This window comes from Cryptomeria japonica, chromosome 8 (assembly GCF_030272615.1).
Source record: "Cryptomeria japonica chromosome 8, Sugi_1.0, whole genome shotgun sequence".
In the NCBI taxonomy this organism is placed as follows: Eukaryota; Viridiplantae; Streptophyta; class Pinopsida; order Cupressales; family Cupressaceae; genus Cryptomeria; species Cryptomeria japonica.
The window spans coordinates 634,153,879-634,298,057 of NC_081412.1; the positions used below are offsets into that span (position 1 = coordinate 634,153,879).

At 32.9% G+C, this 144,179-nt stretch overlaps 3 protein-coding genes across 3 annotated transcripts; all 3 read right to left on the reverse strand.

The window, feature by feature from the left end:
• Nucleotides 1–16,675: 16,675 nt before the first annotated feature.
• Nucleotides 16,676–61,792, reverse strand: LOC131857858 (receptor-like protein 19). The gene is made up of 5 exons (XM_059210628.1): nucleotides 61,752–61,792; nucleotides 61,550–61,694; nucleotides 17,856–17,994; nucleotides 17,232–17,642; nucleotides 16,676–17,070 (listed from the first exon to the last, which is right to left on the reverse strand). The coding sequence occupies exons 1-5, from the start codon at nucleotides 61,790–61,792 to the stop codon at nucleotides 16,676–16,678; spliced, it is 1,131 nt and encodes a 376-aa protein (XP_059066611.1).
• A 35,970-nt stretch (nucleotides 61,793–97,762) lies between these two features.
• On the reverse strand, nucleotides 97,763–100,807 carry LOC131857859 (receptor-like protein EIX2). The gene has a single exon (XM_059210629.1). It carries the CDS (start codon nucleotides 100,805–100,807, stop codon nucleotides 97,763–97,765), a length of 3,045 nt encoding a protein of 1,014 aa, XP_059066612.1.
• Nucleotides 100,808–142,589: 41,782 nt separating this feature from the next.
• On the reverse strand, nucleotides 142,590–143,901 carry LOC131043819 (receptor-like protein 53). The gene is made up of 2 exons (XM_059210630.1): nucleotides 143,577–143,901; nucleotides 142,590–143,452 (listed from the first exon to the last, which is right to left on the reverse strand). Exons 1-2 carry the CDS (start codon nucleotides 143,899–143,901, stop codon nucleotides 142,590–142,592), a joined length of 1,188 nt encoding a protein of 395 aa, XP_059066613.1.
• Nucleotides 143,902–144,179: the final 278 nt, after the last annotated feature.

Consider the following 144,179-nt stretch of genomic DNA (forward strand, 5'->3'; position numbering starts at 1 on the left):
AAAATGCATTATAAAATATCACAATTTTGTAGTTATAAAGTGGAAAATTGAACCCTAGTGACTCCCCACCTAGGAGAGAGAAAGGAAGTCACTAGGATGATTTTCACTTGGGAGAAATTTACATTCAGAAGAGGGGCTTGAATCCACTTGATTCAAATCCAAAGGGAGTAAGGATGTGAATACCAAGTGGATTGCAAGGGTTGAAGTGTGATTTTCCCTCTTTTGTAAATGGGAAAGTTGATTTGATGACTATGTGGGAAAGGGAGATAAAATAAGTGAAATGAGGAGCTACCGGTTCTGGACTGTGTTGTAACTTCGGATTTGAGATATTTAGACCGATACGTATCTTCCCTGCAAATTAGGAGAAAATTCATCGAGATCCTATTGAAAGTGCACACAGTCCTCCAAAAAATCCGCAAAATGAAAAGTGATGACATCTTGCTCTAAGAGGCTGCCCTCTGGTTCCAAGAATGTCCCACTGTACAAGAGAGGGAATACTCTTCAAGAAAGGATAGGATAGGTGAAAAGAGATATCTTTCTATAAGTATAAAGGAGATCCTTGGAGGAGAAGAGATATTTGTTCAAAAGACATCCCCCTCCAATAGGAGTTGTCTTAGACAAATATAACATCATCTAGAACAAAGAAAAGGAGAGAACAAGAATGCAATCCTTCCTCCTATTCCTCGGTGAAAGGGATTCTTAATGAGGGGTGACTCACTTTTAGCCCAAAGAGGGATGGGTGAATTTATCATAGATGTACATTACCAAGTGTGAAAGAGGTTGTAGTCAAGGACTTACACCTCTTGTATAAGAGAGAACCCATGAGGAAACCACCAATAATTTTTCACAAGGAATGACATCAAGTAATATAACTCACACCATCTACAAAATAGGGAAAAGTGGATCCCTAGACAAAGAGAGAGAGGTATCATTACCCCTCGAGTGTAGGGACAATGAGAAGAACTTACACAATATTAAAGAGATAGATTAAACATAATCAAATGCACAATGTACTTTCACAAATGCATGCAAGGAAAGACATTAGTATATGTAAAATACATGTCTCAAGAAGTGGTAATCTTTGAAAGGAAGAGAGAAAAATCATCGTATATTTCCCAAGGGGGATTAATTATAAAAGCATACCATTGTAAGACATGATAATCACATATAAAAAATGAAGCCCCTAAAGGAAATAATGATAAATGAGAAAGAAAGAAAGGGAAATGAGTGAAAATCCTTTCCCCCCAAGTGAGGAGAACAAGGGGAAAACATTACACATCTTTTGATGGTGATTATTGTGAAGCAATATACATTCCTAATGGAACAAATCCTCTCAAGGAAGGAATACGTACTTCTCAAGAGATCATTCAATGCTAAGGGGCATATCATACTTGCAAATAATCGAAACCATAAAAGTGGTAAGTTTTCCAAGAGAATGAAAGAAAGAGTGCACTAGTCACCAAGTTTCAACTCTTAAACAGCCTGTAATTCTATACAATATCTCATACGTTTTGCCAACACTGGGATAATATCAATTAGTGGATATGGCTAGGATGGAAAGGTTACATGAGCTATTTTGTAGCTTCTATTGTATTAACTCTATAATGTATCCAAGTAGGTATCCTTGGAACCCGGTATGGACATCCATCAAAGGTTAAAATAAGGGTTATTTTTAGTAAATGATGTAGAAGAAAGTTCCTAGTAGACATGTGTGCAAAAGATAAAATTCTAGATAATACATGTGAGAAATATGAGAAAATGCCTCAAGAAATTATAGGTTCTATAGGTTTATTAGACAAGGTTACCTCTTATTAACTTCCTATTAAATATATCTAAAGAATATTTTTCTTCACATCAATATCATTTGAAATTTATAATAAAATTATTATTCTTAACATTATTTCCTTCTTGTAAATGTTTAATTTTCTACTATTATCACATCATCATCTCATCTGCAACCTAGTTTGGCATCTACCACCATAATTTAAACTAATGTGTTCATTCATAACTATAGTATCCCTTATCATAGATATCTAAAATATGTCCACATAAAAAAATTTACATGCATAATGCAATTTTTCCAAATACATCCAGAGTCTTATATCACTCTAAATATGCAAACATATCTTTTATTTTACTATCATCCATATATTTTTCATCCTTTGGCCATACCATAACCATATATTTTCCTCATAGATTATATCATAGCTTATGCACATACCATATCTTCATCTACATTCATATCATAGCATCCTCTTTTAACATATCATCTTCATATATATCCATATCTTAGATCACTCACTTTACCTTTTACATCCACATAATATCATTTCTAGTATATAATATAGACTTATACCATAGGCTCTCATCCATGATCAAATATCCCACTTCTAGATATTTATATTCTCGATTAGGTTATCACCTTAACCTATTTAATGCACCTTAATCTACATTCATATCATAATATCCATTGTCACTTACATTATAACATGCATCCATTGCCATATGTTTCAACCATCATCTATATCCATCATATACCTGTAGTGTCATAAAATTGTGGTCCTAGAAATTTTTGACTGCAATAAGGTCCTCACGCGCATGCGAACTCGAATCCTCTAGCCTGATCGGAGACCAGAGATTGCTTGGCTTACGAAAACAATTTCTTTCTTGGTCTCCGCATAACTCTGTCTACACTCTTCCCTAAAGAAAGGGTTAGGACAGGGGTGTGACGCACCTATCCCCCCTAGGACAAGAGTGTGGGGCCCTTTTCCTCCCAAGATAGGGGTGTGGTGCCCTTGCCCCTACCCTATTTTGGGGTAGGACCTTCCTAGAGCATGCATTGTGGGTTGTGTAGTGAGTGGTAAAACTCTCCTGATGTTGGCCCGTGATGAAATTCAAACCTACCAACATGCATTTAATGGGCATTCTTCCTCTCATTTGCATAAGGTGGGATGAGTGGGAAATTCACAAGTGATCAAGAATTCAAGCATTCAAGAATTCTTTTCCAGCATTGAGCATTCTCAAGTCTCCCTTCAAGGCTAGGTGTTGCATTCAATTCAAGGATTCAACCATTGAAGAGGAGACTAATTTCAACATTCAATTCCACACAAGAATTTCTATCAAAATTGCTACTACAAGCTCCCTTGAGGTGATTTACAATTCAGTCTTTCATTTACATCTACTTGCAAGTACTTTCTTTCATTACTTGGTTAATTCCAAAACTAAGGTTTGACCTAAAGGCAAACCCCCAATCCCATCCCATTTTCCTCTCTTTTCTGTGTGTAGGTTGCAGGTGTGCAGCTGTACTTTCAGATTCGGGATCCATTTGTTGAGGTGGAAAAACCCTTTTCGTTTCATGGATTTTTCGGAGGACAGTGTACATTCTCGCCACGGTCTGGGCAAATTTTCCTCAAATTCACAGGGTGACTTCGTCTCGACATTTTAAGTTGCCAAATCCAGGTGCACAACTTCATCCCATATCCTAATCTCAAGTTATAATCGATTCTTTGTCACTTTTGCACTACATAACTCTATCACTTCCTTTCCATTTCAAAAAAGGAAGAGGGGATCAACTTAACATTCCCCAATTCATTCAGAATTCAATCTACCATCTTATGTGGATAGATTGAATCTAGTGAATTATCATCTCCTTCTTCCAAATGTAATGGTGAAAATTGTTTGAAGGATAATCAATAGTGAAACTCTCATCTCTCTTTGAGGGAAAGGGTAGTCTTCCTCTTGATCTATCATTCACCATTTTCCCACCATTACGTTTTGATGAACCCGACGTCTTGCATACTTTCTTTTGAACAATATCACATATTTTTCATTTACAAGTTTTAACTTTCTGTAACCTTAGTGATTAATTTGTTAAAAACCCTAGTTTTAAAATTAAAATTGAACCTGTGATTTGTACAAATTGTTTGTGATTATCTTAGATCTAAAAATTGTCTTGATTGTCAAATTCAATTTCCTTGTTGCCTTTTTCAAATTACAATTAAAATTTACAAAATTAAGAGGTTATTTGCTAAAACCCTAATTTTCAAAAATCATATTGAACTTTCGCAAAAATTGGATTTAAACTTAATTTTCAGATTTCTGATTGTTCTCAGATTTGTCTTCAATCCTGCAATTCAAATTTTCAATTTTCTCCCCTTTTCCCAAAATTCAAATTTCAAAATTAAGTGGTTAGGAGATCAAACCCTAATTTTAAAAATTAGTTGAATTTTGTGTGAATTTAAAATCAATTTCAATTACATTCAGATTTATAAACATTTTCCAAGGTATCCCTATCCATTAGGATTGACCCTTTTCAAAATTGCACTTCAATTCCTCATTTTCTTCAAAATCCTAATGGGGTCCTATTTTCACATTTGTGCCTTCATTTTGCCCATCTAGAGATCATAAAATTTTCCAATTTTGGGGGGTTGGCTTTAAAATACTCGCAATATCCATCCCTAAAAATTCCATAAAAAGTTGGTCAAACCAAGTGCGTTCTTGCCATAGTCCTCGACTTTTTTCCCGAAATCTCAGGACACTGTTATGACTCTATTTAATAGCCTAAATCCGAAAGATTGGTTTATTTTATTGGTTTTTGATCCTTCTAGAATCAGAAATACCTTTAAAATTCAACATTTCAACTTTCAAGAATTTTTTAAAATTAAGAAGTTAATTATTGTCTACCCTAATTTTAAAAATTCTAATTTTAAGATTTAGTGGTATTCCCTTCCCCCTAATTTTAAAAAATCTCCAATTTCCTTTCAAATTGTCTCATCATGTGCCCCGAACAAAGTTCAAATTGTGTAATCATTATTTTCTTGAATTTTGCATTACTCAGTTTTGTAAGCTTTGTTCTACAATTCAAAATTCAAACTTTCCCTCTAGTGCATGAGTTTTACCACTATAAGTCCTACCTATCCTATTCCTCTTAGATGAAGCATTAGAATTAAGGCTTCCTAAGGTTTAATTACCGAGGAGATGGAGCCTAATTTGAGTGACTTCTTTAATGAGGATCATGCTAATTCTTCTCATCCTAATCATGTGCCAATTAATGGATCTCATGATGAAGAAAAAATCTTAACTAGGGTTTCTTTAGATCAACTTTCTATATTGGACAATCAATTTCACAACTTTCAACAATGGATGTCCCAAGATTACCCTAATAGTGAATCTCTTCCATAAATTGAAGGTCTTAAATGCATGCTTCAAAGTGATAAGAATAGAATTTATATAATGCATGGCATTGTACATATTGTTGATTCTAATGTCATGCCTATCAAGAGTTGTGCTGAAACCCTAGGTTATTCACAACCTTCAACACAAGTCAATTTCTCTACTCCTTTGACTAATCTTATGACTAGTATTCCTACTTTTACATCCAATATCATGGCTACTTCAACTCAAAATGTCATTCCTACAACTATAGGTCATGGGACAATCTCTCTTTTTCATTTAATCCTCCATCATTACCTATGTCTTCCATGAGTGTTCCTATTATTCCTCAATCAATCAGTGTGACATAAGGGGGAAATTTCTTCAACAGTTTTATTTCTCCTTTAAGTGTGCCTTTTCCTACATAATCATCACTAATGCCTACTTATCATAATGACCCACCACCTTATTCTCAGCCCATGCCTTCTTTCAATAACATCACACCACCTTCTCAATCACTTATGTCTAATATTAATTCTTCTACTGAGATGACACTTAAGAATCTTGCTCAAACTGTGTCTTCCTTACAACAACAAATTTCTTTTATGATTCAATCCAAGTTTAGTGTGCCCACCTTTGATGTTGCGAGCCAACTTTCTCTTGATATTGAGATCCCTCAATTGGAACTCTATAATGGAAAAGGTGATCCTCTAATGCATCTCAAAACATTTCAAACCTTGTGTACTGATTTTGCTTATGATCAATCATTGCTTGCAAAACTATTTACAAGAACACTAAGAGATAAGGCTTTACAATGCTATTGCTCTTTGCCTCCTTATTCTATCACTTCTTTTCAACAATTGGCAAATGCTTTCATCCAGCAATTTTAAAACAACATTGGTCCTAAAATCACTTTGACTAATTTAATGCATTGTAAACAAGGTGTTAAAGAAAAAGTGATTGATTTCATTGGTAGATATAAGAATTTGTGTGCTCAAATTTCTTTTCATGTACCTGATAATGGTATTCAAAGAATTTTCATTTCTAATTGACAAAAAGATATCAGGGAAAAGCTTATTTTATCTGAGTCTACTTCATTTCCGCAGTTGTGCTCAACACTCCACAATTATCAACTAGTTGTGAGTCAAATGGAGCAATCCACTCCTATGGCTTTGAGTGATAAGGGGGAGAGTGCTCAGCAACCGTTTACGAAGTTCAAACCAACAAAAATCTTCATCGAATTCAATGATCCAATCAACAACAACCATGTGAATCCAACAACAGGTGTGCCTTCTATTCCTAAATTTTTCCAAAGAGAAAGACTGTTTACTCCTTTGAATGAATCTTTAGATAGTAATATGTCTCATTTGTTGCATATAAATGTTATCAAACTTCCCCCTATAAAACAAATTGATCCTTCCAAACTTGCATCTCCTTATTTTGATAACAATTCCTTTTGCCAATTTCATCGTCAACCTAGTCATGATACTGAGAAATGTTTTGCATTGAAAAAGAAGGTTCAAGACTTGATTGATAATAATACTATATTTGTGGCAGGTGTGAATGATAAAGGGAATAAATTAGTTTCTCCTCCTAATCAAAATCTTAAGATTTTCACTGATCCCTTGCCATCTCATACCTCTAACATTATTGATATTGTGCCTAATTCTCTCACTTCTGAGGAATTCGCCTGTACGGCTCCAAACTTTGTTAATATGGTAGTAACATAAGATTTGCCTAAGGATCCATGTATTACATTTGACCCTAGCAAGACCATTAGAGAACCGGATGGTCCTTTATACATAGTTTCGAAGGTTAAGGATATCCCTTGCCATGGGGCCCCACTTGATCCCTCTTGCATGGTTAATGTCATAACTGAAGAGTATCTTTTTACTTTATGATTGCATAAGCCTATATATGATCCTTCTAATTTTGTGGTGAAGTTATTTGATGGTTTCTCTTGTCCTACCATTGGTTCTATCACTATTCCTGTTGTAGTTCATGCTAAATTAATGGATGTTGACTTTGTTATCATACCTTCTTCTGAGAAATTCTGTGTGAATTTGGGCTATCCTTGGCTATCTTCCATGAAGGCTATTGCTTCTCCAATACACAAGTGTGTTAAATTCCCTCACAATGGAGAAATAATAACCATGAACCATATCTTATTTCGTCCATCCGAAAGAAGCACTGGTATTCCTATTGATCTCTTTTGGCCTAAACAATTTCAATCTCTTCCATCAAGGAGTGGTTCTCTTTTTCAATCTTATCAAAAATGGAAGAACAATATGATCTTATCCTTAAGTCAACCTAGATTGCCAACACTTGACATTCCTATTATTCTTCAAGAAGAGGTTCTTCCCCTCTCAAATAGAACTAATCTCCCTCCTAAGGAAAATTGTCCACCTACTCCTATGAATGTGACTTTACCTTCTCTTAAGGAGAACAAAAATATTCCTCCTAAAGTTAGACCTATACCTCCTCCTCATGTTGGATCTGGTCTCCTTCCTACACCTAATATTTCTCCTTCCTATAGTGCAGTTACATCTCCTTCCTCTTATCGAGAAAAGAGGCCTACTTCAACTATTGTTCAACCAAAAAGATCTCAACCTAAACCTTCAACTATCAAGGAGGGAAACATTCCTACTTCTTCAAATGTTCCTCCTCCTTCTCAAACTTCAACTAAGACTCGATGGAATCATTATGCAAGAGAACGCATGACAAATACATTGTGTTCGAGCTCATGAAGCTATCCCTCAAAATACTCAGTCTCCTCAGACTCTGACAGTTGACATGATTCCCTTTTCTCCTAATAAAGATGTTCAACCAACATCTCCAAATCATAAGTTGCATAAAACATGTGATGGTTTTACTCCTACTCATGTTCTTACTCCTCTTTCTTTAAACTTTGATGAAGAAATGGGTGAAAATTTTATTCATAATGGCAATACAACTCCTAATGCTTCTGATAGTGACTATGAGTATCTTGATGTGGACAAACATTTATCGGATGAGTTTTCACAAACCCTAATCCTAGCTCCTAGAATCGAACAAAGTGGCTTCCAACATGAGCATAGTCCTTGTTTGGATCTTGTGATAGCTCCATCCGATGTGCTCAATGTTGCTTCTCTGGCATGTTGCTCACCTTCCCAAAATAGTGATGAGAAAGATCGAGAGGCGGATGTTGTTCTATATTAGTGATATTAGCACTATAGATCTCTCTCTCTCCTCTCTTTTTTTTTTTGTGACCATTCTTCTATTGTGTACCCCTATTATTCTATTGTTCCCTTAATGTCTACTTGGGCATGATATAAAGCATTGAGATCTTCTCTTGGTCTCTTTCATGTTGACTCAAAAGACATCCTCTCTTCCTTTTCTTCTAAGGTAGTGTCATACTTTGGGGAATGAAGATTATTATATGCACATACAAATATGATATACATGAGTTATTATACAACATACTGACCCCAAGAAAAGAAATACTACCTTGTATTTTCTCTTCATTATCTTTGGTTTTATACCTCAATTGGGAGCTAAATCCTTGCGATAATGTTCTCCCTCTTTTCTCTCTCTTAGGTGTATCCTACGTTAAAGCAATCACTCCCAATAAGGTGTGTGTGATCGCTTTAACGTGGGGGCATACACTCTGCTCATACTTTCCTTCTTGTGATACTTAGAATTACTTAGTGAACCTTGTTTTGCTTTGTGATCTTTAGTATCCTTTCTTTCATGACTCATAGAAGATATAAGGCATAGAATTTTATCAAAATTAAATTAAAAATTGAAAGAATACTATAACTAGTATGATTTTGTTGTGTAATAATATTCAATAATAAAATTTTAGAGATTTTATCTCAATAGGTAAGAAATTATATATTCACAAGGAAGTTATTCAAGAGAACAATTGTATTGTTTAGCGATGGTGAAATATATTTAAAATAATGATAAAATTTTGGAGCCACTAAATTTTGAAAAGTAACTAGTTCTTTAATCGCCACAAAAAATTGTAAGTTATCAATTACAAAATTATATTATATGTGTATATTTAGAATGTCACTCTTCAAAATATCTATAATATAAATGAATATATATTAAAATCAATATAAATTAAAATTATCCTAAAAATATAATCAAAAATATGAAAAACTAATGTCTTATTAATACTATCCCTCACACTGGTTGGCTGAAGCTGAATATCGTCGGGTCTTCTCGTGGTAACCAGGGTCAGGCAACAGGGGGCAAAGTGATTAGAGACTCATGTGGCAACCTCCTCCTTTCTTGTGTGGAAAATTTTGGTGCTCAAGCTTTGAGACTGGCTGAAGTGGCAACGGTCTATCATGGGTTAATTGTAGCAAGGGAAAAGGAGCTTGGATGCATCATTATTGAAGGCGATTCTTGCAATACAAGAATGATGCTTAAATGTGTGGCTAAACCAAACTATAAATCTAACTTGCTATTATCAAGTGTCATGTTCTCCATCCTACTCTCAGAGATGTCAAGTTCTACCATGTGATGTGGGAAGAAAACTATCTAGGGGACAAGTTTAGGCGCGTATGTTAATGATTTTGAAATTTGGATTCACTTTTACGAAATCCTGATAGAGGCTTGTGGCATGATTTTGAAGGGCTTGTTTATTAATGATGAATAATCCCAATGTTTCCTTTTTAGTACTTTTATTTCTTTCCTTTTCCATTCCTTACTAGCTAACGCAGTGAGATTTAAATTTTGTTGGTACCACTTACCACTATATTCTCTAGGCTTGTTGCTTTCTCAACCTAGTTTTCTTTTCTATGGATATGGGTGGTGATTTGATTTAGATCGAACCCAAAAAATTCTCTGAATTTAAGATTAATCAAGATCTTTGGAATAAGGTGATTAAGGAAATCTAGATACTTATGCCGAGGGGATGACCAACCATGATATTTAGCTATCTACAACATTTGTTCATGTCTAGGATAATGGTACTATTAAGATTGGCAGTGTCACCTTTATGGTTTCAATGGGGACTGTAGCAAAGGTGATTGGGCTATCCCTCGATGGAGTTTCATTTCCCAAAAAGAAAAAAGGGAATCATAAAGAGGACTTTGATCATTTCTTTGAACCTAGGGAAAGGGTTTCCAAGCTTCAAAGTGGTTGTATTAGGGAAGAACTACCAGATACTTGGAAGGAGTAAGCTATATTGTTTACGAAGTACTTCACCTTAGAAGAAAGGAAAAGTAGGCTCCATCTGTAGAAATTCCCCATGTTAAATCATCTCTATCATGGGGTAAGAATGAGTTTTTCCTTCTAGGTTATATCATCTTCTTCTCAGTCCGTTTCTAAAGCCATTACTAAAGGTTAACCCCCACTCCATTAGGGATTCATTTATAGATTGTATAATTTCTAACCAACTTTATCCCCCTCTGGTGGGGTCCCTTCTATTGAGATTGGGTTCACCTATGATGCCAATTTATATGTAGATCTTATTGTTACTCCCTCTAATTCAAGGTAGTGTCTCATTTGGGTTCTAAAATGGCCAATAGGAAAATACTTGCTAGAATGGCCAAATTTAAGACCATTTTCACCACCAAAAAGGATCAGGATGTCCATGCTCAACCTCATATGCAACAAAATATAGATATTGTTGAATATTTTGGCTCTGAGCCTCTTTCATTGGATGATTCATACTCCTCAGACACCACATCGTTCGATTGGTTCCCTGCTAAAATTGGGGCTAACACTAGCCCTTCCCCCATAACCCCTCCCTCTATCTTGGTTCTAACTAACATTGTGAAGGACCTACATGAGGATATAAAAAGATGAGACAACCTATTAAAATGGCTCTTTGCAAACATGAATGTGGTCATTAAAAGATCAACCAACTGGATTCAGTGGCTAAGGCAAAGGCCAGGGCTAACACTTGGGTGGACAACTTGGATGAGGGCATAGTTTGGAGAATTGTCAATGATCTTGTTGGCATATTGGGGCTAGTGGGTAGAAAGATTGATGATACAGACTCCAAGATCAAGATGCCAGGGACCAAACTTGAGCTGGGCCAAGAGGTCAAGAAAACCCAGGAGGCCCTTAAAATAAAATTGGGGAGGTAAACCTTGCTTGTAAGAACATGGATAGTAATCATAATGCCTCCTTATAGGCTATCCAGGATGAGATGGAAAGGAAAAGGGAAAACAAAAGAAAACACATCGAGTCCCTAGCCATAGTCTTTGGCCCCCCATCATCTCTAGTGAAATCTACCCCTGACTTCATGTTGGTCTCCCCTAGCTCTAAGATTGGGTCAAGTAAAAAAGTCTTTTTTTTTTATAAAGTGCTTAGTTTGTGCCAAGTTGGCAAGAAGGATACCCCCATATAGTAGACCATCTCTTTGTGTCTATGTTGGGTGGTTTTTCTATGTTTTTTCATTATTTAAATTCTTCTTTTTTTGCTATTCTTTTAGTGTATTTGTTAGATCTCTATTCACCCTACCTGTTTTTTCTTATTTTTTGGGTGGGGGAATTTTTTATTGGTTGCACATCCCTCGTGTGCTCTTGGTGTCTCTTTGCGGATAGGTAATGGTATGAGCCTATCTCAATTTTATTAATGAAAATAATATAATTATCATGCATCTACAAACAAAATAAAAGTGTGGAGCACAATGTCAAACAATGAAGGGAACCTATGAGGAGAAACGCTAGAGTTTCTTCTTATGTAAGAGTTAGGGAAATACTAGGGTGGCCTTATTAAGAGTGATAAGGTTTGTTTTGTGTTTGTTGTTTGGGGATTCTTTCTTATTGGGTATGTTACTTTGTTTGTTGTTGATGGTATTTAGGTGGATGAGGAGGCTCTCTAGAGTGAATCAGACGATGAGCTACTATTAGATATACTCAATTAAGCCAAGTATCAAAATACCCACTTTGTCAAGTGTTAAAATTCCCACTATGTCCTTGCACCTACTTTTTTCATGTTCTTTCCCCCTCTTATGATTTTGTTTTTACCTCTTCATGGGTTAGATTTGGTTGAGGAGTCTTGTGTTGAGGTAGTCACTGGGGGCTAAAAGGGCTCTACTTTACAAACTTTTTTTTGAGGTTGTGGACAATGACATTGATCCTCCTTAGATGCCTATTTATTAATGCAAGTTAGATGTTGGGTCCTCTTCTCATTTAACTAAGGTTATTTATATTGTAAAGCTATTTTTGGTGTTGTCCCCTATTGTTGGGTACAGAAGGGTTTTTTTTTCCTCTACCTAGTATTGGTTTGGGTTTCACCAAATTATTTCCTTCACCTATGCAGACCCTCAATTCTTAGAGTGTCTTCTCCTTCCAATACCACTGAATGTAATTTCTTAAGGATCTCTTCTTTGGATTATTTTCACTCTACTCTTTATTAGATCATTGGGCTTGCAAAACTTCTTCTAGGTTGCAGTCTTCACTCATTGGGAGGTTTCTTGGTCACAAGCCAAACATTGATTCTATCTATAGGAGCCCATTTAATAGATGGAATGGTTCAGACAAAATATGTAATCTTTGTTGAACACATTTCTCATATTCTCCTTCAAATTATATGAGGGATTCTCTTGCGTTCTTTAGGGTGGTCCTTGGTTTTCTGGTAAGAATTCTCTTCACCTTCAAAGATGGTCTATTGATTTTAATGTTAGTAAATTTAATTTGACCATTATATGAGTTAAATTTTCATAACTCCCATTGGAATTCTAGAATTAACGTATCATCAAACGAGTTGGTGATGCAATTGGCCAGTTCATTTATATTAATGATATCACAAAATCTAGAAGTTGTTTTCTGTTTACTATAATGTGTTTGTGTTGACATTGATTCAAAGTTACTCAACAAAGTTACATTGATCTATATATTGGTTTTTGGGATTAGGGACTCTTTTTTCAAACCTCTCATAAGTTCCACTTCCATAGTGATGGGATTTCCTCTTGGTTTTGTCAAGAAGATTTTGATTCTATGCTCTTTTGAGAGCATCAAGAATAAGGGTTTTCCTCTACCTCATATAAAAGAGGATTAATACAATTCTTATCCTTGACATAATTATGGATGAAAGTAGTATTTTGACTACCTCCTAAAGCCAAGTGATGCAATATTTTTGTTTCCAAAAAATATCTTCACAAAGATCCCATTCATGAAGTCGTTTCAATAAAGAAGACTCCTTTCGAAGGTGATCCATGGTCATACCATAATCTGTAATAAGAGAAGTAACATTATTCAACTGAGATTGAATCTGGCTTCGTCTATATAAATATATTCCAAAATCTAGAACTGTGCCGCCTTTTGAGTTGGAATTTTATAAATTGGAGTAACTTGGAGAATTAGTAGAGATTACCACATGGAGGTTTTTCCAAATTCCACCATTATGACATGTGTTCATAGAGAGCATGATCTTGTAGCCACATTAATTGAAATTTAAAAAAACACATGATTCTTCATAGGAAAAAGAGAAGAATCAAATCCAAATTTTCAGAAGTTGTGAGACACTTATCACTAATGTAATAAGAAGAAGAAAAAAGGATTTCAACTTTTAGAAATTTATTCCAAAGAATGACAATTAATCGAGTAAAAGAAGCATCAATAGGATTAACATCCACAAGATTGAGAAATGAAATATTGTTTTTAAAAAGGATAAAAGATTGATCTAGTCAACTAAGACCTCTAATAATGTCTTCAAGAGAAAGAATAGAATTAAAGTCTTCATCCAGAATCCATAGAAGAGAAACAAATAAAGTGTGCAAAAGATATAACTTAGACCATAACCTAAGCTTATCGTAAAAAATATGCTGGTGCATTAATGTCAGAAAGAAGAATAAGATCAGTAGAAGAAAAATATTTGTCCACCAAGGATAGTGAGTGCTTGGAAGCAATGAAAAATATAGAAGTAAGTTGATGAGGTCACTCCTCCTTTTCCCCCTATCACCCCCACATACTAACATTAGCATCCCTTTGACAAAGTGGAAGAAAGACTTTATATATCATCCATGGAAAGTTTAGTCTCCTGAAGGAACAAAATAACCATCTCATGAAGTTGAACAAGATTGCAAAAAACTGTTTGATAAGAGGTGCCACCCAAACCCTTGCATTCCATGAAAGGATAATCATTAGTGAGAGTCAGTGAAATGCAAGTCCAGAGGATGAACATCATCCAATTCTACTAAAGCTTCACCCAAAAACTTTACTTTATTTTGATAACTTTTCCTCCCAACCTTACTATTCTTGTCCAAAGTATCTTTTTTGAGATTCTACTACTAAAGACCCAAAGGAAGAGGAATATTTTTCTTGAGATTCTCATTTGCATGAACCATCCTACAACCATTAGGTAAAGTATAAGTAGGATAACTAAAGGGAACAACTGCAAAATAAGCAATAGATCGATTTGAAGGAATCCACCAAGTCATATTTGGAAGGAGCAGACATTTTATGATTAGTAGCCCAGTAATAGAATGCACACTAGAAGGAGTCAGGACTTCCTTAGATACATCAACAACAAAAGAAGAAGGACGCAAAGTAAAAATTTCTAAAATTTTTCCTAGCACATTTAAATTCATGTCATCAAACGTTTCTAGAACATCAAATATATTATTAAAATATCCTTTAGATAAACCTTTCTTCTTTCAAGCAACTTTTTTCACTTTATTCAAATCTCTTACAAGAATAAACTCAGTAGACTTCGTACGCATATTAGACACTAGTTTGTTGCCCTTTACCATAGACATATACTTGGAAGACATAGAATATAAGGGACAAACATCAGAGGCCCCCTTAAGACAATTCCATACGAGATTCTCATAAACTTGGGAAAGCTAACACCTATTTAAGGAAGAGCTTCACAATCCAAGTGTTGAAACCAATGCAAGTTGCCTAGTTCGATCTCAATAGACTCTCACAAGGGGTTATTAAGATCAGTATCCCCATAGATACGAGGATAAGAAGGAACCTTATGGATTTTTTTTTTTTCAAATTTCATAAAAGTGAGGCATTTATAATAAGAGGCTAGTTTTTATACTAAACATTATACAAAAATAATTGAAATTGAATTCAAATCATTATGTTTCTTTTTTAAAAATAGTAATATGAATTAAGTGAAATATTATGTTTTCATAATTGCTATTTAAATTTTTTATATTATTTTAGATCACTATTATTCTCATACTAAAAATAGATAATGATGTATGATCTAAAATGTTGATCTTCAAAACTATTCTCCATAATTCAATTCACAAAAATTAATTACAAAATATATTAGGTGGTCGATATTGTATTCTTGAATTCTTACATCTTAGATTTCAAAATGAGACACGTGTGCACGTGCACACACACACCCACACACACACACATGAGATATATGATATCATGTGGTTTATAATTATAGTGAACATCAAATAGAGATTGTAAGTAACATGAAGAGATAGGTATATTCTTAAGATAAGATAAAATAGATTTTGTATAAATTAAGAGAAGGGTATATTTTAAGAAATAATCTCAAGAACTTTTTATAAACTCTAAGCAATTTTATTATAAAGAGACATAGAATTTGAGATGTTCTTTTTATGGTTATTGGAAAATGAATTTCTAGAGTGGATGATATTATTTTTTTCTAAATGCCATTTTTTAAGGATAAGTAATTGTTTCATTAGTGATTTAATTGGTTGGATCATTATATCATAATAACTTTTTTATCATAGAAAGGTCAATCAGAAAATATAAGATTTAAATTTTGAAATAGACAAGTTGAATTGAACTATCTATTGATAATTATTGATGGAAATTTAAATGATATATAATACCAAGTAATTAATAAATCTTTAAATAAAAATCTAACAATGTACTAAGAAAATAAAATAAGGTACTATAATTACATATTTACAATAAAAAAAAAAGATTTTTTATTTTTTACTTCATATACAAATTTACCCCTTACACATACATTTTACATATTAAATTAAAAATAATAAAAATAAAACATGTACAATTAGGCACTAAAATAGTTAAAATCAAGGAAATTTATGGAATTTCCTATATTACGCCTCGCGATGTTTAGATCATAGAAACACCAACGATTTCCGGCTCCCCTTATGCTTATTAAATTTTGTGTCCCTACACTAACAGAAAACTTACTCCATATACTAACAAAACACTCTATACAATGCTATATACTTTTATCTATTCCCTCTTATAGACCGATCGAGAGCTAAAATTACAACATCATACAAATGGAAGGCTCTCTTTCTCACCCTCTTATTGAAAGTCAATATTCCAATCACAATAGAGAATCCCAAACAATAACTCAGTCCAAGTCCGATTGCCCATCCTATCATTTCACCATCTGAATTCTCTGCTTCACCACTTCTCTCAATACTTGTGCAGTTGCCATAGCCAGAAGAGTTGTTGCAGACGGTTACATTGGTAAATGGAATCCCACTTAGCTTAGGATTGCCCAAGTAGGACGACTCCCCAAACGTTAGAAACTGCCCCCCGTGGGGTAAGATAGATTTAAGAACTGCAAATAACTCAGCAACTGAAGTTCTAATGGAATATTACCATTCAGCCTGTTTAGCGAGAGGTCCAAAGACTCTAGCTGATCCATGCGTCCCAATGTTTTTGGGATTCGGCCAAGACTCTAGCTGATCCATGCGTCCCAATGTTTTTGGGATTCGGCCACTGAGATGATTCCTTGAAAGGTTAAGGGCTATCAAGCCTTGAAGAGATCCCATTTCGGGAGGAATGCTCCCAGATAATAAGTTGTTTGAAAGATCAATACATTTAAGAATGAAAAGAACTTTCACAAATTCAACATCCCAACCTTTCCAGGAAATTTTAATCTGATTTGTATATGTAGCACCAATTGAAGTGTATTCTTCGAGATAGTCTGGATTACTTTGCGATGCATTGACCATTGCGAGCAAATTTGTAAGGTTTCTTGGAATGGGTCCTGAAAGGTTGTTGCCAGAAAGATCCAGAATTTGAAGATTCGGAAGGCCAATTACCTGGCGTGGGGAAGGGTGCCTTCCAAATCATTATTTCCCAAATCCAATACTTGCAGAGATCAGCCTTCTGAAATGGATGAGGGAATAACTCCTCTCAAATGATTACCATTGAGCTTCAATGTATGAATCTTTGTAATGTTGCCCCACTCTGCTGGCAATTTACCTTCCAGATGATTTTCTGCCAAATCTAGAACACTAAGAGAAGAACTATTCCTGGTTAAATGAGGAGGAATGACACTGCTCAGCGTATTTTTTGAAAGGTCAAGAACCTCCAAATATGGAGTGCAAATAGAATCTGGAATCGCTCCGCTGAGATTATTCCGCGACAAGGATAAGAACCTTGCATTTTCAAGATACGCACCGATGTGACTAGGAATAGAACCATTAAACTGATTCATCGACAGATCCAGCAGATAAGCTCCAGCGAGAGGAAGAGGACGAGCACCTTTTAAGCTATTATTGTGCAAATCTAGATAGCCAAAATACTTGGGTAAGGTTACTCTAGATGGCAATGACCCTGTTAATTGATTACAACTAAGGTTCAAACTATAACGGCTGGGTAAGTTCCATATCCAAGATGGAATATTGTTTGGATACTGTTAGCAGATAGGTCCAGAATTTCCAAGTTATATTGGGTCACAAGGAAGGATGGAATTCTATCTAAATTGCAAGAACCTAGTCCCAAAGAGGAAAGCTTAAACTGCGGAATCCATGTTGAGTCAATGTTTACAGTTAAGTGATTGTAAGAAAGATACGGCCACCCTTAAACAGCACACACTAAGCGTTGACCGCTTAGTATGGCAGGTGTGGGCCCATTCCCTTTGCCACCATCCGTTGCCGTTTGTCCCGTTTCCGTTAGCATTCAAATTCTAAAATTTCTCCCGCCCAGTAAGTACGTGAATTCAGTACGTGTGTACCAAAATGGGAGCTATGTGGTGAGCTGGCACGGTTGCAAATGCTCTGACAAACGTATGCAAACTGTGGAAGCACAGACAAGCCGTTGAATTTTAAATAATATATTTATTATTAATGGTCTCTTACTTTTTATCTAAAATTAAAATATAATATATATATATATATAATTTTTAAAATAAATAAATAAATATGATGTTCTAGAGAACATAATATATCTTGAGATGGTATCATTTTTTGAAAATTTTTAATTATCAAAGAAAATGTAAATTTTTGAAATATAATTTAATATTTTTATTTAAAATTTAAATAAAAACATAAAAGGCATTAAAAATTTATGTCACTTTCATGTACTTCAAGTTTAAAAGTTAGACCAAAGGCTAGTGCTATTCATTTCTTTTATCATGATGTGTCACGGTACTTGGATTTCACCTAGTTGAATGTCCTTAATTTTAAATCAAGTTTTAGTTGATGTAACTCTAGTTCCTTAAATGATAACAATTAAGGTATTATACATTTTTAACATACTAATTCATAAAACATAACAAATTCCCTTACTCATATAAAGGGCTTGTTGCAATTGAACACTTGGTTAAACAAATAATTTTATTGGTCACATCACATGTCAAATTAAAGATAATAAATCCCCAAGGCATGCTAATTTATTTTAATTAGATTTACAGAGCCTAATCATCCTTAATTATGCACTATATTGAACCATTTAATAAACTAGTTTAATGAAGCTTAAATTCAAGGATGATAGAAACATAATGTGTGCAACTTTGATTTAATTGGGTTTATGATTGAGGGCATATTTATTATGAAAATATTCCTAGTAAGCTCTATAACCAATTATAGATTGTCTCTAAGTTGATAAAAAATGGCTCTATAAACTTATAAATAATAATAGTGATTGTAATGTGTTAATATGTAATGAGTTCTTAAAATATCCATTTAACTATACAAATAATTTAAATATTCCATAAGAAATAGTGAGAAACCACATGTGAGTGAATTAGAGTTGGAGCAACAAATTATGAACCAATTTTGAGGGTTTGGTAAATCATCATTAGCATAATCACCATGAATTTGATGAAAAATATAATTGAGAAATAAACTAGCAACGGTTAGGAAAAATTCCAAGAAAAGGTGCACAAAAGGGTAAGAAGAATCTTTCTAATTTGAACAACTCCAAAGGAAGAAGTACACTTATACAAAAAGAATACATGAATATCATGAGTGGCAAAAAGGAAAGAAAAGAATGTCATTTTTTTATAATAATCAATCATATCTCAACAATTTATTTTTATAAATAATGTCCATGAAAATAGTTCTTGAAACAGACTAATGAATCTTTCATCTTTCAAGAAAGGAATTCAACGTTAAGAGAAGCAAGTGAGGCTAGGGAAAATTAACAATAATTCTATTCCATCAATCAAGATCCCCATCTAATAATTTGTGCCTAGAGAATGATATTCATATTTCATTTGGTTTGCTCTTGACTAGAGAATGAAATTCATCTTTCATTTAGTTTCCTCAAATTATAAATTTTATTGGCTCCTATCCTGAAAAAGGAAAATGAAAAATTAAATTGAGGTTGTGGAAACCCCACAAGGAAAGGTTCAATTTAGTTTCAAAGAAAAATTCGAACTATAATGTTGCTGGATTGTTACAAAATAGTAATTTAGGTTACATATAATTGGGTTGAATGGTAAGAAACAGTCCTTATGATAAGAAAAAGAACTTGCATTGTTATTACAAATGAACAAAATTGTCTTTTAGAACTATTAGGTAGGTCATGATGGCAGAACATGGGAGAGTGTTTGTTTTGCTCAAGAAGAAATGGAGCAAGTGGATATCCATGGTATCATTTAGAAATATGGATAATACAATGTTGTTTCGAGGGTATCTTTCAAAATTGCAAAGTATTGTAAAGCTATTGATAAGCTCAAAAACTATCTGCCCATGGCTTGTCCAATGCAATCTTTTATAGAACTTGGTGGATATAAATGAAATCTTTTGTTAGTATCCCATTCAGGGCATTCCATGAGAAGATATTTCTATTTCTCTGAGGCATTTTGTCAAACAAATCAGGTGCCTTTCCTATGCTTATAGATTTTGCATATCCTGCAATCATGGGCTTCTGTCAATCAGTTCATGTCCCTCGTCTTTGCTTAAACATTTTGCACAGATATTTAAAAGGGCAGTCAAGACAGTTGCAACTAAAGGATCTGAATAAATTCTTGTGATGGATGTCCATCCCTTGTTCCAAAGCTCCCATTTTCGCAGAGGCTGAGAGGAAGCTGGCAAAGGTTGCGATGTCTGGCTTTACACCTACCCATCTCATTTGGTTGAAATCGTCTTAATCCTTTTCAAGAAATGGATCTTCTCCATACCCTGCAATCACAGCATTCCGTGAGACCATATTTCTTCAAGGCATTCGGTAAAACCGTTCACGTACCTTGTCTGTGCTTCCACATTTTGATTGAATCTCTACCATAGTGTTTCCAACTATGATATTTGATAATTATCGGGCTGTGTTGTGCTGGGTTATAAAAATCCTTGACCATTTCATGAAAGCGGTGATATAAATGGGAATCAGTGGGCGGGAATAAAGTTTGAATTCAAACATTAATGGTGCTAAACGGGACTCGACGGAACAGATTTGGGAGAAGCTATGGGCCCACACCAGCCACCTCCTCTCCACGTGTAGGAATTGAATCCATGCCAAGAAGTTTTCTTTAAGGGAGGGGGCATGCAATTGCAGGGGAAGTGAAATCGAGGAGAAGATTTCTTTCAGGGAGGAGGCATGCAATTGTAGGGGAAGTGAAGAAACATAATATTGTTATGTTTGCAAATGCAACTCTGCCACATGAAAACATAGCTTCCATTGTTTTGGAAACTAAAATTCTTATTATCTTTACTATGAAAGAAAAGAGATAATCAGAAATCATGGGAGAAGAATGATGAATATATCGCTAACTGTGGTTAAGTGTTGTTGTGTGAAGAGTGCCGTGTATGCAAAGAGCCACATCAACACAGTAACATTTTTGTCATTTTTAATGGGTGGAAAAGTCATGTGAAGGTAAGGCACAACAAATTCAAGGGTCCTGGAGCGATATTTCCAATTTGAATGTGATGGGTATCGTGTAAAACAAGAATATGGCATGTCAATATGGAAAATTAACTATGTAAATTGTGAATATATGTTTTTTATTCTAATTATTTCCAACATTGACCAACAATTTTTTATTAGACTTAAATCTCATGCATTTTATTTCCACAATTATTTGTATCGACCAAGAAAAACTTTCACATAAAATTGAGATCGCTGGAAAACATAGACCAGATCATACGACTCACACAAAAATAGAACATACTTCAAAAATATAAGAATAATAAAGAAATCAGGGGCACAAACTAAATTTTCGAAGTTGAGATATCTTCAAGCAAAGCATTTTTTTCTAAAATCTATGTTGAATATCAAGCAACATTTTTAATTGTGGTTTATTCATGTGATCTTTGAACACTAAGATATATTTGATAACAAGTTAAATTATATAAAATTTAATTATATATCTGAATAATTTTGTATAAATTTTAACTGTTTATCATTATAAAAATTATATAGGTAATAGAGTTTTGATAAAAAAATAATTTTATTTTATGATAAAAAAATTAAATATTATTATATAGTAATCAAATTCAAGTTTCTAATATATTTTTAAATAAAAGTTTGTGAATTTCATATATTAAAAAAAAAATCGTACATAGAGTAGAAACATCGTTTTTGTTGAAACTCATCCAAGAATTGGCAACAAAATTATAAATTGCTTTGTTTTAATTTTTTCTTTAGTATTGCTAATGTTTATATTTATCCATATTGAAATAGAAAAGATTGTATTAGGCCTAATTTGATTAGGTTATCTTTTATGTGTTGATTAGTATATGTCCTACATAATTTTACATTGAATTTCAATGATTTTATCCTAATTTGATTCAATCTCCATGCATCTCAAAGGTATGAACATAATCAATAATCTCCACCATTAGTTAGCATGATTTTTTCATAGTCCATGAAGAATTGATATTATTACTTTTCATTTTAACAAAGCATATTTATGAATCGACAGTTTGATTTTAAGTGAGTGTGATCCAAAATTTTCATTGAAAAAAAAAACCACAATTAAAAACAAAAGTAATCATATCAAATCTCCACCATTCATCACTCTAGATTAGACCCACAAATGCATAATTCGCATAGGTCACTTGCGTGCATGCATAATTGAACCTAACAATTCAAAATTGGATTGATAATTTCATCCCTTTTTTACCATTATTATTCAATTAAAGTCTAATTTATTCCACATTACAACCTAGGTTAGTGTTTGTAAGGACTAATTTCACTTCATTTAAATTATCATGAGATAATCAAAATAATATTTACATGAAAACATAATATAAAGATCATGTAACATCCTAGTAAGGGCATCATTAGCTTGCAACATCATTCTAGGTGTCCTACATACTTGCTTAATGTCTTTAATCCTCGTGCATCACCATTGTAGATAATTATTTTTATTTATTTGTTTAATCTAGATTTACATAAATAACGTTTGCTCTTATAATAAAACTAGCTAATGATCTTTATATCCATAAAATGTTTTAAAAAAAATACAATTGATTTTTTTTCTCTCTTAAATGTTAAACATAATCTAACTTCTCATACATATTGCACAACTCATCATATCCAACCATATTTCATATACTTAATATAAAATATAAACTCAACTTATTGAAAAATTATTGTCTGTATAAAAATGTGTTTACAAATTTATTCAAGTGGTTTGTCAATCAAACTCTCAGATCAAATTTATGACCTCTAGAACTTGGGTCTCTTGAAATGGGAAATATAAAAATGTATTGGAATATAAATGAGTTGTAAAATTACATGTGTTGGTGTGTGTTTTAACACATCATAGGGAATCTTGAATTAAAAATAATTTGGACACCACTTTTAGCTAGTTTTAGCTCATGGCTTTGTAATACCATTTGATAGTTTCTTGTATTTTATATCCTATAAACTAGCTACTTGAGATGGAGGTTATGTGTAAGAGTCTTAAATATATTCAATTACCATTGGATGTCTAGTTAGTGATACTTCTATGAGAAACTTGTTATGCAAGTATATAGCATTACTTTGTTTATTTTTAAATAATAAATTGGGTATCTTTAAAGTGTGCTATTTTTCTTTTGGAAGGATTTTCCCCATGTAAATCATTGATTTTGGTATAGATGTCATTTCTTATATCCTATAAATTAGGTGCATCAGATGGAGGTTATGTGTAAGAGTCTTATAGGTATTCAATTACCTTTGGATGTCTAGTTAGTGATACTTCTAAAACCCAATAAAAAATTAACCAAACAGTTGCTTAACACATTTTACCCTACACTATTCTAGCACATAAATTCATCAAATCATGAATGTTGATAACAATAATTTCAATATCATTGAGAAGAATCAAATAGTAAAATAATACTATAAGATTGTAGCGTCATAAATTGTACACCCTTAATTGGGTGGTACAATTCCATGCTTAGGTTAGCACCCACCTTATTGTGTTGCATTTTACATTTTAAATCCTCTTTAAGCATTTAATTAATCAATTTAATTAAATCTAAATCCCTCTTTTATCACTTCACACATCATAAAAATGGGCCCTTAATTATAAGTGTGCCCCTTTTTATTTTTTATTTTTTTAATTAATTCATTCATCAAAGCCCTAACTATGTTCTATTTCGACCTTCAAGGCCTGATTTCACATATCTAAACATCTTGAATCATCACATCGAGTTGGGGATCACCTTATAATCATGATACCTTGCATCCCTAAAAATTTGAAAAAAAGTTGGTCAAACCGAAGTGGTTCGCATCGGTGCCTACTTTTTCTCCTCGAATTTTAGGATCATGTTTTGGAAATATTATAATGTTTAAAACCAAATTGGTGTGAAATTATATGATTTCTAGGTCGAGCTATGATCAAAACTAAAGTTAGGGTTTCATACATATAACCTTTCCTTTCCTCATTTGAAGGATCCGACAACTATAGTAATTGAAGGAGCCTCTTATGAAGTGAAACTGTAAGTTTATGTGAAGTATTCAATTAGAAAATTAAGCTTCTTATAAATTCTACATCAACCATTTTTATCATCAATTGAAGCTTTAAAGATATTGAAGAATAATATGAGACATTTGACTGTTGATTGGCTTGTACCTCTCCCTTAGGGTTTGGTATGATTTCATGTTATTTTTATATGTTTGTATGAGTTTCACAATACTTATTTTCAAACCTATATTGTTGCTTTAGATCAAGTTTTGTATTTGTAATTTGAAGCATTCTCATTTACATCATGTTCATTTAGGGTTGTATGCTCATTGATGAGCTTAAAATATGCTCATAATTTGGATGTTATGATAAACTTTTAAATGCCTTTACTTTTGTTATTTCATGGATGTTCAGACTTTGTTGAAACCTTTTTGGGATATCCTGTAGCAAGATACTTTTATATTCCTGCAGCTCATTGTGTTGACTTGATTGTATTTATTGCCCTGTTGACTCCCTAAAATGACTGGTATATCGTATATAGTTTTTGAATGATGAAGTAGATTTAAAATGTGTGATTAATGAATAGATATCGTGTATGTGCCAACGCCTTTTCTGTTGCCTATTACCTTTTGTTTCGCAGGTTGTTGAAGAATGATCAAGTCAAGCACAACTGATCTCGGCCTTGCAGTAAAGTCCGTTTCCTGCACGACTTCGAGGAAGCTCCGGCGAAGACTCTTTGACCGAAACCATGGGAAAGAATTTTAATGACAAAGAGTGGAGCGCTAGATTCTCTCTGGATCGGGTTGAACGCATAAATTCATTTATGAAGTTTGTTCCTTGATTCGAGGATATGTTTTACTTCCACGTCTTTCTTTGATGGGGTTAGTTAGTTAGTTGCTCTCCTATTTTTAAATAAAGCTTCTCCTCCTGCGCAAGAAGAGAGTCAGAGGAGGATAGAATCAAAGTAGTAGATGTCATGTAAGAATCAATATGATAATGAAAGACAGAATCTGTTTAACCAGAGACAGAGTTTGTTGTTAGTTTCCATATCAACAAAACAATGTATATCATTCTGTTTTTATAAATAAAGTTCAATGAAGTTCTGAGTTTAGCATCTGCGTAATCAGGAGATTCTTGCTAAGGGGGCCCACTTAGTAGGTATCTGTAGCTAGTTAGTTAGTTGTTCTTTCCTGTTAAGCTTCAGTTTGCTTTCATCTTTAAAGTTTTTATACAAACTCAGCTTTACATTGCTCTTGCAGCACAAGGAATCCATCACTGTGCCTGTTCCTGCAGCATAAGGCCAGTTCATAGTTTGTGTTTCAGTTATAGTTATCATGGTTTCTGTTTTAATCAAATCATAGTTGAGTTAAAGAGCTTTGTCTTACCTTCCTGTAGCGTAGGTAGAATTTCTTTCCAGTATGTATTTCCGCTAAGATTTGACCAAAATGAGTTCCTAGTGCATATATTTTGTTGCGCCATTTAAAGTATACATCCCCTAGTTTGACAAGTAAATGAACGTCTACAAAGAGAGATATTGGTCACCTGTTGGAATGCCCAATTCCCAGGAAAGGTTTTATTGTGATTTTCATATCCTTTTGTGGGCGCGACCATCACTCATATCATAGGATAGAACTCTTATTCTTATATTTTAGTACATTTAAGATCTTATACACATATAAGGTTCATGCACACACATTTTCAATACATTATTGGCTATTGTGGAGGTAAAAAATACCAAAACAAGGGGTTTGACTAAGGTAAAACACTATATAGCCACCCAAACACCATTTTTCAAGTTACGAGTGCAGGTAAAGGAATCTAATGGATGCATGATCTTTTGGAAAGACAGAACTCACAAGTGCAGTCCTAGATCCAAAAACAGGCCCCAAAACACTAGGACCATGGCACCCAACACCCTAGTCTGCAATATATTTCTGTAGTTTTTAGCAGTTCAACTTGCAAGGATCTTAATCTATAGTTTTTAGGATTCCAACTCAGTGCAGTATTAGGGACCAAGGCACCTAGCATCCTAGTCCTGCTCAGTCACGCTCAAATTTTGGTGACAGGTGCACGTCTGAGTTTAATTTCTTGTTCTATACTTTGTATCTCAGTGTTAGATCTAGTTTTTTATGTATTTCAATTTACATCTGCACTTTTAGTCATCTCGCTAGCTTAATTTATCATATAATTACATTTTACACATCTCCTCTTCATAGAAGAAAACAAATATGGACCCTAAAGATATTCCTTGAGTATATCTTGCAAGAAGTATTCAAAGTGAATCACCTTAGGCTCTTTTGTATTGCAATGTGTGCATGAGAGTGGGATTAGGTCTTACTCCCAAAGAGGAAAGCTTAAACTATGGAATTCATGTTGAATAAATATTTACAATTAAGTGTTTGGTAGAAGGATATGACTCTTTAAGTCTAGTGAGATTATCAAATATAGAAAGGGAAATGAAGCCACTTAAACTATAGGAGTTGATCCAAAGGCTTCTTAAGTTAACAAGATTTGAAATTGTAGATGTAATCATACCATTTGGTTAATTGGCTATCAATAATCCCCTATTTATCGTTATATTAGGCATATACAGGAGCTATCTTAAACCACAGGCATCAATATGTCTCAAGCCAATTGGATCTAACTCAGGAACTAAATGTTGCATCGAGGGAAACTACTCACGACACTGGAGAACATCTAATCTCTCTTATTTATGCAGACAATGTTGTCTAAGTTAATCATCATTTATCAATTCATCTATCTTATCTATCAAGGAATCTATTTATCAAGCTCTTCATTAGAGACTAAACTGATTTCTTTGAGCTTCTATCCAATCTAAAACCATGAATCATGGTTATCAATCTATCAATCACATCATCTATCTATCTTGACACATCAAAAATCATCGATTCATCAAACAAAATTGACTTAAGACATAATTGTACAAGGTAAAAATGTAAAAGCGCTAAACCAAACCACAAAAACATGAAAACTTTATGTATTTGCACTAAAACAAACAAAAGCTCTACAACATGTAATGAATGCATGACAACTTTGAGTTAAAGTGTAAAACTAAGCAAATGCGTTGTATAATCTAACAAATGAATGAAAAGATTGAGTGTATGCACAAGACTAAATGAATGTGTTGTCAAATCCGACAAATACGAGAAAACACATAACGCATGCGCAAGAATGAAAAATATGTGGAAAAATTTAACAAAAGCATAAATATTTTGCACAAAAGCGCCAGAAAAGTGAAAGCACAAAAAAAACAAGTAAAAGCACTAAAAAATCAAACAAATGCACTAAATCAAGATCGAAAAAAAAATAAAAATTTAAAAACCTAACAAACACATTGGAAAAATCAAAAAATCGTACAAATTGAAATGCAAGGATAAGTTTAGGGTACCTACCGGGGCTCCATACATAGTCAGTCTTTGGTATCTCCGCACTCACTCGAAGTGGTGAATCGTGTATGGTACCACCATGGTGATAGCTTAACACTCCAAGTTAGCTCTCCTACTTTCACTCTCCAAAAAGACAAAATGCAAATAAGGTGGAAATGGGCCCAATGTGATTTAAATAATTACCTTTTTGATTTATTAAGGGAGTAATTAATTTTTAAAATTTGAGGGGAAATTTTATTTTTCAAAAATAAATTTTAATTTCTAGGGGCTTTTAAATCAAACTTTTTCATCATTTTATTGTGAGATTCATTGGTAAATCAAAAAATTCAAAATTTCATGATCAATCTCCCAAGGGGGCACACACTAGTGGCATTTTATCACCGATAGGGGCAAAAATATCGAGACTTGATTTTCTTTGAAACAATGTTGTTTCAACAATATTTCAAAGAGGGACAAAATGTATACACTCAAAATTTTATATGAATAATTAAATAAATATTTATTATTTATTTAATTATAATTCCTCTATTAAAGAATTAAATTAAAAAAATTAATTAATTAAATTCATTTAGTCTTTCTTCTAATTCAATCTTATTAAATATTTAATATTTAATCATGCACTATGCATTCTTCTAAGGTCTCCATTAATTAAATAATTTTATAATTATTTAATCTTCTTTTCCATCTCAACTTATCTCCACATCACTCAATGTTGCCAACTCACAATTTTGTTGCTAAAATTTTTATTAATTTTAAATTATTAAATAGCCATATTTATCTTCAACTTCCATCTCCTAAATAAAATAATGTGTATGTACACACATTTTCAACTTCCCTATATTCTCTCCAACATCCCTACATTCTTGGAGCAAGTTGAGTCCACTTGTCTCAACATCCCTAAATCTCCTCTAACCATCCTATATTCTCTCAAGTCTTCAACTCCAATCAAGGTGAGCCTTCTAACACTTAGCCTCTCATTCCACCTTTTTCTCTCACATTCCAAACAATCTCTTCATAGCCATCAATCTTGCAAGATTTAATCTCAATCATTGATCTTTGCCACATGGGATTTTTGCTCATAAATATCTATAAAAAGTGCATTCCCTAAGCATTCTGAGTCTAGTAGTCATCTAATAGTTATCTTGCATCCATGAGTTTTAGCAATCAAGCATTCTAAGAAAATTAGAAGTGTGCCTTTGGCCTAATCATTTTCATATAGTTTTTCATAATCATTGCAACTTGCATTTCAAGAATCCAGTTATCGGTCCATTCATCAAATTTTCATCCTGGAAGCAACTGTAGTGCAGTCGGAGAGCGAATATCTGCAACCAAGTTCAAATGGTGATAGGACACAATGGGACAGTAAGTGAAGGTATAATGTTCTAAGTTTTAAATCCTTTATAATTTGTTTCATCGGTAACTTTTGGAGTATTCTATAGGATTCTCTTGTTATTTGTGAAAACTAATCAATCTTGCAAGTTCAATTTTGAAGTATATTTCTAGGTTACACACCTTTAGTGAAGTTTTAGATTCCTCTAATTTGGTCCTAACTACAAAGGAGCAAAAAAATCTTATAAGCTCAATAGAGGGATAGAAAAAGGCAATAACAAGACAATCCTAGTAATACCAGGAGAAGGGAGACATTTTCAAAAGGGACATGCTCCTAATAAGTGAAAACAACCAAAGAAAGAGACCATAGTGAAATATTAACAATAGGAGTAGCAAGAGGAGTCTCCAATGAAGGATAAACAAGAAAATCAAAAGAAAAAACAACAAGATTTATAACCTAGCCTGCTAACTCCCACAAGGTTAAAGTTCGATTTGGAAAAAAAGACATCATGCTCTCATCAATAATATTAGTTTACAAAATACTTCTATGTAGGAGGAGAAACCCAAATCTCATAAAAGAGCCACAATTGTGTAGTTAATGAGAATTAATGAACTTCAAGAAAAGTTAAGAGATTTAGCATCTACCATAGTTGATAAATATGATGGAGAGCTCTTGCACAGAGACTATTAGTTGACATAAATCAATCTAACCTACAAAAAATATACTTTTCTATCCCAAGGTTTTAATTTATAAGAAAAACTAGTGCAAGATACCATGAATGGTATTGTGAAGAATGTGATAAAATATGACCCCATATCACATCTTAAAAATACCCATTCAGGCTCAAACATAACTCACACATATGTGGAAAAAATACTAATTTCCCCACCTACACATATACACATACACATACACATGTGGAAACTCTTAGAATAGTATGCATTTATCTTTTTGTAAGGAATATGCCATAACTTGTCATAATTGTCATACAGGATAGAAGGTGCTCCTACACATTTTCATAACCATTACTACATGTTATCATAGTAATATATCATGTAGCTACCATAGCTATACCCTTCATCTGGAATGAGACAAATCTTGTGCCCCACTCTAATTTTATTTTAGCTTACATGCATTTCCTATGTCACTAAGAGAGGATAACTAAATATTTAGCTCTCTTCTTTGTGTAGGGCATCCAATTACCCTCTCCATGATTGTTGGAGGCACAAAATTATTTCTCATAAAGTAATGAAATGAAATACATTATTCTTAGGATTGTAAGGTGAATCTCACCTAGCCCTAGAAACAATAACTATATTGAAGTGAACACCCCTCTTCATCAAGGAAATCACTAAGATTCCCTACAACAAGTGAGAGGGGATGTACATAACTAAGATAAGGACAATTTTTTTATTTTTTTAATGAACTCCTGAAGAAAAAGGCTAGTAAGGAGGGAGTATATTCCCTTGTACAAAGTCCATGCAAGGTATATGGCATATCTATCCTAGCTATTAAGGATGTAAACATTTACATAGTTTTCAAGATCATATGCATGATCATCATTCTCAACTAGTATGACCATGTAAATGGTTTGGGTTTCAAAATAGACTATATCCACCAGTGGATGTGCAATAAGAGCTCAAATTAGATTTTTTTTCCAATAATAATATGATTTCCAAACATATACAAATAAATAGGGTAGGAAGAATATATATTCATTCTCAATTATTTGGAATTAAAAATTATCCCATCTAAACCTATATAATGATTGTACAAGTGTAATATTAAAGTCCTTAAATTATATTTTCACTATCACCTAAATTTAATTAGATCCCTCTTTACTCAACAATAGTATGATATCAAATTGATGTAGATATTTACCTACCATTTATCAAAATTTCAATAAGAAAACTAAGAGAATAGATCATTCACCATATTATGTGAAATTTTTTTTTAAAAAATACCACATAATTTTCATATTTTAAAAGAAATGTTCTAAAACTGTAAGTAGAAAAAGCTTATAAGTGCACACCTTCAACCTAAAAGCAATTCACACTCTAAACAACACCATCCAGAAAAATGAAGCAGGTAAATATTGATAACGTAGGTAAATATTGTTAACGCTCACAAAGATAAGCCACAACACCATCCAGAAAAATGAAGCATCTGTACCTCCATTCTATGTGAAAGCGCAACAAAGCAATCACAAAAATAAATCCCACCCCATAACATAATCCCACTGCCACTACCCACCATCAATCCATTATTTCTGCATCTGCAACTACTGTATTATTTGACTCTACCTGGTTACCTCTTTCATCAAAACCAGAGTTTTGTGTTCTATTCTCGAGGGGAGGCCCTGTAAGTCGGGGGTTCCTTAGAAATGAAGAGGCGTCAAAGATTAAAAATATTACTTTAATTATTATACTTTTTCGTAGTGAATTTTTCAAGATTATTATAGAATTTATACCTTAAAAATATATATGATATCTTAATGGGAAGGGTAATTAATTGAAGTTTGTAATTAATCATAATATATGTGATTAAGACAATAACTAAGTAGTAAGCTAGTGAAATAAACTAGTTAAATAAATATAATTTTGTTATTATTTTTTCTTTCTATTAGGCATTTTGTACACCACTTCACTTCTATCTCTATGAAGCATTTTATACATCCACTCTCATAATTCACTTCTATCTTATGCATTATTAGAAGCATATAATAAGCAAAAACCAATAGGTTATCCACTAATAAAAGAAAGGACCCACACACAACTATGTGAAGGGTCATCCCCACTATCAATAACAAACTTATATGTCCATGAAGCCATCACAATGTTTGTCCTCGTACCTTCATTATGAGACATGTAAAATAAAGTAGCCTCTCTTCATATGGGGGATACAAAAGACTCAATATAGAGGCTATTAAGTTTAACTTCCTAAAAAAACACATTATCAACTTTCCACTTAGTAATAGCATCCTTCACTCCATATGTGCAATGAGGGATAGAAATCTCTCTTATATTCCAAATGAGTCTAATGGTGTCATCCATTTATATATGATAACATAAAATGTGCAAAGGGTTACCAAGGACACTCTATATGCATAACTATTTTGAACATTTCCACTAATGAGAAATCTACACTAGTTTGCTACACAATCTCATGACTACTTGCTACTAAAAAAACCCCTAAAGGTACCATAGAATGGCCAATATAAAAATATTTGTAGCCCCATTTGCTAAAAACTACAAAAAGTGGATTATGGAAGAAACAAAATATATGTAGTTCTTGGCGAATATAGCTATAAAAAGTTTTGTCTATCAACCATTAAATCTTTGATAAATTAGTAAAATTTAAACTACTAAAATAGAGACATAATCCATATAATAGTAAAAGTAAATTATGAGATTATTTTTTTTTAATAGTAAAAGTAAATTATATAGCTAAATGTGTTTTATTCATAGTAGTACTAATGTTCTATGGGTAAGGAAATTTTGAATGTTTGCTCCTACAAACATCAACTAAAATTGAAAATGAGATGAGAAAAAGTGAAATAAATGACAAGAAAAATTACCTTCAAGGATTGAAGCCAAGGAGGTTGCTTAGTGTAGGAGCTCATGTAGGAGCTGCAAACTCTAGGATCACCTACAAAAAAAAATGATGCCTTCCACAAGTGAGTATGCAACATAATGAGCTTTCCTCAATATCGAGATATGAGATATGGGATAGATTAAAAATACACATTAGCCTTGCTTATATAGGAAAGGTGAGATGTAGGATGACAAATTACATTATGACAGTGATTAAATGCTCAATGTGATTATTAAATGTCTAGGTAACTAAAAATAAATGAGTTGAGCATGGCCCCATTATAACTAACTTCTAGAATGACATCTAGGACCTAAGTTAACTTAACATGTGAATATGTCTCCTTATTAGGAGTTTACAAGGTACATGGCCTTAATTAGGCACTAAACGTTATTCACCCATGTGAGAATTTGTCAAAAGTAAGGAAGCTCTAGAGCCTAATGAATAGCACAAACAAGAGAGATAAAACGTTGATAAGAACAAATTGTATTCTCATCAAGATGAAAACTATGATCAACTAGATCATTGGATTACATACAATGTGAATGAGCCTACTTATAAAGACAAGGAATGAGAGGACACAATCATGAGATATGGCTCAATGAAATACAAGGGTAAGTAGGGGTAGGTAGGAGAAATGATAGAATATTTTGGACACTAAAGGTGGATCATTCACTGAAGGTGGAATGTGATAACAAGATAACACCATAATAGGTGGACTTTCTCCTACAACCATCTTCCCTAGATGCACACTTCCCTAAGTGTCTCATATCCAAACTACAATGAATGCATTATCCTAAGTCAACTTAAGTAAATTGTAATTACGAGACACAATTCACACCAACACCCCACCTTAAGTGCAACTTAGGCGAATGTAGACTGAAGCTAACAATGGAAGATGGGTCCCAACTACTAGGCCATGTTAGGTACCCATGTACAAATGCATTGAAATCAAAACAATGCAATCTCTCACAAATAGAGAAAAAGAGAAAACACAAATGCGGAAAAACTCCCCACAAAAGAGATATGAAAGCACACAATGCTATCAATGATGTATGAAAGAACAGAAACTCATGTGACAAAAAGTCCCCCACATAAGAGAGAAGAGGAAATACCATGAAGCCCTCCCTCAATGTAGAATCTTGTGCAAATATGGTCCAATGATGTTGACCAAAATACCTCCTCATTAGGAAGAAATAGAGCCAATGTTGCACCAAGAATGTTAAAGTGTGACAAAACCAGGTACCAATGTCAATGAATAATGACTGATGAATCACTCACTACAACAAAATCAAGATTAGGCATGAAGACATCCTGCTTTGAGGCTCAACTAGATACTCATCAGTGGTATATTGGTACAATGCAAGTCTCACTAGAACCGTGCACAAATGTGTACAATATACTTAGTCTCAACTAGAGCCATGCACTAAGTCTCACAAGATATTTTCTAATATACGGAGTACAAGAGGATTACATTAAATGTCATTAATAAAAAACTACAAAAAGGTGTGGCACTTTATAATAGTATGTTACAACATAGTTCGTGCAAGAGAATACAACATGAAGATGCAAATCTGAAAAAGTGAAGATGATGCCACTAGAATGATGCCTTATAGAAGAATACAAATGAAGATGCTTCTAATTGGAATGCTGCTAAGAGATATGAAGGAGAAAAGTGACCCCTCCCCCCTTGGCTACTGGGTGGAGACTCTACAAACATGTATGGTAGACAAGAAAAAATTTGTTCCCAATTTTTCTTATTTTATGAAAATTTTACTTTTAAAAACTTAATTAAAAGTTTTTAAAACAATATTTATTAAAAAATCCCATGAATTTTTTTTTATTAAAAATAATAAAGCAAAAAACACCATTTTTTTAATTTTGCAATTAAATTTTTTTTATTAAATAACAATAAGGAAAAAATAATTTATTTATTTTTGGATTTTTAGATTAAAAAACTAATTGTGGATTATCCAGCAAAGGTTGAATGTGATAACAAGATAACACCACAAAAGGGGGAATTTCTCCTACAACCATCTTCCCTAGATACACACTTCCCTAAGTGTTTCATATGAACACTACAATGAATGCATTATCCTAAGTCAACTTAAGTAAATTATAATTATGAGACATAATTTACACCAACAACTCTAACACTTATGTTTTTCAAGAATAGAAAAGATTAGAGAAAAAAAACACATGGATTGGTGAATACATTGTTGATGCTTAGAGTTTCTATAGTTTTATATTGGTACTTAAGGTTTCTGAGAATGATATTTTATTTTTTCCTTTGGAAGTTTCTTCCAATTTTTTGGTGTCTTTGTTGCACACATTGGTGGAAGGGTGTGTTTGTGGTGTTTTCCCTCTCTAGGACTCTCTAGCCTAGATCTATCATTAGTCTATGTGAAATTTTCTCTAGCCTTTGGTGGCACCTTGGCCTCTACATGGCTCTTCTCATAATGGCTTTTTAGTTATCATGAGACTTAAAACTGAGGTAAGGTTATCTAGTGGGGAAATGGATAAAAGTTGGTTGAGAAACCCTCCATCTAAGAAAATGAATACCACATCAAAAGAGGATACATTATTTGAGTTATACAGAAAGAAAAAATGAATATTAAAGAAATATAAGATTATGGTATCTTGAACAAAGAGGATACAAATTGTGATGCCAATACAAACAAAGGGAGTGTTCTAGAATTTGACAATGTTATGGAAGAGCCATGTACTAAGGAATCAAGAAAACTTTTAGAATTTACATTTCCTAATGAATTGGTTGACTATACTAATTAATTCTAACATAGATCAACAATATTGTTAAGGGTAATACCTTTTCAAATAGATTTTTATAAACATGATAAATTTAAATTAGGAAAGTGGGGGTTTCGAAATTTAAAACACATAAGGTTTAGGGAAAGGTTATGTTTCTTGTATATTCAAATCAATTGAGCATACTTAGGTTATGGTGCAATATGGAACTAGGGACATTTCTAGCCAAATATAGTGTCTTTAGGCTTGGACCTTGGATGTCCACCCTAAAGGCCCTTCAAAATTTTATTATCCAATATGGACTGAACTTCCTTTTTCTAAACCTTTCTTTCATACCTTTCTTCAAGGCTATTATTCCTCAACTTGGAAAGGTTATTTGGTATAAAAATAATGCAAACAAATTTTCCTACCTACAGGTTCACTTAAGAGTATGTGTGGAGTTAGAGTTGAACAACTAGCTCCTAAAGAATATTAATTTATTTAATCCTTGATTTTATTTCCATCAACTTTTAGTGTATTTAAATATGCCTAATGAAATTTATTCTAATGACAAGAAGGTCATTTGATGAGATATTGTCCAGTTAGGCTGAATAGGTTCATTTAGTCCTTGAATTCTACCCCACCTAGCAACTATCCTTTTCAATCCCCTTCAAAAACTTTCGATGTTTTTATGGACACCACTCTTTAACATAAATAGAGAAAACCCATCTCAGATGTTAACATTAATATGACTAAAACCTCTATGTCTTCTACCCTGTCTTTCAAGGATTTGGTGGATTTAGATGGTTGGAAGGTGGAAAAGAAGAGGAAGAAACCTTTTAGGCCTATGAAATGTCTATGTACTTTTAAGACTTCTCAAATTTTTCCTTCCTCATATTTTTATCCTAATTTTAGGAATCTTGGATGTTGCCCTATGTCTCCCCATCCATCTGCAATGCATAATTTAAGATATCTCCCCTTTACTTCCAAGAAACTTGAGATATTCTAGAGAAAAAAGTTCACTTACTAACTATTTTGAAAGCTCACATGAGTAGCAAAGTTGGCTTAGGCTATGGGTTTGCTTCCCATTGGTCTCAGTTTTGCTTGTTGCACGTGGCTTGCGGGTGGCTGTGTACATCCCTAGAGGACTGTTCTCACCTCAACTTGCCCCTTTTTGGTCCCATCTTGGTAGTAAGTAAGCCAAGGCTAAGGTAGGTTGGGCACTAGGTCAGGTCATGGAAGATAGAAAGGATTCCTCTCCCTCATTATAACTTGAGTAATAAAGAACCTAATAAATGGTTGAGTTATAATGATTCCATAGGGGTTGTCACTCCTATTCATAATAAATTCAACACTCATGTACATAGATGGTTTACTTGGTCTAATTGCAAATTTGGAGTTGATAGAAAACTTAGTAGGTTAAATATGATTTATATCTCTCCTAACTTTTAATTGATTCAAGACTCCACTATTTATATCTCAATTTCCTTATAAACTTAATGTGTCACATCTTAAAAATCATGCATGTGTATGGTTTCTTTGGTTGGCATCTATAATTCTATCCCCAAGCCGAATATGGGGGAATCCTTTAGGGATTAGTGGCAACATGCTATCTCTTGGTATACTAATTTCTTATGCTCCTTTGGTAGATGATTAGATTGGAAATAAAAATGAAAGGAAAAGTCTATTCAAATAGAAGTTGAATCATACCAGAAAATTATTGAATTCTAATCCAAATAACACCAACATCCAAGCTTCTATTATCATGATAAATACCAAAATTTGAAAAAATTATATTTATATGAGTCAAGGAGCTAAAATCATAACTAATTTGCATTGTATCAAAGAAGGTAAAAATAGTTCCAAGTAATTTTTCAAATTCCTTAATTATTAACATAAGAAAGAGCATAGTGGAGCAATCTAACATCAAAATGGTCTTTATCATATCATTCCTAAAGGGATTAAATTTATTTTTCATAATTTTAATGAGAATACATTTAGAGAGCAGTATCATTGACAAGATGTATAATCGACATTGGAGAACATTATTAAAGAAGATGAATTCCATGTATAGTGGATTTTTTGACCATGAGATTTACATTGAGGATTTATAACATGATGTATTTTTTATGGACCCTAATAAAAGTCCAAGTTTTGATGGCCTCTCAATTTATTTTTATCAATCTATCTGGTTGCATATTAAAGTAGATTTTTACCTCCTATTCATGGAGTCTTTTGAGAAAGGATCTATAGGGCTTAATATTAATAAACACCTTGTTAAACTTCTCCCAAAAGGAAGAACAAAGACACTTTCCTGGTATGGCATCTTATTACTTACATCAACAACTTATATAAAATTATAGCTAAAGACTTAGCTATAAGGATGAAAGCAGTGGAAAATGAGATAGTTAGACTTAAGAAAATGGGGTTCTTTGGTAGAATATCTATCCTTCATATACTCATTTTGTCTTGGAAAACTAGTGAATAGGCCCAACAAATGGGTCAAACTATTTTACTTATTAACATAAATTATAATAAAGCTTGTGATAGAATGTGTTGGAGCTTTATCCTTAAGATGCTATATTGGCTGGGATTTAGTCCTTCAAATTTGTAAAGCATGTTCAAATATTATTCAAATAAGTTAAGGCTTAGTTCATTATTGATAATTCTTTATCTAATTCATTTCTTCTCTAATGCTCTATTAGATAGGGTTATTCTTTAGCTTCATATTTATTTGTTCACATCACTAATGCACTCATATATTTACTACAAAAAATATAGGGTATGTGCAGGATCATGGTGGGCCAAACACGCCCTTAAGTGACAATGAAAATTAGAAAAATAGAGTTAGGCACTTGACATAAAAATTTGAATAAGTTACCACATTATTTCAAAAATATGTAAAAAATAGAATCTGTAGAAAACTTAATGTAGCTTCTAAGCTACTAGTTATTTTCTGAAAGGAAAAAAAATCTAATTGACAAAAATTTGAATTTTCAATGTAGTAGTACTAAACTTTCAGGAAAAGGATAAGAAGCAAGTGTTTGTCTAACCATCCTCAAATCATAATATTTTCTTATAAGATTTTAGATATAAGTAGAAGACTTATGTCCAAATGTGATACATTTTTTGTATTTTTTTGAAATAAATAATTAATTATGATTTTTTTACTACAACTTTTTAAAATATAAAAAACTCGTATGACTGACCACCATAACTTGGTCAAAACTTCAAAAAATTCAATATTTTTTTAATCTTATAGTATAAGAAGAATAGAATTTGACACGTGTTTTAGATTCAAAAAATCTAATACCATTTGAAAGTTATAAAAAAAAATCAATTAGCCTATCAATTAGGACTTTAGTCAGGGTATCGCCACTTTTTTGGCCTCTCATGATCCTAGAAATACCCTATAATCAAATGAAGTTGGTAAATGGAATTTCTATCCCCAACAAAATAGATATCCTTAATTCACATTTTGTCGATGATATTCTATTATTTCTACCAAATTGTAAAAGAAAAATCTGTAATGTGTTAGATATTTTAGAATTATATTGCTTGATGTTTCATTTCAAGATAACACATCACAAAATTGAATTTCTCTTGATTCATTTTGATTTGTTGCTACATTGGATCCATGGGGGCTTCACTTAGTGATCTTGGGTTATATCACATGCGTTCATGAAGTACTAAAGAATCCCTCTATTTTGAAAAAAACATTTCTCTAGAATCATTTTTTTCCACCCCCTCCAAATACACGACCTAAATTAAAACCCCCCCTATTTTCACCTATAGGAAATATATTGTACCCTCATTTTTAGGATATTAAACCCCCCAATATGAATGCATCTGATATTATATTGCCTAGCCAGTGATGCCCCCATGATTGGATCCTTAAAGAATAGAAACATATCTAGCATGGATAATTGTTGGCATTGTGTTGTCATTGATGTCAACCAGTATAGGGTGACTACCAGCATAAGAGATGTATGTGTAGCACTATCATGTATGCATACAACATTTGATATATTTGATATCACCTTGTGTTACAAAGCACTGGTAAGGTAAGGGAGAGAATATCATTCAGTACAATGACATTTGGAGTCAGTGGTATACAAGTCGGTGTTTGACTTGTGTTGAAGATATGAACAGGTTATCAGTATAGTCTATCATTAAAAGGAAAGGTTATCAACTGGTATGTGATATGTTGATAGTGAGTTGTTGCAACTGAAAAGCATATGACCAGTGTACAAATAGAATGAGTGAGATGCTTGAGTTGTTGTTTGTGATGAAGAGGCGAAATGTTACCTAAATCACATCAATAGTAGAAGAGAAGGATGTACAAGTCATCGGTATGATGGGTGGATGCAGAACAACAAGAATTCCACCGGATAAAGATGCAGTCACCATCTGAAGAGATGACTGACAATGAAGGTGCCCACACTGGATCACATGTACCTATTTGAAGATATGTTGCACAAACAGGGAAGCCACATAAGTGCATTGCAAGATGCAGATGACAAGGACCCACTACCTCTAGTAAGTGGAGCTTATCTGCTAGTATGCATAGTGTCCATCATAGTTATATGAGATAAGGAAGAAGAGATAAAGGCAAGTGTTTGAAGCCTCACGCTGGATCTACCAATGAAAAAAAAAAGATGCCTCAAGTGGATGAAATCAGAGTATGCACTAGACCAACATAGAAGGTATGTTTAGTTTTCAGGATAGATGAATAATGATGGGTTTGTCACTTTGACAAACCGAATGAGATATGGTCATGGCTAATGAGGAAGAAAGGAAGGTTGAGAAGATGCAGACAAAGGAAAATGGCCGGATTGAAGATGGAGTCAGTTGAAGGGCGATGACATGGTGTCATCAAGGTATTTACTGGTATGTATGACCACTAATAACATGGACAAGGTGCACTATGCAGAAGACTCCCATCTGATGAAGATGTGCATAAGGAAGGTTAGCAAGAGTGCTGACCAGTTGAGTGTACCACTAGAAGAGAAGAAGAGTGCAAGGTTAAAAGTAGATCGGTTAAGGGTTTAATCGATAGGGACAGTAATAGATTTGGTCGATGATCCAATCCATACTGACAAAAAATTTCAAGCAAAGGTGGATGCCGACACAGTTGCCACGTGGAGATGATGTTGCATGCATGCACATGTCAGTGTGTTGAGTTGGTGAAGTGTCAAGTGGCGAGGTAGATAGTGAGAGGTCAACATTTATGTCGACTGTGAGATTCACAGGATGCAAAGCAAAGGTTTGTGGCTCCACGTCAATGGACAACAAAGATCCAACACAAACTATTTGAGTAGATCGAGGTAGGTGAATAAAACCACAAAACCATTCTTGGTGATCGAACAAGAAATCCGCTGACAAGTTAAGAGCAGGATGCTAAAAATAGAAGGCACATTCCAGAAGGCACAACAATGGCGCGGTTGATTGATGAGTTACAGTTCATCAATCTAGATGATCAGATCGAATGAGATCTGATTGGATTTGGTTTGTCTCAAGGTTGATGAGGAAACCCTAACTACCTGAACTTTGAATTGACTTTTGGAAGGAAAACCAATTTATAAATATGCAAGCCAAAAATCGTTGCAGGTTGTCATTGGATAAGAGAGTATTGTTGTTGAAGGAGTGAAATCAATCAAGTGCTCATCAAGAAGAAGAAGAAGAGATTGAGTGTGAGGAAGAATAGGATTGAAGTGTTCAACCGATATCTGTGAGGCTACCGGTAGTCAGCCAATGAGAGTGACAAAGGACAGAACCGGTAGTGACCATACTAGCAAAGGAGAGTTGCAAAAGATTGCAGAGAAGGCAAGAAATAGAACTGGCAGAGAGTAGTATTGGTGGAGATTAGTAGTGTAGCAGAGAGAGAAGAGAGAACTAGCAAAGTACAGAATTGACAAGAATACAGCAGAGAGTAAGGTTGCAATGTGAGGGCTAGCAGAGAACTAGCAGTGAAATGGATAGAAGATCCAACAGATAGATTTGCAGAAGAGTTACAAAATCCATTTCTAACAAGGATATTAACTTGTAAATGATTATGTTTTGTAACCACTGAGTTGGAGCTCAGTGCAGGGGTTGGTGCTCCTTGGGTTGGTGCCCTAAACATTGTAATCAGAGATTCATTATGAGGTTGGATTGGAGCAGTAGACTCCAGCAACATTTCTCACTAGGGTTTTTCCCATCTTGGGTTTTCCTCATATATGCTGGTGTTATGTTATTTCTTCTTTCTTTGTGAGTTCTTTTGAGTTGTCTTCCCTCTAACCAGTAAGTTTCCTCATATATGCTGGTGTTATGTTATTTCTTCTTTATTTGTGAGTTCTTTTGAGTTGTCTTCCCTCTAACCAGTAAGTTTGCATTTAGTTAGATCTGACAACCGGTAAACACACATAGGGTAGCTAAAGGGAAAAGTTTGAGAACCACTAATTCACCCCCCTCTCAGTGGTGCATTGTGTTTAACATAAATCACACGATATCAGGGTATCCCCTTTGGTTTGGATGTTCCTCTTTCAAAAATGTGGAATTGGTGTATTACTAAGATAAAAAAATAAACTTTGGAATCAGAGAAATATGTTTTTGTCTTTGGACAACACGATTAAAGTCATTAATCGAATATTTCTCACTTATCATTTTTCTAATTCCTCTTGTTAGATACCTTTTGAGAATGGATGTGTGGACTTAACCAAAATCATGTGTCAATTTTTTTGGTCTAATTGGGATGGGAAAGCGAGTTTTAAATCTACTTCATGGATGCACTACATTCAACCCAAAAGAAAAGGTGGGTTGGGGCTTTTAGATCATAGGACACAAGGCATTTTTCCTTTTTGATAAAGGGATACTCAAGATTGTTTAGGGAGAAGAACCTTGGAAATGTTTGGTTAGATATAAAATTGACTTGACTGATGTAAAAAGGAAATGGTATAGCATTAGATGGGTTCAGAAGTTACTTATTGCTCCCTTTTTCTTTATTAGACTTTCATTCTCTCTATAATCCATTTGGAAGGCTTGGAAATCAATTTTTAAATTTTTGAACTAGAAAAAATTCTCTTTACAACATGGGTTCAACTTTGCTTCATCATCCATCTAGTGGAATAGGTTAATTCAATATATTCACCAACCTCTTTTCATTGCATTTCCTAGACAATCATACTATTTATTTAAAAAATAAATGAAAAATTTAAATGATATATATGATTTTGATACTTGAGATTTGGCCTCTTGGTAGAAATATTAGATATAGTTTCAATTAGAAATAGGTTTGAAGGGTTCTTGATTTAAGTTAGATCTTTGGTGCTATTTGAATTGACTATGAAGCTTTGCACCCCATTACAATGCATTTTTTTCAAATATTGGTTAGGTCTTTATAAGTTCCCCTTCTATTACATTCCTCTAAAGAAAACTTATTTCAGCCTATACTCCCAAATGTACCATTAAACCCAAGATTGAACTAGAAATGAAACTATAGGTCTCATGAAAAGACATGGATAAAGCTAAGTTCCCAAATATCGAGATCTAAAGCTAAGGGTAATACACAAATATTGGCTTGAAAAATATTACATTTCAAACTACTTGTCAAGGATATGTTTAAATGTATGATGATTCAACCAATCAAATGTCCTTTTGTTAGCATAATGATAGTCTCAAACACATTTATTGAGAATTTTTCTATGCTAAAAAATGGAAGGATTTTGTCAATGATTTCCCTCTTTCTTTTTTTTAATCATGGTTTGAGTTGGAGAGAAGTGATTTTGGGTTATGATCTTCATAATAATATTGTGGTAGATTTTTTAAGTCATGTTGTTTTACTTAATATTTTAAAAAGTAGGTGTTTGGTTGTCTTTTCTAATTAGTTCATCGACAAGCATAAATGCTAAATTTTTATGCTAACATATTGTTCAAATTGTCTTTCTTTATTTTAAATTGGAGGATCTCACCAAGGATTGAGATAAAAACAACCCCTTTTTTGGACAAGATTAAGCACCAATTTTTTTAGCTACATAAAGATACTGTAGCCTATTTATTTAGCTGCAATTTTTTGAAAAATTTAATTTAAATTTGTCTTGCTATGTAGTTTTGAACATCTCTTTCTATAGGCCTTTGGCTGGTTGTAAAATTCATTTCATTTTTAAGGCTTCTTATATTATTTGGGAAACCTTTATTTATATTATTGACTCTTCTTCTTTGATTGTATATTAACAACATTTCTCCTTTGTAATGTACTTCTTGGGTTGTTGCAATAAAAAAAATATTAGCTAAAATTTTGAGTTGGAACAATATTATTACTACATGGGCAAGTGGGATTCTAATTTGTTACAACCTAAACTTTTGTATATTTTTTAAACTAGTTTTCTAGGTATTGTCTTTAGTGGAAAATTAAGCATTCATAATTTTAAAGTGAACTCCATGATTAAATGTATTTGAGTCAAAGTACTACTACTAATGGAAGGTTAACAAAAGTTCAAATACATATCTCGTTTAAACATCACCTAAAATTTTGTATTACATTTTCTTAAATTGATTTGGTAGATTTTGTCAATAGAGAAAGTTAAAGTGTTATTTATTTTCAAGGAAAATCCATGATTAAACACAATTGAATGAAATTAGTACCAGTAATGAATAGGTAACCAAAATTCCAATGCTTGACCATTGTAAACATTACCTAAAATATTGTAATACATTTTTTTAAATGGTTTAATATATTTTTATTTTAGAGGAAGGTTAAGTGTCCTTGATTTTGAAAGGAACTTCATAACTAAGTGCATTTGAGATAAAGGATTTTTAGTAGTAGATGGGTTGAAAAGTTCAAATTCTTGACCAATGTGAATCTCACCTTAGATTTTAATTTGGATAGCAATGGATAGGTAAGAAAATTTTCAATGCTTCCAATCCTACAAACATCGCCCACAAATTTGAGGCAATGTGGTTCTAGTACTAGATGGGTGAGGAAAGTTTCAATGTTTCACTCCTATAAGGATTACATGAAATTTTGTACAACTATCTAGTAGGTTTTGTCTTTAGAGTAAAGTTTTCTTTATTTTCAATAAAAAACTATGGTTAAATGCATTTGATACGAAGTAGTGCTATGAATAGATGGATATCAAAGTTTCAATTTTTGACCCCGCTAATATCATTTTAAATTTTGAGGCAAAGTAATACTTGTATTGGATAGGCAAGGAATGATGGAATGCTTCACCAATGTAAACATCACCTAAAATTTTGTATTATATTTTTCATAAATGATTTGGTAAGTTTTCTATTTAGGAGAAATAAAAAATAATAATATTTTAAAAAATTGCATAATTAAATAGTTTGAATTAAAATAATACATTATAATAATTGAATAAGAAAAAATGTAATATTTCATCTTATTAAGCATAAAAAATAATCATAAAAGTGAAATTCTTTCAAATGAGTACTTCTCAAATATAAATGAATATATTGGACTCAAAAACTACTGAATTAAACCTTTGAAAAACATTATTTTCTTTTAATTTTCTTTCTTTATCATTGAGACAATAGAGTCGTTCATCATACACCATCCTTAGACTACTATTTTGTTTTGGTAGGTTTTGACTTTAGAAAAAATTAGAAATAAAATGTTCATTTTCATAAAAATAATTAACATGCTAAATAAAATGTTCATTTTCATAAAAATAATTTTTTTTGTCACATCATACTTGTTTTAATAATAAAAATCATGTTGCGCACATCTAATAATGTTGAATTCAAATCTTATACACTACCCAAAAAAAAAAAAAAAATTCTAATCAAAATGATGGACTCAAAAACTACCGAGTTAAAAACTTGGTAAAACATTATTTTCGTATCATTTTCATTCTTTATTATTGCAACAGATAGATCCGTTCATCACCCATTGTCCTAACACTGATGTTTTGTTCTTTTATTATAATTAATGCGGACACTCACATCGGCTTACAATCAATTCACGTGAAATGAATACCACAATGGTAAATGCCATATAATACGCGCATCATCTCTTCCACCGCCAAAATGGTGTTGTCCAAAGGCACTCGTTTCTGCTATGACTTTGAATTTTCGGCCATGAATGCACATTATAAGTGCGAGGAAAGAAGATTCAATTGACATAAAATATTTAACTTCGATCACATAAAAGTGGAATTTCTAATTTGAATTTCAAAAGACATAAACTAATGAAATGTAGAAATATTCATGAAATTTATGCTTGTTATGTTTTGAATATTAAAAAAAAGATATTTTTATACATTTAAAGGCAGATTTTTATTGTTGAAAAATGTTGAAAATTAGGGGGTCTAGTCGACATCACCAAAAGGAATGAAAACACACTTTTTTTTTGTGATTTCAATTTTCCAAATAAATGACATGAATATGTAGTGTAGAAAAAAATAAAAAAAAAATTTTGATGTATTTTTTCCTCGTAATAACATTTTATAGTCCAACATAGTTGAATTTAATAGTTTTCATTAGGTGTCAATTTTCGTCTATTAAGTTTATCATTGCCAAAAAACAAATTATACCCTTTTGGAAAATATTTTCTCTTCTAGTGAAAAATATATTTTGTAAAATATTGTAATATGATTTAATATTTTTTTAATTTCAAATTAGCCTCTTTTCAAATTAAAAAACCTACTTGCAATATTGAAAAAATAAAACATATTAAAATTAATCAAAACATTAAAATAAATGTGTCTAGATTATTGACTTTGAGCTCTACAAAAAGGTATTCTTAGGTTTTTTACTGCAGAAAAATACAGCAAAAGTGAAAAGTTTAAAAATTTATTGAAAAATTTATTTAAAAATTTGTGATAGAATGTGTTGGACCTTTATCCTTAAGATTATATAGTGGTTGGGATTTAGTCCTTCAAATTTGTAAAGCATGTTCAAATATTATTCAAATATGTTAAGGCCTAGTTGGTGATTGATATTTTTTTATCTAATCCATTTTTTCTCCAATGTTCTATTAGATAGGGCTATCCTATAGCTAGATTTTAATTTATTCACACTACTGATACACTCATATATTTGCTACAAAAAATAATCAAATGAAGTTGGTGAATAAAATTTATAAAAATATAATGAAATCAAGTTGTTAAATGAAATTTCTATCCCTAACAACATGGATATCCTTAATTCAAATTTTGTTGATGATATTCTATTATTTCTACAAAATTTTAAAATAAGAACTTCTAATATGCTAGAGGTTTTGAAATTATATTGCTCGATGTCTGATTTCAAGATAACGGATCACAAAATTGAATTTTTCTTGATCCATTCTGATTTGGTGCTTCATTGAATTCCTAAAGAATGGAAACAATTATAACATGGACAAATCACATGATATCAAGGTATTCTCTTTGGATTCGATGTTTCTCTTTCAAAAATGTTTTATTGGTGTATTGGTAAGCTAAAAAAAAACTTTGGAATTGGAGAAATAATTTTTTTTCTTTGGACAACAAAATTCAAGTAGTTAATCGAATATTTCTCACTTACCATATGTTTTATTTCTCTTGTTATATACATTATAAGAAGGGATGTGAGGACTTAACCAAAATCATGTGTCAAATTTTGTGGTCTAATTGGGATGGGAAAGATAGTTTTAAAGCTACTACATGGATGCACTACATTCAACCCAAAAGAAAAGGTGGTTTGGGGCTTTTATATCCTAAGACAAAATGGATTTGCCCTTTTGCTAAAGAGATAGTTAGGATTGTGCAAGGAGAGGATCCTTGCAAATGTTTGGTTAGACATAGATCTAACCTAGCTTATGTAAAAAGGAAATGGTATAAGTTTATATGGGTTAAAAAATTAATTCTTGCTACCTTTTTCTTCATGAGAGTTTCATTCCATCTACAATCCATTTGGAAGGCTTAGAAATCAATTTCAAAATTTTTAAACTAGAAAAAGTTTCTCCTTACAACATGGGTTCAACTTTGCTTCCTCATCCTTCTAGTGGAATAAGTTAATTCAATATAATCACCAACCTCTTGTCATTTCATTTCCTAGACAAGAATACTATTTATTTAAAAATGAAGTAAAAAAGTTCATTGATATATGAGATTTTTATATTTGAGATTTGGCCTCTTGGTAGAAATATTAGAGAATGTTTCAATTAAACAATAAGTTTCAAGGGTTCTTGATTTAAGTTAGATCTTTGGTGCTATTTGAACTGACTATGAAGTTTTGCACCCCGTTAGAATGCAATTTTTTCAAATATTGGTTGTTCTTTTATTAGTTCCCCTTCTATTACATCCCTCTAAAGAAAACTTATTTGAACCTACTTCAACATGTACCATTAAAGCCAAGATTGAACCAGAAATGAAACTATAGGTCTCATGAAAAGACATGGATGAAGTTGAGTTCCCAAATATGGAGATCTAAAGCTAAGGCTAATGCACAAATATTGGCTTGAAAAATCTTACATTTCAATCTACTTGTTGAGGATATGTTGAAATGTGATGATACAATGAATCAATAATGATGCAGACAACTACTAAGAGGGGGCAGTGAATCAGTAGATAGAAAATAAACTAAACTTTCACCACACTCAAAAATCAACTCATAAATCAATCACTGAACTAACTGGTTCAAACACAGAACTACAAATTGTAGCTGCTTTGACAGTTTACCAGTTGACTGGCATAACAAAATAATAGTGTTACACATTTTAAGCTCTCAAATCATTTAACTAAAACATCAAACCATTTTACTAACATTAGTAAAAGCACATTTCATATTACCGTCGATCATATTAACACATCTAAGTGGTTTTACCAGTTAAATAGATTAACCATATTAAAACATAACCACAAAAACCACTCACCACTTAACACAATGATTTTTGGCATGGAAACCCAAATGGGAAAAACCACAGTGGGGATGAATACCCACAAGTATTCTGAAATCTTTTGAAGTTCACCCTGTTAGGAGCCAAGCCTGTTAAAGCTTTACAAAAAATTTATGTTAGGAACAGATCTGATTAAGGACCACCCAGTTAAAGGATTGACTATAATGCCCTGCTAAAAGCAATACCCTATTAGGAGTAACCTCAATAGAGGATTTGAAATCCAAGCTAATGGATCACCTTGTTAGAGGATTTAGAAAGCACTAAACATGTTAAATCTTACCTAATTAAGGGATTTAACTGTTGTAATTGCTAGAGAACAATAGGGTCTTGTTGATCTAGTAAATAGCACTACTTTGCTTGATCAGATCCATTTCATGCTCCTATCTACCTTCAAACATTTTGTAGATACTCCTTTTGGTTCAATAATCAATCACACTGACACTTAAGAAAAATTTCCAACACTACAACAAAATAACTCATCGATCTTATAAGCAAAACAATAGGTCGGTAACACATCAAAACCTAAGACCTCATAGATATTACAAACAAATCGGTTCAAACATGACCATTGGATTACATAGCAATCATTTGCACATTGTACAAGACAACCTGAACCGCTCCTTGATCACTGCTTCATCGAATCCTATAACTCATCACGCGGTTTCCACTTAATGCTATGCACTCGCTCATTCCCAAGATAAAACAATTATCTCTACACACCAAAACCACTTTGAAACTCATCACGTGTATCATGCATATGTTGCATAATCATCTCCAATCACCATTTGATCATAGATCAATACAACTGATTCACCAAGCTCCATCAGTTAGGGTTCAACATATCAACAGGTAGGGTTATTGGTTTCCTTCACTTCTCAACTACCGATTGCATTACAACTCCATTACCAGTTACAATTGACATCAATGACAACACTTATACTTCATTAATGTAATCTTAGTGTAAATGGCAACAAAATGTATGATGGTTCAACCAATCAAATGTCCTTTTTTTAGCATAATGATAGTCTTAAATACATTTATTGAGAAATTTTCTATGCTAAAAAGTGGAAGGCTATTGTCAAAAATTTTCCTCTTATTCTTTTTATCATGGTTTGAGTTGGAGATATGTTATTTTGGGTTATGATCTTCATAATAATATGGTGGCAGATTCTTTAAGTCATATTGCTTTACTTAAGGGTTGCTGCAAGAAGTTGAGTCCCACTTTTGGGCAAAAAGTGGAAGTGTTTTCTCTATTTCTCAAATTTTATGTTGATTGATGTCAAAATTTGATGCACTTAGAAATTGAATCTCAAAAAACTTCAATAATAGAAAATGTAGTGCTCAAAGTCTACTTTGCAAATATGTAATTTAGTTTTAATACCCACATGGTAGAAATCCCTTTCTAGTGGGCATGTTTAAAAACTAGTTTTTTAAAATGCCTGTTTCAGGACCATACCATGCATGTGTACGACCACCTTTTTTTGATGCAAATAAATGAATTTTCGTAAATCCTTCTGGGAAATGATACCTAAGACACCAAATATTGATAAGAATATTTTTTCTTACTTTTTTATTGAATATATATTTTTTTATTAATTTTTAACTGACAATAAAGTATACTTTCAAAACATCAGGTGTATGAACACCATAATTTGATGAAAATTTCATATTTTTCAATTTTTCTTTTTTAATATTCAAAATAATTGTATGTATATTGATGTCATATAATTTTTTTTTCTAAAATCCTAAAAACGAAAAAGTTATTAAAGTTTTATTGAACCTTGGTATTTTAGGTTTAGGTTCCACTTTTGATTCATAAATAATACAAAAATAGTAAAATTAATCTTCTCACTATGAAATTTACATTTCTGAAATCAGGTCGCTAAAAACTCTAATGGGTTTTCATTTCGTAAAAAAATTCAATCAGAAAAGCCCTCAAAAAATTAGGCCAAGGTAGAAATCTAATGTCATTTAACCTTAGTCATTTTTTTTGGAGGTCCAAGCATAGGCTTGATGAGACCAAGCCTATCCCGAAGCAAAAAAAAAGGCTAAGGGTTGTTTCCCACCCCTAATTTTAAAAAATGGGCACTCATTTTTTAAATTCAAAAAACGGGCACCCATTTCACTTTGTATCGTTGAAAGCGAAACAGGCACCCGTTTTCAAAAATGGGCACCCGTGTCTGAAAAGATCCATTGGGCCAGAATCTAGCCCACAAGCACAAATCTCAATTATTGAATGATTTTTCAATCATTGGCTGACAATACGATCTGCAAAGAGAATGTTTTGATTAATCATTCTCTTTGTTTGTCTTATTGTCGATTTGGTAAGGAGATTGATTCAATTTCAAATTTTGGTGTAGCCATGGGATCAAATCAACGTAGGAAGAGGCAAAGGAAGGTTCTGACAACTGAGGAGATTGCAGCAAATAGGGAGGAGGCAATGCATCAATGAGAGAGAAGATCAAGAATGAGACAAGGAGCTTCAAGTTCCACAATCATTTTAGAAGAGGAGAACATCAATGAGACCATAAATGATGACGAAGGAAACACAATAGAACCATTTAATTCAAGTGCATCTTCTAGTCCATTATTGGATACATGTATGTCTTCACAGCCCTATGTTTTTTCTCATGAAGAAATTGGTGATTTAGTAGAAGTAGGTTACTTATTAAATGAAATTCTAATTGAAAATCAAACCCCAAATGAAATTAGATGTCAAGTTGAAAGTGAAATTGAAATCCAAATTGAAACCCCAAATGAAACTAGATCTCAACTTGAAACTGAAATTGAAACCAAATTTGAAACTCCAAATGAAATTGAAAATCCACCTGCAACTAAAACCAATAATGTGTATGTAGACATGGAAACACGAATTGAAAATGAAACATGTTTGAATGATAATCAAATGAATGAAAATTTTGAAATTAAAAGTGATGTACTAGACAACCTTCCTGGCTTGGTTTCATGGAGACATATTAGGACACATGCAAATAGATTGTTTAGACAGTTTTTTTATAATAAGAAATTTGGGTTTCAATGTCAATTAATGGTACAACTAATTAAAATGACTAAAATGCAAAAAGTGATGAATAAGTTAGGCTTTTATGTCAAACCCAAGAAGGAGGAGTCTTTAAAAAAGTTGTATCGACTGTTGCTAGCGCCTTTGATACAATTGGAAAGAAAAGTCATTCTAAAGATAAAAAAGTAGCACGACGGGCAATAGCAACAACTTTAGTAATCCAAACAACTTCTAATAAAATAATGATGAGTAACATAAGTGGATATCTTAATATTCATCGCAAAACTTTGTCAAGAGCTGTAAAAAGAAGAGTTAATTTTGAAAGTGATCTGACAAACAAATTATGGACTTTTAGTGGTAGACTACCAAGGTCTGATATGAAACTTACTGGTGAAGTAAAAAATTTGATCGAAAAATTATGGCACAATAATACAAGAGTATCACCTAATGTTAGAGATGTTCTTAAATTATGAGTTGGGTCAAAAATTTGTGATCCACATCCAAAACACCTATTGGACATGACTCAAACTGAATTGTATAAGAAAATTTTGGATGATAAGGTGTTGACTATTAGCATTTTGTCAAAGGTCTTTTGAAAAGTGTAAACCTTGGTATGTTCGAATTAACAAGGAAAGAGTCACATGTTGTTGCAAAACTCATGTTCAATTTCGCTACCATTATGATGTATTTCGATATATACGTGTTACCATGCATAGTAATGGAATGTTCCAAGATTGTGGTATAAATATACCACCTAAAACTATAAAGGAGTTTATTTCAAGTTTGTTTTGCAACCCACTAAATGAACAAAATTTTCTTTTCAATGCATGTGTTTCTGGTGTATGTGATATATGTGGCAATCTTGCATTGTTGGATGAATGTTTGCATGAAAATCTTTCAAATGATTTTGGACAACAATTAATTGATGTTAAAAGATTTAAAACTATTGAGTATCCACTAAAGCATGGAAAGGTTTGAAAACAATGCGATCTAATCACTGAAAAAGTTAGTGTTCATGCATTTATGAATGAATTCAAGAGTAACATCATACCTAAATATGTTAAACACACTCAAAATGCTAGATGGCTTGATGGTCAGTTTTGAATATGTAAGGATACATTTCCTATTGGTAATATACTTTCGGTTGTTGACTTTGTAGAGAACTACACGCTTGCACCACAAGATGAGGTACAATCACAATACTACAATTCAGTGCAGGCATCAATTTTTGTCCATATTGTCTATAGGCATGCACCAGATAGTACACAAGAGGATTGTGAAATTTTGAGAGAGTACCATTTCTATATGAGTGATAATAAATTACACTCATCTGAGTTTGTCCAATTTTGCTTCAAGACCTTTTTTTCAGAATTTGAGGGAGAGAGAAATTCAGATGACAGTACATCTAATATGGTCTGATAATTGCATAGGGCAATTCAAGAATGCTAGAATGTTTTAATGGTTGAGTAGGATTCATAAGAAAACTAATATCAAACACATTTGGAGTTTTTGTGAGGCTGGACATGGGAAAGGAGAACATGACGGTGTCGGTGCATGTGTTAAGAGAGCCCTTTACAGAGAGCAACTCAAATTCTAGGATAAGGCTAAATTTAAAAATGCAAGTGCAATTGTGGATTGGTGTAATGCAAATTTATCCATAGGATCAAGTCAGAACTCTATAATTAGACATTTCTTCTGGCTAGTTAAAGAGGAGAATATCCTTCCAAGATATGATTGTGATACAATAAATGGGTCAGCTAGATGGCATTCATTTAAGAGTTCTAATTCTAACACTTGGACTATATGGACTAGAGAGCTTGCATGTTTTTGTCAATTTTGTGTTACAGTTGAATGGGAAGAATGTGAGAATACGGAATGGGTCAAAGAATGGCAACAGAAATCCTTAACACCTACTGAGACACAATATGAAGATGTTAGAAGAAATGAAGACCCTGATCATGCATTTGCATTAGAAGATTATGATCATGTTTCAAACATCATACAACCTGGTAATTTAATTCAATTTATTATTTATAACTTTAAATTATATATTTTTATGTATATTGTCATATAATTTATGATTACATATTTGAATTATAAATTCTAACAATTTTTATTTCTACACATTGTACTTAAATTTGTTTTCTAGGACATGTGTATGTTGTTGTTGCACCTGAGGATAATGATGAGTAGATTCAGTATTGGCTAGCTAGATGTGTAGAACCTAAGAAAAAGTTGATATGTGATCAAGTAGATAATGATGGTTTTCAGTATCCAGTTGGGTCTGTTGTGCTAGTTGGTACATGGCTACGCAAATACTTAACAAGAAGGAATGGCTTACCAGCTTATGAAGACTACCAATCAGAAAAGAAGATTATACACTATTCTCATTTGGTGGTGGCAACAAACATCAAATTAGAAAGATACAAAGGTAGACCTGCTAATAAGGTATTGTGGACACTTTCAGTAGAAGAGAATAAGGCAATCATAGACGCATTGCAGAAGAGAGAGGATGCAGATGGTACATTAGGTTGAATCAAATTTATATGCATGTAAGTTTGTGTTACTTGTGTGAACTCTTTTATATTTAATCATGATACTTGTTTTTCTTTGTCCCTTTAACATTGTATTTGTCTACATTTGATACAATTTTGGTTTCATAAACAACATTGTATTAGTTATATTCTTCTTAATGTTATTTTGTGCACGTCGTAATCGTGTTACAAGTGAATTCTAATTTTTTATGATATATTTATTTTATTGTAATCTCTTCATAGATTAATTGTAAGTTCAAAGATAGAATTATGTCTTAAATATGACCTGACTCTATATTTATCATTGTATGACAAATCTATATTTATAGTGTGCTTTTTTATTTTAGTACCATGAAGTCCATGCTTTTCATACCACTACTATCTGCACTAATAAACCATCAATACACTAGTAAAGTAGTGTGGTCAACTTAAGAGGAAAGTCGATACTATGTTTGTAGCTTCCTAATAATTTGGTTAGCCTTAGTTCCATCAATCTATTGGATTCCTCTATGAGATTCATTTATAATTAATAATCCTTTTATAGTTTTCATATCAAATTTATATGCATGTAAGTTTGTGTTACTTGTGTGAACTCTTTTAAATATTTAATCATGATAATTGTTTTTCTTTGTCCCTTTAACATTGTATTTGTCTACATTTGATACAATTTTGGTTTCATAAACAACATTGTATTAGTTATCTTATTCTTAATGTTATTTTGTGCACATTGAATTATAAACTGTTGCACTATAAGATGATCAATCACAATGTTAATATATAAAGTCATAAATAGATCACATAACAAGTCATAAATAAAAAGTCCTATATACAATCACATAACAATTCCTGATGACATAATAACAAATCTTGAAATAATAATTTAATAAGGAAATGACATTAAAACAAGTCCAAATAACACAATAACAAAATAATGTATCACATATATAATCACTAGAGTGCGCCAAATCACATAACACGACCTGATACCATAATAGCAAGGAAATGACATAATAAAAAATCCTATATATAATCACATAATAACAAGTCCCAGGATAACATAAAAAGTGTCATCATAAAAAGTCCACAATACAATAACATGATATGATCTAAAATATACAATCTAAGAACTCACGTGCATCTCATCTGCAGTCCTCTTCACTCCACGTGAAGGTGACTGAGATGAATCATCTTGCTGCACATGGTCCTGAGATGCACCATCCTATGTCTGTGCAATATCAGTGTCTCCACCCTCCTATGCAGTATCAGTGACTCCACCCTCCTGTGCAGTATCAGTGTCTGCACCCTCCTGTACATTATTAAACGATTTTACATGAGAAGAAGATTTAACATGAGAAGAAGTTACTTGCATAATTCACTTATAAAGTAATTAAATACTAAAAAATTTAAAATAAATTACCATATGACCATGCTCTACAATGCCCTCACTGGTATGTTGAGGTCCACTATCATGAACAAGAAAAGTGGTCGTAGTCAAGTCCTGCAAAAAAAAACATTGTACATCAATTTTGATAATCCCTATAAAAGCTAGGTACACAGTATAAACAAATTAGAAATTATTTTTGTAATCATCTTGCCTCAAATGATAATGTTGATGGTTGCATCTGGCTCAATCCCATAGCCGTACCAATAATAGTAGTGGTGTGGACCTGAACAACATATATAAAGCATGAATCAAACTTGTATATATACATAAATTATAAAAAGTATATATATATATATAGACTACAAGATTATCACAGAAAAGCATGCATGTGATGCAGGCAAAGTAACTGATGGTCGAAGGCATACATGTGATGCGCCATCAAACAATCCGGAAGCCTACAATTGCAAAAAGTAACGAACGTGAATCAAAGTTGTACATAAATTAGTAAGCATGTAAACACTTCAAATTAATGGATGAAAAAGATACTAGTGGTATATGAGGCTGAGCCTCAGTGGTCCACAGGTCACATGAAGAACTACCCATCTCAGTGCTACATGAAGCACCCTACAAAATTGAAAAAACATATCATACGTAAATCATTACATTAAAAAATTTATTGTTTATTTTAAATGTACATACCAATATAATGTATCTAGATGAAAGTGCATACCATAAATGGGGCACCAACATCTCTAGGTATTGAGGTAACATGTTGTTGGTTCCTCAATGATGTGGTATGATCCATCCTCTGTTCAGAAAAAATTGACTCATGTTATGGTTCATATGTGTATATATAAGGAATTTAATATTGCACTGTAAATTATACAAATAAATTTGTACCTCTGTAGGCTGATCATCGTCTGCCCATAGGAGATCAACATATGAAGAGACGACATCAGCATGTGCAGACTCCTCAGCATCATCGTAACCACCATGGGCAACATCAGCATCATCAAAATCACCATCTCCTCCAGGGGCAACCTCACTCTGTGGACCCCTACATACATCCCCACAACTCATGCAAACATGTGCTAAGTAGGGGGTAGCCCTCACCTCCTGCAACTGTTGTACCAAATTGCCCGACAAGGCACTCAATGAACCTAGAGCAGAATCCACTGCTCGATGATTGGCAGGTACTAGAACAACTGGTGATGGAAGAGGAACTAATGGATCATCACGCACATGGTTTCTAACCCTGTTGCTCAATTTTTCTCTTGGCCTATCCTGGGGCATGCCTCTCCCAACCCCCTGAAACGATCTAATATCAAAGTAATTGGGATTTTTGCCCAATTCAAATTCGGCCCATAATTTATTCAAAAAATACATCGGGACCTCATGATTGACCACCGCTCCCAAAAGTGGCTAGCAATGCCCGGGTGCCTACACCATCGAATAGAGATCTATGGCTTCTTCGGATCTATCTCTTCACCCATCTTAGGGTTCACAAAATATTTTTTCAAATCCATTTTTGTTATTTTTAAGTCATTAATTTGTTTGTATGTGAGGCCATCAGTGTAAAATGCAAGCAATCCCTCACGCCAACTACAATAGCTATCTAGCTCATTGTCTAATGCTTGCATAGACTATACAATGCCTTGCATACTATCTACAAGGCATAACAACTGAGGAGGTGTATGAGGCTCGCGCCTAATAGTATGAATATCTCTAATCAAAGGATTAATATTTGTCCTAATTGTTTATCTCAACTGATTGGGTGGAGGTGGAGGTGGTACTAGACGTAATAGCTCATCTATCTCAAACTCATCCATCATGTGAAAATAATCTGCATATATATACAAACATGAAAATTTACAAACTTGAAAATTTACAATTACAATTACATTGAACATGAAATTTACAATTACAAACTATTTAATTTACATTTCACCTTCCAAAAAAAATTATAATTAAATACAATTTAGCAACTTAAATTTATAAAAAAAGGAAACTCACATATAGATCTATAATATTATTAATAGGTGGGTAATAATAAGCATCATTTAAGAAATATTATCCACTTAAATCAAAGTATGAGAATAATTCTACAAAATAAAACATCATAATGCCCATGCAACTCAAACAATACTTTTTAACATCTAAAGATGAATTAACTTATAAGTTCCATCACAATCATAAAAACAATCATAAGTTAAAGTCATAAGCTATATCTATGAACTTCTCAATACATGTACTACTTTGTTGTGTTCTTTTCTAGAATCATTGGATGATTTAGTGATTGCAACTAGTAGTACTACACTAAGTTGAAGCTTGAATAAATGACCATTTTTTGTGATTTTACATTCTAGTCATTTACTTGGACATCTTGGCACTTGAAAATGACCGTCTTACATGAGATGAATTTGTTTGATAAGTTTTATATGTATTGATTCTATTGATCTTTTAAGGTTTTATTTGAGGAGGTATCATAGGTTTCTCTATTCATCCTTTTGTGATACTTAAGAGGAAATTTATTATATCATATTAAATAATTTATTTACTTAAGATCAACTTTTATTTACACATTAAATAATTTTCAAGATATATTTTAATTATGTACATCAATTATATCAATTAGAATAAACATTTGGTAATGAAATACAAGCAATTATCATAAAAAATTTAGACTCAATTCATTCTAAATGTAAAATGATACATACACATATAAATATATAATCAATTTTTTAATTTAATATATACTTGGCAAAATAAATTTATATAGACGTGTAAATTTTTAAGTAATTTAGTGGGGTTTATAACGAAACCTATCCAAGAAAATTTGTCATATATTAGAATACATAACTCATCTAAATTAGATTATTTGGGATAACTATGATTCTTTTGTAAAATGGTTCCTCTATTGATTATTTGGTCGCAATTATTAATCTAAATATTAGACCATTAATAAAAAAATAGTATATAATATAATTTGTAAATATTATTAAAAAATAGTATATATTATTATTATTATTATTATTATTATTATTATTATTATTATTATTATTATTAATGTTGTTTTATATATAAGAAATTAATAATAATTAAAACTAATGAATGCATACTTAAATGATTAAAACTAATTCTTTTCCAAGAATCTAATTAGATATAAAAGAAAACTACTGAGTGACAAGGGTAATTGACAACCCTATAATTAGGTATTGTGATTTGAATTTACTCAAACATATCAAATCTAATGGGGTTGATGGGACAAATTAATCACTTCAAAATTTGAAAATCCAATTCACTTGAATAGTTTGGTATGCATCTAGCTCGGCATACTTTTCCTTTTGTTATTAATGAAAATAATAAAACCATTTTAGTTATGGATATTTCCATGTCAACCTTGTCTACAACACTTATAATGCATATCTCACAATTTTTAGTTTAAAAATTAAATGTAATGGCCAATAATACTTACTACAACTTATGGGGCATTGGGGTTCTTTCAAGTGTGTTTTATGTAAGGAAATTAGTGAGATTATGGTCATCCTTTTGTGCAATGTGAATTTGCAAAAATAATATGGAATTCATTTTTGCAAAGATGGGGGATTGAATGGACGATGCCACATAATCTCCCTAATATTTTGGACTATTTGAAATTTAATATGTATAGTCCTATCTTGTGGTTCATTTGGAATTAAACTCCTATCATCATCATTTGGCCTATCCAGCTAGAAAGGAACATGCGAGTTTTCAAGGATAAGGAAAGAGTAGTTAGTACAATATGGGATGTAGTGGAGAGGTCTCTTTGGTCGAACTTGGTAGCATTCATATTAAGATGATTAGGAAGTAAAGAGGAAGAGATGGCTTGAGTGGATGCTTGGCTGAATTTTAGGTGGCATGGTAGGCCAACAATAGAGGTTGATTGGGTGACCAATCTAGGTGTGGGGTAGGAGGATAAGGATGGGTTTTCTGATGTGAAGCAATTATAAAAGGAACATTAATCCATGGTGTCCAACTCAATTGCTTAGGACATGAAAATGTTAAAATTTCTGACACTAAATATAGCCACCATTACGAATGCTTAAGGTGGTTGATTTAACATAAATGTTTAGGGTTTTAATTAAAGATTATAATTTAGGGTTTTGGGTTTAGGGTTTAGGGTTTTGGGTTAATCAACCAAGATAGTCAAATGTCTCTTGGGGCTTGTTTGTTTTTTCTATTTAGGCTTTAGTGTTCATTTTTCTGTTCAGGGTTTATTGTCTATTTTTTGTGTCTAATGTTTATTGTTCGTTTACATTTTTTGTTTTTGTTTTTTTCCTACGGTTTTTACTATTCATGTTTTTTGCAATATTTGAAAACTAAAAACTATTTTAAACATGAAATAAAATAAAATAAAAGATGATTTTCGAACTTTAAAACATAAAAATTAAAAAATAACAATACATTAACATTTTTTTATGAAAAACAATAAAAATAAATAAAATAGAATATAAAAAATAAAACTAAATACCTAGAAGCAGGTAAAAATGGTCTAGGGGGTCAGCGGGGGTGAAAAAAATGGGTATCCGTGCTCCTCAGAAACGCCTATCTGTTTTTCAAACAGTAAAAATGATAGAAAATGGTTTTAAAAAAAAATTAAATACATTTAAAAAATGGGCGTCCATTTTTTTCAAATCAGGCATTCGATTTGAAATAAATAGGTGCCTGTTTAGCTTCGGGCACTCGTTGCTAAATGAGCGCTCGTTTCTTTATGGCTCGAGCACCCGAAGCTAAACAAGTGCCCAATTTGTAAAAATCGGGCACCCGTTTCTAGCAGGTTCATTTTCCAACTCGCAGACTTTTGTGGGATTGGGACCCAACTTTGTGCGTTTACCCTTAATATTTGAAAAAGTAGGTGTTTGGTTGTCTTTTCTAGTCAATTCATCCAAAAGCATAAATGATAAATATTTATGTTGACATATTGTTTCAAATTGCCTCGCTTTATTTTAATTTGGAAGGGGTCAGCAAGGATTGAGCTAAAAAAACCTTTTTTTTGGACAAGATTAAACACCAAATTCTTCAACTACATAAAGAGAATGTAACTTGTCTATATAGCTGCAATTTTTAAAAAAAATTTAGATTTTAATTTGTCTTTCTATCTAGTTTTGAACATCTCTTTCTATAGACCTTTGGTTGGTTGTAGCTTTCATTTCATTTTGAAGGCTTGTTATATTATTTGGGAAACCTTTAGTGATATTGTTGACTCTTCTTCTTTTGCTATATATTACCAAACTTTCTCCTTTGTAATGTACTTCTTTGATTGTTGTAATAAAAAATATTAGCTAAAATTTTGAGTTGGAATAGTACTAGTACTACATGGGCAAGTGAGGTTCTGATGTGTTGCCACCGAAATGTTTGTATATTTTTTTAATGTTTTTCTAGGTATTGTATTTAGTGTAAAAATAATTGTTCTTTATTTTGAAGCTAACTCCGTGATTAAATGCATTTGAGTCAAAGCACTACTACTCATGGAAGGGTAACAAAAGTTTGAATAGTTATATCGTTTAAACATAACCTAAAATTTGTATTACATTTTCTTAATTGCTTTGGTAGGTTTTGTCAATAGAGAAAAGTTAAAGTATTCTTTATTCTGAAGTAAAATCCACGATTAAACACAATTGATTCAAATTTGTACCAATAATGAATGGGTAACCAAAATTCCAGTGCTTGACCATTGTAAACATTACCTAAAATATTGTAATAGATTTTGTTGTCTTTAGAGGAAGGTTTAAGTGTATTTTATTTTGAAACTCAGATATTTTAAAACCAATGTGAAAATAACCGGTGATAAGAAACTAGAATTTAAATATGTAAGACAAATGAAACCTAAATAATATGTAACTCTATTATATGTGAATTCACAATGCTTGTAAGAAATGATTTCAAACATGGTTGATGTTTAAAAACTTCATTTCCAATCTAATAATTTATAAAATTGAAGTCAGTTATTCAAAAAATTCAATGCCTTGATATATCTGGGTATAATTTATATATCTTAAAATTAAAGATATAAGATATATATGATAGTTATATTTGCAAATTGGTAAGCTAGTACTCAGTAATAATGTTTGGTTTGATAAACTAATGAATAAAATTGTAAAAATAAATTGAAAAAAATGAATAAAAATGTAAGATAATAGAATTTTTAAATTATTTTATAAAAAAAAAAAGAAAAATTATAAAACTCTTAAATACAATAATATCCTGCTGAGTTGAAACCTGGTAAAACATTATTTTCGTATCATTTTCATTCTTTATTATTGAAACAGATAGATCCGTTCATCACCCATTGTCCTTACACTGCTGTTTTGTTCTTTTATTATAATTAATGCGGACACTCACATCGGCTTACAATCAATCACAGTCAATTTGCGTGAAATGAATACCACAATGTTGAATATGAGCCATACAATACGCGCATCATCTCTTCCACCGCCAAAATGGTGTTGTGCGCCCGTTTCCGCTACGACTTTGAATTTTCCAAACCCATGTCATACGGCAATGGATTTCTTCGTCTTACGATAAGTGCGAGGAAAGAAGAAAGCCAAAAATAAAGAACGGAGGATTGCAGTGGACCCGCCATGCTTACCCATCTCTTTCACTCGTCTACTACGACCCAGAATTTCTGCCCTGTGTGCTGGACTGAACCCATGCAATACGGCAATGAAAAAAAGATTCCACTGGGACTGCCATGCTTACCCTGAATTTCTACTCTGCGTGCTGGACTGAACCCAAGCCATACGCCAATGAGAAAAGGATTGTTACCCATAAAATAAAATCATGTGCTGTGATAAAATTTGTAGGAAACATGTTTTTTAATATGAATATATGATTCTTTGAAGAGTCTTATCATTAGAAATCTAATTTACAACTACATGTGAACATTGAATATTATTTGGAAGTCAGTTTGCTGTAAAGAAACTGTATCAGTAGATTTCTAGGTACTGACTTGCAGTACCTGAAACAACAACCAACAACAAAACAACCATAAATTGTTTTGACTCGTTCATGGGGGAAAGCAATTCGAGTCTTTTCTTATGCTTCCTTCACAATTCATAAAAGCTCCAAGTGTTGAGCATGCAAAATTTCATAACAAGTATTTCATCCTTATTCAAACCATTAAATTCACTTGAGGAGTTTGACTAAGAAGAATAATCCCTCCACAATAAACTCTCACTATTCCCTATAGACACCACAATTTTAAATATCAAAGGTGAAGAGAATGTTATAGGTCATAGGGGTGTATGTTGTTTACATAGACTTAGGTAAAAACCTTACTTGTGGGAATCAATTTTGCTAGTACTAATTAAATTGGAACGTAAAAGATATCATCTTGTAGTTTATTAGAGTACTATTGTTGCACATTTTTTACACTTCAATTCCAAAGTTTTTTTAATAATGTGTAGATGAATATAATATTTTTCTGTAACATCCTTATAATGGTTATTGTATATTCAGCATTAGGAGGTAGAGGCCTTGGTATTTTAGTAATATTTTTGAAACAATGGGATTTGAGACCTCTAAGCTAAAAAGATCTCAAGGTCCTTTTGTAACATTGGAACATAAATAGGCCTTATTATTGTCCTAAACAAGAGAGCTAGGTGTTGAGATTATGTTCTTTAATTGAAAAAGAATGAGATAGTGATGTGTGTGTATGTAATCTAGACTAAAAATGACAAAATGATTAAATTTAATTATATACAGTAGATATAGGATGAAAAGCATGAACAACAAGATAGATATGAGATGAGAATACATAGAGGAACTATGATCCAAAGTTTGAAGCTAACAATACAAGATATAAGCTCTGGGTGCCCTAGTCTGAAAGTGATGAAGGTTGTGGAAGATGACTAAAAATGCAATTAGGAGGTTCTACACATCTATCTCTCAAAAAATTGGGTCATTACAGAGAAACAAGGGTGTTAGGAACCCTAGTATTCCATCTATTCAACGTCCATCATAGTCTATCACTATTTACTGTGCTCTTCTATAGCTCTCACTATCAGATTTGAACTTGCACACACATAAAAGGGGAAAATGGTTGTGTTGTATAAGGGCTTGCCTAAGTCAAACCCTATGTTGGTGTTCCCACCTCCACAACAACTATGATGAGTGATAGAGTGCATTCCCTTGCAAAGATAGAGGCTAAATCAATGGTGAAATGTTGAAATGGCATGATTCCCTTTAGTAATGTGATTCTCTTTTGGAAGTCTTGCAAATAATAGTGCAATAAAATAATGAAAATAAATGACAAATATGAATCCATACTTGAATATAGAACTCTTGTAGTCTACTTCTTTATATGTTGGTAGCTCTAGATTTGATTAGATTGTAATGTGATTGCTAGATAGTCTTATCTACCTTAGGGCCTTATGAATGATTGAAGATGTCCTTTATATAGGGATTACAAGGTTATTTCAAATGTAGACTATAAAATAATGATCAAATGCAAATAATTCTTAACCAAATCACTAATAATGAAGGTGGACACTTGCAATAATCAAATTTGGGCTTCTTTTAGAGGGACTAGAGCACTAAAGAATAGGTCCACTTAAAAAGGAACCTTCAAAAGGGGAAACTTAAAATGTCAAGATCCTAAATATAGAACCTAGTCTCCGATTTTATATTTGATGCTGATTAAGTTATAGGCTTATCAGTAAAATTATAGGGTAGGATAGAGCACAAATGGTCTTAAAATGATCTAAGAGAAACCTCACTAGAGTAGGTATTAGATAAACTTTCAATTTGTTAAGGTAAACAATTCATGATGCAATATTTAGCCCCTACTTTAGTGAAAGTATGATCTTATGCTCATACTCATAGTAAAGAAATATAGCAGTTGAGAGCAAGGCACTCTAGCGATAGGATAACACTAAGTTGAGGGATTTGCAAGCTCTAGAGCCTAGGATCTTACCAACCTACACAAGAATACTCAAAGAAGGATACACTTACTAAGGACACTAGAGGAACACAAAGCATAAAATAGTCATAATTTTGTTTTGCAAAAACACAAAGAAAACAAAGCAAAAGAAAAGAGCACAAAAAATGATATTAGTAATCAAATAAACAAAGGTTCCAATTCAACTAGGTGAAGAGACCTCAATAAAAAATTTGTCTCAAATATTAAGTATCATTCCAAAAATGCTATTGTAAAGACACATGGACTTTTAGAAAGACACAAAAGCATACACCACTAAGACAATATTCCATGGTTTGCAAATAAAAAGTGTGTTGTGTTGGGGGTCTACAGACACTCCAAGCTACATGAATTTACCTAGCTAATAAGTTGTCTTATGTTTGGTGATTCATATAAGGACAAGTGCAAGAAGATGAGCACAATTTTGGGGAAGTTTGTGCATTGGGGAAAATACCACTAGAAATGGGTACCTATTATGCTTCAGAGCCTAAGACTAAAATTTAATAATGATTGCCCATTATTTAAATAGTGGGTAACCATTATTTAAAAAACAAGTTACGTTATCTTAAATATTTTATATTTTTTAAAAAGGTACCCATTGTTTTTAAGTATTTTTTTTTAATTCCTACAAACTCATTTTCACACCTTAAATAATGAGTACACATTACATTTAAATAATGGGTACCCATTATTTAAAGTTTGAAATTCCAACCTGCCCTTTGCATTAGATTTTAGCTCGGGAACTAGGCATTGTGAGCCCAACCCTTAGCCTTGGACCTACAAGTACAAGGACATGTCAATATAAATGGAAAATATTGACTTTCAACATATATCTATAGCCTTCTTTGATATAATTGTTTGACGAAATTAAAACCCATTATAGATTATGGTGTCTAGATTTCAAATATGTAATTTTATTTTTTTCTATTTTTCAATTATTATTTTTATGAAAATCATCAATAAACATGAAAGTCATATTTTTAATTTATTTAATAAATTTTTTATTCTTTACATTTTTTGAAAAAAATTATATGACATCAATATACATAGAATTATTTTCAAACTAAAAAAAATCCAAAAAATGATAAGTTTAGGTCTAATTATGGTAGTCATACATGAGAGGTTTTTAAACTAGCAATTAGGGCTAGTAAAACATTCATAAAAAATAAAGCATTCAGAAAAAAATTACCAAAAAAATCCTCTTGAAACATACATTTTTAAATAGTAGTTTTTAGAAATGCTTTCTGAAAATCAATTTATATCATTTCGGTATGAAAATAAATTACATGTTTGAAAACTAGATTTGGAGTAATACATTTCATATTTCTTAACCTTTTCAAGATTCAATCTTTAAGCATTTCAATTTTTTAGATCAATTGTGAGAAATTTTTAAAATCAAGAAAAAGAACTTCCACTTTAGGAACTTTATGTGGACTCAACTTCTTGCAAGAACATGTATACGGTATGGATTCCACTAGCCAACAAGTTGTGTTATGTTGGGTGATCCATATATTTCTATGCTAAATAATCACAACTAGCAAGCCACACTATATTAGGTGACTACTTTACCGACTGATGGAAAGAATTTCTCAAAGTAGAAAAACATGCATACAAGAAGTGAACCAAACTTTAGAGTATTTGCCGAGTTTTTCTTCTTCGGATTCCTTATTGTGTTCAGGTTCTCAAACAAGTTCTTCAGTAATACTTCACATAAGTAAACTTTCATTCCCTTTTTCACAATTTTATAGGCTATGTCAACTGCTGCACAAGGTACACTATTTTCCCTTGCAGATTGGAAGAAACAGTAACCAATTACTCTAATGGCAAACTTAAGTTCTGCATCAGTGACATTGTTCAGTTTCAGTCCTCGGTAATCAGATTCTACTCTAGTTAAGCTGATTAATTCCTTCTGTGATATCATCTTCTATGCTCATGCATGATCATAGATAGGATACCTAGCGATTAGATGAAGGATTTCCTTAGTGATTTTGAATGGTTGCTCCTCTAGCCACATGAAATCATCATGAACTATGCTCAAAACAAGCTTAACCCACTAGGGTTTGAACACATGGGGATAGGTTAGGGCTTCAGTTAATCCCTTGATTTTGATATGCTCGTACTTGCTATCCATTTTGCCATCGATACATAGCTCATCATATGTGTCACCTATCTCAACATGACCGAGTTCTTCAACACAACATTTAGTGAAGAATCTAACATCTTTGACTAACAAGACTCGATCCGAGATGAGTGAAAAGGTAGTTTTGTCATCCAGTTCGGAGGCGACTTTAGGAGTCAAAGAGTATTTCAGAGAGGGCTTCTCTACATTCTTGACAACTATGGGATCTTGGATCTTGGGTACCATTTATAAATTTTAGATAAAACTAGCAAACTATCCTTAGGGTTTGACGGTTTACAAACAGCAGACATTTCACACTCAGTAGATAATAGCAATTTGACAAGATCGGTAAACTACTTAACAGTGTGATGAGATTTGATGTAAATACCTTGGATTCACTTTGAATGAGGTTTGATCGCCTTGATTCGCTCTACTTTGCTTTCTTGAAAACTTGGTGAATGTAAATGACCGTAAAAATGCTCTTAAGTACACAAAATACCTTATCAGACTCCATGCGGTTTAGGTCAAAAACATTAAATGCACTCGGTTCACCTTTAACCGATTTACTCTCTTTTTTGTTTTAATCGAGTAACCAAATTTCCTTCATTTACCGACTTGATAGGCTTCCTGTATTCACCGACTTGACAGGTTTCCTGTAAAGTACTTTTGATAGAATTTCAAACTTTACTAATGCATCTTAACTATGCAGATTTTGAATTTAGCACATAATAGAATAAGAACTGTTATGATTTTAACCTTTAGAGAATGCAGTCCCTTCATACCTTTATCGATTAATTTGGAATAGGAGCACCTAATTCAGTAGGTAAGGTGCTTTCTTCATTTGACACAACTTCCTTCTTTTTCCAAATCATCTTTAACTTTTCTTTTATCTCTTTAGTGTCTCCTCTAGGTTGATCTCTGTAGTCTCTAGCCAAGTCTCCAACTTTGTGACAATGAAAACATGCCATACCAGGATTTCTCCATGATCTTCGGTTGTTCATTCCAAACCTTATAAAATAGTTGGCACTTATATGTCCATATCTTCCACAACATTCACACCATATCCTTGTATTGTAATCCCATGGTACTACTGCATATTGTCGGTAAGGATCTGTGTGAGTTCGGTAACCTCTAGTGTTTGCTCGGTGTGCAGTCCACATGTGGTTCTTTTGCTTAAGCCAACACTTCTCGGTACTATGTCCATATCTATTGCAGTTTTTACAAAACCCTTTGAATATTAACTTCTGATATTTGTTAACAGACTTTGTCCTACATTGATTAGATGTGTGACCATATTTATTGCAATTGTAACAATAACCATTGCACTTTTTGACATTCGGTTGCTTACCTTTTCTGATTTGGCATATGTTGGCAGTATGACCTTGATTTCCATAGTAGTAGCAAATAGGCTTCTTTCTTTTGATGTTATTCCTGTTTCCAGCTTGCTTTGATGATTCTCCTCTCTCAGTAGTATGAATTCCTTTCTCGGTAGATTCTTTTCCTTTGTAACCGAGTCCTGCATCTTTGTTGGGTCTTCTTGTATTCAGTTGCTTGTCCAACATCGTTAATGCTTCATAACTCTTCTTCAGTGTTTCTTTGGATTTCTTCTTTGTTTCAAGTTCATCGGTCAACCTTGATACTTCAAGTCTCAATGCTTGGTTTTAATCATTCTTCAGAATTGCTTCATGATGTGCATAACCTAGTTGATCTGTCATATTTTGTTGAATCCCAGTTAACCTTGTGATTTCATCATTCTTATCAGATACTAAGACTTCAAGTTGTTGTTTCTCTCTTTGTAGATCTCTTGCTTTATCCTCTATTGTCCTCAATGCATCTAGATTTTCAGTCATCTATGTACTGAAATGTTCATGTTCTCTTTTCATTTCTTTTAGTTGATCAACCAATGCTTTGTTCTTTTCTTTCAATACTCCAATCATTTCTTTAGTTTCTTCAGATATACTATTCTCAGATGATGTCTCAATTTGTTCCAATAACTCTTGAGAATCCTGCAAATCATCAGATAATCTTCTTCTTACTTTTAGAGATTTTTGCATTTGCCTTTGCATGTCTGCAATCACTTGATTAGCATGTTCCAGCTCTTCTTGTAGATATACAATCCTCCGAGATTGTTTATAGCCTTCCATTGATAAGATCTTTCTCTTTAGGTAGTTAAACCCTTTTCCACGATTCAAGCTCTGATACCAATTGTTAGGCCCAATATGGAAAGCTAATGTACTGAGAGGGGAGGGGTGAATCAGTACTCCAAACCTTTTCTTCAACAATATCTTTACTGTTATGCATAAACAGAATAGTGTAGTAACATAAAATAAAGTTAAAACAAATAGATAACAATCATACATGATTCACTCCATAACACATATATTTTGGTTACGTAGAAACTCTTGGTTAGAAAGAAAAACTACGGCGGGGATGGCACCCACAACTTCACTACTGCAATAATAAAGAGTGCTTGGTTAGAGCTACATTTTAGCTATTTCTGATAGCATACCCTGTTAGTAGTAACAAGATCTATTAGATCTACCTTGCTAAAGGATTTTACAACATTTAATCTGAATGCTGCACCTGGCTAGAGGCTTTACAATTTATAGACTTGATTAGAGTCTTTTACCCTGTTAAAGGTTTTTCTTTCAACTTCACAATATTACAATAAAATCATTACAAATATCTGCAACTTTACATCTAAAATGTTATAGCAGATTCTATGTGCTCATAATAAGATTACCTTGCTTATAGCATACCTAGGTAACCCATATAGTAACTCGGTAAACCCTTCTGTTTACTCTGTTCTTTGACTATTCTCTGAAAACCTCCTTAGTGACCTCTATGTCTTTGTAACAGTCTTCCTTCATGCATACATACACTTCACTCATGCTTTATAAATAGATCTCTTAAAATGGTGATCCAATTTATTGCTTCGATCTTACAAACAAGATTCCTTGAATGAATAACTAAACAAAATATTTCATTCGTTACATTGATGTCAAAATCATACACAATCTTCTGGTGCAATTTCCAATGTAATAACGGTTAGATGTGCCTCGATCTTGTAACACGTTTTCATATGCATGTCCAGGTTCAATGTATCTGGTAACACATTTCACTCGGTGTGTGTCAACTCGGTGTGTCATCTTTACTTCTCAGTAGCTATAAAAAGATACTCGGTAGATAGCTCGATGTATATTGCGTTCTATGACTGCTTTCTTCTGTAACCGACTTGACTATGCATACCGACTTCTCTATGTGTACCAACTGCATGATTCAGTAGTGCTAACCAACTAGAATATATAGTATGACTTTGAATACAAAAACTAATAGCAATTTGATAAGTAGTAACATACAATTCATTTGGAAGGCTTAGAAATCAATTTCCAATTTTTAAACTAGAAAAAGTTTCTCCTTACAACATGGGTTCAACTTCGCTTCCTCATCCTTCTAGTGGAATAGGTTAATTCAATATAATCACCAACCTCTTGTCATTTCATTTCCTAGACAAGAATACTATTTAGTTAAAATAGAAATAAAAAAGTTCAATGATATATGAGATTTTTATATTTGAGATTTGGCCTCTTGGTAGAAATATTAGAGAATATTTCAATTAGACAATAAGTTTGAAGGGTTCTTGATTTAATTTAGATCTCTGGTGCTATTTGAATTGACTATGAAGTCTTGCACCCTATTATAATGCAATTTTTTAAAATATTGGTTGTGCCTTTATTAGTTCCCCTTCTATTACATTCCTCTAAAGAAAACTTATTTGAGCCTACTTCAACATGTACCATTAAAGCCAAGATTGAACCAGAAATGAAACTATAGGTCTCATAAAAAGACATGGATGAAGCTGAGTTCCGAAATATGGAGATCTAAAGCTAAGGCTAATGCACAAATATTGGCTTGAAAAATCTTACATTTCAAACTACTTGTAGAGGATATGTTGAAATGTATGATGGTTCAACCAATCAATGTCCTTTTGTTAGCATAATGATAGTCTTAAACACATTTATTGAGAATTTTTCGATGCTAAAAAATGGAAGGCTATTGTCAATGATTTCCTCTTATTTTTTATCATGGTTTGAGTTGGAGAGATGTGATTTTGGGTTATTACCTTCATAATAATATAGTGGCAGATTCTTTAAGGCATATTGCTTTACTTAATATTTGAAAAAGTAGGTGTTTGGTTATCTTTTCTAGTCAATTCATCCAAAAGCATAAATGATAAATTTTTATGTTGACATATTTTTTCAAATTGCCTCACTTTATTTTAAGTTGCAAGGGGTCACCAAGGATTTAGCTAAAAAAACCTTTTTTTTTGGACAAAATTAAACACAAAATTCTTCAACTACATAAAGAGAATGTAACTTTCCTATATAGCTGCAATTTTTTTTAAAATTTAGATTTTAATTTGTCTTTATATCTAGTTTTGAACATCTCTTTCTATAGGCCTTTGGTTGGTTGTAACTTTCATTTCATTTTGAAGGCTTGTTATATTATTTGGGAAACCTTTAGTGATATTGTTGACTCTTCTTCTTTGGCTATATATTACCAACCTTTCTCCTTTGTAATGTACTTCTTTGGTTGTAATAAAATTCATTAGCTAAAATTTTGAGTTGCAATAGTACTAGTACTACATGGGCAAGTGAGGTTCTAATGTGTTACCACCGAAATGTTTGTATATTTTTTCAATGTTTTTCTAGGTATTGTATTTAGTGTAAAAATAATTTTCTTTATTTTGAAGTTAACTCCGTGATTAAATGCATTTGAGTCAAAGCACTACTACTCATGGAAGGGTAACAAAAGTTTGAATAGTTATAGCGTTTAAACATCACCTAAAATTGTGTACTACATTTTCTTAATTGCTTTGGTAGGTTTTGTCAATAGAGAAAAGTTAAAGTATTTTTTACTCTGAAGTAAAATCCATGATTAAACACAATTGATTCAAATTTGTACCAATAATGAATGGGTAACCAAAATTCCAATGCTTGACCATTGTAAACATTACCTAAAATATTGTAATACATTTTTTAAAACGGTTTAATAGATTTTGTCTTTAGAGGAAGGTTTAAGTGTTTTTTATTTTGAAACAAAGATATTTTAAAACCAGTATGAAAAGAACCAGTAATAAGAAGCTAGAATTTAAATATGTAAGACAAATGAAACCTAAATAATATGTAACCCTATTATATGTGAATTCACGACGTGTGTAAGAAATGATTTAAAACTTCATTTCCAACCTAATTATTTATAAAAGTGAAGCCGGCTATCTTGGAGACCGCAACTTGTAAATAACTTTAAATAAGATCAATTATTTATTACCTAGTTCATACATACAAAATGATAAGGATGTAACATATTGATGTCTTTGATATCGGTATTTTAATCAGAATATTTTCGGCAATGAATTTTCTCCATCTTACATATTTCTCCATGAATGCACACGATAAGTGCGAGGAAAGAAGATTCAAATAAAGACCCCCATGCTTACCCTGGGTGTGCTGGAGTGAACCCATGCAATACGGCAATGAAAAAAGGATTGTTTACCCATAAAATATAATCATGTGCTACGGCAATGAATTTTCCAAACCCAAGTCATACGGCAATGAATTTTCTTCGTCTTACGATAAGTGCGAGGAAAGAAGAAAGCCAAAAATAAAGAACGGAGGATTGCAGTGGGACCGCCATGCTTACGCACGTCTCGTTCAGTCATCTATTCCACCCTGAATTTCTACTCTGCGTGCTGGACTGAACCCAAGTCATACGCCAATGAGAAAAGGATTGCTACCCATAAAATAAAATCATGCGCTGTGATAAAATTTGTAGGAAACATGTTTTTTAACTTACGATTTGACTTGACTCGAAAACGTCCTCAACACGCGCTGAACAGTCCGCTACTTTGTAAGGATTCATCAATGAATGCTTAAATCAATTACCTTTCGTATTCCTGACAACTATGGGAATTCACCATGGTATCATTGAATTTAATTTTATTTGAATTTTAAATAATTTGGAATTAATTTGTGTATAATCTATGTCTTGACGTCCGTCGTTTTAACTGATGGAGATAATCTAATTTAGAATTATAGTTGTTATTTTGAACCCCTTAACAAATTGCCCAAACTTATCCCACTTCCTTCCAAGTAGTTGTTAGTTGTTAGTTGTTAGTTGTTGAGATAAGCACGGGAAATGTAATTTGCACATTATGGTGTTGCATGGAAAGGCAAATCTTAAGTCGTTTTTAGTCATCTAATCAATTAATATTGATCTAAACTAATTCATACTAAAAATCTACTTAAGAAAATCAATACAACATTACTATCACATTCTCATAGGATTATATGAATAAAATTAGAACATACTAGCATATTGTAAGATTATTTTTTTAATTTATAATCAAAACTACCAACATCAAATTTGATAAGTGTCAAAACTCGCCAACATCAACTTTGATCATAAAACATATGTTAACTTCAAAATACTCACATTTCAATTACTATCACAATTAATTAATCTATAATTAAGTTCTTGTTAGTGATACTTCTAAAACCCGATAAAAAATTAACCCAACACTTGCTTAACACATTTTACCCTATACTATTCTAGCACATAAATTCATCAAATCATGAATGTTGATAACAATAATGTCAATATCATTAAGAAGAATATAATATTAAAATAATAGTATAAGATTGTAGCGTCATAAATTGTTCACCCTTAATTGGGTGGTACAATTTCATGCTTAGGTTAGTACCTGCCTTAGTGTGTTGCATTTTGTATTTTAAATTCCTTTTAAGAATTTAATTAATCAATTTAATGAAATCTAAAATCCTCTTTTATCACTTCACACATCATAAAAATGGGCCCTTAACTATAAGTGCACCCCTCTTTATTTTATCTTTTTAATTAATTCATTCATCAAAGCCCTAATTATGTCATATTTTGACCTTCAAGGCCTAATTTCATATATCCAAACATCTTGCATCATCGCATCGAGTTGGGGATTGCCTTATAGTCACGATACCTTACATCCCTAAAAATTTGGAAAAAATTTGGTCAGACCAATGTGGTTCACATCGGCCCCTACTTTTTCTCCTCAAATTTTAGGATCATGTTTTGGAAATATTATAATATTTAAAATCAACTTCGTGTAAAATTATATGATTTCTAGGTCGGCCTATGATCAAAAACAAAGTTAGGGTTTTATACATATAACCTTTCCTTTCCTCATTTGAAAGATCTGACAACTCTAGCAATTGAAGCAGCCTCTTATGAAGTAAAAGTGAAATTTTATGTGAAGTATTCAATTAGAAAATCAAGCTTCTTATCAAGTTTACATCAACCATTTTCTGTTGAACACTAGATGTCACTGAGAGGGGGAGTTGAATCAGTGATTTCCAAACTTTAACCCTTTTCTAGCCTATGTGTGTAAACCAATTAACAGATATAGCGTAAACAAACATACCAGTTAGAAGGGAGAATGACACAAATGCAACCACAAATAAAAGGGATGCCACATAATACCATATGTATGAGGAAAACCCAAGATGGGAAAAACCTCAGTGAGAAATGTTGTTGAAGACTACTGCTCTAATCCAGCCTCAAAATGAAACATTCGGTTACAACATTTAGGGAACCAACCCAAGGAGTACCACTCCTACTTTAGGGCACCAACCCAAGGAGCACCGAGCTCCAACTCAGTGATCTGCAATAAACATATATTAGATACAAAAGTAATATCTTTGTTACAAAAGAACTTTGTAACTCTTATGCAAATCTCTCCATCGGTTCTCCTCTCTTCAATCCTATGTCGGTTCTCTACTCACCTTCTCACTCTAGCAACCTTATCTCCTATTGAAACTAGCTCTATGTTGCAACCATACTAGTTCAACATCTTCTCTCTGTTGGTTTTGCTTCCTCTCTATCACATTGTTTCTAGACACCACCAGTCTTCTTCACTTTGTCAATTGTCTGCTATCTAATCACTGTCGATTCTCATCTTACCGGTTCTTCACTGCAATCTTCTAGGTCGGTTCAATCACCACCGATGCACTCCTCTGTCAAGCTTAATGGAAGACTACCGGTTAACTCACTCATGTTGGTTGAACTCTTCTAACCGATTCTCTCTCTCACACTCAGTCTCTTCTCTGATTGTCATTGAGCACTTGACTGATTGGATTTCTTTACTATCCTTCCTCTCTCATGCATCAACACCAACTAGATCTTTGGCTCGCACTCTTATAGCTTGATTTTCCTGCCTAAACTTGACTTTAAAAACTTACATACTAGGGTTTCCACCATGCACTGAATCTGCATGCGATCTGATCTCTGATCATCGTGACATGTCATATCCAATATGATATCATGTCCTTGATAAATGTTAGACACTCAATCAATGAGCATCACCCAACTGTTTACCTTGTGAACCACGTCTTCTCTCTTTTTGTCGTTTATAGCCTGATTTTTGGCCTTTTTTCTGATCAATCACGTGTGTGATGTGGTTTCCTTCATCATCTTTGATCTGCAAGATTAGTTTATATTGGATATCTTTTATTTCCTTAATATCAAGCCACAATCCTCTACCTTCATTCCTCGAGCTTCACAGTCGTCATAAAAGTTGGACCAGACGCCAACAACTTTACCGACTCACTACACCGACCTGTGCATGCGTGCCACTTCACCTCCACGTGGTTCCTTTATTGGCATCTACCTTTGCTAGGTTGGTTATGTCAATTTGGATAGGATCATTGACCAACCACACACCCGGGTTCATCTACTAGTTCACAAACCCTATTGGTTATACCCTAACTGGTCTGCCTTCAACCTTGCACTTTGCTTCTCTTTCGATGAAGTACCTAACTAAAACAGTCAGCACACATGCCAACCTACCTCATGCACATCTTCATTAGATGGGAGCCTTTTGCATCTATACTTTTCTAGCATTACCAGTGGATATACTTACTGGTAAACACCTTGATGACATCGTGTCATCAGCCTTCACCAATCTCCATATGTCTTCTTCTGCTCAAACTTGCCTTCTTCATCTATAGACCAATTCTCCTATCAATAAGTTTGTCATAGTGACAAACATATCCTTCAATCTTTGTACCAAAAACTCATCATTGTCTACGTAGCTAATCCGGTGCATATCCCTGATCTCATGCACCTAAGCCAACCTAGTGTTTCACCAATTGATCTAGTGTGAGCTTTCAAACACTTGCCTTTAACTCTTTTACCTTATCTCCGAGAACTATGATGCATTCCATGCATAATAGGAGATAAGCTCCACTTACCGGTGGGAGTGAATCCTTGTCATCTTCATCATGCAATGCACCAATGTAGCTTCCCTTTTTGATCAGCATATCTTCAAATAGGCATATGTGAACCGGTTGGGCACATTCACTATTAGTCATCTCTTCAAATGGTGACTACATCTTTATCTGGTGGGAATACTGCAATTTTACATCCACACAACACACTAGTGGCCTACCCATACTTCACCTCTGGTGTTGATGTGATTTTGGTAGCATTCTCCCTCTTCATTACAATCAATAGCCCAACATATTTCCCTCTTAGAGATGTCATCATTTACCAATTATTATATCATACTGGTCTTATATCCATATATTTAACACAAGTCAAACACTAACTTGTGTACTGGTGACTCCAATGGGAATTGTGTTGAATGACACACTCTTCCTTACCGGATAACATCCTATACCAGTTGACATCAATGACAACACAAATCCAACATTTTCATCATCAATTGAAGCTTTGATGATATTGAATAATAATAGGAAATCACCAACTATTGATTGGCTCGTACCTCTCCCTTAGGGTTTGGTACGATTTCATGTTATTTTTGTCTTTGTATGAGTTTAACAATACTTATTTTCAGATCTACATTTTTGCTTTGGATCCACTTTTATATTTGTGATTTGAAGCATTCTCATTTACATCATGTTCATTTAGGATTGTATGCTCATATCATAGGATAGAACTCTTATTCTTACATTTTAGCACATTTAGGATCTTATACACACATAAGGTTCTTGCACATATTTTTTGAATACATTATTTGCTATTATGGAGGTAAAAATCACCAAAACAAGGGGTTTGAATAAGGTAAAACACTATATAGCCACACAAACACCATTTTTCAGGTTGCAGGTGCAGGTACAGGAATTTGATGGAGGCACGATCTTTCAGAAAGACAAAACTCACAAGTGTAGTCCTAGATCCAAAAACATGCCCCAAAACACTAGGACCAAGGTGCCTAGCACCCTAGTCCTCATCATTTTTCTGCAATTTTTAGCAGTTCAACTTGCAAGGATCTTAATCTATAGTTTTTTAGGATTCTATCTCAGTGCGGTATTAGGTACCAAGGCACCTAGCACCCTAGTGCTGCTCAGTCAGGCTCAAATTTTGGTGACAAGTGCATGTCTAAGTTTAATTTCTTGTTCTATACTTTGTATTTCAGTGTCAGATCTAGATTTTTATGTATTTCAATTTACATATGCACTTTTAGTCATCTCCCTAGCTTACTTTATCATATGATTACATTTTACACATCTCCTCTTCATAGAAGCAAACAAATATAAACCCTAAAGATATTCCTTGACTCTCTCTTACAAGAAGTAGTCAAAGTTAATCATCTCCTTAGGCTCTTTTGTATTCCAATGTGTTCATGAGAGTGGGATTAGGTCTTAGTTTACTAGATTCCATTTTCATCCTACACAAAGATCAATCATTTGGAAGTGTGACTAAATTAACTTGACCTAAATTGCAAGAACCTAGTCCCAGACAGGAAAGATTAAACTATGGAATTCATGTTGAATAAATATTTACAATTAAGTGTTTGGTATAAGGATGCGACTCTTTAAGTCTAGTGATATTATCAAATATAGAAAGGGAAATGAAGCCACTTAAACTATTGGAGTTGAGCCAAAGGCTTCTTATGTTAACAAGATTTGAAATTGTAGATATAATCATATCATTTGGTTCATTGGAATAAAGGTGAAGAATAATGAGGCAATAAAGTATGTCCAATGAAGGTGGGATTACCCCAGTTGACATGTTGTAGGATAGCTAGACCAATTCAACAAGTTTAGAGAGATTGAACATGGAGAGAGGAATCTCAACTTCAATAGAGGTATCATATAGATCAAGTCACTTCAAGGATGACACATTCCCTATGGCAGATGGAATCTTACCATCAATTCTGGTATCTAAGAGAATAAGATCCTTCAAGGATAATATATTCCCTATAGCATCTGGAATCTCACCTTCAATAGAAGTATCATACATATAAAGATTATCCAAGTATAACACATTCCCTATAGAAAATGGCATCTCACCTTCAATTTTTATATTTGAGAGAAGAAGATCCTTCAAAGATGACATATTCCCTATAGCAGTTGGAATCTCACCTTCAATTTTGGTCACTAATAGATCAAGATTTTGCAAAGACAACAAATTCCCTATGGAAGTTGGAATCTTACCTTCAATTCTTGTTTGTGAATCTTGTAAATTTAAAAGAAAAAAATATAGTCATGCATAAAGTAGAAACATCATTTCAATTCTTCTTTATGGAATTTCAAGAATTTTATCCTAATATCATTCCATCTCCATGCATCTCAAAGGTATGAACATGATAAACAATCTCCACTATTAGCTAACATGAGTTTTCCCTAGTCCATGAAGAATTGATATTGTTGCTTTTGATTTTAGGAATGTATACTTGCTGATGCCCTCCTAAATGGCACAAGGTTAGCAATTGATAAACAACACCAAAGACACGAAAATGGTTAGTGTTAATAAATCAAAAACTAATCTATGAAGGCATACCAAGAGAGACACTAAAAGCATGCTAATATATCTAATAAACAAAACAAAGATTATGAGGCATCTCCAACTGCCTCTTAGCATGGCCTTAGCTTCTTCTCCCTTGTTCCTCTCCTCTCCAAGTTCCAAAATAGTGTAGCTCTCAGCAGCTTTTTGCACTATGGATGCTTATGGAGGATTGAGATTGCAGTATAGCTCTAAATGTGAAATGAAAAGCTAATACTAATCTATTGATGCTAAAATGATATATTTTAACCAAAATGATAAGATGTTAGATTGCTTATGCTAAATGCTCTCTAAAAATGTCTATAGCCTAAATGCATACAAGTTTTCAGGATCTGGATTATGAAGGAATGAGCTCTATTTATAGGAAAAATGGAGCAATGGATGGCCAGGATTGAAGGGTTTAATCAAGGGTCAAGCTTGAAAGTTGGGGATCCATGTGCACAATTTGCACCAATAAAATGGTGACAAGTGTCAACATAGGGTTGGGTTGAAAGAAAGGGGTTGGAGGTATTAAATGCCTGAGGAGACCTCATGGTTATCTAGAAGGTAAGGGTCAAGTCTAAATTAGGATTACCCACTAGATTAAGAGTTAATCCAAGGATAAACCTTTGTGCAAATGATTAAGAGATAATCATGGTCAAAGCATTAAAGGCCTGATGAGACCCTTGGGTTGGGTAAAGGTTGAGTCAAAACAAATGTTTTAACCATGTAGGAGGGTTTGGGTTAACCATTAATGGTTTTTGAAGACTTTGTGGATTAAGTGGTTGAAGGTTGGAAGCTTTCAAAGGTTATCCAAGACTTTGAGAATTTAAGTGGTTGAAGGTTGAAAGCCTTTAATGGTTATCAAAGACTTTTAGGCTTTGAGAAGTGACTCCATTTTGCTTAGGAATGTGACAATAATTAGGGGATGGATTAGGCTAATTAGGAAGGGTTTAGAAGAATCTAGAAGGGGATTAGATTTTGCAAGTGGATTTGGTGGGTGAGGGAAAATAGGATTTTATTTAAAATAAAAATTCATTTATTTCAATAAATGTGTGCAAGTTGCATTTGTAGGAAAATGCAAGTGGGGCGGGGATAATGATTTAAATAAATATTTTATTTAATTTATTTAAAAGAGGAAAAGGGGATTTTATTAAATAAATAGATTTTATTTATTTAATTGAATGGAATTTGATTGAATGAATTAATTAAAATAAATTGAATAATTTATTTAATTAATAGAAGAATGTTTGGGGATGAATTAATTAAATATTAATTTAATTAACTGATGGCTAGTAGATTTTTAATCAAATAAATAGTGAATATTTATTTAATTAAGCTGGACAGATTTGTGTGACTACACTTGCCAATCAACATTTTGGTAATTAACGGTGTGATGCAAAATTTTGATTGAAAAAAATAGCACTGTTGAAACAAAAGTAATCATATCTAATATGCACCATTCATTATCCTAGTTTAGACCCACAAATGCATAAATGACATAGGCCACTTCTATGCATGCGTATATGAACCAAACACTTTAAAATTACAGGTTGATGGTTTCATCCATTTTTGACCATTATGATTCAATTAGACTGTAATTTATTCCACATTACAAGCTACGTTAGTGTATTTAAGCACTAGGGTATGTGCAAGATCATGGGGGGCCAAAAAGTGGCAATGGAGAAAAAAATGCATTTTAAACCTTTCCAAACACGCCAAAATCCACTTTGACTTTTTGTTTGGGTCGGCCAAAAATTTGAATGTGGTTTGGTAATACCAAACCAAATCGGATATCTATTAGTATCGGATATCCAATTTGTGATGTCAATATTATGATGTCATACTTTTTCAAATCGGATATCCATTTTTCTCAACATAAAAAATATAATTTAGTAAAATGGGCATAACTTTTAGGTTTCTTATCAAAATTTTGATTTTTTAGAGGTGTTGGAAAGGTAATTCAGAGACATATAAAATGGATGAGGTAGTTTGATGATATTATAGAACAAAAATTAATTATAATAATTTGAATTTAGTCCTTCAATTAAAAAACTTTAAATACTCATAAATTTTGCATACAAAGTCTCATTTTTTTGTATCACTTGTCTATCTATACTTATATAATATATTTTATATATCTCTTTCTTTTCTACTTATGTCACTTATTTTCTCATCCCATCTAGATAAATAATTTTCTATATTACATGCATCTCTACATATATCTCCATCTTTCTATTCCTATCTCTCCCTCTCCCACTCCTTCATTGTCACTCCTTATTTCTATATTTCAATCTAATAATCTCTCTTCTCTCTATTTATCTCCCTCCTCTACATTATCCTCCCTATACTTATATATTACTTGTCTTTGTCACCTCCTTTCTCTCCCTATCTTTTCCCCTCTATCTCTATATCCCTATAGATCTATCTTCATGTATATTTATATCTCATTATCTCTAAATCTCACTTATTCACTCCATCTCTCCCTCCATTTGTCTTACTCTCTCCATCACTTTCTATCCATATCTATCTCTATCTCCATTTTCACATCTCCATCTCTTTCCCTATCAATCTCTATCTCCATCTTCACATCTCCATCTCTTTCCCTATCAATCTCTCTTTTTATATGTTCCTCTATCTTTATATATCTTCCTCTATACATGATTAATCTACTTCTATGTCTCTTCCTCTATAACCCTCTTGAAGTATCTTTCCCTTTATCTACCTTTATCTCTTTATTTACTCATTTACTTCTATGTCTTAGACATGTTTAAAAATTCATATGTGATGACTTGGAATAGGTCTTATAGGTTGGAGAGACCAAAAGTGCAAAAATCACAAAGCTGCAAAAAGTTGTCATGACAACTTTTGTCCTGAATTGGTTAGCGGTGGAGTTAGGGTTTGTTCAATGCCCTAGGAGGACTCCACACATGGGAAATCTCTAAATACCCTCTCTTTCTCATTTACCAATGTTAGAGAAGTTTGTGATGTAAGTTCAACAATTGAAAGTACTCATTTTCAGCCTTGTTGACAACATTTTGGTTTGATTTCACTCATTTTGCAATTGAATATGGATTGAATCCATTGGTTCAGAAATGGATTGAGTTACTCTTATGTGTTATTGTGTTGTTGGTTCAATTTAGAGTTTTGTAAATACTGTTCATTGGTGTTTTCTTGCTTAAGTTTGCAAGCAGCCAATTTTGGCTTGTATATAGCAGTTTTCTAGTAAATATGATTGCCCCATGAGTTTCAAACGTGCTGAAATCATGGATAGTTGGGACATGATAGGAAACCACATATAAATTGTAAATATTCAGGTTCAATTTTTGGAGAAGCGTTTAAGTATGACTGTCACCTTGTTCTAGGCGAGTCCACGAGCAACCAGGCTAGAGGAAATAAGGTGAAAATGAAGTGCTAAGTGCAGGGGTGTGTGCCAAATCACCATTTCAGAGTTTGGAGGGGTCCATGGAGTTGGGAAAAAGTTTTCCATGCAAGGAGGAGATTTTACAAAGCTATTTGATGCCAAAACCCCAACTTGTTCATTCACTGCTCGTTAAAGGCCTAGTAAACCCTTCAAACCCCTCATTTTTGGGTTAGTACATTGTACGGTGAAACCAGGGGCCAAAACCAAAAAAATCCTTTAGTGCTAGGTGTATCTTTGAAGAAAATCCAAACTTATTTTGGGGTTTTTTGCATCGTTTTCCTTCAAGCCCTAGAAAACCGGATTTGGAGGCCTAATCGGGGCTCATTCCTTGTAGCCCTTTTCTAGGCAAGATTTTGAAATCCGTAAGAAACCTAATGATTGCAAACAAATAATGGACCCTAAATGCATTCAAAACATGTTAGAAGATACCTACACACCTCTGCATCATCCCACAATAGCAGTCGGTCAGTTTGACAAGTTGAAGCCAAGAGGCCAGAATTGAGCACCTGAGGAGCATTGTGAATTGACAGGGTTCCTAACCAAAAAACCAAAAGAAAACACCTTAGAATGGTCAAGAATAAAGCCCTAGAAGAGAATGAGAAGGAATTGGAGGTATAGAGTGCAACTAGGCTTGGTGAGTTGGTGGAATTGAGCAACACCAACTAGGTGAAGTGTTGAGCAGGCTTGGTAAACCCCATCAAATTGGTATCAGAGCCTATAAGATTTAGGTGAAAAGAGTTGATGTCCTCAGTGGAATATGTAAGAGACAAAATCATGGTGACCAATGCAGAGTTGGCAAGGAAAGTGGATGATGAGGAGGAAGAGAATAGACTCCTGAAAGAGAAATTGATTGAATTGGAGAGTAAGCTTGGTGCAATTGAAACTAAGGCTGATGAAGTGTTGGTAAATGTTGAAGGAGCAGAAGGGAAGGGTAAAGAAGTGTTAGAGATAGATAAAGTGCCTGAACCAGATCCTGTCCTAGAGAAAGAACCTTTCCTGAAGGCATTGAAAGCCTTGAGTGGTAAATCACTAGAAGGATTACCATTGTTCACCGGTAAGATGGAGGCAGAAGTGGTCATAGAATGGATAGAACGTATGGAGAACCACTTTGAATATGAAGGTATAATTGAAGCCCAGAGAGTCATGGTAGACAAGTCCAGGATGAGAGGAGTTGCTCTCACATGGTGGCAATTTGTAAAAGATGAGAGGAAGAAAATGGATGAAGCACCCATCTCTTCTTGGAAAGGGATGCTAGTAAAAATTAAAGAAGTCTACCTCCCTGATGACTATGAAGTACAAATTCATAGGAAGAGACAAAATTTAAGACAAAAAGACCTTGATGTTAGTAGCTACATGAAGGAGTTTCACAAACTTAGCCTTAGATCTCATGTGGTGGAAGAAGAGAGTCTCAAGGTTGCTAGGTACCTAAATGGTCTACGGTGGAACATCCAAGAAGAAATCAGCCTAATGAGCCCAAAAACAGTCCATCAAACCTTTCAACTTGCCCTTAAGGTGGAGGAAAAACTGAAAAGAAAACATGACTCAAGCAGCAATAGAGGCCATAGGGGAGGCTTTGGAGGAAGAAGTACTGAACAAAGAACACAAGGTGAGTCCAAACTCATAGAGCAGCAAGAGAGTGGCACTAGTAGAGGAGGATTCAATTGAGGAAGGGGATCAAACAGTGGTTCCAAGGGAAGATGTAGTGGACAAGGTAGAGGTTCCTCATATTTTGCAACAATGAAGTGATACCATTGTAACCAACTTGGCCATCTAGCATATAGGTGTCCAGAGAAGGGATCATCATCACAAGGTAGTAAAATAAGAGTGAACTATCTTCAAGAAGAGTCTTCAAGAAGCAAGACCTCAGAGGTTGCCTTAGAGTCAGAAGTAGGTGACAACTTGATGATAAGGAGAACTTTGATCAAAGAACTGGTCAGAGAAGAGCCTAGCCAAAGAAGGTCCTTATTTAGAATCAAATGCAAGATTATGGACAAAGTGTGCAAAGTGATAATTGATTCACGGTCTATAGACAATATTGTATTAGAAGAGGTAGTGAGTAAACTCAAATTGCAAAGGATACCTCACAATAGTCCTTGTAGATTCACTTGGTTAAACAAAGGTCAACATGTTCTAGTCAATGAGCAAGCATGGGTGGATTTTACCATTGGAAGGTATAAGGACAAGGTATTATGTGATTTCCTACCCATGGATGCATGTCATCTCCTATTAGGAAGACCATGGCAATTTGATAGACAAGCTATCCATGATGGAGCCAAGAATGCATACTCATTCAAGAAAGATGGAGTCACATTCAAGATTCACTCTATCCTTGAGGAAGGTGAGAAAAGGGCAACAGGTCCTAATGTTTTTTTGGTAAGTGAAAAATAGTTTTTGAAGACACTTGAGCAAGGTTAAGGTGTAGGATTTGCACTAGTGATGAACCCTAAAGAGGAAGACAAGAAAGAACAGTTAGATTTGCCAAAAGAGGTGCAAGATTTGTTGAAGAAATTCAAAGGCATAGTAAGTGATGGACAACCAGCCACATTACCTCCTAAAAGAGCCATAAGCCATCAAATAGACTTCATTCCCGAAGCATCCTTACTTACCAAGGAAACTTATAAGATGACTCCCCAACAAAAAGTTGAGATTGCCAAGCAAATCCAAGAGCTCTTAGACCAAGGCCTAATTAGGAAAAGCATTAGGCCTTGTGTTGTCCCTACTATGTTAGCCCCAAAGAAAGGTGGTACTTGGAGGTTGTGTACTGATTATAGAGCCATAAATAGGATCACCATCAGATATAGGTTCCCTATTCCTAGAATAGAAGACCTCATGGATTGTTTAGGGGAAGCTAAGTGCTTTACCAAGAGTGACCTTAAAAGTGGATATCACCAAATTAGGATTAAAGAGGGTGATGAGTGGAAAACAACATTGAAGACAACAGAGGGACTTTATGAGTGGCTTGTAATGTCATTTGGATTATCCAATCATCCAAGCACCTTCATGAGACTCATGAATGAGGTGATGAAGGATTTCATAGGTAAATTTGTGGTGGTATATCTAGATGAAATTCTCATTTTCAGTAAGGATAGGGCAGATCATATTACTCATTTGCAAGATGTATTACAAAGATTGTATGATAAAAAGCTAACCATGAACTTGGATAAGTGTGAGTTTGTCAACCAGGATTTGGTTTACCTTGGGTTTGTATTGTCTCAAGGAAACCTCAAGATGGATCCCAGCAAGGTTGAATCCACAGTAAATTGGCCCACTCCTAAGTCAGCAATAGAGGTGAGAAGCTTCCATGGACTAGCTCAGTACTATAGGAAGTTCATTAGGCAATTTAGTGCTATATGTGCACCAATGTTAGACACCATTAGAGGTGGAATGAAGGAAAAATTTCAGGGGAATGAGGAAGCCAACAAAGGTTTTGAAACCTTGAAGGGGAAGATAGCTAGTCAACCGGTGCTAGTGTTGCCTAGTTTTGAGAAATTTTTCATTGTAGAATGTGATGCAAGCAATGTTGAGGTAGGTGTTGTCCTAAGACAATAAGAAAGACCAGTAGCTTTCCATAGTGAGAAGCTAAGTGATTCCAAGAAGAAATACTCCTATTATGATCTTGAGTTGCATGCTTTAGTGCAGGCTTTGAGAAAGTGGAGACACTATCTCCTCCCTAAGGAATTTTTAGTCTATACAGATAACTAAGCATTGAGTTTCCTAAAATCACAAGATAAACTTAGTCATAAGCATATGAAATGGGTGGAGTATATGCAGGCCTATACATTCACCATTAAGCACAAGAAAGGGCAGTTAAACCGGGTAGCTGATGCATTGAGTAGAAGACTTTTGACAGTCCAAGAGATCCAATTCAGAATCCAGAGGATGAAGACTTCTCAAATGATTAAAAGGTGTAAAAGGAGTATCAAAACCACTTCCATAGTGAGTATTTTGATTTTACTTTGCAAAATGGACTATTGTTTAGAGGTGGGCAGCTTTGTGTGTCTAGAGGCTCAATGAGGGAAAATCTCATACAAGAGAAGCATAATGGCAGCCTTAGTGGATATTTTGGAGTCAATAAGACTCAAGAGTTGGTTCAAAGGTACTACTATTGGACAAGGATGAGTCAAGATGTGAAGAAGTATATGGAGACTTGCATAGTTTGCCAAAAGGCCAAAGGTACTTCTACAAATGCCAGTTTATACCAACCTCTTCCTATACCAAATAGACCTTGGGAATGCATTAGTATGGACTTTGTAGTAGTTTTACCAAGGACAAAACATGGATATGACAACATTTATGTCATTGTGGAGAGATTTAGCAAAATGGCTCACTTTGTGCCTTGCAAGACTACTCATGATGCATGCCAAATAGCTCAATTGTTCTTCAAAGAGGTAGTGAGGATACATGGTTTACCCATGAGAATTGTTTCAAATAGAGACTCAAAGTTCATGAGTAATTTTTGGAAGACACTTTGGCAAAATCTTGGCACCAACCTCTCTTTTGGATTAGCCTATCATCCTCAAACAGATGGGTAGACCGAAGTGGTGAATAGGAGCTTGGAAAACTTATTAAGGTGCCTTACTAAGGGATATGGTCAGACATAGGATCAAGTACTCTCACAAGCTGAATATGCATACAATGACACCATGAATAGGACTACCGACAAGAGCCCTTTTGAGGTGGTCTATGGAGTGCACCCAAGAGGAATTTTGGAGTTGAGAGACTTAGGTAGTGCAGCAGCAAGAAGTGCATATGCAAAAGAATTTGCTTAATCAATGAAGGAAGTACATGAATCAGTCAAGCAAGCATTGAAGGAGAACACGAGCAAACTCAAGCAAGCATCGAAGGAGAACATAAGAAAACTCAAGCAAAAAGTTGATGAAAGGAGGAAAAATCTACAATTTCAAGTGGGAGATCTTGTCATGGTGCACCTAAAAAAAGAAAGGCTACAGCAAGGAGTGCCTAACAAGTTACAAATGAGAAGGATAGGTCCATTTACCATTCTAGCCAAGTATGGAGAAAATGCATACAAGGTGGATCTACCTAGTGACATAGGATTGTCATCGGTTTTCAATATAGCAGACTTAATTGACTATAAGGGACCAATTCAAGGTTCATATTGTAGTCACTCAGAGGTATCAGATGATGTGAACCACCTTCAATTACCAGCCAAACCAAATCCATAGGCCGAGAAGGTGTTGAGTTCAAGGATCGCCAAGAAGATAAGACATCAAGCCTATTGGAAGAACCTCATCAAATGGAAAGGTATGTATGATGTTGAAGCTACATGGGTGATTGAGATAGAGTTTAAGAAGCTTCAGATTGATCAAAATATGATTTCCAAAGATGTGAAATGATCTTCTTTTGTTTGGAAGAATGGTGCAAGAGCACCTAGGACTTGGGCAAAATATTTTTCACAATTTTGGCTTGTATTGACCCAAATGAAGTTAGTAGTGAATAAGGACTCCAAGAGGGGCCAAGAGATATTATTTTGTTTCAATGTAGGCCTAGGTTGAGTTAATTCTTCTTAGTTTTTCATTTTTATGTAAATAGTGGGTTTGAGTAGGTGGTTGACCTTCTTGATGGTCAAAAGTGTCAAAAATTGATATAGGAATTAGGGAGGGTTAAATAGGGCTTAGAAATGTTTGAAAATTCATATGTGTTGATTTGGAATAGGTCTTATAGGTTGGAGAGACCAAAAGTGCAAAAATTACAAACTTGCAAATAGTTGTCATGACAACTTTTGTCCTGAATTGAAAGTTGTCATGACAACTTTTGTCCTGAATTGGTTAGCGGTGGAGTTAGGGATTTTCAAACACCCTAGGAGGACTCCACATGTGGAAAAGATATAAATACCCTCTCTTTCACATTTACCAAGGTTAGAGAAGTGTGTGATGTAAGTTCAACAACTGAAACTACTCATTTTCAGTCTTGTTGACACGATTTTGGCTTGATTTCACTCATTTTGCAATTGAATATGAGTTGAATCCATTGATCTAGCAATGGATTGAGTTTCTCTTATGTGTTTGTGTGTTTTTGGTTAAATTTAGAGTTTTATAAATACTGTTCATTGGTGTTTTCTTGCTGAAGTTTGCAAGCAGCCAGTTTTGGCTTGTATATAATAGTTTTCTTGTAAATATGGTTGCCCCATGAGTTCCACACATGTTGCCATCACATCTAGTTGGGAAATTGTAGGCAACCAACTTTACATTTTAAATATTCAGGTTCAATTTCTGGAGAAGAGTTGAAGTATGACTGCCACCTTGTTCTAGGTGAGTCGAGGAGCAACCCGACAAGAGGAAACAAGGTGAAAATGAAGTGCTAATTGCAGGGGTGTGTGCCAAATCACCATTTCAGAGTTTGGAGGGGTCCATGGAGTTGGGATAGACTTTTTCATTAAGGGAGGATATTTTACAAATCTGTTTGATGCCAAAACCCCAACTTGTTCATTCACTACCGGTTAAAGGCCTAGTAAACCCTTCAAAGCCCTCATTTTGGGGTTAGTACATTGTACGGTGAAACGAGGGCCAAAACCACAAAAATCCTTCAGGTTTAGGTGTATCTTTGAATAAAATCCAAATTTATTTGAGGGTCTTTTGCATCATTTTCCTTCAAGCCCCGGAAAACTAGATTTGGAGGCCAAAGTAGGGCTCATTCCTTGTAGCCCTTTTCTAGGCAAGATTTTGAAATCGGTAAGAAACCTAATGATTCCAAACCATTGATGGATCCTAAATGCATTCAAAAAATGCTAGAAGACACCTCCACACATTTTCATCATCCCACAATAGTAGGAGGTCAGTTTGACAAGTTGAACCCAAGAGGCCAGAATTGAGCACCTGAGAAGCACTGTGAATTGATAGGGTTCCTAACCAAAGCACCTGAAGAAAACACCTTAGAATGGTAAAGAATCAATCCCTAGAAGATATTGAGAAGGACTTGGAGGTCTAGAGTGCAACTAGGCCTGGTGAGTTGGTGGAATTGAGCAACACCAACTAGGTGAAGTGTTTCAATCTTTAAGTATTTCAATTTTTAAGATCAATTGTGAGAAATTTTAAAAATTGAGAAAAAGAACATCCACTTTAGGAACTTTATGTGGACTCAACTTCTTGCAATGACATGTATACAGTATGGATTCCACCATCCAACAAGTTGTGTTATGTTGGGTGATCCATATATTGCTATGCTAAACAATCACAACTAGCAAGCCACACTATATTAGGTGACCAATTCCTTAAGAAACATAAACAAGAACAAAAAAAAAAAAATAGAAAGACACACTCTACTATATAATAAATTCTTTATGGAATGTAAACAACAATAGAGATCAAAAAAGCAAGCCATGTCGTACTAGATGATCATGATGAGTCATATGAAATGGATGTCATTGGCTAGAAATTTATGTTATATTGGTTGAATCATATACAATCAAAACCTTAGGGAATGTAAAAATGGATCACACTAATAGCTCACACTATAGTAGATGATCAAGAGAAGTCATATACCACAAAAACTGTAAGAGATAGATTTGATGATCACACCTTAGGGGGTGTTATGCAACACAATGCCACCACTTATGGGGCACACCGAAGAAAATAATACACAAAAAGGAGGTCATATACTCCCCTTTATATGTTAGCATATTTTTATACTAATACCTCAAGGATAAGAGAGAGATCCATATCAAGAAAACACACCTTCAACATGAAGAAGAGATACACAATAATGATGCATGCGTCCAAGTGAGTAACATATCCTTATGAATGATGTACACACCTCTAAGAAAGGAAGGAATCATCACAAATGATATATACGTATTTAAATAAGGGTAAAGGGATCCTTATCAAGGATATACATTTTGAAACAAACAGAAGGGATCCTCATTAGGGATACATACCTTCCAAAAAGGCAAATATGGGGTAATTATTGTCTAAGAATACCTACCTTCTTAAAAAAAAATTAGGAATCCATCCTAGCAAACTAGTTCAAACCGTATCTAGCAGCTTTCTAGTTCTATAATGTAAAAAAAAATGTACCATATAATGTGTAAAACTGGTTTGAGTGAATATATGCAACCAAGGAATCATAAACTCGAAGATCTATTTATTAAAGTGTAGGAAGCATATAAGTGAGAACTAAAGAGTATAGCAATGGGAAGATTAATAGATTAGTATATATTGTGCAACTTTTAAGAATGAAATAGGTATTATATATATATAATCTAAAATGAATGCATAAACACGAGAATGAATTATAAATTCTAGAGAATCCCTTAATTACATAATATATTCTAGCATCACATTTAGTACATCATCATATAATTTATATATAGATTAAACTTATTGTATGGACATTTTCTTATTTCTAACGAGAGAAACTATATATGGTGAATGCAAGGGAGTTGAATATTTTTATGGATTTTTAAAATTTTAATTAACTTTGTATTTTAGTCTTCACATTGAAAATTTATATTTTCCTCGAAAAGAATTGTTCAAATTATATCACATAACACATTCTCATATCTTGATATAGGTAAACAAAAAGATCAAGAATATTTAGGAATATTTATCGAGTGCTTTTAATGAAAAGTGATTAACATGAATAATATACTTTTACTAAAGAAAACTTTTTTAAAATGTTGTTCCTAAAATTACATGATTTTAACATAATATTTTATTTAAAAAAATTTAAAATAATTATAATTATAGCTAACTATTTTTCTATATGTACTTTAATTAATGTACAAAATCAAAATAACATTATAATAAAATTATTGTCTTAGAAATTAGATTAATTTTATAACCATTAATTTATATTCTTCAAATATATAATATTTTTCAACTAAATATATATATCTTTGATGAATAATTTTTAATAAAAAATTTAAAATATTTTATTATAATTTAAAAGGTTGTTCATTTTTGTGTAAGCTCACAAAATATCTATTTAATACAATTCTAGTTTATCACATTCTCTAAGTCAATTATGTGACTTTTATTTGTTGGGAAGAGTCACTCTAAAAGAAATTTAGTCAGTAAAAATTTTTATGTGACTTTCATTTTATTTAGTGGGAACAATGGTCGGCAATGACTAGAAATGCAGACAACATTTGGTTTGATCATGAATACTTATAATTCGTTGCCTAGAAAATGTTTGGAATATGCAATTGAACATTCAATTTGCATTCATTCTTAAATCGACATGTCTTTTGCCATCTTGAACAATGGAAAGACAAGTGCATCACACATTGAACTTTCTAATTTTGAATGGATAGTTTAGTTTTGTTGTGACAACTAGTGGTTGTGTTTCTTCTACATATAACAATTGATTGGTATGTGTTAAGTGAACTTTGTATTTATAGATGATTATAAAATAAATATATTAATAATATTTTATATTACAATAATAGTATACTGATTTTTAATGAAATATATTATTGAGAAATAAATAAGATTAATCAATTGATGTAAATAGGTGATGATTCTTAATTTTTTTTACATGCACGAATTTAAAAAATTAAAAAGATGAAGAAATCATTAATTGAAATATCAATAATCTAAGCGGTATCATAGTTGGGAAGTTTACCAAGTCTAGATTGTGACTTTGTGATTGTAGAGTTAGGTTGCATCTAGCATCATGACAATAAGAGCTCTATGAAAGAAAGAATCCATACAAAGGGTAGTTGTAAGTTGATATAATATTTGTAGAGCACTTTTAATTCACTCAATACTTTGTAGAATTCTAAAATAGTTAACCTAGGCTCAATTATTATAGACAAAATATCATCTATTTCATCCATTATTTTTAAAATCTAATATAATTACATACTTGTAATGAGGTAATATAATATTATTTTAAAAATTGGTTCATTCAAATCATTCAATGTTTCAATTAACACTTTGTATTTCAAAAAAATCCAAAGGTAAAATGTTGGAAGCAATAAAGAAAAGCCAAGTATATTTAATGGTCAAAGTTCTAGGAATCCAACCTATATATCTCTTGTTTGTTGGGATTACCATCAACCTTGTAAATATTTTGTGAGTAGTGACATGTATGCTTAGCTCAACCCCTTCGAAAGCCCATTTTAACCCACATACTTGATATTTATTAAATGGAAACCTATATCTACACATGGAACAAACAAGTTAGATAAAACATGATACTTGTTGTTTTCTCATGACATCTTTTCTACATTGATATTCTCTGTTCTGAATCTGATATAGCGGTGCATGCATAGTAGGAGTAGGTTTATGTATGTAGGAGTAACCCGGAGCTCTAACAAATTTATTTTTCTCTCTATTTCAGGTCATCTCATGGAGTGGACAACGGGATGATTGGATCTACGAAGCTGACCAGAAGACCCTTCTCAAGAATTCATCAACCTATTCAAGCAACGATGGGTTCTTTCTTTCCCTTCTTCCTACATTCTTCTGTTGCTTTTGTGTTTGCATTTCTATGATCAATGTGATCTTTTCTCAGCTATTCCCATGACTTGTGTGGGATCTTGTGAATAGTTTTCTCTTTATAAATAAAGATATATTACATGCAGATGTTTTCTTTCTTGATTCATATATTTCATATTGGAAATAAGATACTTGTATGGCATACATTTTTTTTAATAAAGATAGTAAACTTGGAAAAAAATTGTGTACCTTTTCTCTGCAATACATAAGCCCTGTTGTAGGTCACCAAGTTTTTTAAGTGTGATAAAATTTTGGTAACATTACCACCTAAATGTTTGTATATTTTTTTAATGGTTTTCTAGGTATTGTGTTTAGTGGAAAATTAATTATTATTTATTTTAACTTAACTCCATGATTAAATGCATTTTAGTCAAAGCACTACTACTAATGGAAGGGTAACAAAATTTTGAATACTTATCTCTATTAAACACCACCTAAAATTTTGTACTACATTTTCTTAATTGCTTTGGTAGGTTTTGTCAATAGAGAAAACGTTAAAGTGTTCTTTATTTTAAAGTAAAATCCATGATTAAACATAATTGATTCAAATTAGTATCAATAATGAATGGGTAACCAAAATTCCAATGTTTGACCATTGTAAACATTACCTAAAATATTGTAAAATATTTTTTAAAACAGTTTAATAAATTTTGTCTTTAGAGGAAGTTTTAAGTGTTTTTTTAATTTCGAAAGGAACTTCATAACTAAGTTCACTTGAGTTAACGTAGTTCTAGTAGTATATGGGTTAAAAAGTTCAAATTCTTGACCAATGTAAATGTCACCTTAAATTTTATTTTAGATATTAATGGATGGGTAAGAAATTTTTCAAAGCTTCCAATCTTACAAACATCGCGTACAAATTTGAGGCAATGTAGTACTAGTAATAGATGGGTGAGGAAAGTTTCAATGTTTCATTCCTATAAGGATTACATGAATTTTTGATCTACTATCTAGTAGGTTTGTCTTTAGAGTAAAGTTAAGTTTACTTAATTTTGAATAAAAAGCTATGGTTAAATGCATTTGATACAAAGTCGTGCTAGTAATGGATGGATAACAAAGTTTCAATTTTTGACCATGCTAAATATCATTTTAAATTTTGAGACAAAGTAATACTAGTATTGGATAGGCAAGGAATGATCGAATGCTTCACCACTGTAAACATCACTTGAAATTTTGTATTATGTTTTTCATAATTGATTTGATAAGTTTTCTCTTTAGAATAAATTAGATGTTTTTTATTTTAAAAAAACTGCATGATTAAATACATTTTAATAAAATAATACTTACAATAAATGAATAAAAAAAAAAAAATTTCATCGTATTAAAAATTAAAAAATCATAAAGTGAAATTATTTCAAATCACTACTCCTAAAATATAAATGAATATATTTGACTCAAAAACTACTAAATTAAACCCTGGTAAAATATTATTTTCTTATCATTTTCTTTCTTTATCATTGAGATAATAGAGTTGTTCACCACACACCATCTACTATTTTGTTTTGGTAGATTTTGTCTTTACAAAAAAAAAAATTCTTAATTTTGAAAGAAACTCCATGATTAAATGCGTGAGTTAAAATAATACCTATAATAGATGAATAAGAAAATTTCCAATATTTCATCTTATTAAAGCCTAAAAATAAAAATAAATAACATGCTAATTAAAATTTTCATTTTCATAAAAGTGAATTTTTTTGTCAAATCATACCTTATTTAATGATAAAGTTTATATTGTAGGCATCTAATAGTATTGAGTTCAAATCTTCTACAATATTAACAAGAGACACAAAGCGTCGAGCTCCTATCATCAATATGGTTAGTTTAGAGTAGTTGAAAGTAGAGATGCAATAGAGGGGGAGAGGAAGACAGAGAACAATAGATAGAGATAGAGACAGGTAGAGGGAGAAATAGAGAGGAAGAGGTGGAGAGATATATAAGTGTAGAGAGATAGAGAGAAAGAGATAGATAGATGTGTGTGTGTGTGTGTGTGTGTGTGTAGAGAGAGAGAGAGAGAGAGAGAGAGGTATATATGTTGTTTGCTTTAATTTTAACAATAGCATGTCAAGGAAGCCCATGATGAGTTATGCAATATGTATGAGAAGTTAGATTAAGTTTAACATTTAGGAAAGAAAAAAAATCAATTGTATTTTTTTAAAAACGTTTTATGGATATTAAGATCATTAGCTAGTTTTATTATAAGAAAAAACATTATTTCTATAAATCTAGATTAAACAAATAAATAATAATTATTATCTAATAATTGAGCTAGGATGGATAATCGAAACTGAATTATGTATTATAATTAAATAAAGGGATAGGTGTACGTAGTTTTAGAATCAATGATAAATAAATGTGGTAGGTGTTGGTTGGAATATTTTTCTTTGTTGAAAGATTAGTTATTTTCGTTTGATGAATGTTTCAAACTCTAAATTGAAATTATGAACCAAATTCAACAAAAATTATACTTCTTTTCCCTATTTAATCACATTAAAAAATTGAAATTAGACTTGTATAGTGTAGTATGTAAGCATTAGATGTGAAATTGAAAAAAATATTGTATAAAGAAAATAAAAATACTATTCCCTATAACAGTGGGCCAAAATATGATTTTTTACTTCTGCATTTTTAATAAATAAAAATTGACTTGCATGTCATTAATTTTTTAGAACTAAAGTGTCTAAGTATAATTGAATCAAACAATAACATAAGAGGACTAATTGACTATTAATTCATTAATTAATTAAAATTTGTGAAAATGTATTTGTTAGAAATATTAAATTGAAAAGAAATAATTAAAGTTAAGATATTATATTATAATATTGTATAAAGTATATTATTATTATATAATATTTAAATAAATTATTTTCATTATATTTAAGAAAATTACATTACTAAATTACATAAGGATTACCCCAATTTAACTTTTATATTTTTAATGTTGTCCAAAGGCGCCCGTTTCTACTATGACTTTGAATTTTTGGCAATGAATTTTTGGAAACGAAAAAAAATAAAGAACGGAGGATTGCACTGGGACCGCCATGCTTACCCATCTCTATCTACTACGACCCTGAATTTATGCTGTGTGTGCTGGACTGAACCCATGCAATACGGCAATGAAAAAAGGATTGTTTACCCATAAAATCAAATCATGTGCTATGATGATTTTTGTAGGAAACATATTTTCTTAATATAAAAATATGACTTTGAAGAGTCTACCTGTAGAAAAATAATTTACAACTATGTAGATGTGAACATTGAATATTATTTGGAAGTCAGTTTGCTATCGCCAACAATAGTAGCTTTCTAGAAAACGTCCTCAACACGCGCTGAACACTAAAATCTAATTAAGAACATTAATACAACATTACTATCACATCCTCATAAGATTATACGAACATTTATTAAAAATTAGAACATACTAGCATATTGTAAGATTTTTCTTTTTAATTTATAATCAAAAGTTATCATCATCAAATTTGATAAGTGTCAAAATTTGCCAACATCGAATTTGATCACAAAACATATTTTAACCTCATAATACTTGCATTTCAATTACTATCACAATTAATTAATCTATAATTAATTTCTTGTTAGTATACAATTTATTGTGTTAGCTTAAATTATTATTATTTTTTATTAGATTTAAGAATAAGATTTACAAAAACCAATATCTGAAACATTTAGAAAAAAAGTACCAAAAGATGAAGGTAAGCATGGTTGGGTGCGCGAGGAGAAGAAGAGTGTAATGTTGAAAGCGGAGTGTGTAGCAATGCGTGGAGACAAGGGAAAACCTGTGTAAAGGTGAAGAAACAAAAAAATCAGTAACCACACCTTTTTAGACAACTGAAATGAAACAACAGCGATGTGAAATTTTTTTTTTTTTTTTTTTTGGAATCCGGGGTGTCCCACAGGAGATAGCCTATCGATTAATTATAATAATATATTGATTTGTAGTGAAATATATTATTGAGAAAGAAATAAGATTAATTATTTGATGTAAGTAGTCATTCTTAGTTTCTTTTAAATGTATGAATTTAAAAATTTAAATAGATGAATAAATCATTACTTGAAATGTCAATAAATATGAATAGTATTGTACTTAGGAATTTTATCAAGTAAAATTTAGATTGTCACTTTTGTGATTGTTAATGTAGGTTGCATCTAACATAATAACAATGAGAGCTCTATGAAAGCAAGAAGCCATACAAAGGGCAGTTGTAAGTTAATACAATATTTATAGAGTACTTTTAGTTCACCCATTTACTTTGTACAATTTCAAAATAGTCTACCTAAGCTCAATTATTATAGACAAAATATGATCTATTTTATCCAATATTTTTTAAATGTAATAGAATTACATACTTGTAATGAGGTTATATAATATTGTTTTCAAAAATAGTTCCTTCAAATCATTCAATGTTTCAATTAGCAATCTATATTTGAGAAAGGTCCAAAGGTACAACAAAATAAAGCCAAGTATATTTAATGGTCAAAGTTCTATGAATGCAATGTATATATGTCTCATTTGTTATGATTAAGGTGCCATCAACCTTGTAAATCTTGTATAATTAATTATTCCTTCTGTTTGTAAAATTCCATAATGGAATATCTACTCACTAAGAAATGATCTTATTTCAGCTACATTTAGATCTCAATACCTAAAAAGGGGTGTGGGGGCACTTACCCCCCACTACTGTTGCCCCTCCAAGATTCTCCCTAGCAGGGGTTCTAGGGTAGTGCTCCCAAATGGAATTTTTTAGAAAATTGCATTGTAAAATTACATAATTTTTTAGTCAATCTAAATCATTCATCATTAGGTCATAGAAATTATGGTAGGATTCGTTTCCTTAGAAGGAAACACATTTTAATGAGGGCATTGTATTAAGATTGCGACAAGACAAAGAGTTCAGATAAAAGAATAGACGATGTTGAAATAAAGACAAAAAGTGAAGGGTGTTAGTGATGTATTGTAAACTCTATTAAAATTTATATAGACCAGTGCACATATCTTATTGTGTTTATTTTTTTCTCAAAAATATATTTCCACATAAATATTATATTTTTCGTATATTCTTTTATTTCCTTTGTTTTCCCAAATTAGTTTTCCTATTATCTCTATTTGGTTCTACATTGGATCAATAATTATAATTACTAAAACTAGATTATCATTCTATAGATGTTTACCTTTATTTCAAACTTTATTTACTTTGAAGAAGTTCATAAATGAAACTTTAAAACTTTTCTTCCATGTTCCTTTTCATTATTTACCTCAATCTAGTTTGTTTTTCTATTTTTGGTCAATCTTAATTTTTCCTTGGCAAAGATTTTAGTCTTTACAATATTTCCTTTAAATAAGGGTTTGTGAACTTCATCCTACAGAGGGGAGGAGATGTTCAATTGCTCAAAAACATATTGTAGAAAGATCACCCACAAATAAAGATATTTACATTTTGAAATAGACATAAATTTGGTTGAACTATATTACCTGGTCCAAAAAAATGATCCTATAATATAACATATTTGTAAATTAAAAAAATATATTAATAAGAATCGTTAGAGATCAAAATAAATTATAATAAAACATAATAAATTTTAAAATAAAAATCAAATAATACAAAAAATTAAATTAAATACTATCATTTTTAAAATAATAAAATGGACAATTTCATCCCTTAAAATTACATTTTACACATCAAATTATTTAATAAAACAAAAACACTTAGTAAAAAACTTCATATATACCGATGAAGAAAAAACACCATTACACTAGAAAAGCTAAAACCAAGGAATCATTTTGAATTTCATATATTACCGCTTGAAATGTTTCTGTCATCATTAACACCAACAATTTCTAACACACCTCATACTAATAAATTTGCAGCGGCCATATACTAAAAGAAAACTTTGTCATTATACTAACAAAACCCTCTATACAGTTGTATCTACTTTCATCTATTAACCTCTTATACACCCATCAATAGCTAATATTACAACATCATAAAAATCGAAGGCTCTCTTTCTCACCCTCTTATTTACAGTCAATACTCCAATCACAATAGAGAATCCCATACCATAACTCAATCCAAGTCCCACTGCCCATCCTATCATTTCACCATCTGAATTCTTTGCTTCACCAATTCTCTCAATACTTGTGCAGTTGCCATAGCCAGAAGAGTTGTTGCAGACGCTTATATTGGTAAATGGAATCCCACTTAGCTTAAGATTGCCTAAGTAGGACGACTCCCCAAAAGTTAGGAACTGTCCTCCATGGGGTACTTTTCCATCAAGCATGTTGTAAGATAGATTCAAGAACTCCAAATAACTCAGGAACTCAAGTTCTAAGGGAATGTTGCCATTCAACCTGTTTAGCGAGAGGTCCAGAGACTCTAGTTGTTCCATGTGTCCCAATGTTTTTGGGATTCGGCCACTGAGATGATTCCTTGAAAGGTTAAGGGCTATCAAGCCTTGAAGAGATCCCATTTTAGAAGGAATGCTCCCTGATAAGTTGTTGTTTGAAAGATCAATACATTTAAGAATAAAGAGAACTTTCACAAATTCAACATCCCCGCCTTTCCAGGAAATTGTAATTTTATTTGTATATCTAACGTCTTCCAAATGGTTTGAATTATTCTGCGATGCATTGACAATTGCAAGCAGGTTTGTAAGGTTGCTTGGAATAGCTCCTGAAAGGTGGTTGCCAGAAAGATCCAGAATTTGAAGATTCGGAAGGCCAATTACCTGGCGTGGGATACTGCCATGAAAATGATTAGACCTTAAGACCAACACATGCAGCTGTGATAGCTTTCCAATCCACTGGGGAAGGGTGCCTTCCAAATCATTATTTCCCAAATCCAATACTTGCAGAGATCGGCCTTCTGAAATGGATGAGGGAATAACTCCTCTCAAATGATTACCATTGAGCTTCAATGTATGCATGTTTGTAATGTTGCCCCACTCTGCTGGCAATTTACCTTCCAGATGATTCTCTGCCAAATCTAGAACACTAAGAGAAGAACAATTCCTGGTTAAATGAGGAGGAATGACACTGCTCAGCGTATTTTTTGAAAGGTCAAGAACCTGCAAATGTGGAGTGCAAATAGACTCTGGAATCGCTCCGCTGAGGTTATTCCGGGACAAGGTTAAGAACACTGCATTTTCAAGATACGCACCGATGGGACTAGGAATAGAACCATTAAACTGATTCATCGACAGATCTAGCAGATAAGCTCCAGCGAGAGGAAGATGAAGAGAACCTTCTAGGCTATTATTGTGCAAATCTAGAATTTCAAAATACATGGGTAAGGTTTGTCTAGATGGCAATGACCCAGTTAATTGATTACAGCTAAGGTTCAAACTATAAAGGCTGGGTAATTTCCATATCCAAGATGGAATATTTGTTTGGATACTGTTAGCAGATAGGTCTAGATATTTCAAGCCGTATTGGGTCACAAGAAACGATGGAATTCTATCTAAATTGCAAGAGCCTAATGCCAAATCGGAAAGCTTAAACTGCGGAATCCATGTTGAATCAATGTTTACAGTTATCTGATTGTAAGAAAGATCCAGGCTATCAAGACTAGTGAGATTATCGAATACTGAAAGGGAAATGAGGCCGCTTAAACTATTGGAATCGAGCCAAACGCTTCTTAAGTTAACAAGATTTGAAATTGTAGATGGAATCGTACCATTCAATTCGTTGGCATAAAGGTAAAGACGAACAAGGGAAGAAAGTGAGTCCAATGAAGCTGGGATTACCCCAGTTAACTTGTTGTAGGACAGGTCCAAGTCAACAAGTTTAGAGAGATTGAGTATGGAGACAGGAAACTCACCTTCAATAGAGATATCATACAGATGAAGACTCTTCAAGGAAGACACATTCCCTATAGCAGCTGGAATCTCACCTTCAATTCTGGTATCTGACAGATCAAGAATTTGCAAGGACGACAAATTCCCTATAGCAGGTGGAATCTTACCTTCAATTCTGGTATGTGACAGATCAAGAGTTTGCAAGGACAACAAATTCCCTACAGCAGATGGAATCTCACCTTCGATTCTGGTATCTGCAAGATCAAGAGTTTGCAAGGACAACAAATTCCCTACAGCAGCTGGAATCTCACCTTCAATTCTCGTATCTGAAAGACGAAGATGCTCCAAGCATGAGATATTCCATATAGCAGATGGAATTCGGCCCTTCATGGCTGTCCCTGAAAGATCAATGCTGGTTAGTGACAAAGAAGACTTTCGTTGTCCAATGATAGAAATGTCTCCTCCAAGATTCTCATTCCAAGAGAGATCGAGAGAGAGCAAGCGCCCAGTCACATTTTCAAACCAAGCTGGTATATGTGCTGACAAATAGTTCTCTGATAGATCCAGATGAAGCAGAGAGGTGAGGTTGAGAAGGGAATTGGGAATTTGTCCTCCAAGCCCACAGTCAGACATGCGGAGTTTTTGAAGGTTGAGTAGACTGCCAACAGCTTCAACCCACTCTTTGCTTGCAGAGATGTTCACTTCAGCAAGAGAGAGGTATTCCAAGCTCACCAGATTTGATAAGCTTTCCAAACTCACATAAAATTCCCGTACATAACCCAGAGAGGAATAATTTACATAACCAGCAAATGACAAGTCAAGAAAAGTGAGACTCTTCAACTTTCGATTATGGGGAGGACTGAATTTACCCTTGAAGAGGTTGTGACTGAGATCGAGGTGCTCCAATCGTGCAAGTTGGAACAGCGATGAACTGATATTACCGTCCAAATAGTATGCACTCAAATCCAGGCGAGAAACATGACCTGTGCGGAGATTACAACTGACTCCTCTCCACGTGCAGCAATTGAATCCGTGCCAGGAAGTTAGAGTGCTATACTCATCTACAACTGCTGCCTTGAAATCGAGGAGAAGATTTCTTTCAGGAAGGGGGCATGCAATTGCAGGGGAAGTGAAGCAGCATAATATTGTTATGATTGCAAATGCAACTCTGCCACATGAAAACATAGCTTCCATTGTTTTGGAAACTAAAATTCTTATTATCTTTACTTTGAAAGAAAAGAGATGATCAGAAATCATGGGAAAAGAATGATGAATATATCGCTAACTGTGGTTATAAAGTGTTGTTGTATGAAGAGTGCCGCGTAATATTTTTGTCATTTTCAATGGGTGGAAAAGTCATGTGAAGGTAAGGCCTAACAAATTTCCTTGAGCGATATTTCCAATTTGAATGTGATGGGTATCGTGTAAAACAAGAATATGGTGTGTCAATATAGAAAATTAACTAGGTAAATTGTGATTATATATTTTTCATTTCAATTATTTTCAACATTGACGACAATTTTTATTAGACTTAAATTTCGTGCATTTCCTTTCCACAAATATTCGTATCAACCAAGAAAAGCTTTCACATAAAATTGAGATCGCTGGAAAACATAGACCAGATCATACGACTTGCACAAAAATAGAATATACTTAAAAAATAGAACATAGTTAAAAAATACAACAATAATAAATAAATTAGGGGCACAAACTAAATTTACTTTGAATGAAAAGAGATGATCAATATATCGCTAACTATGGTTAAATATTGTTGTCCGAAGAGTGCCACGTCTGCAAAGAAAGCGTGTCACATCGACACAGTAACATTTTTGTCATTTTTGTGTATTTTTCAATGGGTGGAAAAGCCATGTGAAGGTAAGGCATAACAAATTCGGGGGTCAAACAAGAAAATGCTGTGTCAATATGGAAAATTAACTATATATTTTTCTTTCCTTATTTCCAACATTGACTGACAATTTTTAATAGACTTAAATCTCATCCATTTTCTTTCCACAAATATTCCTATCGACCAGAAAAATCTTTCACATAAAGTTGAGATCGCTGGAAAACACAAATCAGATCATACGACTCACACAAAAATAGAACATACTTAAAAAATACAAGAATAATAAGGAAATCAAGGGCACAATCTCAATTTTCAGAGTTTAGATGTTTTCAAGCAAAGAATTTTTTTTAAAAATATATGTTGAATATCAAACAATTTTTTTAATTGTGGTTTAATCATGTGATCTTTGAACACTATGTTATATTATATAACAAGTTAAATTATATAAAATTTAATTATATATCTGAATAATTTTGCATAAATTTTAACTGTTTATCATTATAAAAATTATATAGGTAATAGAGTTTTGATAAAAAAAAAATAGTTTTATTTTATGATTAAAAAATTAAATATGATTATATAGTAATTAAATTCTAATATATATATAAATAAATTGTTTGTGAATCACATATATTAAAAAAAAAATCATACATAGAGTAGAAACATCATTTTTGTCGAAACTCATCCAAGGATTGGCAATAAAATTTCAAATTGCTTTTTTTCTTTAATTTTGCTAATGTTTATATTTATCCATATTGAAATAGAAAAGATTGTATATTCATGTCCACTTCTTTTATATTTTAGGCCTAATTTGATTAGGTTATCTTTTAGGTATTGATTAGTTTATGTCCTGACATGATTTTACATCGAATTTCAATGATTTTATCATAATCTCATTCTATCTCCATGCATCTCAAAGGTATGAACATAATCAATAATCTCCACCATTACTTAGCATGATTTTTTCATAGTCCATGAAGAATTGATATTATTACGTTTGATTTTAACAATGTATATTTATGAATCAACAGTTTGATTTTAACTAAGTGTGATCCAAAATTTTCATTGAAAAAAAAAAAACCAATTAAAACCAAAAGTAATCATATCAAATCTCCACCATTCATCATCCTATATTAGACCCACAAATGCATAATTCATGTAGGTCACTTGCATGCATACATATTTGAGCCTAACAATTTAAAATTGCATTTGATAATTTCATCCCTTTTTAACCATTATTATTCAATCAAAGTCTAATTTATTCCACATTACAACCTAGGTTAGTGTTTGTAAGGACTAATTTCACTTCATTTAAATCATCATGAGATAATCAAAATAATATTTACATGTAAACATAATAGAAAGATCATGTAACATCCTAGTAAGGGCATCATTAGCTTGCAACATTATTCTAGGTGTCCTACATACTTGCTTAATGTCTTTAATCCTCATTCATCACCATTAATTTAGTCTACTTAATGCACTATCTAATAAGAACATAACCCTTTCTTACTAAGTTCATAGAACTGGTGTCTATAAACACCACCCTACTTGATTCATGCGGTACTAAAGAAGATTATGCACTAGTGTTTTTTTTTTCAATGGATAATAGGTCGTGTGCGAATAATTGTATTAATAAAATGAAAATACATGAAAGTATACAACCTGATTCAATGTGGGAACCGGTAGGAAAGAATTGAGCAAAGAAAACCTTCGGTCATGCCCAAGGAAAAATAACTCTTGGAAATAATCAGGTAATAAAATAAATGGTCAGATGCCAATAAAGAAAATTACAATTGATAATTCCTGTCTAGAATACCATACTCATTCCATGGCTAATGGATGCATAATTTGACTACAATGGAGTAATATTCTGCTCATATTGAGATGGTGTTGTTCTGAGTAAGACATGACGATGACCTCCAACTGAATCTTGCAGAGTCAGATTGCCAAAACAGAAACCACATTCTTCTTGCACACTGTTAGGCTAGTTTGAATGAAGAATTACGAGCAATTGTAACCCAAAATTGATAAATTCCTCTGTTTTGTCTTAATACCAACATTTCCATAGATTTCCACTATGAGAACATACCCAAAGATTTCAAAACAAGATAGATCGATATACTCTCAAACCTACCTGACAAAAACTTACCGACGCATCGAAGAGAAATCAAGGTAAGCAAGACCCAAAGCAAGATTTAGCTGCCAAATCTAAGTATCCATAACATAACCCAGTCTAGCGCCGTGACAGCCATAGACAAATTTAGGAGACCTAGCCTTGAAAAGTTAATAAAAGAAGCGAGAATCCCAACCTACATCTACCTACAAGGATGAGAGGATATAGACAAATATATATACAAAATAATATATATATATATATATATAGATATACATATCCATATATATATGTATATATACATACATATATATACATATATATATATATACATCCCGACTATACTATGCTGGGACAAATTCCATCTCTCAAAAGTTGGTCTCTTTTCCTCGGCTGCAATACAAGGAAGGGTTCTCACTGTAGAACAATTCAAACTTAGAGGTTACGAAGGGCCTTCAATCTACCTCCTATGTAAGGAAAATGAGGAAACTTAGTCAATTCACGTGAAATGAATACCACAATGCTAAATGCCATACAATACGCGCATGTTGTCCAAAGGCACCCATTTTTGCTATGACTTTGAATTTTCCAAACCCATGTCATACGGCAATGAATTTTCTTCATCTTACATACTTCTGCCATGAATACACACGATAAGTGAGAGGAAAGAAGATTCCAAGAATTGAAGAAAATAGATTCCAAGAAACAAAACCCATGTGCGAGGAAAGAAGATTCCAAGAAACAAAAAAAAAATAAAGAACGGGGGATTCCACTGGTGCTTACCCATCTCTGTGCTTTTGATTGAACCCATGCAATACGGCAACGGAAAAAAGATTGTTTACCCATAAAATCAAATCATGTGTTATGATGAAATTTGACACATACTATTTGACTCGACTCCAAAAGCCAACTAGGAAACGTCCTCAACACGCGCTGAACAGTCGTAATCCTGACAATAATAGGAATTAATTTTAATTTTGAGGAATTAATTTTATTTGAAATTTAATGAATTTGGAATTGATTTGTGTATCATCTATGTCTTGACATCCCTCATTTTTACGGAAAGAGATTATAATCTAATTTATAATTTTTGTTGTTATTTTGACCTCCTTAACAAATTGACCCAAACTTATACCTCTTTTTTGGAAGTTGTTGTTGACATAAGCATGGAAATGTGATTTGCACATTACAGTGTTGCATGGAAAGGCAAACCTTAAGTCATTTGTAGCCATCTAATCAATTAGTTTTGATCCAAATCAATCCATACTAAAATCTAATTAAGAACATCAGTACAACATTACAATCATAGGATTATATGAACATTTACTAAAATTAGAACATACTAACATATTGTAAGATTTTTCCTTTCAATTTATAATCAAAACTTACCAACATCAAATTTTATAAGTGTCAAAACTTGCTAGTATCAAATTTGATCACACAACATATTTTAACCTCAAAATACTCACATTTCAATTACTATCACAATTAATTAATCTATAATTAATTTCTTGTTAGTATACAATTTATTGTGTTAGCTTAAATTATTATTGTTTTGTATTAGGTTTAAGAATGAGAATTGTAAAAGCAATATCTGAAACATTTAGAAAAAAAGTACCAAAAAAATCCTCATCAATCTTCGATGTCTTACACATATTTTTCCCAGTAGCTTTCAGAAATAAATAAATTAGATCAAAATATGGTGACCATGCACATGTATTGTATGCTCTTGAAACATACAATTTTAAATAGTAGTTTTTAGAAATGCTTTCTGAAAATCAATTTATATCATTTGGGTATTAAAATAAATTACATGTTTGAAAACTAGACTTGGAGAAATACATTTCATATTTCTAAACTTTTTCAAGATTCAATCTTTAAGTATTTCAATTTTTTAGATCAATTGTGAGAAATTTTAAAAATCGAAAAAAATAACTTCCACTTCGGAACTTTATGTGGACTCAAATTCTTGCAAGAACACATATACGATATGGATTCCACCAGCCAACAAGTTATGTTATGTTGGATGATCCATATATTGCTATGTTAAACAATCACAACTAGCAAACCACACTATATTAGGTGACCAATTCCTTAAGAAGAATAAACAAGAACAAAAATCAAACTAGCAAGACACACTCTACTATATAATGAATTCTTTATCGAGTTTAAACAACAATAGAGATCAAAATAACAAGCTATGTCATACTAGATGATCATGATGAGTCATATGAAATGGATGTCATTGGCTAGAAATTTATGTTATGTTGGCTTAATCATAGACAATCAAAACCTTAGGGAGTGTGAAAAAGGATCACACTAACGGCCCACGCTATACTATCTAATGATCAAGATAAGGCATATACCACAAAAAATGTTAAGACTCATACGAAAGAAGCAGCCAGAAGAGGTGAAGAAAATTGGTTGAACATGCACAAAAATAGAGAGGGTTAGTGTGTGAGGAAGGGGAAGAGACCCGGCAATGAAAAGTAGAAGAGTTGATAGCACATGAGAAGACAAAAGAAGGTTGCGTAAAATAAAATAGTGAACTCATTATTTGATGGTTGTGTGAGGAGAGTGTGTGTAATCTGCGCAAAAGATGAAGATAAGCATGGTTGGGTGTGCGAGGAGAAGAAGAGTGTAATGTTGAAAGGGGAGTGCATAGAAATGCATGGAGACAAGGAAAAACCTGTGTAAATGTGAAGAAATAGAAAAATCAGTAACCGCACCTTTTTAGACAACTGAAATGAAACAACAACAATGTGAGAAATTTTTAGTTTTGGGGGGGAATTTGGGGTGTCCCACAGGAGATAGCCTATCGATTAATTATAATAATAGTAGATTGATCTGTGGTGAAATATATTATTGAGAAAGAAATAAGATTAATTATTTGATATAAATATGTATTTATTCTTAGTTTCTTTTATATGTACGAATTTAAAAAATTAAATAGATGAATAAATCATTAATTGAAATATCAATAAATATGAATAGTATTGTAGTTAATGTAGGTTGCATCTAATGTCATAACAATGAGAGTTCTATGAAAGCAAGAAGCCATACAAAGGGCAATTGTAAGTTGATAAAATATTTGTAGAGCACTTTTAGTTCACCCATTTACTTTGTACAATCTCAAAATAGTCTACCTAAGCTCAATTATTATAGACAAAATATGATCCATTTCATCCACTATTTTTTTTAGATGTAATAGAATTGCATACATGTAATGAGGTTATATAATATTGTTTTCAAAAATAGTTCATTCAAATGATTCAATGTTTCAATTGGAAATTTATATTTGATAAAGGTCCAAAGGTACAAAAAAAGAAAGCCAAGTATATTTAATGGCGAAAGTTCTATGAATGCAATTTATATATGTGTCATTTGTTATGATTAAGGTGCCCTCAATGTTGTAAATATTCTATAATTAATTATTCCTATTGTTTGAAAAATTGCATAATGGAATATGTACTCACTAAGCAATGATCTTATTTTAGCTACGTTTAGATCCCAATACCTAAAAAGGGGTGTGGGGCACTTAACCCCCACTACTGTTGCCCCTCCAAGATTCTCCCTAGAAGGGGTTCTAGGGCAGTACTCCCAAATGGAATTTTTTTTAAAATTGCATTGTAAAATTATATATTTTTTTAGTCAATCTAGATCATTCATCATTAGGTCATAGAAATTATGGGGTGAACTCACAAAGTTGGTTCCCACTTTTTGGTACGTCCTGATTTTTGCTGAAATCATACATTTTTTAGAAAATATAATGATTTAAGCTTTAAGAGGTCCCATTTTAAGTAATTAATTGAAGAGAGTTAAATAAAAGACTCTTAGATCAAAATTTATTGGATATAACCTCTCTACTTCTAAATCATACTTGCAATGGAGTCTCCTTCGCATCTATCAAATGTTGATAAAAAACCAATTTTACATTAGCTTTTGGGGGGTCAAATTAATTCATTTAAAAGTTTTTTTTTAAATAGTATTTAGTCCTTATTATAAACTTTCCAAATAGTATAACTTTTAATATATTTAATTTCATTAATGTATTTTTATTTTATTTCTTATGAATTTAAGTTTTTCACCAAACATGAACTTCTTTGTTTAATGCATTGTGAAAAATAGTAAACTAATTCAAAAAAATTCTGAAAAATATCTATGCACTAGGTATTGATGTTTTCTTTCTAACAAAAAAAAAGAAAATTGAATTTTGATATATATAGAACAAGTTATGTGTTCAAACGTACACCTATATCTAAATTATAATTAGTCGAACTTCAAAACTTTATAAAATTTGATGTTACAAACCAAAATTCAAAAGAATTAAGTTTCTATCCTTTATAGAAAAAAAATTATGCGTTTCGGGATACAGATCACTCTTAAAAAATGTTGTTTGCTGTAAAAAATTACTTTTTGAGGGAGATGGAAAAATCAATTAAATTTTATTCAAACAAATTTGAAAAAAATATATTTAGAATCTACAAACAAGATGTTAAAAATCACTAGTTTATATCATCTTCAAATTCTTAACGGTTTAAAAGTTATAGGTGTCGGAAAGTGAAGGTTTTTTTCAAAACATTCATATAAGTGTCAAAGTTGGTCAAAAAGTGGGAACCAGTATTGTGAGTTCACCCTATGGTAGGCTTTCTTTCCTTAGAAGGAAACACATTTTAATGAGGGCATTGTATTAAGATTGCGACAAGATAGAGAGTTTAGTTTAAAAAAACAGATGTTGTTGAAATGAAGACAAAAAGCGAAGGGTGTTAGTGATGCATTGTAAACTCTATTGAAATTTATATAGACCAGTGCACATCTCTTCTTATGTTTATTTTTTTCTCAAAAATATATCTCCGCATAAATATTATATTATATTTTTTTTTCTTATATTCTTTTATTTCCTTTGTTTTCCCTATTTTGTTTTCCTATTATCTCTATTTGGTTCTACATTGGATCAATAATTATAACAACTAAAACTAGATTCTCATTCTAAAGATGTTTACCTTTATTTCAAACATTATTTAATTTGAAGAAGTTCATACAAGAAACTTTAAAACTTTTCTTCCATGTTCATTTTCATTATTTACCTCAATCTGGTTTGTTTTTCTATTTTTTGTCAATCTTAATTTTTCCTTAGCAAATATTTTAGTCTTTATGATATTTCCTTTAAATAAGGGCTTGTGAACTTCATCCTATGGAGGGGTGGAGATGTTCCATTGCTCAAAAACACATTGTAGAAAGATCACCCACAAATCAAGATATTTACATTTTGAAATAGACATAAATTTGGTTGAACTATATGACCTGGTCCAAAAAAATAAATAATACAAAAAATATTGCCCCATTTTGCTGGTATTTTACCTTCCAGATGATTTTCCAACAAATCTAGAACACTAAGAGAAGAACATTTCCTGGTTAAATGAGGAGGAATGACTATGCTCAGCGTATTATTTGTAACATTTTTCTCATTTTTATGAGAAAAATGTTACAAATAATAGGTTGAGCAGTGTCAGGTGAAGGTAAGGCACAACAAATTCGAGGGTCCTTGAGCGATAATTCTAATTTGAATGTGCTGGGTATCGTGTGAAATAAGAATATGGTGTGTCAATGTGGAAAATTAACTATGTAAATTGTGACTATATATTTTTCATTCCAATTATTTCCCACATTGACCGACAATTTTTATTAGACTTAAATCTCGTGCATTTCCTTTCCACAAATATTCGTATCAACCAGAAAAAGCTTTCACATGAAAATTATATAGGTAATAGAATTTTGATAAAAAAAAAAATTATTTTATGATTAAAAAATTAAATATGATTATATAGTAATAAATTCAAGTTTCTAATATATTTAAATAAAAAATCATGCATAGAGTATAAACATCATTTTTTGTCAAAACTCATCCAAGGATTGACAACAAAATCTCAAATTGCTTTGTTTTAATTTTTCCTTTAATTTTGCTAATTTTTATATTTATCCATATTGAAATAGAAAAGATGGTATATTCATGTCCTCTTCTTTTATATTTTAGGCCTAATTTGATTAGGTTGTCTTTTATGTATTGATTACTATATGTCCTGACATAATTTTACATCGAATTTCAATGATTTTATCCTAATCTGATTCTATCTCCATGCATCTCAAAGGTATGATAATAATCAATAATATGCACCATTAGTTAGCATGATTTTTCATAGTCCATGAAGAATTGATATTATTACTTTTGATTTTAACAATACATATTTATGAATTGACAGTTTGATTTTATCTGACCGTGATCGAAAATTTTCATTGAAAAAAACACAATTAAAACCAAAATTAATCATATCAAATCTCCACCATTCATCATCCTATATTAGACCCACAAATGCATAATTCACGTAGGTCACTTACGCGCATGCATATTTGAACCTAACAGTTTAAAATTGGATTGATAATTTCATCCCTTTTTTACCATTATTATTCAAGTAAAGTCTAATTTATTTCACATTACAACCTAGGTTAGTGTTTGTAAGGACTAATTTCACCTCATTTATATTATCATGAGATAATCAAAATAATATTTACATGAAAACATAATAGAAAGATCATGTAACATCCTAGTAAGGGCATCATTAGCTTGCAACATCATTCTAGGTGTCTTACATACTTGCTTAATGTCTTTAATCCACATTCATCACCATTAATTTAGTCTACTTAATGCACTAGCTAATAAGAACATAACCCTTTCTTACTAAGTTCCTAGAAATGGTGTCTATAAATACCATCCTACTTGATTCATGTGGTACTAAACATGATAATGCACTAGTGTTAATCATCTTTGAAAAATACAAAATCTAGCATGCAACTCCATGCACCATACACTATGCACATAGTTCTAAGAATCATATCACACCAATACATGTATTTTCCTATAACATGTGTGCTCCCTAGTTTATATCAAGAGCCATGAAACATCATAAAATTTAGCTCCTTGATTCATACACCATTCTTGTTACACTTGGAACCATAATGTGCAACTCATAAGAAACATCCTAAATCTTGAATAACGTTTTTATATTATATGTCACTCGTGAAATGTTAGGGATCATGTCAAAACTTTATGGATGATTCTATTTCAGTTTTTTGTAGCATTTGTAATTATTCCTCTTAATGAATACATGCCACTATTTATATTTCAATATATATTATCGCACAACATTTTAAAATACCACACAATGCTCCAACACAAATTTTGGAGCCATTACATAATATTGGTCATCTATTTTCATATTAAGAAACTAGAATTCTAACCATCAAAAGATGAATTCTAACACATGGAAGCTTAACAATTTTAACATCCATAATGAGATTTATCTTCATGAACATTTACACAATATATAAATTTACATCTATAACATAAGAAAATAATTGTAAGAATATATTTTGACATAAGAAAAACAGGAAAGATAGGAGGAAATACAAACATTTATCTTCCTTGGGAGTATACTATGTACCCAACATGTAGATTAATAAGATTGTTTATTCTATTTTTTAAATTCAATCTTAATATAAACCTTTGTCTCTATATTTTAGATTATTATCTCTTGGACCACCTAAGATCTAGATCATTGGTATCAAAATGGTTCATATCCCATCTCCCTACAATGTTGCAATGGTTCTAAGGATTATGATAGTTTGGTAAATATTTTTGTTATCACTATAAGGTAGAAGCACGTAATTTTTTTTCTTCTCTGAGAAATTATATTTTCTTTTTTGTATTTTTTGAGACGACAAGAATCAGGTAGTCCCCTATAAATTGTAGTACACTAGGTAAAATTTTTAATGTAACCTATGATGTTTGTGCAACATGACCTTTAGTAGCATGTGGGCTACAAGAGACTGGAGCTTGTGATCTCATGCCTACCATAGGAAGCTCTCACCAATTAAGCTAGGTGCCAAGCCTTGTCTTGTGTATTTTTTTTTATCCCTTTCTACTATTTGTATATTTTTACTTTCTTCATTCCTTAGGTTTTATGGAGGAATTATGTGGTATTATCCATTTCAATCTTAAGTTGATAAATGGGATATTATGTTTATATTTAATAATTTAGCTTTCCATCTACTCATTGTGTTTTCTTGAGAGATTATTACACTGTTGACAAATCTATTTTCTTCATATCTTGCAATCCTTTCTTCAATGAGATGACATTTATTTAATATGTCAAAAAAATAGCATTTTTTATATACAGTTCCACAATTTTGTTAGGAACATGGTGTCTCAACCTTGCAAATACATAATTTGCCTATTTATAGTAATTTAATATTTGAGCACGAATTGGTCTAAAATTTACCCCAGAGCTCTGGATTACTAAATAAGCATGTTGGTAAAATTTATTCTCAAGATCATGCCTAGATTTGAACACATTAAGTTTTCCATTTTTTAAAGTTTGAAAACAAGCTTCAAAGTCAATTTTGAACACCTTAGAGGAATTTTTGGGTCTGAAAGTGGTTTTAATTAACATATTGGGTTTTAGATTGATAGAGAACGTCATGTTATTTTTTGCTCTTCAAGTGGTTTGTCAATCAAACTCTCATATCAAAATTTATGACCTCTAGAACTTTGGTCTCTTGAAATGGGAAATATAAAAATGTATTGGATCGTAAATGAGTTGTAAAAGGGAGTTACATGTGTTGGTGTGTGTTTTAACACATCATAAGGAATCTTCAATTAAAAACAATTTGGACACCACTTTTAGCTGGTTTTAGCTCATGTCTTTGTAATAACATTTGATAGTTTCTTGTATTGTCCATTTGACAGTTTCTTGTATGTTATATCCTATAAACTAGGTGCATGAGATAGAGGTTATTTGTAAGAGTCTTATAGATATTAAATTACCTTTTGATGTCTATTTATTGATACTTATAAGAGAAACTTTCTATCCAAGTATATTGTATTCTTTTATTTTTTTCTAAATAATAAATTGGGTATCTTTGGAGTGTGCTATTTTGCTTTTGAAATGATTTTCTCAATGTAAACAATTATTTTTGGTATGGATGTCATTTTTTATATCCTATAAATTAAGTGCATGAGATGGAGGTTATGTGTAAGAGCCTTATAGGTATTCAATTGCCTTTGGATGTCTAGTTAGTGATACTTCTAAAACCCAATAAAAAATTAACCAAACACTTCCTTAACACATTTTACCCTACACTATTCTAGCACACAAATTAATCAAATCATGAATGTTTATAACAATAATATCAATATCATTAAGAAGAATCAAATAGTAAAATAATAGTATAAGATTGTTGTGTCATAAATTGTACACCCTTAATTGGGTGGTACAATTCCATGCTTAGGTTAGCACCCGCCTTAGTGTGTTGCATTTTGCATTTTAAATTCCCTTTAAGCATTTAATTAATTAATTTAATTTACTCTAAAATCCTCTTTTATCACTTCACACATCATAAAAATGTGCCCTTAACTATAAGTGTGCCCCTTTTTATTTTATCTTTTTAATTAATTCATTCATCAAAGCCCTAATTATGTCATATTTCGACCTTCAAGGCTTGATTTTGCATATCTAAACATCTTGAATCATCGCATCAAGTTGGGGATCACCTTATAATCACGATACCTTGCATCCCTAAAAATTTGGAAAAACGTTGGTCAAACCGATGTGGTTAACATCGGCCCCTAAGTTTTCTCCTCGAATTCCAGGATCATGTTTTGGAAATATTATAATGTTTAAAATCAACTTGGTGTGAAATTATATGATTTCTAGGTCGGTCTATGATAAAAAATAAAGTTAGGGTTTCATACACATAACATTTCCTTTCCTCATTTGAAGGATCTGACAACTCTAGGAATTGAAGGAGCCTCTTATGATGTGAAAGTGCAAGTTTATGTGAAGTATTCATTTAGAAAATCAAGCTTCTTATCAAGTATACATCAACCATTTTTTATTGAACACTAGATGTCACTGAGAGGAGGGGTGAATCAGTGATTTCCAAACTTAATCCTTTTCTAGCCTATGTGTGTAAACTAGTTAACAGATCTAGCATAAAGAAGACATACCAATGAGAAGGGAGAATGACACAAATGCAACCAAACATAAAAGGGACACCACATAACACCATATGTACGAGGAAAACCCAAGATGGGAAAAAACTCGGTGAGAAATACTGTTGGAGACTATTGCTCCAATCCAGCTTCACAATGAAACATTCAGTTACAACATTTAGGGCACCAACCCAAGGAGTACCACTCCTCCTTTAGGGCACCAACCCAAGGAGCACCACTCCTACTTTAGGGCACCAACCCAAGGATCACCAACCCTTTATTTTAGGGCACCAACCCAAGGAGCACGAACCCCAGCACTAAGCTCCAACTTAGTGAGCTACAATAAAGATATATCGGATACAAAAGTAATATCTTTATTACAAAATAACTTTATAACTCTTATGCAAATCTCTCTACCGGTTCTCCTCTCTTCAATCCTTTGTCGATTCTTTTCTCACCTTCTCACTACAACAACCTTATCTCCTGCTGCAACTCACTCTCTATTGCAACTATATTGGCTCATCATCTTCTCCTTCTCTGTCGATTTTGCTTCCTCTCTGTCACACTGCTGCTAGACACCACCAGTCTTCTTAACTTTGTCAATTATCTACTATCTAATCACTATCAATTCTTATCTTACCAGTTCGTCATTGCAATGTTCTCTGCAATTTTCTAGGCCAGTTCAATCACCACCGGTGCACTCCTCTGTCAGGCTTAATGGCAGACTACCGGTTAACTCACTCATGTCGATTGAATTCTTTTAACTGGTTCTCTCTTTCTCACTCAATCTCTTCTCTAATTGTCCTTGAGAACTTGATTGATTGGCTTTCTTCACTATCCTTCCTCTCTCATGCAGTAACACCAACTACATCTTTGGCTTGCACTCTTATATCCATATTTTCCCACCTAAACGTGAGTTTGAACATTTGCACGCTAGGGTTTCCACCATGCACTAAATCTACATACAATCTGATCTCTAATCATCATGACATATCATATCTAATCTGATATCACGTCCCTGATCGATGTTCAACACTCAATCAATGAGCATTGCCCAACTGTTTACCTTGCGAACCACGTCTTCTCCCTTTTTGATGTCTGTAGCATGATTTTTAGCCTTTTGTATGATCGATCACGTGTGTGATGCGGTTTCCTTCATCCTCTTTTATCTGAAAGATCAGTGTTTACTAGATCTATGTTTTTTCCTTGATCTCGAGTCGTAATCCTCTTCCTTCATTCCTCGAGCTTCATAATCGTCATAAAAGTTGGATCAGACGCCAACAACTTTATCGACTCACCACACTGACTTGTGCATGCATGCCACATCATCTCCACATGGTCCCCTTGTCACAATCCACCTTTTCTAGGTTGGTTATGTTAGTTTGGATAGGATCACCAGCCAATCACACACCCTGGTTCATCTACTGGTTCATAGACCCTGCCAGTTATAACCTAGTCGGTTTGCCTTCAACCTTTCACTTTGCTTCTCTTTCGTTGGAGCACCTTAACCAGTCAACACACATGCCAACCTACCTCATGCAAATCTTTATTAGATGGGAGCCTTCCACATCTGTACTTTGTCAATATTACTAGTGGACATACTTACCAGTAAACACCTTGATGGCATCATGTCATCAATCTTCACCAATATCCATCTGCCTTCTTCTACTCAAACTTGCCTTCTTCATATATAGACTGGGTCTCCTATCAATAAGTTTGTCATAGTGATAAACATATCCTTCAATCTTTGTACCAGCAACTCATCATTGTCTACCCGGTTGACCTGATGCATATCCCAGATCTCATGCACCTAAGGCAACTTAGTGTTTCACCAGTTGATCTGGTGTGAGCCTTCAAACACTTGCCTTTAACTCTTTTATCTTATCTCCGAGAGTGGATCCTTGTCATCTGCATCCTGCAATGCACCAATGTGGCTTCCCTATTTGAGCAACTTATATTCAAACAAGCATATGTGAACTGGTTGGGCACATTAACTGCCAGTCATCTCTTCAAATGGTGACTACATCTTTATCTGGTGGGAATCCTACAGTTTCATATCCACACATCATATTGATGGCCTCCCCATACTTAACTACCAGTATTGATATGATTTTGGTAACATTACCCCTCTTCATCACAATCAATAGCCTAGCCCTCATACAGATGTCATCATTTACCGGTTGTTATATCATATCAGTCTCATGTCCATATCTTCAACAAAAGTCAAACACTAACTTGTGTGTTGGTGACTCCAATGGACATTGTGGTGAATGACACACTCTTCCTTACCGGATACCATCCTATTCCATTTGACATAAATGACAACACAATACCAATATTTTCATCATCAATTGAGGCTTTGAAGATATTGAAGAGTAATAGATCACTGACTGTTGATTGGCTTGAACCTCTCCCTTAGGGTTTGGTATGATTTAATGTTATTTTCATATCTTTGTATGAGTTTCACAACACTTATTTTCAGATCTACATTGGTGGTTTAGATCAACTTTTGTATTTTTTATTTCAAGCATTCTCATTTACATCATGTTCACTTAGGGTTGTATGCTCATATCATAGGATGGAACTCTTATTCTTATATTTTAGCACATTTAGGATCTTATACACACATAAGGTTCTTGCACATAAACTTTCAATATATTATTAGCTATTGTGGAGGTGAAAATCACCAAAATGAGGGGTTTGAGTAAGGTCAAACACTATATAGCCACCCAAACACCATTTTTCATGTTTCAGGTGAAGGTATAGGAATCTGATGGATGCACAATCTTTCAAAAAGATAGAAGTCACAAGTGCAGTCCCAGATCCAAAAATAGGCCCCAGAACACTAGGACCAAGGCATCCAACACCCTAGTGCTCAACATTTTTCTCATTTTTTAGAAGTTCAACTTGCAAGGATCTTAATCTATAGTTTTCAAAATTCCAACTCCATGCAGTATTAGGGACCAATGCACCTAGCACCCTGGTCATGCTCAATTAGGCTCAAATTTTGGTGATAGGTGCACATCTGATTTTAATATCTTGTTCTATACTTTGTATCTCAGTGTCAGATCTGTATTTTTATGTATTTTAGTTTACATCTCCACTTTAAGTCATTTCCCTAGCTTAATTTATCATAAAATTACATTTTACACATCTCCTTTTCATAGAAGAAAACAAATATAAACCCTAAAGATATTCCTTGACTCTCTCTTACAAGAAGTAGTGAAAGTGAATCATTTCCTTAGGCTCTTTTGTATTCCAATGTGTGCATGAGAGTGGGATTAGGTCTTATTTTACTATATTCCATTTTCATCCTACACAAAGATCAATAATTTGGAAGTGTGACTAAATTAACTTGACCTAAATTGCAGGAAACTAGTCCCAAAGATGGAAGCTTCAACTATGGAATTCATGTTGAATAAATAATTACAATTAAGTGTTTGGTAGAAGGATGTGACTCTTTAAGTCTAATGAGATTATCAAATATAGAAAGGGAAATGAAGCCACTTAAACTATTGCAGTTGAGCCAAAGGCTTCTTCAGTTAACCAGATTTGACATTGTAGATGTAATCATACCATTTGGTTCATTGGTATAAAGGTGAATACTAACAAGGCAAGAAAGTGTGTCCAATGAAGGTGGGATTACCCCAGTTGACATGTTTTAGGATAGCTAGATAAATTCAACAAGTTTAGAGAGATTGACCATGGAGTGAGGAATATCAACTTCAATAGAGGTATCATACAGATCAAGGCACTTAAAGGATGACACATTCCCTATAGCAGATGGAATCTCACCATCAATTCTGGTATCTAAGAGAATAAGATCCTTCAAGGATGACACATTCCCTATAGCAGATGGAATCTTACCATCAATTCTGGTATCTAAGAGAATAAGATCCTTCAAGGATGACATATTCCCTATAGCATCTGGAATCTCACCTTTGATAGAAGTATCATACATATAAAGACTCTCCAAGGATGACATATTCCCTATAGAAAGTGGAATCTCAACTTCAATTTTGATATTTGAGAGAGGAGGATCCTTCAAAGATGACATATTCCCTATAGCAGTTGGAATCTCACCTTCAATTTTGGTCACTAATAAATCAAGATTTTTCAAGGAAAATAAATTCCCTATAGAAGTTGTAATCTTACCTTCAATTCTTGTTTGTGAATCTTGTACATTTACAAGAAAAAAATTATAGTCATGCATAAAGTAGAAACATCCTTTTGTTGAAACTGATTCAAGGATTCGCAAGAAAATTTTGAATTTCTTTGTTTTAATTTTTTTCTTTAATTATGATATTGTTTATGTCCATTCATAATGTAATAGAAAATATTGTGTATTCAAGTTTATGTCCATCCATAATGTAATTGAAAAAATTGTGTATTCATGTCCTTTTCTTTTATGTTTTAGGTCTACTTTGATTAGGTTGTCTTTTATGTATTGATTATTATATGTCGTAGCATACTTTTACATAGAATTTCAATAATTTTATCCTAATATAATTCCATCTCCATGCATCTCAAAGGTATGAACATGATAAATAATCTCCACCATTAGCTGACATGAGTTTTCCCTAGTCCATGAAGAATTGATATTGTTGCTTTTGATTTTAGGAATGTATACTTGTCAATCGACATTTTGGTAAATTAATGGTGTGATGCAAAATTTTGATTGAAAAAAAAATGCAATTGAAACAAAATTAATCATATCTAATATGCACCATTCATTATCCTAGTTTAGACCCACAAATGCATAAATGACATAGGCCACTTCTATGCATGCATATATTAACCAAACACTTTAAAATTGGGTTGATAGGTTCATCCATTTTTAACCATCATGATTCAATTAGATTGTAATTTATTCCACATTACAAGCTACGTTAGTGTATTTAAGCACTAACCTTCATTTAAAATATCATCAAATAATTAAAATAATATTCACATGAATGAATAATATAAACATCATGGAACATCCTAGTAAGGGCATCACTAGCGTGCAACATCATTCTAGGTATCAGACATACTTTCTTAATGTCTTTAATCATAGTTTGTCACCATTAATTTAGTCCACTTAATGGGTAAGCTAATGAGAACATAACCCTTGCTTACTAAGTTCCTAAATGGCACGCCTATAAACACTGCCCTACTTGATTCATGTGCTACTACACAATATTATGCACTAGTGTTAATCATATCCAAAATAATACACATTTGGGCATGCAACTCCATGCACATTGTTCTAATAATCATGTCACACCAACACATGTAATTCCCTTTAACATTCATGCTTGGCATTTTATATCAAGAATCATACAACATCATCAAATATAGCTCCTTGATTCATGCACCATTCTTGTAACACTCAGACTTAATGGGCCACAACTCATAAGAAACATCTTGAATCTTGAATAACTTTTTATATTATGTGTCACTTGTGAAATATTAAGGATCATGCCACAAAACATTATGGATAATTCTATTTGAGTTTCATGCTACATTTGTAATTATTCCTATTAATGAACACATGACATATTTAATATTTTAATACATATTATCAAACAACATTTTAAAATACCACTCATCACTCCAACACAAATTTTGGAGTCATTACTTAAGACTGGTTATCTATTTTCATATTGTAAAACTAGAATTCTAAGCATCAAAAGATAAAATGTTACATATTCAAGCCCAATAGTTTTAACTTTCATAGTGAGTTATGTCTTCATGAACATGTACATAATATATATAAAAATGTACATCTATAACATAAGCAAAGAATAGTAAGCATATATTTAGACATAAGGAAAATACAAAGGAAGGGGGGAAATACAAAAAACTATCTTCGTTGAGAGTATACTATGTACACAACATGTAGCTTAATAAAACATTTTATTCTTTTTTTTAATATTCTCATCAATTCAAACCTTTCTTTTTATATTGCTTCCACATTCATATGTCGCATATACATTCTTATTTAGAGTTTTATCTCTTGGACCACCTAGGATCTAGATCATTGGTATCTGAATGACTCATCTTATATCCTACAATGTTGCAATGGCTTTAAGGATTATGATAATTTTGCAGATACTTGTGTTATCATTATAAGGTATAAGAAAGTTCCTTTTTCTTTTTCTTCTATGAGAAATGTCATTTTCTTTTAATTACTCTATCTCGTTTGTATTTTTTTAGGTTGTAGAAATTGGGTAGCCACCTATCAGGAATTCAAGGTGAAATTGAAAATCCATTTAGGGATACAAGTGTTCTTAAAATTATCCATTTCTTAGATTTATTTTTTATTCGAGACAAATATCCAACTCAAAATTGAGAACTACACATCTATGTGCCCTCCTTTCCACATATGTTAAATTGTGAAAAATAAATAAACATTCTTATTGATAATTTCAATAAGAACTAGAAATCATCGTTAGATACAAGGGTTCTTAGAACTAGCAAAACCTTTGACTTGTTCCTAATAAAAGCTAAACATTTGGTTACCTATAACTTTTGTATTTTTCTATCTTTTAATCCATTGAATTATAGTAGTAGATAATCAGTTTAGACTTCTAATGGATGGAGTCAAAGTTTTAGTAAAAATACACCAAATACTTAGATAATAGATCACTCACTACTAGAAGTGAAAACAATTAAAAACAAACAAACCACATAAAATCCTAACCAACATTGAAATGAGAAATATTTAAAACATATAATTTTCTTTATGTTGATAGAAAATTTATCTATTGTGATAATACCATTTATTAAAACTAATTATTGAAACTAAATTATGACCTATACAAAATTAGGTATTTTTTAATAGCTTGGTATTGTTATATTTTTAAAGCAATATAAATATTTTAATTTTCAAGGAAATTCTATTATGACTTATTAATTTAGTCATAGCAGTACTTATATTGGATGAGAAATAAATTATTTAATGCTTGGATCATATACGAGTTACATTATTATTTTCGCATTAGAATTGTATTAGTAGTACACATTTAAGAGCATATCTAATGCTTCGAACTTATATAGATAACACTTAAAATATTAAATTGTATTTTCTTAAATAATTTGGTATGTTTTACTTTATAGGAAAGTTAAGTGTTTTTGTATTTTGAAAGAAACTTTATGTTAGAATTTTGATAAGATTCTTATTTAACTTTGTATTTCAGTTTGATATTAATTCAATTTATGATGACCTATAGGGTTTGTATATTCACTGTCTTTGAACAAGAGCTGTGAGACAGCATGAGTCCCTGCCTTTAGCTAAAAACATGCTAGCAATGTAGTGAACTATTGAGAACAATTAAGTAGTATAAAGTTACTTTGAGCATGTAAAAAATGTATATAATAAATAACATTATATATGATAAATTTTTAAATTTGGGTGAGCTTATATTTGACATAGTAGGAACTTTTTCTTTTCATATAATGTAATTTCAAAAACAGTTTACAACTGAAATTCAGTGCTAAAATCATAAGTGGTTGTAGTGTTGGAAGAGTGAGTTATCAAACCTAATAGAAAGTGATAGTTTGGAAAGTATAGTGTCTAATACTATGTGTGTTCTAAATGTAACTGAACAATGCACAAAATTTGCATTTACAAAAACTATGCATAATATTGAATGTTTGTTGTGAGAGATAGTTAACTATACTGTAAAGACATAGCCGAATTAAAATTACTCAAACTTTTTCACGATTTAGAGTTTAATGGTTAAGTTTGTATATACTGTGAAAGTATTGAACTTAATGGTTAAGTTTGCATTGCAACTATATACGAAGAAAACTTGTTACAATAGAGAGGATAAAACAACATGGATACATCATGTATTCAAAAGAATATTTCATGTAAATTGTTCATAGTTACTGCATATGTACCGTGTTCTTCTAGGCCAATAATATTTCTTGTGTTAATTGCTAAAACAAAAATTTGGGAAACAACATCTATAAACACAAAATTACCCTTCTATATTTGTAGCTAGTTAAGATAATACATGGTAGTAAAAATGAAGTGGTGTTTGTGAATAAGTCTTGTATAATTGTGTTGGTAAGATATTGGGTTTGTTTTTTTAGGAAGAAAATAGGAAAAGTAGTGAAGGACTCTGTTTCTAAGAGCTATGAGAAAGGGAGAGTCTGCAACAAATACAGGGGAAAAAATAATCAAAGTTTTGAGCTTGAGGAGCTTTGATCAAAATGAGTTGTGTCTCCAATTCCTGCTTTGTTTAATTGATTTTCTTCTCAGGACTTTTGGATTTAGTGGTATATGTTTTGTTTGGGATTATAGCCAGTGATTAGAAATACAATTTTCTGTAAAAATTTATATGTTGTACATGATTTTTGCTTCAAGTTCTGGTTTATACTTCGATGGTTGTAATTAAAATAAATAATTTGGAGAAGCTTTCATGACGTTATATACAAATGGATTTATCCTCTTGAAGAATTTTATAATGATATGAATGAGACGTCATGTCTTCCAGGCATGGAAATTCTATCACGGAGGTTTTAATTTCATTAAGTATTTAGTTAGTTAATTTGGATTACCAACTAATCCTAAACTTTTTTGGTGATTGAATTACTCACTGGGATTTTTTTCTCATCAAAGCCATGTTTAGAGGAGTAATGGATAACAAATCTCTTTTTTGAAGGGGTTTCTTTAGGGTTCAGAATAAAATATATCATATTTGATTACTTTTGTTACATAAAATAAAATAAAATTATTGACTTTCAACATCGGATTATATTCCCTTACAATATGTCCAGAGGTCTTTCTACATTTTCTCTCTTTTATTTTTAATAGATTTTATCTATCATTAATTCGTGTATTTTATGTGATTTTAAAAATTAATCACTACACTGTAAAAGGTGTAATTGCTAATATTTGTTTGACTATTAATTGTATTTGATTGTTTGATTGTTATTAGACTATTAATTGTGATTTGATTGTTTGATTGTTAATTTTTTTTATGTTTGAAGGCGAGTCTCTTTCTTTGATTTTTTGAGTTTATATAATCTAGCTTTCATTGATTTTTTGAGTTGATATAATCTATCATTTTTCAATGTATTTATATGCTTCTATTATGATTACTCTCTATGTTGGGGTATAATTGTTATTTGATTGTGTTTGACTATAGACTCTCATTTTATTTTTTATTGATTGTTCGAAATAGTCTCTTTCTTTGACTTTTTATTAGATTCAAGAACTTATTTTACAAATAAAATCACAAATAAAATCACAATAAAAAACTAAAAATACAAAAAAATATTTTTAAAAATCACAATAAAAAACAAAAAATACAAAAAAACATATTTAAATAGTTTTAAGAAATTAATTTTGGTTATATAATTTTTTAATTATCTTTTGATATAAAAAATAATGTTAAATATTATTTTAAAAAAAATCTAGGAATTTTTTATTTAAAGTTCATTTGCTCTTGAACATATTAATCTTTTACAAATTTTTAAAAATATGTGTGTGAGCTATATGAGATTTTTTAAGGTCTCGCTAGTAGTTGTCTGTGACCGACAACGTGGAACATTTTCCTGAACCGGGAAGAGTGCAATATGGATATGTGGTTATCAAACAACAAATTACAATGGATAGCGTGAATGTAGAGGATAATTCCTATGCGACCCAAACTGGCAAAAATCCTACCAAATAAAAAACCATGACTGGTGGGACCGATTGACTTTTTAATCTTGCTTAAGATAAGCTTTCGCACGATCAGATTTCAATTTTTACAAACATTGGAAAATCATTTTAATTTTTTCCTTGCTCAACATTTGATTGGTAATCTATTTTACATTTATTTATATTTTAAAGAAAAGAAAAAAAACCCCCAAGAAAAAGTACACTAGCCAATCAAGAAAATCTAAAAACTATGAGAAAAATGATATTAATAAATAAATTAAGTCAACAATAGGATAAACTATAGGATAAATGTATGACATGGTTTTTGGAGCAAAGTAAATTGAAAAAGCAATGGAAACGAAAACATTAGTCTCCGCCTATAGATAGGCAGGACTAATAATAGTAATTTGATGTAGATCATTAAATCTACGTACTGCAGTATCCTGTAGATTATTAATACGGACTGTTGTATATATCCTTTGATGATCTACAGGAGATAATCGAAAGATGCGAGTCTTCTTCAAGGACCGCACAAACTAATGTCGACTATTGTATGTCGACTTCCTTGTTCTATAGTTGTATATCTATATTCTCCAACTGCGGAATATTGTCATGCACTTTTATATTGGGTCGAACTGTATCTATATTTCCTATCGTATCGTACTGCATAGTAATGATGCACTGTTATAGTATTCTCTCACCAACTGAAGGCAATAGTATTGGTATTATATGTGCTCGGTCGGTCACACATAGAGTCACGACTCTATGTGGAACCATGTTGGTTCCACATAGAGTCATGAATCCTATGTGGAGATACGACCCTTGATAACAATAAGCATTGCTTAACAATGTAATCGGCATGATTAATATAATCGATACAATGTTATGATAACTAACATTAATCATCACATATATATATATACATTAATTATATTAATATCATTGATGTTATGTATGATCGATATTATAAGGAATTATCAATTGTACATAGAATCAATGGTATGTATAATCTGATACTCATATAGATGATGATTGAAACAAATCGATCATACAGTAATATCAAACCCATGTCACAATTTTATATTGTTGATTTATGGTTTCATGGGTAAAAGCACAAACCCATGTCACAGTTTTATAAAGGAAGTGGCCAACACAACTAGAACTATTCAACTTCAATTGCATAAAAGTGGAATTTCTAATTTGAATCTAAAAATGACATAAACTAATGAAATGTAGAAATATTCATGAAATTTATGCCTGTTATGTTTTGAATATTAAAAAAAATGATTTTTTTATATATTCAAAGGAAGATTTTTTATTGTCGAAAAATGTTGAAAATTAGGGGGTCTAGTCGGCATAACCAAAAATAATGAAAAGACATTTTTTATTCGGGATTTAAATTCTCCAAATAAATGACATGCATATGCAGTGTAGAAAAAAAGAAAAATTAAATTTTGATGTATGTTTTCCTCGTAATAACATTTTAAAGTCCAACATAGCTGAATTTGATAGTTTTAATTTGGTGTCACTTTTTGTCTATTAAGTTTATCATTACCAAAAAATAAATTATACCCTTTTGGAAAAGATTTTATTCTCTAATGAAATATATCTTTTGTAAAATATTTTAATACGATTTAATTTTTTTTTAATTTCAAATTAGGCTCTTCTCAAATTTAAAAACCTACTTGCAATATTTAAAAAATAAAACACATTCAAATTAATTATCAAAAATTTAAAATATATATATGTCTAGATTCGTGACTTTGAGCTCTACAAAAGGGTATTCTTAGATTTTTTACTGTAGAAAAATACAGCAAAAGTTAAAAGTTTAATAATTTATTGAAAAATGATTATGTGGTTGTCACTTAGGATGTGACGAGGAAGCAATAGACCAGAAGGAGGGTAACCTTGCTCCAACCAATCTCTAAGGCACACGAACTCAATCTGCAATCCCTAATTCTAAACATCCTTACATAGCACCAAGTCAAGAAATGGTTCAATGTCACCAAACAACACCTTGGGAGATCCAAAGGATCCACTATTTCCACTTAAAAAGAGCTAACGCTTCTCAAGTTCTTGTGTGACAACACACATCCTTTCTTTCATAAGTGGGCTACTACTAGACTTTAAGGTTTGAATGGCCCACTTGACCAATTCAACACAACAATCCTTGCGGGGGTGTCCTCACAACACCTTAACACAAATGAAACATGATTTCATGATTTAGATCCACTGGAACATCAATTTTGACTCACTTGCCCATAAACAGAACCGGTTGCAATTAGGCCTCCTTTGAGGGAATTGGGTGATAACTTTTGACACCCCGAGGATCTAAGCAAAAAATATATATTCAGATACCCTTTTGGGAGTTCTCAACAATATCTCAGTTTCTGGTACTAAATCAACTTGCAGATATTCCAACCAGTGTTGCACTAACAGACCTAATAGGGCTTTTAGACCTATTTGACTGAACGCCTTTCACAAAATAGTTTGGTTATCCTAATGGATGACCATCACAGACCATGAAATATTTTTTAAACCTCCAAATTACTCTTCTATAACATTCAAACCCTTTTCCAGTGTTCTACCACTCAATTCTCTCGCACTGCACTCATCAAACTGGTCTGTCACATAGAGATGCCAGACCTAGGGTTAGTTCTCCATCCTCTTCACCCTGTTGTATCCTCTTAATGAATTTTGGGTACTAATATATGATACAGTGGCCTATCATCCCCTGTAACAATAGAATGTCCAGTTAAGGATTGATAGGCCAAAACCCATTATTGCAGTCAAACCCTAGGGGTTTAAGGGTTTTAGGCTACCCGGTAAAGATTTGCTTGTTGAATGGGGCAACGGCCACTTCAAGACTTCACACTCAAAGAAAAATAAAGGTAAAACAATCTATTTATAGTAACTATGCCATGACTATTCTTGTGAATCCACCTTCAATATGCAATCAACAAAAAATAGACAGTTTTTCCGAGTTTCCAACAGTTCTTGATGCTTCAATTTCTTTCCAAATAAACCAACTCATGCAACATACATTCTTCGGTGTTTGGTGCCTTTGAATATGTTTCCCAAATAACCACAACCTCCTCCAACTATTTTTCAAACTGACCGACCATTGGAAAATCATGACTTTCAAAAAGTGCAAAATTGTCATGATAACAAATTGACAATATGACAACTTTTGCATAATTCAATCAACTTAGACTCTAGACTATCATAGTCTCCCAAAATGATTAGATTTGATTCTAAAATATCAAAAATGACTCAAATAGACTTTTGGTCACTTGATCCCTCAAATTAGACCATTGTGACCCTTATTGACTCAATTTGCTCTACTAGACCCTAGATGACAATTTGACCCAAACATGGACAAACTTGTCGCACTCCTAGGAAATTTAATTACAAAAGGGACCCATAGGGTCTAGGGGGTTGAGCTTAGTTGGTTAAAGCATTGATTTCTCAATGTGGAGACCCAAGTTCAACTCCCAAGAGGGACATCTTTGTGGAATTCTAAGTTGTGACTCTTGGTCTTCCATTGGTTGTATTTGTCACATTGTTTAAATTGGATTTCTAAGTTGTGACCCTTGGTCTTCCAATTGTTGTTTCTAGTTTGGTGTTCGAAAGGAGCTTGTATTTGTGCTCGAAAGGAGCTAGTATTTGTAATAAGCTTGCTCGAAAGGAGCTGGTAATTGTAATAAGTTTGTAATTGTTCTATGATACTTAATACAAAAAAAGGACCCATGTGGTCTTATTACATTCATTCTAGGCTAATAAATCATCTTGTTCTTGGTTCATGTCTTCATAGGTAGGTGCTCCTGCACCATACTCCCTGGGTGAAATTTGTCTCAAGTCCTCTTAGAGACCAACTACTTGAAAGCAGCACCCTACTTTTTGATATCTTCCTCCAGCATCCATGTATCTTATAAGTCAAGAAGGCCCCGCCATTTAACTAAGTGCTCAAAATAGGTCTTGTGCCTTGTTTTCTTGACCTCCCTGCTATCCAAAATGCATTTCATCTTAGGCAGATCCTTAGGTGGTAAGTGCTTTATCCATTCTTCAATTTTTTCTTAATAGATTCACCTGTAGTAGGACTCCTATACACTGTTAGATCAGACACATTAAATATAGGTGAAATGGCAATATCATCAGGGAGTTCAATTTTGTAAGCATTAGGACCATATTTAGCCAAAATTTTACAAGGTCCAATTCTTCTCATCATTAACTTGCTATGGCTTCCCTTGGGCAACCTGTCCTTGCTAAGATGAACCATGACCATGTCACCCACTTGGTATCGCACATCTCTTCTTCTCTGATCCATTCTTGCTTTAACCTTTTGGTTGTTCTGTTGTAAGGTATCTCTGACTTGTTGATGCACCTCTTTCATAGCCTCTGCAAATTCATCAACATGTCCACTCCTCTTGTCCAACCCCTGTACATCTCTCAATTCAAAACTCCTTTTGGATGATTACCATACACAATCTCAAAAGGACTCAAACCTGTACTTCTATTTGTGGAATCATTATAGGCATACTTTGCCTGAGGTATCACCACATCCCAGCTACTGCCATGATCCTTTTTCAAACATCTAAGAAGATTTCCCAATGACCTATTCACAACTTTAGTTTGGCCATTAGTCTGAGGGTGATAGGCTGAGATAAAAGACAAATCTGTGCCCAACCTTTTCCACGAGGTTCTCCAAAAAATTACATACAAACTTGTTGCCCCAGTCAGATACAATACTCAAAGGCAACCCATGGATTCTAATAATCTCTCTAAAAAACAATCCTGCAATATAGCTAGCATCATTTGTGGTTTCACAAAGAATAAAGTGAGCCATCTTACTGAAGCTATCTACCACAACAAACACACTATCATGATTTGTCCTTATCTTGGGTAATCCCATCACAAATTCCATACTCAAACTTTCCCATGGTCTACTCGGTATAGGCAAAGGTTGGCATAGTCATGGATTGGTTGAGACCTCATTTTCTCTCTGACACACATTAAAACTCTCTAGAAACTTTCTGATATCAGTCTGCATCTTTGGCCAAAATTAAAATCTCCTAAAATCTTTGGCTATCTTTTCTAATCAATTCATCCACAAGCATAAATGCTAAATTTTTATGCTGACATATTGTTCAAATTGTCTCCCTTTATTTTAAATTGGAGGAACTCACCAAGGATTGAGATAAAAACAACTCTTTTTTTGGACAAGATTAAGAACCAAATTCTTCAGTGACATAAAGATATTGTAACCTATCTATTTAGGTACAATTTAAAAAAAATAAAATTAAATTTGTCTTGCTATGTAGTTTTGAACATCTCTTTCTATAGACCTTTGGCTAGTTGTAACGTTCATTTCATTTTGAAGGCTTGTTATATTATTTGGGCAACCTTTAGTGGTATTGTTGACTCTTCTTCTTTGGTTGTATATTAACAACATTGCTCCTTTGTAATGTACTTCTTGGATTGTTGCAATAAAATAAATATTAGCTAAAATTTTGAGTTGGAACAGTATTATTACTACATGGGCACTAATTTGTTACCACCTTAACTTTTGTATATTTTTTAAACTGGTTTTCTAAGTATTGTCTTTAGTGGAAAATTGTATTCTTGATTTTGAAGTGAACTCCATGATTAAATGTCTTTGATTCAAAGTGCTACTACTAATGGAAGGTTAACAAAATTTTGAATACATATCTCGTTTAAACATCACCTAGAATTTTGTACTACATTTTCTTAAATTGATTTGGTAGATTTTGTCAATAGAGAAAAGTTAAAGTGTTATTTATTTTGAAGGAAAATCCATGATTAAACACAATTGAATCAAATTAGTACCAATAATGAATAGGTAACCGAAATTCCAATGCTTGACCATTGTAAACATTACCTAAAATATTGTAATACATTTTTAAAAATGGTTTAATATATTTTGACTTTAGAGGAAGGTTAAGTGTCCTTGATTTTTAAAGTAACTTCATAACTAAGTGCATTTGAGTTAAAGTGGTAGATGGGTTGAAAATTTCAAATTCTTGACCAATGTAAATCTCACCTTAGATTTTAATTTGGATAGTAATGGATGGGTAAGAAAATTTTCAATGCTTCCAATCCTACAAACATCGCCAACAAATTTGAGGCAATGTGGTACTAGTACTAGATGGGTAAGGAAAGTTTCAATGTTTCACTCCTATAAGGATTACATGAAATTTTCTACTACTATCTAGTAGGTTTTGTCTTTAGAGTAAATTTTTCTTTATTTTGAATAAAAAAACTATGGTTAAATGCATTTGATACAAAGTAGTGCTATTAATAGATGGATAACAAAGTTTCAATTTTTTACCTCACTAAATATCATTTTAAATTTTGAGACAAAGTAATACTTGTATTGGATAGGCAAGGACTGAAGGAATGCTTCACCAATGGAAACATCACCTAAAATTTTGTATTATATTTTTCATAAATGATTTGGTAAGTTTTCTATTTAGAAGAAATAAAAAAGAAAATTATTTTAAAAAATTGCATGATTAAATATGTTTGAATTAAAATAATACATTATTATAATTGAATAAGAAAAAATGTAATATTTCATCTTATTAAGCATAAAAAATAATCATAAAAGTGACATCCTTTAAAATGAGTGCTTCTCAAATATAAATGAATATATTGGACTCAAAAACTACTAAATTAAACCTTTGTAAAACATTATTATTGAAACAGATAGATCCGTTCATCACCCATTGTCCTAACACTGCTGTTTTGTTCTTTTATTATAATTAATGCGGACACAATGCTAAATGAATACCACGTCTCGTTCAGTCATCTCTTCCAGTGGGACCCACGTCTCGTTCAGTCATCTCTTCCCCCCTGAATTTCTCGACAATGAGAAAAGGATTGTTACCCATAAAATAAAATCATGTGCTGTGATTAAATTTGTAGGAAACATGTTTTTTAATATTAATATATCATACTTTGAAGAGTCTACCATTAGAAATCTAATTTACAACTTTCTAGGTACCGACTTGCCTAGAAAACGTCCTCAACACTCGCTGAACAGTCCGCTACATACTTTGTAAGGATTCATCAATGAATGCTTAAATCAATTACCTTTCGTATTCCTGACAACTATGGGAATTCACCATGGTATCATTGAATTTAATTTTATTTGAATTTTAAATAATTTGGAATTAATTTGTGTATAATCTATGTCTTGACGTCTGTTGTTTTAACTGATGGAGATAATCTAATTTAGAATTATAGTTGTTATTTTGAACCCCTTAACAAATTGCCCCAAACTTATCTTACTTCCTTCTAACTAGTTGTTAGTTGTTGAGATAAGCAGGGGAAATGTAATTTGCACATTATGGTGTTGCATGGAAAGGCAAACCCTAAGTCGTTTTTAGTCATCTAATCAATTAATATTGATCTAAACTAATTCATACTAAAAATCTACTTAAGAAAATCAATACAACATTACTATCACATTCTCATAGGATTATATGAATAAAATTAGAACATACTAGCATATTGTAAGATTATTTTTTTAATTTATAATCAAAACTACCAACATCTAATTTGATAAGTGTCAAAACTTGCCAACATCAACTTTGATCATAAAACATATGTTAACTTCAAAATACTCACATTCCAATTACTATCACAATTAATTAATCTATAATTAATTTCTTGTTAATATACAATTTATCGTGTTAGATTAAATTATTATTATTTTTTATTTGGTTTAAGAATAAGAATTTTGAAAAGCAATATCTGAAACAACAACCAACAACAAAACAACAACATAGAGACACTATCTCTGATGTCCAAATTGAGCTTGCAGGCTTGCAGCAATAGAGTAAACTATATTCAACTATGGCAACAATACTGTAAGTAGTTCATCCTATAGCCAATGGACTTGCAACCTACAAAACAATAGATATAGATAAATTGTGCCAATTTTCAAGAAAACAATAGATACCCTCAGACTCTGGAAAACAAAAATTCTACTCTATCTGAATACATCATGTCATTGTCTTTGAATTTTCCTTCCTGTAACCCTAAATTGTTTTGACTCGTGCATGGGGGAAAGTAATTCATGTCTTTTCTTATGCAACCTTCACAATTCATAAAAGCTCCAAGTGTTGAGCATGCAAAATTTCATAACAAGTATTTCATCCTTATTCAAACCATTAAATTCACTTTAGGGGTTTGACTAAGAAGAATAATCCCTCCATGATAAACTCTCACTATTCTCTATAGACATCACAATTTTAGATATCAAAGGTGAAGAGAATGTTATTTTGTCATAGGGGTGTATGTTGTTTACATAGATTTAGGTAAAAACCTTACTCGTGGGAATCAATTTTGCTAGTACTAATTAAATTGGAAGGCAAAAGATATCATCTTGTAGTTTATTAGAGTACTATTGTTGCACATTTTTTAAACTCCAATTCAAAAGTTTTTTTTAATAATGGGTAGATGGATAAAATATTTATGTTGTAACATTCTTATAATGGTTATTGTATATTCAACATTAGGAGGAGGACTTGGTATGTTAGTAATATTTTTGAAACAATGGGATTTCAGACCTCTAAGCTAAAAAGATCTCAAGGTCCTTTTGTAACATTGGAACATAAATAGGCCTTATTTATTGTCCTAAACAAGAGAGCTAGGTGTTGAGATTATGTTCTTTAATTGAAAAAGAATGAGATAGTGATGTGTGTGTATGTAATCTAGACTAAAAATTACAAAATGATTAAATTTAATTGTATAGAGTAGATATAGGATGAAAAGCATGAACAAAAAGATAGATATGAGATGAGAATACATAGAGGAACTATGATCCAAAATATGAAGCTAACTATATAGGATATAAGCTGTGTGTGCCCTAGTCTAAAAGTGATGAAGGTTGTGGAAGATGACTAAAAATGCGATTAGGAGGATCTACACATCTATCTCTTTAAAAAATGGGTCATTATAGAGAAAAAGGGGTGTTAGGAACCCTAGTATTCCATCTATTCAACATCCATCATAGTCTATCACTATTTACTGTGCTCTTCTATAGCTCTCTCACTATTAGATTTGAACCTACACACACATAAAAGGGGAAAATGGTTGTGTTGTATAAGGGCTTGCCTAATTCAAACCCTATGTTTGTGTTCCCACCTCCACAACAACTATGATGAGTGATAGAGTGCATGCCCTTGCAAAGATAGAGGCTAAATCAATGGTGAAATATTGAAATGGCATGATTCCCTTTAGTAATGTGATTCTCTTTTGGAAGTCCTACAAATAATAGTGCAATAAAAGAATGAAAATAAATGACAAATATGAATCCATACTTGAATATAAAATTCTTGTAGTCTACTTCTTTATATATTTATAGCTCTATATTTGATTATATTGTAATATGATTACTAGATAGTCTTATCTACCTTAGGGCCTTATGAATGATTGAAGATGTCCTTTATATAGGGATTACAAGGTTATTTTAAATATAGATTAGAAAATAATGATCAAATGCAAATAATTCTTAGACAAAATCACTAATAATGAAGGTGGACACTTGCAATAATAAAATTTGAGCTTCTTTTAGAGGGACTAGAGCATTAAGGAATAGGTCCACTTAAAAAGGAACCTTCAAAAGGGGAAACTTAAAATGTAAGGATCCTAAACATAGGACCTAGTCTCCCATTTTATATTTGATGATGATTAAGTTATAGGCTTATCAGTAAAATTATAGGGTAGGATAGAGCACAAATGGTCTTTAAATGATCTAATAGAAACCTCACTAAAGTAGGTACTAGATAAACTTTAAATTTTTTAACGTAAACAATTTATGACACAATATTTAGCCCCTACTTTAGTGAAAGTATGATCTTATGCTCATACTCATAGTAAAGAAATATAGCAGTTGAGAGCAAGGCACTCTAGGGATAGGATAACACTAAGTTGAGGGATTTGCAAGCTCTAGAGCCTAGGATCTTTTTAACCTACACAAGAATACTCAAAGAAGGATACACTTACTAAGGACACAAAAGGAACACAAAGCATAAAATGGTCATAATTCTTTTTTGCAAAAACACAAATAAAACAAAGAAAAAGAAAAGAACACAAAAAGTGATAGTAGTAATAAGACAAACAAAGGTTCCAATTCAACTAGGTGAAGAGACCTTAATTAAAAATTTGTGCCAAATATTAAGTATCATTCCCAAAATGCTATTGTAAAGACACGTGGACTTTTAGAAAGAGACAAAAGCATACACAACTAAGATGATATTCCATGGTTTGCAAATCAACAAGTGTGCTGTGTTGGGGGTCCACAGACATTCCAAGCTACATGAATTTACCTAGCTAATAAGTTGTGTTATGTTTGGTGATTCATATAAGGACAAGTGCAAGAAGATGAGCACAATTTTGGGGAAGTTTGTGCATTGGGAAAGATACCACTAGAAATGGGTACCTATTATGCTTCAGAGCCTGAGACTAAAATTCAATAATGATTGCCCATTTTTTAAATAGTAGGTAACCATTATTTAAAAAACAAGTAATGTTATCTTAAATATATATATTTTTTTAAAAGGTACCCATTATTTTTACGTATTTTTTATTAATTTCTACAAACTCATTTTCACACCTTAAATAATGAGTACCCATTACATTTAAATAATGGGTACCCATTATTTAAAGTTTGAAATTCCAACTTGCACTTTGCATTAGGTTTCAGCTCGACAACTAGGCATGGTGAGCCTGACCCTTAGCCTTGGATCTACAAGTACGAGGACATGTCAATAACAATGGAAAATACTGACTTTCAACGTATATCTATAGCCTTCTTTGTCATAATTGTTTGACAAAATTAAAACACATTATAGATTATGGTGTGTAGATTTCAAATATGTAATTTATTTTGGATTTTTGGAATTTTTTTCTCTATTTTTCAATTATTATTTTTATAAAAATCATATTTTTAATTTATTTAATAAATTTTGTATTATTTACATTTGAGGGTCCAAGAGTTAGTATTCTGTGTCAATTTAGGCCTAGGTTGAGTTCATTCTTCTTAGGTTTGCATTTTTGTGTAAATAGTGGGTTTGAGTAGGTGGTTGACCTTCTTGATGGTCAAAAGTGTCAAAAATTGGTATAGGAATTAGGGAGGGTTAAATAGGTCATAGAAATGTTTCAAAAGTCATATGTGATGACTTGGAATATGTCTTATAGGTTGGAGAGACCAAAAGTGCAAAAATCACAAAGTTGCAAAAAGTTGTCATGACAACTTTTGTCTTGAATTGGTTAGCAGTGTAGTTAGGGTTTGTTCAATGCCATAGGAGGACTCCACATGTGGGAAAGCTCTAAATACCCTCTCTTTCACATTTACCAAGGTTAGAGAAGTGTGTGATGTAATTTCAACAATTGAAACTACTCATTTTCAATCTTGTTGACAACATTTTGGTTTGATTTCACTCATTTTGCAACTGAATATGGATTGAATCCATTGATTCAAAAATGGATTAAGTTACTCTTATGTGCTATTTTGTTGTTGGTTCAATTTAGAGTTTTGTGAATACTATTCATTGGTGTTTTCTTGCTTAAGTTTGCAAGCAACCAGTTTTGGCTTGTATATAGCAGTTTTATTGTAAATATGATTGCCCCATGAGTTCCACACATCCTGAAATCATGGATAGTTGGGAAATGATAGGAAACCACCTATACATTGTACATATGCAGGTTCAAGTTCTAGAGAAGAGTTTAAGTATGACTGTCACCTTGTTCTAGGCAAGTCCACGAGCAACCAGGCTAGAGGAAATAAGGTGAAAATGAAGTGCTAAGTGCAAGGATGTGTGCCAAATCACCATTTCAGAGTTTGGAGGGGTCCATGGAGTTGGGATAGAGTTTTCCATGCAAGGAGGAGATTTGAAAAAGCAATTTGATGCCAAAACCCCAACTTGTTCATTCACTGCTCGTTAAAGGCCTAGTAAACCCTTCAAAACCCTCATTTTTGGGTTAGTACATTGTACGGTGAAACCAGGGGCCAAAACCAAAAATATACTTTAGTGTTAGGTGTATCTTTGAAGAAAATACAAACTTATTTTGGGGTCTTTTGCATCATTTTCCTTCAAGCCCTAGAAAATCGGATTTGGAGGCCTAATTGGGGCTCATTCCTTGTAGCCATTTTCTAGGCAAGATTTTGAAATCAGTAAGAAACCTAATGATTGCAAACCACTAATGGACCCTAAATACATTCAAAACATGTTAGAAGATACCTGCACACCTCTGCATCATCCCACATTAGCAGGAGGTCAGTTTGACAAGTTGAAGCCAAGAGGCCAGAATTGAGCACCTGAGAAGCATCGTGAATTGATAGGGTTCCTAACCAAAACACCCAAAAAAAACACCTTAGAATGGTCAAGAATCAAGCCCTAGAAGATATTGAGAAGGAATTGGAGGTATAGAGTGAAATTAGGCCTGGTGAGTTGGGGGAATTGAGCAACACCAACTAGGTGAAGTGTTGAGCAGGCTTGGTAAACCTCATCAAATTGGTATCAGAGCCTATAAGATTTGGGCAAAAAGTGTTGATGTCCTTAGTGGAATCGGTAAGAGACAAAATCATGGTGACCAATGCAGAGTTGGCAAGGAAAGTGGATGATTAGGAGGAAGAGAATAGACTCCTGAAAGAGAAATTGATTGAATTGGAGAGTAAGCTTGGTGCAATTGAAACTAAGGCTGATGAAGTGTTGGTAAAGGTTGAAGGAGTAGAAGGGAAGGGTAAAGAAGTGTTAGAGATAGACAAAGTGCCTGAACCAAATCCTATCCTAGAGTAAGAACCTTTCCTAAAGGCGTTGAAAGATTTGAGTGGTAAATCACTAGAAGGATTGCCATTGTTCACTGGTAAGATGGAGGCAAAAGTGGTCCTAGAATGGATAGAAGGTATGGAGAACCACTTTGAATGTGAAGGTATAACTAAAGCCCAAAGATTCATGGTAGACAAGTAGAGGATGAGAGGAGTTTCTCTCACATGGTGGCAATTTGTACAAGATGAGAGGAAGAAAATGGACGAAGCACCCATCTCTTCTTGGAAAGGGATGCTAGTAAAAATTAAAGAAGTCTACCTCCCTGATGACTATGAAGTGCAAATTCATAGAAAGAGAAAAATTTTATGACAAAAAGACCTTGATGTTAGTAGCTACACGGAGCAGTTTCACAAACTTAGCCTTAGATCTCATGTGGTGGAAGAAGAGAGTCTCAAGGTTGCTAGGTACCTAAATGGTCTACGGCGGAACATCCAAGAAGAAATCAGCCTAATGAGCCCAAAAATAGTCCATCAAACCTTTCAACTTGCCCTTAAGGTGGAGGAAAAACTGAAAAGAAAACATGACTCAAGCAGCAATAGAGGCCATAGGGGAGGCTTTGGAGGAATAAGTACTGAACAAAGAACACAAGGTGAGTCCGAACTCACAGAGCAGCAAGAGAGTGGCACTAGTAAAGGAGGATTCAATAGAGGAAGGGGATCAAACAGAGGTTCCAGGGGAAGATGTAGCGTTCAAGGTAGAGGTTCCTCATATTTTTCAACAATGAAGTGTTACCATTGTAACCAAGTTGGCCATCCAGCATATAGGTGTCCAGAGAAGGGATCATCATCACAAGGTAGTAATATAAGAGTGAACTATCTTCAAGAAGAGTCTTCAAGGAGCAAGACCTCAGACGTTGCCTTAGAGTCAGAAGTAGGTGACAACTTGATGATAAGGAGAACTTTGATCAAAGAACCGATCAGAGAAGAGCCTAGCCAAAGAAAGTCCTTATTTAGAATCAAATGCAAGATTATGGACATAGTGTGCAAAGCGATCATTGATTCAGGGTCTATAGACAATATTGTATCAGAAGAGGCAGAGAGTAAACTCAAATTGCAAAGGATACCTCACAAAAATCCTTGTAGAGTCACATGGTTAAAAAAAGTGCAACATGTTCTAGTCAATAAGCAAGCATGGGTGGATTTTACCATTGGAAGGTATAAGGACAAGGTATTATGTGATATCCTACCCATGGATGCATGTCATCTCCTATTAGGAATACCATGGCAATTTGATAGAAAAGCTATCCATGATGGAGCCAAGAATGCATACTCATTGAAGAAAGATGGAGTCACATTCAAGATTCACTTTATCCTTGAGGAAGGTGAGAAAAGGGCAGTACGTCCTAATGTTCTTTTGGTAAGTGAAAAATAGTTTTTGAAGACACTTGAGGAAGGTGAAGGTGTAGGATTTGCAATAGTGATGAACCCTAAAGAGGAAGACAAGAAAGAACAGTTAGATTTGCCAAAAGAGGTGAAAGATTTGTTGAAGAAATTCAAAGAGGCATAGTAAGTGATGGACAACCAGCCACATTACCTCCTAAAAGAGCCATAAGCCATCAAATAGACTTCATTCTTGGAGCATCCTTACCTAACAAGGCAACTTATAAGATGACTCCCCAACAAGAAGTTGAGATTGCCAAGCAAATCCAAGAGCTCTTAGACCAAGGCCTAATTAGGAAAAGCATTAGCCCTTGTGCTGTCCCTACTGTGTTAGCCCCAAAGAAAGGTGGTACTTGGAGGTTGTGTACTGATTATAGAGCCATAAATAGGATCACCATTAGATATAGGTTCCCTATTCCTAGAATAGAAGACCTCATGGATTGTTTAGGGGAATCTAAGTGCTTTACCAAGAGTGGCCTTAAAAGTGGATATCACCAAATTAGGATTAAAGAGGGTGATGAGTGGAAAACAAAATTCAAGACAACAGAGGGACTTTATGAGTGGCTTGTAATGCCATTTGGATTATCCAATGATCCAAGCACCTTCATGAGGTGATGAAGGATTTCATAGGTAAATTTGTGGTGGTATATCTAGATGAAATTCTCATTTTTAGTAAGGATAGGGCAGATCATATTACTCATTTGCAAGATGCATTACAAAGATTGTATGATGAAAAGCTAACCATGAACTTGGATAAGTGTGAGTTTGTCAAGAAGGAGTTGGTTTACCTTGGGTTTGTATTGTGTCAAGGAAAACTCAAGATGGATCCCAACAAGGTTGAATCCAGAGTAAATTGGCCTACTCCTTAATCAACAATAGAGGTGAGATGCTTCCATGGACTAGCTCAGTACTATAGGAAGTTCATTAGGAAATTTAATGCTATATGTGCACCAATGTTAGACACCATTAGAGATGGAATGAAGGCAAAATTTCAGGGGAATGAGGAAGCCAACAAAGGTTTTGAAACCTTGAAGGGGAAGATAGCTACTCAACCCCGGTGCTAGTGTTGCCTAGTTTTGAGAAACTTTTCATTGTAGAATTTGATGCAAGCAATGTTGCAGTAGGTGTTGTCCTAAGACAATAAGAAAGACCAGTAGAATTCCATAGTGAGAAGCTAAGTGATTCCAAGAAGAAATACACCTCTTATGATCTTGAGTTGTATGCTTTAGTGCAGGCTTTGAGAAAGTGGAGACACTGTCTGCTCCCTAAGGAATTTGTAGTCTATACAAACAACCAAGCATTGAGTTTCCTAAAATCACAAGATAAACTCAGTCATAAGAATATGAAATGGGTGGAGTATATGAAGGCTTATACATTCACCATTAAGCACAAGAAAGGGCAGTTAAACCGGGTAGCTGATGCATTGAGTAGAAGACTTTTGACAATCCAAGAGATCCAATTGAGAAGCATAGGTGTTGACAGTTTTAGAGGCTTATATCTAGAGGATGAAGACTTCTCAAATGCCTACAAGGTGTGTAAGGAGTATCAAAACCACTTCCATAGTAAGTATTCTGATTTTACTTTGCAAAACGGACTATTGTTTAGAGGTGGGCAGCTTTGTGTGTCTAGAGGCTCAATGAGGGAAAATCTCATACAAGAGAAGCATAATGGCAGCCTTAGTGGATATTTTGGAGTCAATAAGACTCAAGAGTTGGTTCAAAGGTACTACTATTGGCCAAGGATGAGTCAGGATGTGAAGAAGTATATGGAGACTTGCATAGTTTGCCAAAAGGCCAAAGGTACTTCTACAAATGCCATTTTATACCAACCTCTTCCTATACCAAATAGACCTTGGGAATGCATTAGTATGGACTTTGTAGTATTTTTACCAAGGACAAAATAGGGATTTGACAACATTTATGTCATTGTGGAGAGATTTAGCAATATGGCTCACTTTGTTCCTTGCAAGACTACTCATGATGCATGCCAAATAGCTCAATTGTTCTTCAAAGAGGTAGTGAGGATACATGGTTTACCCATGAGAATCATTTTAGATAGAGACTCAAAGTTCATGAATAATTTTTGGAAGACACTTTGGCAAAATCTTGGCACCAACCTCTCTTTTGGATTAGCCTATCATCCTCAAACAGATGGGCAGACTGAAGTGGTGAATAGGAGCTTGGAAAACTTATTAAGGTGCCTTGCTAAGGAATATGGTCAGACATGGGATCAAGTACTCTCACAAGCTAAATATGCATACAATGATACCATGAATAAGACTACTGGCAAGAGCCCTTTTGAGGTGGTCTATGGAGTGCACCCAAGAGGAATTTTGGAGTTGAGAGACTTAGGTAGTGCAGCAGCAAGAAATGGATATGAAAAAGACTTTGTTTAATCAATAAAGGAAGTACATGAATCAGTCAAGCAAGAATTGAAGGAGAACACAAGCAAACTCAAGCAAGCATTGAAGGAGAACATAAGAAAACTCAAGCAAAAAGTTGATGAAAGGAGGAAAAATCTACAATTTCAAGTGGGAGATCTTGTCATGGTGCACCTAAAAAAAGAAAGGCTACAACAAGGAGTCCCTAACAAGTTACAAATGAGAAGGATAGGTCCATGTACCATTCTAGCAAAGTATGGAGAAAATGCATACAAGGTAGATCTACCTAGTGACAGAGGATTGTCATTGGTTTTCAACATAGCAGACTTAATTTCCTATAAGGCATTGATTCAAGGTTCATATTGTAGTCACTCAGAGGTATTAGATGATGTGAACCACCTTCAATTACCAGCCTAACCAAATCCATAGGTCGAGAAGGTGTTGAGTTCAAGGATTGCCAAGAAGACAAGGCATCAAGCCTATTGGGAGCACCTCATCAAATGGTAGGGTATGTATGATGTTGAAGCTACATGGGTGATTGAGATAGAGTTTAAGAAGCTTGGGATTGATCAAAATCTAATTTCCAAAGAGGTGACATGATCTTCTTTTGTTTGGGAGAATGGTGCAGGAGCACCTAGGACTTAGGCAAATTATTTTTCACAATTTTGGCTTGTACTGACCCAAGAGAAGTCAGTAGTGAATAAGGACTCCAGGAGGGTCCAAGAGTTAGTATTTTGTTTCAATTTAGGCCTAGGTTGAGTTAATTCTTCTTAGGTTTGCATTTTTATGTAAATAGTGGGTTTGAGTACATGGTTGACCTTCTTGATGGTCAAAAGTGTCAAAAATTGATATAGGCATTAGGGAGGGTTAAATAGGGCTTATACATGTTTAAAAATTCATATGTTTTTACTTGGAATAGGTCTTATAGGTTGGAGAGACCAAAAGTACAAAAATTACAAAGTTGCGGTGGAGTTAGGGATTTTCCAACACCCTAGGAGGAATCCACATGTGGGAAAGCTGTAAATACCCTCTCTTTCACATTTACCAAGGTTAGAGAAGTGTGTGATGTAATTTCAACAACTGAAACTAGTCATTTTCAGTCTTGTTGACATGATTTTGGCTTGATTTCACTCATTTTGCAATTGAATATGAATTGAATCCATTGATCCAGAAATGGATTGAGTTACTCTTGTTTGTTTTTGTGTTTTTGGTTCAATTTAGAGTTTTATAAATATTGTTCATTGGTGTTTTCTTGCTTAAGTTTGCAAGCAGCCAATTTTGGCTTGTATATAGCAGTTTTCTTGTAAATATGGTTGCCCCATGAGTTCCACACGTGCTGCCATCACGTCTAGTTGGGAAATTGTAGGCAACCAACTTTAAATTTTAAATATTCAGGTTCAATTTCTAGAGAAGAGTTGAAGTATGACTGTCACCTTGTTCTAGGTGAGTCGAGGAGCAACCCGGCAAGAGGAAACAAGGTGAAAATGAAGTGCTAATTGTAGGGGTGTGTGCCAAATCACCATTTTAGAGTTTTGAGGCTTCCATGGAGTTGGGATAGATTTTTTCATTAAGGGAGGAGCTTTTACAAATCCATTTGATGCCAAAACCCCAACTTGTTCATTCACTGCCGGTTAAAGGCCTAGTAAACCCTTTAGAGCCCTCATTTTGGGGTTAGTACATTGTAAGGTGAAACGAGGGGCCAAAACCACAAAAATCCTTTAGGGTTAGGTGTATCTTTGAATAAAATCCAAATTTATTAGAGGTTATTTTGCATCGTTTTCCTTCAAGCCCTAGAAAACCGGATTTGGAGGCCAAAGTGGGGCTCATTCCTTATAGCCCTTTTCTAGGCAAGATTTTGAAATCGGTAAGAAACCTAATGATTCCAAACCACTAATGGATCCTAAATGAATTCAAAACATGTTATAATACACCTCCACACATTTTCATCATCCCACAATAGTAGGAGGTCAGTTTGACAAGTTGAAGCCAAGAGGCCAGAATTGAGCACCTAAGAAGCACTGTGAATTGATAGGGTTCATAACCAAAACATGTGAAGAAAACACCTTAGAATGGTAAAGAATCAATCCCTAGAAGAGATTGAGAAGTAATTGGAGGTCTAGAGTGCAACTAGGCCTGGTGAGTTGGTGGAATTGAGCAACACCAACTACGTGAAGTGTTTCAATCTTTAAGTATTTCAATTGTGAGAAATTTTAAAAATCAAGAAAAATAACATCCACTTTAGGAAATTTATGTGGACTCAACTTCTTGCAATGAAATGTATACGGTATGGATTCCACCATCCAACAAGTTGTGTTATGTTGGGTGATCCATATATTGCTATGCTAAACAATCACAACTAGCAAGCCACACTATATTAGGTGACCAATTCCTTAAGAAACATAAACAAGAACAAAAAAAGAAACTAGAAAGACACACTCTACTATATAATAAATTCTTTATGGAATGTAAAAAACAATAGAGATCAAAATAGCAAGCCATGTCGTACTAGATGATCATGATGAGTCATATGAAATGGATGTCATTGGCTAGAAATTTATGTTATATTGGTTGAATCATATACAATCAAAACCTTAGGGAATGTAAAAATGGATCACACTAATAGCTCACACTATAGTAGATGATCAAGAGAAGTCATATAATGTGTAAAACTGGTTTGAGTGAATATATGCAACCAAGGAATCAATGTTTACAGTTAACTGATTGTAAGAAAGATACAGCTCATAAGTCTAGTGAGATTGTCGAATACAGAAAGGGAAATGAGGCCGCTTAAACTATTGGAGTGGAGCGAAATTCTTCTTAAGTTAACAAGATTTGAAATTGTAGATGGAATCGTACCATTCAATTCGTTGGCATAAAGTTCAAGACTAACAAGGGAAGAAAGTGAGTCCAATGAAGCTGGGATTACCCCAGTTAACATGTTGTAGGACAGGTCCAATTCAACAAGTTTAGAGAGATTGAGTATGGAGACAGGAAACTCACCTTCAATAGAGATATCACACAGATAAAGACTCTTCAAGGACGACACATTCCCTATAGCAGATGGAATCACACCTTCAATTCTGGTATCTGATAGATCAAGACTTTGCAAGGACAACAAATTCTCTATAGAAGCTGGAATCTCACCTTCAATTCTGGTATATGAAAGACGAAGATGCTCCAAGCATGAGATATTCAATATAGCAGATGGAATTCGGCCCTTGATGGCTGTCATTGAAAGACCAATGCTGGTTAGTGACAAAGAAGACTTTCGTTGTCCAATGAAAGAAATGTCTCCTCCAAGATTCTTATTCCAAGAGAGATCAAGAGAGAGCAAGCGCCCAGTCACATTTTCAAACCAAGCTGGTATATGTGCTGACAAATAGTTCTCTGATAGATCCAGATGAAGCAGAGAGGTGAGGTTGAGAAGGGAATTGGGAATTTGTCCTCCAAGCCCACAGTCAGACATGCTCAGTTGTTGAAGCTTGGATAGACTGCCAACAGCTTCACCCCACTCTTTGCTTGCAGAGATGTTCACTTCAGCAAGAGAGGTATTCCAAGCTCGCCAGATTTGATAAGCTTTCCAAACTCACATAAAATTCCCATACAGAATCCAGAGAGGAATAATTTACATAACCAGCAAATGACAAGTCAAGAAAAGTGAGACTCTTCAACTTTCGATTATGGGGAGGACTGAATTTACCCTTGAAGAGGTTGTCACTGAGATCGAGGTGCTCCAACCGTGCAAGTTGGAACAGCGATGAACTGATGTTACCTTTCAAATTGTATCCACTCAGATCCAGTCGAGAAACATGGCCTGTGCGGAGATTACAACTGACTCCTCTCCACGTGCAGCAATTGAATCCGTGCCAGGAAGTTAGCGTGTTATCCTCATCTACAACGGCTGCCTTGAAATCCAGGAGAAGATTTCTTTCAGGGAAGGGGCATGCAATTGCAGGGGAAGTGAAGCAGCATAATATTGTTATAATTGCAAATGCAACTCTGCCACATGAAAACATAGCTTCCATTGTTTTGGAAACTAAAATTCTTATTATCTTTACTTTGAAAGAAAAGAGATGATCAGAAATCATGGGAAAAGAATGATGAATATATCGCTAACTGTGGTTATAAAGTGTTGTTGTGTGAAGAGTGCCACGTAATATTTTTGTCATTTTCAATGGGTGGAAAAGTCATGTGAAGGTAAGGCCTAACAAATTTCCTTGAGCGATATTTTCAATTTGAATGTGATGGGTATCGTGTAAAACAAGAATATGGCGTGTCAATATAGAAAATTAACTAGGTAAAT

What these genes read in the sequence shown, in the direction of transcription:
- LOC131857858 (XM_059210628.1), bottom strand. Translation starts at nt 61,792, where the DNA reads ATGGCTTGGGTTCAGTCCAGCACGCAGAGTAGAAATTCAGG. An exon ending in AGACGAAGAAATCCATTGCC is followed by an intron (nt 17,995 to 61,549) that starts GTATGACATGGG and finishes GAGAAATTTTAG; the next exon opens with AATTTGAATGCTAACGGAAA. An exon ending in TTTCTTACAATCACTTAACT is followed by an intron (nt 17,643 to 17,855) that starts GTAAACATTGAC and finishes ATCAATTAACAG; the next exon opens with GGTCATTGCCATCTAGAGTA.
- LOC131857859 (XM_059210629.1), bottom strand. Translation starts at nt 100,807, where the DNA reads ATGGAAGCTATGTTTTCATGTGGCAGAGTTGCATTTGCAATCATAACA.
- LOC131043819 (XM_059210630.1), bottom strand. Translation starts at nt 143,901, where the DNA reads ATGGAAGCTATGTTTTCATGTGGCAGAGTTGCATTTGCAATTATAACA. An exon ending in CAGTGACAACCTCTTCAAGG is followed by an intron (nt 143,453 to 143,576) that starts GTAAATTCAGTC and finishes GAGTTTGGAAAG; the next exon opens with CTTATCAAATCTGGCGAGCT.